Source organism: Rhea americana, unplaced genomic scaffold (assembly GCF_003343005.1).
Source record: "Rhea americana isolate MKP2758 unplaced genomic scaffold, rheAme1 scaffold_39, whole genome shotgun sequence".
Classification (NCBI taxonomy): domain Eukaryota; kingdom Metazoa; phylum Chordata; class Aves; order Rheiformes; family Rheidae; genus Rhea; species Rhea americana.
This window is the reverse complement of record NW_028186523.1, coordinates 2,172,258-2,275,917: the sequence shown is the minus strand read 5'-3', so window position 1 is coordinate 2,275,917 and position 103,660 is coordinate 2,172,258. Positions and strand designations below refer to the sequence as shown.

Here is a 103,660-nt window from a genome sequence, read left to right as displayed (position 1 = left end):
GCGGGCTGGGCGCTGCGGCGGGGGGTCGTTAGTTACCTGCTTCACGGCTGATGGTGATCAAACGGAGGRTGTTCGACCCAAACAAACTACTGCTGTGGGACGGTTCGTTGTGGCAAAAGAGCAACTTAGCTTATGAGCAAGGATGACACTCCAAAGTAACCTTTCTCCCCCACAGTTAATCCTTTACGTCAGGAACACTCCGATTCTCTGACACGTATTTTTGGCACAGAAGAATTGCATGCTGTACCTACATAACTCTCTCCCATACCAAACTGACTTTATCRTTTAGTAATTTTGTCCCCAAACCAGTTGTCCAACACACGCTAGTCATTTCTATGAGCGTCCGCCCCCTTTGAATCGTTGCTCAGCCGCGTGGGGGRAAAAAAAAGGAGCATCCCCCTGAAATCATGTTTGATTCTGGTCTGTAAGTCTGGCTATAAACTCCTTTTCCCCTCCAGGCATAACCCCACATTTCTGGGGGGAAAACYCCAGTCTTAGGAGGCCGGGGTCACTCCACTGCTCCTCGACGCGCAGCGCTTCGTTCGTGCCCTCTGTCAACGTCCTTCCCCGCRGTAGCTTTCCGGTGGGACGCCTGTGCTAGATTTTCACACTCAGGAACAGCAGCATAATTAGACCTGTGATTTCCTGTTTTATAACAAATACTTAGCATTAATTTTCAGGGCTTACATTCACAACTGTAATTAAGAACTAAGCTACTTATATTCRGTTTGTGTTTGTTGTCCTTCCTTTTAACCTTTCCATTCTCATTCTCTCCATACTTTTCTGCAAAATCTGACACAGCARGTAAAGCCTTACTGAATACTTGGCATTTCTTTATTCCCTTATGTCTGCTCCTTTGTTTTCTGTGAAAATATCCTATTTTTTCCAGGCATAGCTGGTCTAATCAGCAAATTAGATTCTACTGAAAATTCTTCAATTTATGTGATGGTAGAGTGTGCGTGGAGCTAAAACACTGCAGGGTACGTCTCTACTGTAAAGTGGAACAAGGGGCAGAGATCTGTCAGCTCCACCGGCAAAGTCAGCTATTGATCTGAACWACCTCTGCACAAACAAATGCATTTATTCAGGCAGCCAACTTCAGTTTATAGTGTTGAGTCTCTCAGGTGGAGATACTGGCATGATCTAAGCACTGCTCCAGATCAGTGGGATTTGGTCTCTTTTAATGGTGTAGATACTCTTAAAGCATTGCACTATTTATGAGTCCATTTTTATACCAACATATACTGAAAGTGCCCTGTGCACTGTCTTTTGCTACAAATTGGTGTAATATGCAATCACCTGGAAAAGAACATATTCTAGTGTTGAGCTCTGTTAACTGATACAGTTGTCCCAAAGCATCCGCTTCCTCCTCTGGAATTCTTCCCCCTTTAAGTACTTACTTTCTTTTCTTAAACTGACCTTACAGCGAAGTTCAGAAATTCTATTATTGTTAGACATCTAAAACTTATAATTTGATTTTGTGCAGAAGCTACAACTGGTTGATTTACTATAAAATCATATTAAATATGTAACGATAACACACTACAGATAAATACACACTCTGTTCTGTGAAAGTACTTTGCTTGTGGTTATCTTCCCGAGAGTAATGTTTGCTACATTGGCTTAGCATATTGAGAGAGACAAATCCATACGAAGGTGCAGATATGGCCCTAGACCTAATATCAAACTGATGGGCGAAAAAGTAGGAGTAGCACAGACAAAGTGGCCTTCATAAGTCACATGGCACATCACCAGTAGAGTCAGCAGGAGGCATGTCTCTCCTGAATTCAAGTCCAGCCTTTGATTCTGTGAAACATGCTGGCTTCTTGCTTAACTGGGATTAATGATCTGACCATTTATTGATACCAGGAAGAAAAGGTTGATGCCCAGATCCACGATTTAACAGTTCTTCTTAGAACTTGGAAGACAGTTCAGTTCAGAGGGGCCTGAGTCTGCTTGATTCCAAATCCAAAATTAACATTTGCAAAATGAGAAGCTGCATTTTGAAACATTTATAATATATAATACTTAATCCTGGTGAGACTGCAAACAACTGTTCTTGTATTTACTTTATCTAGATACAGTTATTACTATGTGTTATATAGTTACTGATTGTTTTTTTTCCTATCATTAGTACCTATACAAGGAACAAGGAACATCACAAAAAGACAACATACCTTCCCTGAACACCTTAAATTGCACACGCTGGGAGAAACAAGTCTGAACTGAAGTTCTGCATCCAAACACTTTGTAAAATTTGTATCTATAAATTGTCATTTATGGCTATTTTTTTTTAAGATGTTAAATTTCAACAACTACTTACAGCTTTCTGTGCTTCCAAGGGTGAGTCTAATGCAGAGAACTGTACAGATTACTAAGAAATCTGTATGGAAAATCAAAACAGAATTCCATGTAGGTTCCTCTAATATAGAGAGTCTTAAGATTCTCTGCAGGCTGCATAACTGACATTATTTCTCTGATTCAAAGAATTAAGAATTTAAATTGTGAGAAGACTTATGTCCTATATTATTCACTTTTTTCTTTATTACCTTGCTCCCAGTGAAGAGTATTTGGAGACATGCACAATTTAATTTTACAATAAGGAGAGAAATGTTCCATAGAATATTAGGGTATTCCATTTGGGAATTTAGAGGACATTTATGCTTCTGTTACCCATATCTCAGATCTTGCCAAGGTATACCTGAAAGAAAAACTTATGTCCATATAGAAACATAAGAAATTAAATGGAACATCTAGCTTTTTCAGTGAATGGGCTTCCCTATTTTGCTTCCTATATTTCACTATGAGGTTGGCCACCAATCATCTTTCACATGATCCTATTTCTGTCTTTATTTCATGCCAGACTGCTCTTTCAAACAAGTTTGGTTCTTTTCTAAACTTAGAAGTGCAAGAAGAAAGTTTATGTATTTGTCCATTAAAGTACTGGCTTATATATATAATAAAATTGAAAATCTCACTGCACTTTTTAAAAGGAACTTCTGGAATAATATCATTTGCCAATCATTTTTTTTTCTTCAGCTGAAGCAATGTCTTACAAAAGGGAAAAGGATYGTCAAGTAGTATAAATAGTTGAAGATGACAAGGTAAAGAGAAAACATTTTCAATAAAGAGATAATTTGTAATAATGAGAAACTATCTACAGTGAAAGACTCCATATATTTGCAAGTCAAGTTTACGTTGGCACATCCTGTCCTGCAAATATTGCAAGATATGTCAGCTGAATTACCATTTCCCTTTAAATCAACACCAAAGTGTGGTTTCAGTGCCCTCATATGTTTTATAGTCTGTGAGTGTAGATTTATGCTTCTTGAGCTTACCAGCTAGTAGGACAGAAATCTGGATCTGCATATGCTTCACGTGTTTAACCTTACAGCAAATATGGACTCTTCAAAATTAAAAGATCCACACATAGACCCGAAAATACACAAGTCTTTCTACATTAAAGGTATAAAACTCATATGTGTAAAATTGCATCTGTAAGAGTGCACAAGAGATGAAAGGGAAATGCTAACAGATTAATATTATAATGAGCAGAAGTGGTATATATTCTCCGAGCATTCAGATGTRTGAAACATTATGACTCCCCATGAGAATTCACACATACATCCAGAAGACAATAAATCTAGTACAGGATAGATTTTGATTCTTTAAAAAAGGCAAGAAATAGGAAACCACTTCTCAGGACTAAAAAGAAACATAAACAAAAGGGAAGTGAGAAATGATAAGTAATACAATGTAATTAAGGAGAATATTTAAAAAAATAGAGAATAATCTAGTGTTGGCTCGTGGAACTTATCTTTTCCTAGCAGATTTTAGCTCTCAGTTTGTAGGGAAAAAAATGTAAATAATTATAAGAAGGAGAGAAGACAAGAGGAATTGCTGATGCAGTAAAATAACTACAAATGTAAAGTGGAAATCTGAAGACAATAGATGAGTAAAAAGGAAGTGAGTTCTTTCCCCTAGTAGGCTAAGAGGAAAAGATAGATAACAGATAAAATAGGATCTCTGTGAAACACAGAGTGAGAAATAATAAAGGGCCCTGATATGGCAAAACTCCTATATAAATACCTCTTTATTTCTTTAGGAAGGAAGCAGAAATAAAGATACACCCAGGCCCAAATTCAAGGAAGAGACTGGGACATGCGGAGGGAAAAACTGCAATAAGGAGATGATAAAAATTCATTTACCTAATTGTTATCATTTCAAGCCTTTAGCGTCAGGTTAGGTAAATAAGGTAAATACATTTTTGTTTATTTTTTWAAAAAAGAAGCACTGAATGAGAGATCAGGGAAAGACAAGATACTGTTCTACTGTTTAAAAATATGAGGTAAGTAGTGAGCCTGAGCAGTTTTTCACTTGAGGAGCAAGAGCAGGTGTTGGTTTAAAGGTGCTGGCTTTTCATCTGTGAAGCAGGTGAAAAAGAGGAAGCACGGAACATTAAACGGCATGAGAATAACAGCGCATTTGGTTCTGTACAGGGATGGCAAAGGGAGAGTCAGTTCTTCATTTGTTCTACTGACTTTTGCTTATCGATATGTAAACATCTATAAATGACAGAGTGCTCACGCACCCAGTCCCAGTAAAGCTCATAAATCGTACATTTAAACTGTAATCTGGCCTCCTATATATCATGAGCTATTACATTTCACACAATTACTTGTTTATTAAGTTAATTATTTGGCTATGAACAAATAACAACTTATGTTTCGCTAAACCCCATTTTTGCAGAAATGAGTGCAACCTTGATCTGAAGGCAGCAAGAAGTGAAGAATTCATTACTTCCCTTTGTTCCAGTGTTTAAYTGACTTCACTGTTAACTAATGGGTACCCAGTTCTAGCTTGAATTTCTTCAATTTTGAGCCACTGGTTCGTGTTACGCCTGTTTGCATGGATTAAAGAACCTTTATTACTTTGTATTTTCTCTCTAATATACTCATCCACTTTAGTGCAATCACGCCTTTGAAGTCTAAATGAGAGGAGCTCATTAACTAGAGGGTTAAGACCARGACATGTATATCTTTTTTAGCTTTTTTTTCTGCACATTTTCCATTTTTCCCACATGAAAAGTACAGACATGAGAACTGTCCAGCAACTCTCTTCTTGTTTTCCTTCCAGGTTCTCATTCATTTCTTTTTTATGTGCCTGTAGACCACGCACATTAGTCTTTTTTTTTTTTTTTTTTGCCATTGAGTCAGACATTGGAGCTCTTGAGCTCTTGTTCTGCTGTTTAGTGTAAACATTAAAGCCTTTTTCTGGAGTTGGGGTGTGAAGTTCACAAGGCAGGTTACAGAATGTAACACAGGCTGCATTATCATTTTACATTTAGTTAACCTAAAATGCTATTCATTTGAATGAATGCTAGTCATATAAAAAGTGTTCATTTTTAATCAGAATCTCATACAGGCCTACCTCATATGCCTTACAAAAATCTATAATGTAATTACATTTCAGTTTCTTTGACAAGACATACTTCCTATAAAACCACTGTTACTAATAGTAATTATATTCCCCTCCATCAAGGCTTTATGACTCTAATCTCATATCAATGTTTCTGATATTTTTCCTGGAATTGTCGTCAGGCTAACCAGACAGTAATYACCTGGATTATCTGACTTCTCTTTTTTTCTTTAACATTTGCATTGTTAAAATTCTTCAAGTCTYGCAGCATTTCCCTGACTTGATGAAAAAATTGACATAAAAAGACTGTTCAGCCAACTCATGGGTGCAAGTTACATGGATTAAATCCAGATTTTAAAAATCTAAGTTTTATGATTCTGTGTAATATCACCTAGCAGTTATAGAACTGAAAAATTCTTTACCTATATGTGATGCAAGCAGATCGAACTYCTTTCTCCCAAAACATGAAATAGAAATATTCTTTGATTGTTTTTAGTTTTTCTTTGTCATCATTAATGTTAAGGCTACGAAGATGATCAGAGGGCTGGAGCACCTGCCCTATGAGGAACRGCTGCGAGAGCTGGGCCTCTTCAGCCTGGAGAAGAGAAGACTGAGGGGGGATCTGATCAATGTGTRCAAGTACCTGAAGGGAGGGTGTCAAGGGGACGGGGACAAACTCATTTCAGCTGTCCCATGTGACAGGACAAGAGGCAATGGGCAGAAATTGAAGCACAGGAAGTTCYGCCTGACCGTGAGGGGGAATTTCTTCCCTGTGAGAGTGACGGAGCACTGGAMCAGGTTGCCCAGAGAGGTTGTGGAGTCTCCTTCTCTGGAGATCTTCAAGGCCTGCCTGGATGCAACCCTGTCTAACATGCTCTAGGTGACCCTGCTTGAGCAGGGAGGTTGGACTAGATGATCTCCAGAGGTCCCTTCCAACCTTACCGATTCTATGGTTCTATGATTCTATCAACATTTCCACAGTTTCCAGCTAGAAATTGACTTAATGCTTCTTTCTTACTAATATATTAAGAAAATTGTTACTTACTTGTTTGAAACCTAGCTATGGATTTTTTCCTGAAGTTGATACCAATTTTTTATACCAATTTCTATTTCATACCAATATTTTYCCCCATTTTTCTACTTACTATGTTCTCTAATTATAATATTTTTTTCATTTCTCCACTGAATCAGTACTGGCTATTAAATACAATGTTCTTTTTTTTCAGTTGTAGGCTTGTGACACTTTGTCATATTTTATAGCAATTAAAAAGCCTCATATTTTCATTCAATTTGTCTGCCTTTTTCCACTCAAGTAATGTTGCTTGTAATCTTAGCGACAGAAAATGAACCATTTGATTTCAAAGTAAGCAGGAAACAAAAAGATATGAAAAGCAGTTTGCAGTTTCAAAGTCCAGTGGTCAACTGTAGATAATCGTTAGGAAGGAGAAAGTGTTTAAAGGGAGACCAGGTAGTAATGGTAGAGAGCGGTACGAGGGAGCAAGGTAATGCTGCTAGAAAGCTCCCCTAGCCCACATCTCCAGTTTTGCAATTCAGAGCAGCTCAACTGTAACAAGGAGCAGAAGTTTCTGTTCAGATTTAGATTTTATTGTTCATTGATTGTGTTTTGATTTGGAGAACTAGGGAAAAGTGACTGGTTTTGTTCTAATTTAAATGTTTGGGATAGAAACCTCAGATGTCCTGAACACTGATTTCTTGAATTAGTATTCTTCCAGGGTGATAATACCACTCAAAAATGATGTAGTAATACTTGCCTTAGAATAGAGGTGTTGTGAAGAGTCACAAGGGGATTTACCTTATCATACTGAAGCTCCAAAACCTGAGCTCTGACATACRCACAGAAATGTTCACGTTCAGAAGTGCAAAGSRACTTCTAACCTTCCAAGCCAYTGAGCAGCTTCAAGCAGCTGCCATTAAAAGAAAATCCCCTCACATACATTGTATATTAAATCTAAGCCCAAATCACACCAGATTCTCATGCAGTAAGTTATTTAGTGGCTCTAATATTGTATCAATGTCTTGCAATGTATCAGCATGCAGCAGTGTTATACCAGTGAAAAGAAGTGTTTGATTCCTTTTTTTTTTAACTTCTTCCTATAAGATTTTGTATTTCACAAACTTCACCCTGTTGTTTCAGAATCTGAAAACAGGCATTTTCTGTTTTATATTGAAACATAGGAGTCTTAAATATCTCTTCAGCTGCTTCCTAGTGTTTGTTCCACAGGAAGGGAGTTAGTTCGTAGCATAGTATGTATTGTTGTATCTGCATCAGCAAAGCAGATAAGGGCAGCCTCTCTTCATCTGGAAAAGGGGCAGAGGAAGAGCACCAGGAGATAGTGAAGTTAAGGATTATTGTGAAGGATCCCGGGATCAAGAGAGCAGTCAGGTAAGCAGAAAAGGTCTCCTGCTATTTATACTCCCATGCTGCTTCTTGTTTCCCAAATTCTTCAGTGGCATGTAAACACTTTCTCTGAAATAGCTTATTTTTGTATCCCAGCTGTGGCATGGGAATTCCATTGTTATTCTTGCTTAGTTCTTAACACCTGAGTTTGGCACTGTAATGCTCTGTCTCATGTATACTAAACATTCAAACATCCAGTATTTCTTCACACAGAAGAGATGGCCCATCCCTGGCTGTTCTATTTGACACACTTTTGGGCTAGAATCATATACAGTCAGTGGGATTTTTTGCTGGAAAATTTGATGTGTCATAGGATTTGGCTATTTTTACTAAACAATAGTTTAGTCAGGAGAGACCTTGTCATATGAAAGGGCACATTCCCAGCGAGCATCCTGACTCCCCATGCTATTTTGATTTTAGCACATCTCATCTTGGAATTCAGAGAAGCAGAGATACTTTTCAGATTGAAAGGCATCATTTATAGTTTCATGGGACTTTTGCTGGACTGTCCTACACTGGCCATAAATAGAATGCCTGTAGCAATAAAACTCGTGGCGCTAGATGAAAGCATCTTCAAAGCTTCTAAAAGTAAGATTCTTCTGTAAGCTTCCCATGAGCATTTTCTCCCTTACATTTATACCTCTTTTAATGGTTTTGTTCAGAGCTGAGCTTTTGGCATGAGTCATTGACACTCAGCTTTGCCAAATTGCAAATTATGAACTGAAAGAGTGGAAATGCAAAACGAAGAACTTGTTTTTCAGAAAGCTTCCTTGCTAGCATATGGTATTGAAGCAAGTTGTTCTGTGACAGGAGTGCTAGGGCTTTTTCAGTGTCACGGGGAAAGYAAATCCCTGCCAGGTAACACAGCGTACTAAACTGTAGGAATTCACAAGAATAAGTGCTCCTTTCATAGTTAAAATCCTGGAGACTACAAAATCCCTGCAGAATGATGTTTAAATGAGGTACTACAGGAGCGGTAGATAAAAGGGGATATGCTCCGCTAATGAACATGTCTTGTGCCAGCTCTTTACAAAGAATAGCATGTTTCCATCCACATTGAATGGAGAGCATCTATTTGAGGGTTTTCTGCTTATAAGATAGGAAATTTTGTTGATCTAATAGCGTTCTACCAGCATAGACATTTTCCTAGTATTAATCTTTATTTTCATAACAATTTCACTGGTAATTTAATAAATCATTCATTTTATCTTATGTTTGAATTATATTCCTATACAAACAACATCCATCAGAGTTGATGCAAATACAACAGTGCAYGCTGTACCTTACAAAGAACTGTATTAGGAGAAATGTATCTAGAAATTAAAAGTGCTTTTCTAAAAATATATACAACACATCTCCTTATGACTTCTTCACTTCCTGTTTTTCTTCAAAAKCAGCTTAAAGAGGCACTATGCACCTGCTTTTTTCTTGTACTTACATCTATTTCTAGATGAGAAAGAAGGCAATAAATGTTAAACTGAAGGGACTTTATTTATGATTACAAGGATTCTTGGCTTCAAAAAACAGTTCAATACCAGAGCCTTTCATCTTCCATTCTAAGCAGGACGACAAAGAAAGCATTCATAGACACAACACATGTGACATGGGGCAGTCTAAYGGCATTAGAACAGTTCAGTGAAGCATTAATGAATTTAGAGTGATGACATTACAGCAGTGCTAGGATCTAATCTGCTCTCTGGTAAGTGGTTTTCATAAGTAACGTCAAACACAAATAATCAGTTAAGACTAACTCTGTATTTTATTTTCTGACAAAACATAATCAACTAATTTTTCTTGAAATCAGTAATCAATTTCTTGCTTGCTTTTTCACATACTGGAAATTTCTTCAGTTCATGTCATCTCTCACGCTGCTCTCACTAAGTACACTTTGAAATGCTCGGATGGGACATCAGACATTCCAAGTATCAGATATTTCAAACACATTTTTGCCTATGATTGCATGTTCTTCATGCCACTAGACTCAGCAGCTACTTGGAAATAAGATCCAAACACAAGCTTTGCACAGAAAAATGTATGGTATTATATGGAATATATGGTCCATTACACTGCACTTTTATTCCTACTTCATATTCGTCATTCATTTTTTTTCACCATCATGCTTCCTTGCTATCATGTTTCTGTGTCTCATGTATTTGGGTGAGGTGGACATACAAAGTGTTTAATCAGATGTCAGCAAGGTTCATGAGCTGAAGACAAGATGTGAATGCTGGCTATTTACACAAGACTTCATCCCGCCCCGCTGACATCAAAAAGATTTCTGCCATTGACTTAGTGAACATGATGATGGAGACAGGAACTTTTACTAGACGGTCCATTTCCAGGGTCCTACAAAGGAATGTATTGGCTTTGAGGAGAGAAATATGCGTGGAAACTTCTCTTCATATTCTACCAAGAATGGTGGTCACAGGTTAACGCTGACAAAATTATTCACAAGATTAGTAACTCCATTGCAGGCATTCACTCTTAAGGAGAACTATGACTTTTGTAAGCAAAGAAAACAAAAAAAGTACCTCTGGTATTTCTTTCATGTCTATGTCCTTCTATATATCCAATTATGTTTGTCTGAAGAAATTTGTGTTCTTCAAAATGCTATCAAGATAAATACTCTAAAGCACATTTTTCATTCCCAGGATGGGAGTAAAGAAACAATACTGGAAGCAGGCAACAAGCACAGGGGGAAACTGAGTGACTGTCWTTGTAGGTTTCCTGGGATTTGCCAAATCTTCTGACTGGCGCTAGATGAAGGCATGCTGGGGTGGAAAGGATGACAGTAAAAAGTGGAGATAATCTGCTGTCAGCATGGGCAAATAGAATAAAGCTAGCCTTACTTTCATTTAGTCCAGTATTAATACCAGTGAAACTAAGCAATATGGAGTGCCATGTAGACTAGCTAATTGCATGGGTACCCAAAGGTCTGGGAAGACTGGCATAACACAACTAAAACTTCTGTGATTAGTCCCCATGCCATCAGTCCCCAAAGTCAACTTTGACAAAAGAGTTTATCAGTACATCAATAACATCTRTAATTCCACCCCAGATACATTGTAGCAGTCTTCTTACTCAAAGAAAAKGTAGCTCTAAGGACACTGTCATGAGAGGAAAGCTACAGAAGCAAGGCAAAATAAAAGTGAATCCACACAGAACTTTTATTTTCTCCCAGACTRCTTCTTATTGATTTTTGTGAGACTTCTCAGGTCAGCAAAGATTGGAGGAAAAGACAAATCTGTCCTTTTCCTATCAGAAATGCCTTGAGAATCAGATTTACAAAAAAAAGATTATATAGGATTGATTGCCTTCATTAGCCTCATTTCCTCATTTCAGTAATATTATTAGCTATAAATCACAGAAGGACAGTTTAATATGGAATTACATAATTATTACTATCACAACATCATCATCATTCCCCCATCAGTTATCATACTCATTCATCGTATGTTGGAAATCCTGTTAAAATCTATCTAACTCGAGATGAATAAGATGGACATACCTTTCCCTCTTCTGTCTCTTCTTTTTTTATCTTATTTTATTTTTTTAATTCTACTGTTTTCAAATGGATTTGCAGAGCATCAAATTCTGTTTTGCTTCTTAGTACGTCTCATGCCTCAAAATGCATTAAGAAAGATATCAACTATTTCCATTGCTTTAAATATTGTTTTTCGTTCATAGTCACTGAAAATAAAGACTGACGAATGCATTAATCTTCAGCAGTTTAAGCGGTAKTTCCACATTTGTTAAGCATGCAGGCCAAAACTTACTATTGAAAGTGTGAAGTAATAAAAGTATAGTTTGCCCTTACTGTTTAAAATAATTCACTGATGATAATAATAATAATAAACAGGAAGAAGAATTTAAAATAAAATGATCTAATCTAGTCTATTTTCAAAGCTGGGAAGAAAGTGAGGTTTCTCTAATAACTAAAAACTGCCTTCAGAAGCAGCTTTATCTCTGTGGAATAGGTGCAAAAGTCATGCTGTTATGTTCAGTATCTAAAAGGCTGGAGGAGATAATTTTTACACACATATTCCCAGCCCTGCTCTATTCCCTTTGTGCTTCATGGGATCAGCACAAAAGGTCTAGAAAGTAGGCTGGAAAAATCAGCTGCAGGTTCTCCTTGAGAGAAGGGCTCCTGAGCCGTGCAGCGCCGGTACAGCTGGCAGTACAGTCCGCCACCAGCAGCTCTCTCCTCCATCCAGCGTCCTGGCTGGATGAAGGTTGTGATCCTCCCTGTGTTCCCATCTGGTGGCAGCCCAACCCCTAAGGCCTTCATTTGATGAAGAATGGCAAAGGATCTACCATCTGCCCCAGAATCAAGTGTCAAAAAGTCACCGCTGTCTTTCTCTGGGGATGTCAGGATTTTGAGTATACGTGCACCATGCAGGCTTATACAGGGATCCTTTCTAACAGAACTTAATAATAATGGAACTTTTTTTAAKTATATAAGCAGTGATTTCACAGAATCACAGAACTGTTGAAGTAGGCAGGGACCAAGCCTACCCCCACATTAAAAAATATTTTATGTTTAAATAGAATTTCCTGTATTTCAGTTTGTGCCTATTGCCTCTTGTCAGTTCAGTATATACCATAGAAAAGAGCCTTATTCAGTCTTCTTTATCCCATCTCATTAGGTATTTATACACACTGAGCCTTCTCTTCTCCATGCTAAACAACCCCGTCTCTCTCAGCTTTTCCTCCTGTCCATGTGACAGATGCTTCAATCCCTTAATCATCTTAGTGGCCTTTTGCTGGACTCGCTCCAGTATATCAGTGTCTCTCTTGTATAACTGGACCTAGCACTCCCAGTCTATCTCACCAGAGCTCTCTCCACCTCTCCACCTCTCTCCAACTGCTGTCAATGCACTTCCTAATGCAAGCCAGGATGCCACTGGCTGCCTTTACCACAAGGACACATTGCTGGCTCATATTCAGCTTGCTCAGCAGGACCTCCAGATCCTTTTCTGAAAAACTGTTTTCCAGCCAATCAGCCCCCAGTTCATACTAGTGTATAGGGTTATTCTTCCCCAGGTGCAGGATTTTGCACTTCCCTTTGTTGGACTTCATGAGGTTCCTCTTTGCCCATTTTTGCAATCCATCAGAGTCCCTCTGAATGGCATCACCTGGTATAATAAACATCTGGTGTACCAACCACTCCTCCTTATTTAATATCATCTGCAAACTTGCTGAGGATGCCGTCTATCCTACCATCCACGACAGTAATGAAGATGTTAAACAGTATTGGCCTCAGTATCGACTCCTGGTACACCACTAGTGACTGGCCTCCAGCTTGACTTTGTCCTGCCAATTTGGCAGTTCAGCCACTTTTACATCCACCTCACTGACCATTTATCTAGCCCATTCTTCTGCAGTTTGACAATAAAGATGATATGGGAGACAATGCCAAAAACCTTGCTAAACTCAAGAACAACATTCACTGCTCCCTCCTTATCTACCAGGTGTCATTTTATTGTTGAACGCTATCAGGCTGGTCAGCGTAGTTTATAGGTCCATGCTGACTACTCTTAATCATCTTCTTGTCCTTCATATGTTTAGAAATGGTTTTAAGGATTATTTGCTCCACCACTTTCCCAGGGATCAAGGTGAGACTGACCAGCCTGTAGTTCCCAGGTCATCTTTCTTGAAGGATGTGATATTTGCATTCTTCCAATACTCAGAAATCTCTCCTGATCACCATCATTCAAAGATAAATGAGATTGGCCTTGGAATGACAGTTGGTCAGCTCCCCCAGTGCTCATGGGTGCCCATGGCCCATGGACTTGTGCATGTCCACTTTGTTTAAAGGTTCCCTAATACGGGGAGTAAGTCCAAGGGTAAGTCTTCCTTGCTCTAGACTTCCTCACCAGTCTTAGGGGCTGGAATTCCTGAAGGAAAATCTTACCAGTAAAGACTGAGATGAAGAAGGCATTGAGACACCTGGCCTTTGTCACCAGATCCCCTGTCCCATTCAGTAGTGAACCCACACTTTCTCTTAGTCTTCTGCTGCTACTATACCTGTCAAAGCTTTCTTGTTGCCCTTCACTTCTGTTGCTAGATTCAACTCCAGATCACAGAATCACAGAATCATAGAATCAGTAAGGTTGGAAGGGACCTCTGGAGTCCAACCTCCCTGCTCAAGCAGGGTCACCCGCAGCATGTTAGACAGGGTTGCATCCAGGCGGGCCTTGAAYAGCTTCAGAGAAGGAAGTTCCACAACCTCCCTGGGCAACCTGGTCCAGTGCTCCATCACTCTCACAGGGAAGAAATTACCCCTCACATTCAGGCGGAACTTCCTGTGCTTCAATTTCTGCCCATTGCCTCTCATCCTGTCACATGGGACAACTGAAATGAGTTTGTCCCCGTCCCCTTGACACCCTCCCTTCAGGTACTTGTACACATTGATGAGATCCCCCCTCAGCCTTCTCTTCCCCAGGCTGAAGAGGCCCAGCTCTCACAGCCGTTCCTCACAGGGCAGGTGCTCCAGCCCTCTGATCATCTTTGTAGCCCTACGCTGGACTCTCTCCAGTAGCTCCATGTCTCTCTTGTCCCAGGGAGCCCAGAACTGGACACAGTACTCRAGATGAGGCCTCMCCAGGGCTGAGGAGAGGGGCAGGATCACCTCCCTCRACCTGCTGGCAACAGTCTTCCCAATGCACCCCAGGAGACCATTGGCTTTCTTGGCCACAAGGGCACATTCCTGGCTCCTGGCCAACTTGTCATCCACCAGCACTCCCAGAGTCCTTCTCTGCAGAGCTGCTCTCCAGAAGGTCAGCCCCCCTTATACTGGTGCCTAGGGTTATTTCTCCCTAGGTGCAGGACTCTGCACTTGCCCTTGTTGAACCTCACGAGGTTCCTCTCTGCCCAACTCTCCAGCCTGGCCAGGTCTCTCTGAATGGCAGCACAGCCCTCAGGTGTGTCAGCCACTCCTCCCAGCTTGGTAGCATCAGCAAACTTGCTGAGGAGGCACTCTGTSCCCTCATCCAGGTCACTGATGAAGAAGTTGAACTAGATGGGACCCAGTACTGAGCCCTGGGGGACGCCACTAGCCACAGGCCTCCAACTAGACCCCGCGCCACTGATGACGACCCTCTGAGCTCTGCCTTTCAGCCAGTTCTCAATCCATCTCACTGTCCACTCATCTAACCCACACTGCTTGAGCTTCTCTACAAGGATGTTATGGGAGACAGTGTCCAAAGCCTTGCTGAAGTCAAGGTACACAACGTTCACTGCTCTCCCCTCCTCTACCCAGCCAGTCATTCCATCATAGAAGGCTATCAGATTTCCTCTTGGTGAATCCATGCTGACCACTCCTGATCACCTTCTTTTCCTCCATATGTCTGGGGATGACATCCAGAATGAGCTGTTCCATCACCTTGCCATCACAGGGATCATCCACCAGCTCCCTCAGTACCTGTGCGTGCATCCCATCCGGGCCCATAGATTTGTGAATGTCTAGCCTGCCCAGAAGGTCTCTGATCCTATCCTCCTCAACCAAAAGAAAGTCTTGCCTTCTCCAGACTCTCTCCCTCACGTCCAGGCTCTGGGATTCCTGGGGGCTGCCCTTAGCAGTGAAGACTGAAGCACGATGGTCTTTGACTTTTGTAACCCCATCCCTGCATGCTTGGACAGTGTTTCTATATCCCTCCTGTGTCACCTGACACCTGTTGCATATTTCTTTTTTATGTTTAGGTTTTGTCAGGAGTTCCTTGTTCATCCATGCAGGCAACTTTGCTTGACTTCCTGCACATAACAGTGGACCATTAGTGAGATTGAAGGAATCTCAGTATCCCTGAAAATCAACCAGCTCTCCTGGACCTCTCTTCTCTCCAGGACCACCTCCTGTGGGACTTTACCAAGCATATCTCTGAAGAGGCCAAAGTTTGCTCTGCTGAAGTCTAAGGCTGTGATCCTATTCTTTGCCCTTCTGTCTTCTCGCAGGATCCTGAACTCTACTATCGCATGATCACTGCAGCCAAGGCTGCCTCCCGACCTTCACATCTGTGTTCAGTCCCTCCTTGTTTGTAAGTACAAGGTCCAGCAGAGCATCTCCTCTCATCAGTTCCTCGATAACCTGTGTAGGAAGTTGTCATCAATGCACTCCAGAGGCCTCATGGATTGCTTGTGCCCTGCTATGTTGCCCTTTCAGCAGGTATTGTGGCAAGTAATGTCCCCCAGAAGGACCAGGGCCTGAGACTTCTTCCCATTGTCTGATGAAGGCCTCATCTTCCTCTTAATCCTGAGCAGGCAGTCTGTATTAGACATCCACCAGAACAGCACCCATGGTGGTCTGCTGTCTTGCCCTGACCCATAAGATCTCAGCCGGCTCCACACTGCAAGGCAGAGCTCCATGTGATCCTGCTGCTCTCTCACATACAGGGCAATTCCCCCTTCCTCATCATCCCAGCTTCTCCCTCCCTAAAAGCCTGTATCCAGCCATGGCAGCACTCCAGTCCTGTGAGTGTGATTTGCCCATCATTTAGCAATTTCTAAAAATCCAAGCTCCCTCTACTGAGAATTCAAAGGTGTTTTCTTTCTTTCTTTCTTTCTCAATCTCTCTCTTTTTTTAAAAAATTTTATTTCTCTTCCAGAAAGAATTGGCAACAAACAGAAAGTCCATTTCTCAGTACTATTTCAAAGTGCATTTGTTATGGTCAAATATATCCTATGCTGCTGTTAGTTTTGTGACAAAGAAATGTTTCTATCAGATGGTTCTTATCAACAAAATTAAATAGGCTTGCTATATAAATGGCTTGCTAATATTTTTTTGTGAGCCAGTTTTAAAATGGGTCACATTGTTCTTCTCTTTACTGGTAACTTAAAATAGAAGTTATTATATCAACAGTGGTTTGCACATAATAGAATGTTATCTGAAATTGAGTTTGGGCTATGTTTTTCCTTGAAAATTAAGGGTATATTAGTGGCGTTATTGAGAATTATCATAGTTTACTTTTTATTTTTCTATTTTAAAAGAACATTTTTGATAGTAAAAATTGCAGCTGGAGTTCTGATTAAAGAAAACGGTCTCTTGGAACAAGCAATGCATAAGGTGAACATTCATGTTGAGAGCATAGCATTACAGAGCCTTCGTTTCCTTCCACGGGCCAACCTCTCTGCTGACAGACTGGGTGCAATTCCACATACTTCAGTGGAACAACATCAATTTACCTGACAGAGAATACAGGGCATTTTTTTAATTAAAATTGACCTAAACTGTAAAAATAAGGATGGAATTTAAGTAAAAGCCTTGCCAGCATTTTTTTTTTCACATATCCTCAATTCAAGAGGCCATTTTTAAGACTCAAACCCCAGTCCATTTCTCTCTGAGTATCTTACAGATGTGCAGCTGCAGTTATTCAACAGCAAGGAAACACGAGCTGTCCTCAACCATCAGCACATGCCGCCCACCCACAGCACGCGAGGCCGGCCAGGAGTCACCAGCACCTCAGAGAGGTCTTGCAGTCCTTGTGTAATGCTCAGGGGAAACGGAAATTCAGATGTGCACAGGATGAAAGTCTTCCGGACCAACTCAGGTCTATGGGTTACTTCAGCATTATTTAAGACTGATTTTTCCAGCTGCAGAGAATGCAGCTGTAGAGAATTCCTCTTCTGAGAGTGGATTTCCCCATCGTCATCATGTAACGAGCCTTTGCTTCCACTCAGCGCCCTGCTGAAGTTTAAAGGCTGTGTCAGGGCTCCACTTCAGTGACCTAAGTTAGACAAGGATGGTCAAAATCATTTGCAACCCTTAAAAACATAATGAGGAAAAGAAAGACGCTGTTCCATCACCTGCTGAATAGAACAGGAGACAACAAACCCAATACGAGGTCTTGAATAAATCTTGTGCTGTGCATTAGACTCTTCTGGGATTTCTTCAGAGACGTGAATTTCACATGGCCAGAGATCAATGAAAAGCTGTACATTCAATCTATTTCTTATTAAAAAAATACATTTGAGTGTCTCCAGTGTGCAAGTCAGAACTGCCTGAAAGTCACAGGAAAATGAAGTGCAGAAAGGCTAAGAATTTCATGCTTCTTTTTCTTTTTATATACTATTTATTCCCATAGATCCTATGGGAAGCATAGGACTTCAGCACAGGGACAGCCAGAAAGATTCAGGGCTGTTAAATTAGTAGCTTGTCTAAATCCCAAGGTAAACTAGTTGAGCTAAATTAATCTATGAACTCTCATGTGAGATCTAGAGCCCCTGAGCAGTAAAGATATTTTGAGATGATCTAATTGTGGCTTGAGAGAAGGGAGCGTATAGGCACGAGTATGCTATACTCTGYGCTGCGGTGGGTTTAACACACAGCTCTCTGCAAAGAGCCAACACAGGCAACAAGGACCAATGAATACAGCCAGAACACTGGGGATCAAAGGTATTAGAAGTTCATTTCTAGAAATTAGTTGCTGGAATAATCATAGGATACAACATTTATAATGCTTGCTAAGAAACTGAGGAAGATGCATAAAGCAAAAGAGCAGGGATGATTACTACTTCCAATTAATAACTTGTATTACACAGGAGCTGTCTCTCATAGAAGTTTTTTCAATTTTTACACGGGAATCAGAAGCCACCAGCTCTGCTTGCTTCCTGATGCTTAAACAGGAACAGCCAGCAGCAGTGCTGTTCGCTGCACTGAATTAGGGGACACAGCTCGTGCCACRTTAACACTGCACTGGGAAGCCTGGGAACAGGCCTTGGCAAATCACAGGCTGGGGCTGTGCAGCGCAGCAGAGCGGGAGCAGCGCTGGGGTAATTCAGGTCTCCCTTCTGACAGTGTTTTTTGGGGGAGTCTAGTGCCGTGGGGTGGAAGCGCTGCGTCCGTCCTCCTCCATAAGGAGCCTTGTGCCAGTACTGTGAAAGCACATGTGAATTGTCATGGTCTTGTCATCTTATCTACTACAATTAAACAGGAAAGAAATAGAGGTGATTTCCAATATGCTGCTTATACACACAGAAATTATACTGTGTTGCTATATCCACCTGTATTCGGTGGATGGAATTTATACATGGAAAAAGACTTTGTTATAAAATTCCTGAGATTACACTTATGTTTTTATCTCTGCATGCCTGAAGGAAAACATTTTTTAAATATCATGCTTAAGATAGAAAATAAAATGAATAAGCATTTCACAGTTTGTGACTCCTCCAAGCTGTGATTGATCATTGCCCCTCTGTTGTAGGTCCAGCCTGCCAGAGGAACCTTCAGATGATCCTCGGTGGCATTTCCGACACCATTAACGGAAGGGACAAGGCTAAGATAACAACGCACAACTTGTTTACTGCAAGCAGATGACAGAAGGAAACGGATATCAAACGAATTAACTCGTCAGAAGAGTAAGGCACCTTAGGAAATGCAAAACAGACCTCCTGGAATGATTCACATCTAGCACGAGTTAATGTCCGTTCCTCGCTTAGGTGYGGCAGGGTTGTAACCTAGTGCTCCAGTCTGAGAAACCTTGATGGTTGCATATCCTGGGTTTTTTGTGTTGAGATGAGTCTGCACTTTTACATGACTAATTACTACCTGCAGCAGCCATACCTACCTATGTTAGTATTATGTGCAAGGGCTACATTTACATTCACATGCCTGTGTGCATACAGACACACACACACACAAATACACCCCACACATGGACACACCAGTATTTTCTAATATAAACAAAAAGTACTATTATTTGCTTGCTGAGAAGTATTATTAAAATTGGCAGGTATGTTATATACTGTAAATACATTCTGTCTTTAAGAAGCTGCTTCTGTACCCAGTGCACACATTTAGCAATCTTCTCGAAGGAGCAAGGATCCTCTCATTTATAACCAACAGAGAATTTCTCAGAAATTGCATTTTACCATTTGTCAGCCACAAGCTGTCAGTGAAGCCTATTTACTCTTGGTAAACTTCCACCTGTGCCTCTTTCAAAGTTAACAGATTCTATTTTTAGAAAACTAGATTTTCTTTTCTCAGCATACCAGACTCCACTACAGCCCCACTACAGTAATATGTGCATTTATAGCTATCATTAACACAGTATTTTTATTAAGAACTTCAGTTTCTTTATATCCTTCATGAGGTAGTAAAGTATAACTAAAGGAGTCGGGGCTGTAATAGAGAAACATTTGCCATTATGTGTGTAGCACAAATTATACTTTGCAAACAGACAGGTGGCACATCAAGAATTCCTTTATATATTAAGGACAAATCCACTATAGCACTTTTCATTAAAAAAAAATCTTAGTAACACAAGACCTGATTATACTACTGTGTCTCAAAATAGCTAAAACATGATTTTTGTGTGCAAATAATGAGATCTAGACAATATACCATGAAAATGATCCTGTTGAATGAAATCTGAGGATCCCCCATATGTTCTGGTCTGCAACCAGCTGTTGTGAAAAGCTCTTTGCAGTCCTTTGGGTGCAGTAACCTCCTGGAGCAACAAGGGTCGTCCTCAAACAAAAGCAATTCAAGCCGCACAGCGTTATCACTTCCCTGCCAGAGAAGAAAATGAGGAAGGGAGGAGGGAACCTTATTCATCCTCTGCGCTGCCAAGCATTTTTACATCATCCTGGATTATGCAGTATAGCAGGGATTGTGGAGCATGGGCACCTCGGGAAAGGGCGATCTTCACCGGCCCCATGCACCGCACAGTGTGTGCTCCCACATGTGCAAGACAAACATCGCGGACACAGACTTCACATCTCTATCCAGAGCCAGTCTGCACCACCCCTGATTAACTGACCCTCGTTATGAGGAAGAGAGGTTACATGCCTTAGTGTGAAGTCTATGTTTATCCTGGTAGGATACAAAGGAGAATCCAGTCAAAACTAAATTAATAGCTTCCTTCTTAAGGATGAAATTATTACTGTGCAACACAGATTAAACTGAATTATGGCTCTGATTTCATTTTCCAATGATCTTTTACAATGTGTAGTGTCCAGCAATATATAGTGATAATTGTAATAAAGAATACAGAAGGATATATAATGTATAATAACATATAATGACTTTAGTGCTCAAATCATATTTTGAATGTAAATCATGGCTACACAAAATAGCTTGGAACAAGGCAAAAGATTTTTTTATTATTCAAAAAAAAAAAAAAAGGAAAGAAAAAGAAAACTGTAATGCAATGAGATAAAATTACCAAAGTAAGTGCAGAATAACTTTAGTTCAAGCAATTGTTGTATGGTCATAACCTTTCTGGGGTATCTGAATTTTCTTGTGATATCCCAATCACATTCATGACCTTAGAAGGGTTGAAATCCCTTTCTTAAACTGTATTGCTCACTTCCCTTTAAGTGAATTCCCCACCTGTGTACAAACACACAGACACACACAGACATGCACATGTGCTCCTAACCTTTCTCATTATGCACCGAAAGGCTTTAGGAGAGAGCCAAGCCACTGCACTTCTGCAATCAAACGTGATGCTGTTTCGTGGAAGTATCTTTCAAATTCTTGCACAGCAGATGTGCTACCCCAAATCAAGATGAGCTCCTTGCAGCCTGCGAGCTCTCTGCTCAAATTAAGAGACAGAATCATACACAATCCTCTTCCTTTATTCTGTTGGCCTAAATCAGCTCTATGACATCAACTACATCCATGGAAATGCTCCAAAGAGAAATGCTGGATTTAGCTGACAGATGCATAAAATCTCATGTTGTCACAGAATTCCCCCATGTCTACTCAGCACCAGCTGCAAAGAATGCAAATCTACAGCTGGGTCTGGTGTTCATTTGTACTCCAAATTCCCTCCTTCACAGCTGCTGTTTTCCACTTTCACATACTTAGAGCCAAATTTTCAGATGTAGGAGGCAGACCATATATTGATGCAAATATACATGTTCCTTTATTTGCCTCAGAAAATATCCGAGTAAAATAATACCATATTTGTGAGGGCATATTTGAGTATACTCAGCCTCCAGAATTGAAAACAATCTTGTTCATCTTTCAAGTGTAATCGCTTTTCAACTAGCTCTCTGGAACCAGTGTTGTCTTCTGAATATTTGTTCAGATTTAAAACAATGGGCATCTCATCCCTGCTTAGGCCTCCTGGGCATTGTGGAAATAAAAATCAGAGCTGTAGTAAGACGAAATAAAAGACATGTAATCATGAGGAATGGTAGAGCAGTGTTGCTTCAATTATCTATGCGGACTTTTGCTGGCCATCCTATACGCCCTTCAGGAAAGGAAGATCTAGCTTTCCGTTACGATTACTGATACCTTTGCTCTCCCTTATGTAGATATGATCAACCTGCACAGCTTTGTAATACAGTCAGTGAGTGCCATTAAAATAATACTCTACAAGAGCTATATTCATGTAAAGTTTCCCTTATTTTATAACTAAACAGAGGGAAAATCTCAAACAGCAGGTACAGATGAGTACAATAGCCTACATTTGTTTACTTGGCTTTCTTTAAATGACTTTAGATTTCTAAAGCTCACTGCCAGTGGCCTCCAGTTTGGATTTCATTTTCTTAGACAAAGAAAATACGCATTCCTTTCCCCTACTTATGTAATGTTCTTCAACTCACAGAGTGCTCAGTTGTATGGATAGTAATGGCGATCATTTCAAAGATTAGTTTACTTACAGCTCTGATTTTCCACCAAATCACTGATTTATACTTTAAAAATCTTTATTCACCCTACAGCTAAGACCTGACTGATTTTACAAAGGGATGAGTCTTATGCCATGTGATGGGGAAGTATTCAAAACACAGGCTCAAATTTGAATAAAAGTTAAAAACGGATAATCACATATAATTACCTGTTTTTTTAAGACAAGTGCWGCATGTACTTTGCCAGTACAACATGACTTATATCAGACACTGTTAGCCTCACAGAATTTTTATCTTTTCCCAAACTGTTTTGCCTTCAGTCAGATAGTAAACCCATACTGTGAACTGCAGTATGGCACAGATTTTTCATCCTATACCTGCAAATGGTAGAGACAGCCTCACAAGTACCGTGTACTTCTCCAAGCCTTGCCTTGGCTTACATGCAGCTTGTTCCAGCTCTTGCAACAGCGTTGCTGCCCGATACTCCCAGTTTTGGCCTTTGTGCGAGCAGAGCCAAGTCAGGTATCTGCATCTGCAATATAAATACTCTTGTAGACATTCACATTGCCGTAAGATTACTCCAGGGAATCAGATAAACAAAATCTGACCACGTTATACTGAAAAACTGACTCCTCTTAATGTGGTATAAGCCAAGGTCAGAGTCTTATTTTTGTCATGAAATGTTTTAATATAATTTGATGGTAGTTATGAAAAGTAAAAGTTAAGTGGAATAGAGAATCTCTAACTAATTCTCTATTATTAACTGTAGCCATCAGACAGAGCAAAGGTTATGTTAAATGTTAAATATTAAATGCATTTTTGGGTAGTCTAGAAATGTTTGTTATTATTCTTATTTACATATTCTTAACACTGAGTTTTCAGCATCTACAATAGCATCAATTTAAGAAAGCATTGATTTAAGAGAGCAGAACAAGTGGTGTTTATGGGTTTTACAAAAAAGTAATAGCAGAGATTGTCTATCTATCAGATAAGAAGAAAGGAGGGAGAAGAGTTTCGAACACTTTGAAGTGATATGACCCGGCACAAATAGCCTCAGTGACATTTCAGAGCAAATAGTCCAAGCATCAAGTACTTGTACTTCACATCACAAAGAAGGAAAGTGTAACAAGTTCAGCCTGATCTGCCTAAGTAAACTAGCTAGTGCCCAGATTAAGAGTATTTTATTTAATTCTGAGTCCCAGAGTTTAATCCTGGATATTCCCACAAGTATCACTACCATCATGGGTATAGGTAGTTATGTATTTGACTTCAAATGACTTTCTATTGATATCCTAATGACATGTCTTAGTACAGTAATTAGAAATGCTTTTACCAATTTACTCTTTCAGGTTAGTTGCTGTTTCCCTGAAAGAATGGAAGGGAGTTACTGCCCAGGTAAGAGTAAATATTTCTGAAATTTATAAGGAATATATATATAAATTTATATCTCTGAAATTTTATATTCAGAGATATAAAAATAAAAAAAAGCTACCCAGAGATTATATTTAAAAATGCAGTTGTGTAAAAGAAATATAAAAAATGTTGGTCGAATACTAAAGAAAGAAGTGCTGAGGAAGGTGGGGAAGACAGGGAGATTTTCACGCGGTGTGAACCATCAAAAAGTCCATTACAGGACACTGAGACCAAAGCTGTGAGAAGCTGGCAGGAAACTAAGTACCAGTTGTGTCCAGAATAAAACTCTTGAGATGCAGGAGGCACCTAAAAACCTGCACGTGGGTGCGTTTGGGAGGGCTGGGGGGAGAGTGCAGTGGGCACAGTTACTCCAAGGTAAACAGGCAGGTAGGCAGTAACTGCATAAAAATAGCAGGGAAAATAGGGAGACGCAATGTCACCTGTAAAAATAATTGGAAAACAGGATGAGAAGTTTCCTGTGTCGCAAAAGCTGTCAGCGAAAAGCTGCCTGCCGAAGCCTGCCCCTCACTCAATAAACACCACTTCTCTCAGAGGGGCAACGCGCGTTTGCAAACAGCGGCAGCCTTGCGGAGTAAATACGTTGCTGGAGACCATTACCTCTTTGCAACGCACCGAACCCTGCCAGGGCCTAATTCAGGAACAGGATTTAAGCGTGACAATACACTCGGGAGAATCAGGCCGCAGCGAACAACAAGCCCTGCTGGGTCAAGACCCACTGTATAAAATCAGATACCTCTGGATTAATTATACTGTATGCCTGCTTTACATTCATTATCATAGCAACTTATCTCTGAATCATTTTTTCCTGCTTGGAAAATAAATGTTTCTACTTTGCTTCATTGTTTAATAGCTGGAGCAGTCCATTATCCTGAGAAAACATTTTTTTTTTCATTTACACTGACTCTTAAATATTTTATGATCATTTTCCTTTCTAGTTTTCACCGTAAATAAAACAAGAGAAAATGACAGATATAAGATCTTAAGTAGTCACCAATGTATAAATGTGTATAATAATTTAGTGTATGTATTAGATTCTCACCTATTTTCCTTTTGACTTTGTATAAATTGTACTATATGCTGCACTGCTTCCTTCAATTATTTTAATTTATTTTAGACTGCCAGCACTTAATTGGATTGCCTTTCAACCCCTATGTTAGAAGTATTTCAGAGTGGGTTTCAGGAGATACAGCTTTTAAATAATGTCAGCTCCTGGAGTCTTTGAAAAGATATTTAATTATTACTTCTGCTCTGTGAGGCTTACTGCAATGATATTTCAGCACAGTACCTCTGCCAAGAACTCCTTGTTTCAGTTAGTTTAGAATCAAATACTATTTTTATCAATCTGGAAAAGGTGGTTGAATACATTTTTAATGATCAAATGTATTACATGCTACAGTTCTGCACATGTAGCCAAGTCCTCTGAATACATTACACTAAATGGGAGCAGATGTTCTGTACCGAACCCCTCCAGACTGAGTTATACGTTATGGGCAGTGTCCTCGTTGCATATGTAACGTACAGGGAGGATCATTACGCTAATCATAAATGTTGCATGTTCTATTAAATAAAACTGAAATATTGTAACTTTGTACAAAAAAGATATTCAAGTTCATTATGATCCGTAAATTCTTCTGATTGGCCACTAATTTCTTGTTCCTTTTTAACTTTAGCATATGGTAGTATGTCTGAGACAGGCTATAGAGATTTAAAAAATAACGTCAAAAAAGTGCAAAATAACTGTCTCTTGACGAACTCTTAAGTGCTGTGTGACAGTTCCCCTGAGTTCAGGCTAAACTACAGTTCAGCTCGTCCGAACTAGTGCAAGTTACAGCATCCCAAATTCTTATTTTACATTGTTCAAAATTTGCATAGCAATTACAAAAGCACATTCACAAATATAAATCATGATCTGGGGTAGCTTTTTTTTTTCAGTCTCAAGCTGAAAACCCTTTGAAGAGATTTTGAAGAGATAATGCTTCTAACCTTGTGAAATGGAAAAAAAAAAAAAAAAAAAAAAAAAGAAGTAGGCTTCTTTTATATGTTATACACTGGCTATCAAAGCCAAAAAATAATATATCTCTCTGGAAAATATTGGCTTTATCCATAAAATCTCTCTGTTCATTTTTCTGTTTTGAAATCATGAGGATGCACTTTGGGATGGAACAAAATGCTTCAGGAAGCATACCAACCTTTCTGAAACAGTTAAATTCCTGATATGTAGCACAAACAAGACATCAATTCTCAAAAGTCAGGATATGCAAAAAATAAGTTATTAGAACATATTAACTGCACTCACTACCACCATTTGTGCAACACAGACTAGGCATCACAGCATTAATACTTTTCTCCCAAAAAAGAAAAATACAAGTCTTCAGAACACATTCTTTCACCAAGCTGTCTACCCTGAATCTTGTAAGCTACAGAAATTTGGTGTGCTTCCAAGGACTAGTTAYAAAAGAGGTGAGATGTAAAGCCAGCATCAGAGTTGGGCAAATACATTTTTGTGTAAAGTAAATGAACTCGGAGGAGACTGGAACTGGGGAAGGTAAGGTAAATTCAGCTGATTGATAGTTTCAGCCAGAAACAGGGAGTGGAAAGAATTAAAAAAAAAAAATCACAGTATTTCAGTTCTACATTTTCTTTTCTAAAGAAATTGTTAATTTTGAAAACATTGAATATTTTGTTATATATTTTAAACAAAATATTTCGACACTATCTTTTTAAAGATCAGTTTTAATTATTGATTTTTTAGTACGTTAATCAAAAAGACTGAGCCCAAAATCTTGAAAAAATACTTCAAACTAAAAAAAAAAAAAAAAAAAAAGAAAAGAAAGATACAAAATGGATTTCCTGAAAGCATCAGAACATCTTAAGATGACTTTCTTACGAATTACAAGTAAGGTATAGAGCCTGTAATTTGCTGAGCTGTAGCGCGTGCTAAAATAGGATTTATTTTTAAAAACATTTTCTGAAACATTCTTGATATTTATATTCATTTGACCTAATTTTTAACCTAGGTCCCTGGGCCTGTTGTCTCCTATTGGCCAACTCCAGGCCTTGAGAGACATCTTGTTAATAGAAAATATTAGCCCTCAAAAACTTAACTGGGGGTTAAGCTGTCTGCAAGCAGTCTTAATTTATTGTAATTTCTTACACTGGCCTTTCAAAAAAATATATAATATCAAATACAGTATCTGACATGCATTTGACATTGCTGGAGACATTTGCATTTGACATTTGGCTATTCTTGTGTTTATTGGCTATTCTTGTATTTCTTTTATCTTGGCATATTTTCTTGGCTATTCTTGTGTTCCTTTTATGCCTTCACTAAATAACCAGAAATATTTACAGGAATATTTTCTGAGATTGTTTCTTAAATGGGGCAGCTGTACATCATGAGCACACGTACTTCATAAATCATAGTGAAAGGCAGGACAATGATAGTATAACAAAGAGGAATAGAAAAGATCGAAAAATAAATTCTGCAGAGTATACAGAATATTTGGGTTTTGCAGGCTTGAATAGACAAACAGAAATATTTGTATCAGATCTTAATTTTCTATCTATCACACCAAGGGACAGCTTGCTTTATGTCCCACCATGTTTGCATGCAAGCAAGCAAAGTAAATCGTAACTTGAAGGCCCCATGTGCCAGTTGCACCACTTCTCTTCCATATCATCAGGGGATGACATGATTGCATCACCACAAGCTACCATGGCTCAAGTTTTGGTTGCTGTGGTTTCTGTAGCTGACTTATATCAAAGGCTCACACAATATAATGAACAAGTTGTATTTTGCCAAGGCAAAGAAAAGCAAATGTTTTCTGTGTACTGTTGGAAAGACTGGGGAAGAGATACTATTTTTGCTGTTGACTTTCTCCATTGGAAACATGTCCACACTGTACTTCAGAGGTAGTATAATTTGCCAAACCTTTGAAATATGACTAGAGGAAATACTCTCAAAATGGTGTCATTTCTTTTAAAATATTTATTTCAGTGTGTATCTTTGGTTTTATTTATAAAAATTAATATGACCCTAGTCTATCACTTTAGATAGCCTGACCAATATATTCCTTAACATTCCCTTCATCCCATACACAGTAATCAACACACAAATATCAACCCATACTTCATTTTTTGTCTTTGATCCTTTCTTTCAAATTCTGAAAAGTAAAGGAGAAGGTATGTTTTCCAGCATGTCCTGAAGGCCAGAACAGTCCAGGATTATGGTCATTTGAATATAAGCAAAAGCAGCATTCAACACAGAAAGAAAATAAAGGAATACTCACAGAAAATCGAATCCTTCCTTAGATTTGAGGATCTCTGACATTTCTATTTCTCATCAGGCTACAAAATATGGAACATATAGAGGAGATATTATAACATTACTTACTTGCACTATTTATATATACCTTATTGTTGTTTGTTTAACCTTAATTTGATATAAAAAGTACTTTTCAGATAACATTCATACAAGTAAAATCCCATTGACCTGTAGGTTTTGCTTGATTAAAAGTAAAGTAACAAATCTTTGTCCTTTTACCCTGAACTGATTCTTTTTTCCTAAATACCTTCAGTACCTATGAGACAAACAATGATCTTATAAATAGAAAAAAGACATTGAAAAGAATGTAAACTAGAATATTGGACTTGTTAGACTGGAACTTAGACCCAGTGTATTTCGTCTGTTCTCTCACAGGTACCTCACCAAGATGTCTCAGGAATCACTCTTGGTGCCTATAAAAATTCTCCAAAACGCATCTGAATGGGATTTATTTAATGGAGTGCTTGAGAGTGAGACATGTGATTGGCTCCAACCAGAAACACAGGAGGCAGGTTAAACAAGAAGAATCTCATCAGCATGTTTTCCTCCCTCTTTATGTTGACTTTCTTTATAAAATCTCATAGTTGGAAGTTGCTTAGGATTTACAGAAAATGTGTAAACACTACATGGCATCTATACCAATTCCCTTGACATTTTTCAAAGGGATAGCAGCTTAGCTTTACGCAGCACTAGAAATGGCCTTAGCTTTTGCAAACCCTATGTAGAGTACCTGTGTTATGCAAGAGTCCCAAAAGACTGCTTCCTCTTCTTTCATCCTCTGATCGTCATCTAAAATCTGACAAACGGGAAAAACAGAACAACGTAATTTCTGTATAACATTCTTAATTATGAAATACTAACATTTCAGCATGCAATGTTTTAGCAGCAGTTTGGAAACCCGTTTATGAAACTGGGTACCACACATTTACATACAATTGAATCTGTACAAAAGAAACCAATCTGTGCATAGAACAAACTTTGGCACATAGCACCTTGGGGTGTCGGGGGGAAGAGCTCAAAGGCCATCACATCCTCTGTCTTGCCTAGACTTTCCTGCTCAGAGTCAGAGCTGCCCTGTAAGGGAATGGCAACAGCCAGAAGCTCTTATCACCACACAGGAGATGACCTGAACAGGAAGGCAGAAAGGGTCTTTAATGGCACACACCCTTTTCCTCTCCTGGCCTCAAAAAAGTCCTGCTCATTCCTGAAGGGAGAGAAATGCCATTAGTAGAGGACAGACAGCACATGGGATCCTGGAAGCAGCAGCTGCAACAGATGCTGGCATATAGATAAAAAGGAGTGTTTTGCAATGGATGAGACTTTAACATGCCTAACTAAAACACATGAAATTATAGTGAGAAGGGAAATGTTACATTTTGTTTGAGTAGCATGAGAGTAAGTATGACTTGATGATGAAAGAAGTATTCTACAACCAAACTAAAGCTGGCGGAACAGTCAACTAAAAACCTTGGAGGAATGCATCAAAAAGATGTGCATTAATCTTGTCAAAGATTTAAGCTGATTCTGCAAATAAAAACAAGGAAATAACAAAGAGCAAAAATATTTTTATCAAATTTTCTAAGCAAGCACAGTTTTTTTTTCATGAAGAAAGCAACTGGAATAAACCAGTGCAAGTATAAAAATTTTGACCGTGAATTTGGTTTGGTGTGAGGGTACAGATTTAAATGTGTTCTTCAAAAATATCTACTGTAAAGCATATTATTAAATGGGGGAATAAGGAAGAAGTAAGAGGAAAAAATGCATTAAAAGGACACAGCATAGCGTATAATGCAATAGCCACTACGTTCTCTAATGAAAGACTACATTTGTGCTATTCTGTAATATAAATCCAGAGAAATATCCCAAGTAGACAGATTTTCAGTGGAGTTTTGTGAATCAAGTGCTTACTAGTTAACACTATTGCAAAGAATACTTTGGACACTGCACAACCATTTGCCCAAAACAACAACCACTTTTAGTTTATCAGTAAAGAGGTGTCTATAGCCAAATAAAAATGCAGGGCATATGCAGAACAATTTCACAAAATTGGTAAGTAGACTGAGTCAATTTATAATGAGTTAATTTGAAGTATCATTATAGTTTAAAATATCCATGAGACATATAGATGCTATAGATGTAAGTTCTATAATTTTTGCTGTATACTCTGTGCTCTAACTGGCAGGAACCATTCGGACATAACACTCACATTTTAATTAGTAACAAAATAAGAAGGAGATATAAAAGACACGATGACGAAAAAGAATGGCAAATCCTGGCACAATGATTCAAAGAAGAAAAAGTGGAAAACAAAATACATTAGTCAGAGCAGTCACAACACTTAATTTTGAAATATTTGAGGGAGGTAGGACAAAACTGAATATTAGCACAAATGTTTTTTTCTGGTCATCCAACTCAAATCTTTTCATAGATGAAAAGATGAAAAATATTTAAACTGAGTTGAGTCAAAAAATATGTTCTTAGTCTGCAAAAAAGACTGATTTAAGCTTTTTGTAACACAATGTTATATGTATACATATACAGACTGTGACTGGCAACGGCTGGAAGTCTGTRTGTTAACTTATAAATTGCATATCTAGGGTTAACTTGGAACATATCTAGTTAACTTGGAACTGTAGTTAACTATTTCAGAATGACTTTTATGAAAAGTTACTTATATTATTTGTCATGGATGTGCATATTTTCTGCCACCCTTTGTTACTCAGTGCTTTACATATTTCATAGGAATATAAGATTGGAAGGCCCCCTCTTTAGTCCCTTAATACATTCCCTGCTGACACAGAGAAGTGAGTGAATAGTTTGCTATCACTCAGTCATTATTAGATACATTAGACAGTTTCCTTTTTCTCTTTTTAATAATATTGTCCAGGAAACCTCTGTAAGTCTCATTACGTTAGGTTCACTGCCAGTGCTCATGAACAAAGGGGAAAGACGTACAATAAAACCAAAACCAGCTATCTTTTAACCACATGTAAATTCCTGGTATGGCTGAAGGCAGTGGGTGTCCTGCTGTTTGTTGAGAATTTCACTACACACTTAAAGAAACCTCAGAGGAGGTGCTCTCACTCCTTAAAGCTTTTTGCACCGAGCAATCACAGGCATAAAGCAAGGATGAGAACAAAAAGCTAAATGCATAAACAGATTAGGGTCCAAGATTTACTCACTGAATTTAAAACATATGTACCTGAAGCCCTCACTTGATAGTTCCTTGCTCTGAAAAGGTCTAACATTCCCAGTACCTAAATTTTGCTTATAAAATATCTGAGGCACGCATAGAACTGCTTATGTCCTCAAAGAAAATCCCCACATTATAGAAGTACCATAATCTTTCTTCTCCGTGAAGCCAAATGCAACTGGTGTTCTTAGCCAAAGGTTGTTTCTTGTACAGAACTAAGAAAAAAAGTACTGTATCTTGTGTCCTTATCTTTTAATGTCCTCATCTTTTACTCAAAATTCAGAGAACCCAAAGGTCAAACTACTCACCCAGGATATACAAGACCCAAGGTTAAATTTCAGCATAATTTCACCACATCACCCATTTCCCAAAGGAATGTATTATCTCCATGTCTCCAATAGGTTAGAGTGAAATTCTCTCAATTAGTCTCTTAAACTGTCTCCATTTTGCATATAATAACTTGGCAGGAATTCAAAGCCTGGAGAGATCTGAACAGCTAAAAATCCTTTCAACTACTTTATACAGTATGGAACAGTTTCTTTAGAAGAAACTATAAAAAGCACTCTCAATACTCCCTTCCCCCACTGCCCCCTTCAAAGACAGAAGAAGAAGTTTGAAAATGGCAGTGAATGTTTCACAGTAATTAATAAGTTATATTGGATCTGCCTCTCCCCTGCTTTGGGGATTTCTAAGAAACGTCATCTGCTTTCAGGAAAGAGTTACCGGCTTTGAAGACCAGTTTTTTTAAGGGGTAAGACTTGTGCTTACTTGGAACTTCTCATTATCATTGCTTGTTGACTATCCCTAGTGTCTTCTGTAGACCCCATTCTTCGGCATCTAACTCTCCGTATATATAGTATAATTGCTTAACTGTTGATTTCTCCAGCACTGGAAAGTTGATACCTGCAAATTCTATAGGCTGATGGAGGACACAAGCACATAAAATAAAAGAAAATAGAGTTTCTTTCTGACATTCTTTAGCACTAAATTACTCGTCCTGCTGATCAAATGGCGTATAATAATGTAGTGTCAAATTGGACTATTAAAATATTTTCCTGGGGAGGTCATACTTCTGGACTTGCATAAGGGTTCTTGCATTCATGAAAACAGGGAAATGACAAAGTACTTTTGGACTGAAAATCAGTATTTCCCCTGCACCGAATAAGTCATGCAGACTTTCTTAACTAGTTGCAAAATAAGCAAGGAATATCAGCTCAAAACATGGTTGAACCAGCAGGTGAAGGTAAAAGATGCTTGCATTTGTTGTCTTCTGAACACTACATAAGGCTTTCACTTTTCACCTCCAGTAGATATTGATTTTTCTTATATATTTCATAGTCTTTAACAGTAGTATTCCTGAGGTCACTTACACACACCTGCTTCATAGCAAGAGGAAAGAGTTCACGATTATCCTCCTKAATTTTCACTTGTTCAACATCTGTAACACTTTAAAAACAAAAATCTCCTTTATTATACCTGAACCTTGTGTCCCATGATTTTATCTCTGACTCAGGACATCTTGGCTCTTGATCTTTTGTTACTACCTTAATTAAATGGAAAACAATCACCCAGAGTAGCCAGTTCTCTGGGAGGTTTACATAAGAGATCTGAAAACTGGAGTTTGTTTCTCAACCTGGCTCTTACTTATGTTACTTTGAAAAGCAACTGAGATCAATTATTTTTTGTTCTCTGTCCATCATGTAGTATTTGAGAACATGTCAACCTGTTGTAYGGTTACTGTATCAGCTCACACACTGCTTCAAAGACAGTTATATGAGCTGGTAGAGCAAAACTTACAGTGAAGAATTATCAAGAATACTCTCTGATACATGAGATATAGCGTTAGAACATGGATCAAACAATTCTCAATAGAGCAAAGAAGTTAATAGACCCTCCCTACCCACATACCCATAGGTATGTTGAATTTAGAGGATCTTTTGCTCTCCTGAACCATTCATCCCTTTCTAGATTGTGCCAAAGAAAGTAATTGCCGCAATTACTGTTTTATCAAACGGTAACTCTTGATAGATTTCCTTGAAAAAGTAGCTATCAAGTTGGAGGTAATATGTAAGATATAAATACAACAGCAATCATTATGCATACCACATTAATTTTGTACACTGACATGTGCCACTTTTAAACACCTCTGAACACTTTTAAACACTTATGAAAAGAAGCAGGATATGTTTTCTCAAAAAGCAAAACAAGGAAAGATGAAAGACTGTATTTCATTATCGCCGAACCAGAAGGTGTAAAACTGTTATATAGAAGTCAGAAGAGTAACTGTGATCTAGATTTCTGAGAAGAAATCTGTGTTTACTAGATCTTGAGATGGGTTGGCATAAACCTTTTTCCTGTAGTGGAGATGCCCCAAAAAAGACCAAAGAGACTTTTAAATTAAAGAAGTAATGTTGTTTTAGAAAACTGAATTCTTTTTTACACCCAGGAGGCTCCAGTGGCCTCCTGGACTGAAGCAAACTGCACAGTCTCCTCTGATTCCTAGGAAATTTTTCTTTTCTTACCTACGGATGTTTCCTGCTCCTCTTAGAAGTCTCTCTGCTTTCCCAGCAGGCTCCAGGCTCCTGCTTCCATTCTTCTCCTACACGCATCAGTCTCTGGAACTTTTCCTCTCCAGCTGTGCCCAGATGTTCCCAAGGAAAGAAGCCATCTTTCCTTAAAGAAATCTCACTGACTCAGTTATCCTTTTAAAATATACCAATGTACAAATTGAGAACAAATAAACCAGATGCATACTGTCCATAATGGCCCATTGCTCTCAGTCAATATTTTTCAACTCATTCCAGAAAAACAGAGAAAATCATTACCAGAAATAAAACAAACTATTAAAGGTTGTTACAAGCTATAAATGAAGACAGGCATTAATTTATCTGGCAAAAGACAGAGATGTCTGTGCTCCTCAACTTCAGCAGTACCTTTCAGGCCATGAGCATTGCAAGTCAGTGACAAAAGGCCATTCTATCACTGTACAGCACACACATACACGTCTATACCTGTGCCAGTCCTACCAATCTACATGATTTTGATGGGTCTTTAAAACAACGGTGGCTCCCTTGGTCAGCAGCCTATACTGCGTCTGTACTACCTTTGTGGACACACCAGCAGGAGAACTTCGACCACCAGTACAATCAGATTAGATTGATTTTTTTGTCCACATTCCCTGGGTTTATTGCCCTTTAGCACTGTTTAAACAAATTCTTTCTGCCTGGCACTCAGCCTGCATCTTCTCTGGGCCAGATGTGCTGCATTCAACCTATAAACATAATTCCCATCCTCAGTTTTTTTCAGTTCAAAGTGTCCAAAATAATAAGACAGCTTTCTCACTGGCCACTCACATAACACCAGTGTTATGCACAGTCTGTCCTAGAGAGCAATATGATTGAACTTTGGGACATGAGATCTGGCAAGAGGGTACTGGATATATGTCCTGGCAGAGAAAGTCACGTTAAGGGTAGCCCTCTGCCAGACTGTCTGGAAGTTACTCTGAAGCAAATTATCAGCTGTGCCTGGGTTTATATTTGGATAAAATAATTGCCTTCTTTAGAAGGGAGGCAAGCAAGATGGCTAATCGGGGAAAGTGATTAAACAAATCACTTTCAAAGTGATCAAAAGATGAAACAGGGACTGAGCAAACAGACACTGTAAGGAGATCAGTCCATATAGTAAAAGCAAATGTAAGTCTTAACCACTACTGGCACACATTGTCTTCCTCACGCCAGTCCTTACCCAACTCTTCCAGAGGGACAAACTGTCCGGGCGCCGGGYGCCCGGAGGCTCCTGGTGCCGGTGCCAGGGGGTTCCGGCAGGGCAAGTCCAGGTCTTGCCACTGGGCCCGTCCCCCTGCCTGGAGGGAGCAGGGCCCTGGGGGCAGCTGCGGCAGCCCCAGCCTTGGCATCAAGCACCTAATCATACCCGCAGGACCTGAGGTAAATGAGGCTCCAAAATCACAGCTTTAGCTTCCCATATTCATTACTCCAACCCTACCTTCAAGTATGGACAGGGAATAAATTCATACTGCAGAACTGAATATAAACCACTAAGAACAAAAATAAAGTTTAATTCATCAACACCTACTTCATAACACTGCAGCCTTCCAGAATTGGCAATAATTAAATATTTGGAAGCCTTGGATTCCCAAATCCTAACCCAAGACCAAGTCCTAACTTTAACATTCGGCAGCTGACAAATTCTTACAATTAAAACCAAAATGTGTTACTAGCAACTGCTGATACTAATACCCTTCTAAAATCTGAAGCATTATAGACATTAGCAGCAAACTGAATTCTTATGGTTTTCCAGACCCTAATTCCCAGACTGTAATCCTAACCGTATCCCTACCCCACATCATAATTATAACCATGGGACTATGACTCACAATAACAGAAAATAAGAAATTGGCCTTCATCACCTTCAACGCTTCTTCTAACTCTCTAGGAAATCAAAAGACTGGCAATAAACCGGGCTTTTAAGTCTATCAAACCCTAACTCTGACTCCAAATTTAATTACTGGCAGGAGTTCCCTTTCAGCAGTGGAAAGAACCTAATGTATTGTTCCCTAATGATATATTCCCTCTTTGTATCCTAGAAGGTTCCACAAAAATGCATCAATAAATAGGGCTTTTGAAATATTGGGTTCCCAAACCATAACCCCAACCCTAAATTCAATCTTAATTATGCTTAATTAGATACCACATCAAATTTAAACTTTTGATTTGTAAGTGCTAAGCTTACTTCTGACTCTTAATCTAAGCTTAATTGTCAGCAGAAGTCAGTTCTAGTACTTAAAGAGAACATGAGGAATTCTCTACCATACTAACATATTAATGAAAGCTATTTTAATTGTAATTATTAATATAAATAAATAGTAATGAATATTAATTTTTGCTGTCATACAAAGTGCAAATCCAGATACTAAATTTACTTATATGAACGAGGCCTAGAATTAACTGAGACCATAAAGCATTGACCCATCCAGCTGCCTTCCCTACTCTTAATTATCTAGAATGCAAAAAATAAAGAGGTTATTCTAAACAACAAATCCAAAACTTTAGCACTAAGCCCAACCCTAATATTAACATTAATCATCAGCAGTGAGTACAGGAATAAAAGCTAAAGTGAGGCATATTCCCATAAAGAAACATGTTATCTTTGGATTTCCCTAGTCCCTGGAGAATCCGCCAATAAACTGAGAGCAGGAAACCTTAGATTCCGAGTTCTTAACACTAACGCTTACAGTTGTGTAAGCATTATGCAGCCTCTACAAGACAACGTAGAGCATTAATCCTTTCCAAAATCTACTCACTTCCAACTCTTTAGGAATAACCGAACGCAAGAACATGCTGGGCTCTTAGAAAGGAACATGTTATTAGGGGAGAATACGTCTTCACTTGGAACCTAATCTCAGTCCTAAATTTAAAGCAAGTTAGAGCCTTAACCTCACACAGCTCAACCCTAGCTCTAATTTTATTTATTATTAGAGTGTGCATCAAAACAGTAAAGCACACAGCATTTGCCTCTACCAACACCTGTTACGTGATCTTCTTAACTCTGCAAAGCACAGAGAACACCTTAAAAGGCTGGAGTTTTGAGAATCCGCTTCCAAACACTACCTCTGACCTTAATTATTTACTGGGTTAACAAAATAATAAGAGTACATCCAACCTCCTGCCCTGTCAGAACCTGCCCTCTTCCTAACTCTATTCCTAGCAGACAATTCCCAAATCCCAGCTCTAGCCCTTACATTCAACATACAGAAACAGTAAAGGAGGACACAGGGTATTTGCCCTTTCAGATGCTGCCCTATTCCTGATTCTTTGTCCCCTCAAGAAAACAAAAGAATCCACCATTTCTCCCTCATACTCCCAAGCCCTAGTTTGGGACCTGAACACCCTGAAGCTTAATGTCCGCTAGCACACCCCAAACAGTCACTTATGACCTGTCCCCTTCTGTACCCCGTGAGTGCAGAAGCTTTATACTGACTCTTGTACAAACCATATTCCACTTTTTAATTATTCCTAGCAGACAAATTCTAGGATATTTATCTCTGCAGATTAATCCCAGCAGATTAAGAAAGACTAGCATTATTAACATTTATTCTCCTTCTACCTATATGGAACCTACAGAATATTGCGGTGAACTTGACTCCTGACCTTACAGAAATTCCAAAGTTAACCTCAACGCTCATTCTACTTAAGGGCTGGCATCTATATCTAATATCAAAAGAGACTTTAAAATACTCCCTTTTATTACCATTTGTCCTCTTCACAGTTTTGAGGAACTTGACAACTTAATATCGGCTATGTTTAAAGAGCCAGGGAAAATAACAAAATATTACTTTTTGTGAGTTTACGGTTAACTGGTATTAAGTTAAACAGGATTTTTTTAAATAGTTATTATTCTTCTGGGAAACATTTTTCACTGACTCTTCCTCCAGACTGTTTGCATTGTAAACACCTCATTAGAACGAACTGAATACTCAACAAAAAGTTTCAAAGTGAATACATTTCATAGCAAAGCTGACAGCTACTGAAATCAACTCCTTCAGCAGAAATGTTTTATAAAGATACACGCTAATTCTCTATTTTTTAAACATAACTTAATATGTTCTAAACCCGCATAGAATTCTTACACAATGAATGTAAAAGTTGTCTTGATTAGAACTGATAAGAGAAAAGTAAGATACAAAAACTATTTAGTTATTAGAAGTTTAATTTTTTTAGCAGCAATTCTGATTTCAGTAGTACTAACTACTGTTACAAAGTACAACTTTAGTTTCATACTTGATGCAAGTTCTCCACCTAGTGGGGTAATTTTTAATACTCTAACTGGATTGCAATTCCTGACACGGTCATCATTTTTATTTCTGATTAATTTAAGGAATAATAGCAATGATTTCCTTATGCAATATTTTATAAATATTTATGCAATATAACAAGTTTGTTTTGAAAAAAACAGCCTCCAAAATTTTGTTATTCTAGTTTTTGGCAGCTGGGTAAAGAACAGTTCTTAGAAACTCCTATATACTTTACAAATACTAACAACCACCATATTTTAGACAAAATTTTAGAGTGGGCAACGTACCTACTCATACAACATTAACAAAACAAACCCATGCAGATGCCAGAGTAAAAAGTAAATTTGAACAACTTCTCATGGGACGGATGATTTCAAGTCACTTGAAGTCCTTACTTTCAGGCTACATGGGACTGTAAAATATATATTCTAGTCTGACCACGCATGTTTGTGCATCATGCTGGAATTCCTGAGGAAAGCAGAAGGATCATGGTCATTCATAAAGTCAAACCAGATGATCATAATTATCCATCCTGTTTAAATATATGAATCATCATAATCTTTGTACTTGAGCTTGCAAGAACAATAACCTCTTGGAAAAAAAAATACAAAAGTAAGACCTGATACAAAATATATTGTCCACATTTCAGACCTATTAAAACTAAGCTGGCCCCTGCTCAAGTACTTCTAATCACAACTACAGCAGTATGGCATAGAGAAATAAATGTGCCTTCAGGTAGGTTGATCCTGAGCCACTTAGGAAGGCTAAGGTCAAAACTGCAGCTATGAATTTCACCTCAGTTCCTATCAGCAACTAGTACCAGTACCAAAGCAATTGGCGTAATGCAGTGTGCTCCCTGCATGATATATTACTTAATAATTGCATGGCTGCATTTCAAGTCACCTTCAGTTCACAGTAATTTTTAGTTATCACTTGACAGCAAGAGTGGGTCACAGTTATCCTGCACTTCAGATAATGAAGGTTTAGATTATAGTAGCCTGCCCACATCAGACAAAAGGGCCACACATTCTGAGTAGAGAACGGATCAACATTATAGACTTGGTCTTCTATAACATTCATTGCAGCAGACAAATGTCCCTACTTCATAAAAAGCAAAACTGAGACAGAAGGATGTTATGACTTATCTGAAAAGATCACGGACAAGAGACAGTGGATGAAGGAGACATAACTGAATTCTTTCTGTTTAAGCTAATAATATGTAGCCTTCAAAGACATTTTCTTTCTAAACAGGAAAATAATGCTTAATGCAGTAAAGAAGGTTTTTTAATATCACATAGACATGAACACAGTATCCTGCAGAGAATGATGCCAGATAAGAAAGAAGAGATTCCTTGTCATCATGGCATATGCACATGCACATATAGACATATATTGTCTTTTAGAGTAGATGAGTTTCAACTGCGGAGTGAACCTTAGTACAATAATTGTTTTTATTTACTTTTTCCTCAAAAAAAATCAAATATAGAACTATGTAACTTGTGGAGTTTTTCAAAATTTTTCCAAGAGCACTCACCAAACTTCTGCTATCCAAAGGAAGTAATTCTCTCAATGACTTCACTGCACTTTTTACAATTATTTTAGTTCATGGTTCATCATCAAGAACAAATCTTTTTCAGTTTGGAGACCAAAGTGCAGGCTTTAAAAGCCCTGGAGTCTTTCTTGACTGGCAAATCAAGAGTTAAACTGCAGAAACCAGCAGCAGTTTGTAAGGAACTCCCAAGAATAGCAAAGGCTTAGGTGGGGAGCTGACAGGTCCCAAATGATTGTGCTAAGGAAGGTCTGCACCTCCTCAATGAACAGTTCCTGTAAACATTTCACTTTGTTTTAAATGTACATGGGGTAAATGCTGCAAAAGCCCTTTTTTGCAGAGGACTGTTCAGAAAGTTGTGATGCATCAGTCCTTTCTAGCTGCTGGACTGTATGTTCTGTCTAGGGAGTCAGTCAATGTAGGAGCCTAAGCCTAGGTTCTGCCTCTTGGTGTGTTGCAGTTATTTGTATACTTGAAATCAAAGAATATTGCTTACTAAGGGCTGCCAAATACTCGAAAGTGGAAATACCCTGAGCACAAGGACAATGAAAGATTAGACTTACTTATTAAGTCAGACCACATGAGCAATCCAGTCAAAAACAGAAGGGCAAAACTCAAACTCTCTTCACCGTTCTCCTGCCTGGAAGCATGTCCCATAGTCTTCAGCTGTAGTTACAACTGGGCTTTTGCCAGCATAGTACTTATATATACACACATATATGTGTGTGTGTGTGTGTGTGTGTGTGTGTGTGTGTGTGTGTGTGTGCGCTCTATATGAGTATATAATTGCTAATATAACTGCTCCTCAGTGGCAGGAAGACAGACTGGAGTAATGGTGTTTCCCACTTGCTAGGTTCCTTTCCACTGAGACTGCAACAAGGTTCCAGGGAATGAGCTAGAAAATGTCTGCAATACTCTTCAAACCTGCAGTACAAGGAAGTTCATGTGGTATACAAACACACACACACACACACACACACACACACATACACATACACATATACTTTTATATACGTATGTATTCAATTATTTCCTAAATTTTTGTTGTCTGATTGAAACGAGGTTTTCATCTGAATGGAAACTGACCTTGCTAAAATGCAAACAATCAGGAAAAGTAAAAGAGGCCCTCAAAAGGGCCCTAAGATATTTGAAAAGTTACCTTATGAGAGCATAATAATTTCACAGCAACATAAGGATTGATGGGAAAAATCTTGATGCTTAGAAATTTCTCATTCATAAGGATGTAGCTAAGAGGCACCGTTTCAAGAGTGAGACTAAAGCAAGTGTACAGCTCTAATTTTTGATATTCTCCTAGGGATTTGCATGAAGATTTCTGTATACGAACAATCAAAATTAAAGAAATAAAATGAAGTTTGCTAGTACAGTTAAGAGCCAAATATCATCTTACTTATCACCAACTGCTTTGTTGCTAGGACTGTAACAAATTTTAGACAAAATTATCATGGAAAGAAATATTTTCACTTGTCATGACTAAACAAAAAAGGGCTGAATTCTTCTGTGAAATTTGTGCAAAAAACTCCTATGAATCAGAAAATGTCACTGCAGTAAATGGAAGTTTTTAGAAGTGATGAACAAATAGAAATGTTGGCTAACAAAGGAAATATTTAAACATTGCTAGTCACAGTTGTAACTACTGTACCAGAATATGCCAGCTTGCTATGTACTTTACTTTGGAATAAAGTCAAAAACATCTGTAATTCACATTTTTATCAATGCTAGTGCCCTTTCTCTTTGTTTCAGTTATTAAGTCAGTTATTAATAAGCTAGCATCTGATTTTGACTTTGTACAACTTGATGTTTTCTTGAGTTACTTGTTACTTTCTTAGTAATATAGGAGATTCTCCTTTCTTAATCGCGAATCATGAAAAGATCCCTTAAAAAGACTTGTGCTATTGCAAGAACACAACTCACTGTTAGAAAACATATATTCATATATCTACTGCTGAAGGCAATTTTCAGCTGATTGCCACTGTGCAGCTACAGGAAGAGAGGGAACATTTCTTCATTATATTATCATTATAATTAGAGTCATACTGGACACAGAATAAGTATCCCTTGGGATTGGATTGTGATTCCAAATTCTCTTTTTTTCTAAAGATGATAAATGCAAAACACTTTAAGTAGCTGCTGTCCTTTTTTTATCTGGGGTACATGGACAAAATCTGTCACATTATTCTTTTATGAATTGACCATTTACTAAGCACTTTAGAAATTCTAAAAGATCTTTCACAGCCTGACTGTGCTGGCAAGGATTATATTCAGAGTTATGATGTTTGGATACTGTGGGAAACATGTAGTCTGTTTACATCTATATGACTTGGTTTTTTTCCTCTCATCCCCTAACTGAAGATTTACATGAGAAGTTTTAGAAAATTTAAACTTTCAACTTTAGTCTCACAGATTCATCACTTGCTTATTACCTGCTAAAATAAAGTCCTAGAACACTAAAAGGATGATTTCATAYTACCCAAAATAAAAGTCATGACGCCACATAAACTTCATGGAGCAAGAAAGGCTAAACTGGTATCTGAAGGAGGTCACCGAAAATCTGAGTCACTTTCTGGAGATGACTGTCGTTCTCCCATTACACAGGGAACTAAAACTGTTGGAAGGCTAAACTTAGGTATTCTTGGTTAACCCAAATGCATCCCATTAGATGAGAAGCAGAAAGTAAGCAGGTTGGTAACAATGTTTGCTAAGGGGAGAGTGCCCTATCCCAGTACCGAGATGCAACAGCTGAGAACAAACAGCTATGAATAAAATTGGCAGGAAATTGCTGTCATGATACTTTTGGGAAAGATTTTGATGTAAATTAGAGTAAGTTGAAGGAAGCAGCTAGGTTAAGCTCTGAATCTGTTATTGGGGGTAACAGTAGACTAATTATTTATATTTGCAAGGCTCAGGTCATCTTTCTCATGAAAATGCCAATGGAAAGGCTTAGTTGGGTGAACAGGCGGGTGATACTGCCATGACATGCAGACTGTGATATGCAGAATTTGTAACGTTCTTTCCATTCACAGTTGCAGTCTTACAGTTAAGCAAAAGAGACTGACATCCTGTCCTCTGCAATGGCCCTTCAAATTCTTGTGTTTTCTTGCTTCCCTAAAATAGGAAGAGATTAAGGGTGACTGACAGCAGAAGAAAATTATGCAGTCACATATATGTTAATCTTATCATCTTTTCTGCAGGATTTGGAAAGAGAAGGATATTCATAACTTTTCCTTTGTCTCACTTTAGGACTAGCCTCAGATCTCCAGCATCCTAGAAAACAATTCTCAAGGTCTGTGACAGAAAAATAATTCTTTCAAGACAACTAATCTCTCTTTTCTTGTCATTCCCATGAAGGTAATTCTTCACCCTTAATACTGGCCAGAATGTTTGACCATGAGTTTCAGACCAGGAAAACACTGGGAGACTGATAAACATTTCCTCTATCACACTTAACTACTCTCATTTAATGTAACACTTCAAATTAAATCAGTGTACTTTTGCATATTGGCAAACTCAAGATAGCAGCCTATTTCTGGTCACAGGCCGCAAAAGGTTTTCCTGGACCTCAGCACAAGTGAAGGCCTTCTTAATCAGAGGATCTCAGGATCTTCACTCATATAATCTGACTATATAACTCTTATTAGTTTAAAAAAAATGGTTAATAAGTGCTGAGACCTGGCCTTTTTTAAAATAATAAGTTACGGCCTATTCATTTCTCAACAAAAATTCTCTCTAATGATTGTTTTACTTAAAGTATTTTCAACACTGTCAGGACCCACTTTTCCAGAGTTTAATCTCACAATATTGTTACCTCTATACCTGAAACAGATCCTTATCTTTGCCTGTCCAATCCAGCAATAAGTACAGACTAGAAAAATAAATCTGCTACATATCCCTAACCGCTGTCATTCATTATTGCTACATTTTTGATGTGGGCATATCGAAAACCATGACAACATGCTCTAGACAAGAACGACGGGACTTATAAGGAACATAAATGAATGCACTTTGTTCACTTACAAATCCAAGTAAAAAGATCACTTCAATTTTTTACTTTATTAATACTTTACATGCATAAAGATCCTTTTGTCTTAATGGATTCCAAAGCAAACCATTAAAAAAGGAATCAGAATGATTTAGATATTGCTGCCCATAATTGGATTATGTGTTACTTGCTTCTGTGCTAAATTACTGTAGCAGCTCAGCCTACAGATGACCAAAGTCTCTGATTTCTCAATTGAGAAACAGTCTTCTCTTTGAGTAACAGACTTGTAATTGTAGCACAGACTTTGTCAAAAGATCCATTCTATCCTTTGCTGAATTAAACTCATAAAAGATGCAAGAACACATTTGTGCTGCTGATAGTGACAGTACCAGTTCTGCAGATGTCACTGTTGCTGTCACTTTGCCCTACAGAACTCAGGCAATCTTGGATATCTTTCCAGAAATTAGCACAAAGCCTGATTCAGTCCTTTCCTTTTACGTTTGGCCTTTATGGCACATGGAATTATAACAAGCAGGAAAAGGAAGATGCCATTTGGATAGCAATTTATTTGTATGTTCAATGTCTGAACTACAGTTTTAGAAAGTTATTTGGCCCTTTGGGATTATGTCCTTCTACTTCTCTGGCTTTGGAACGTATTTTTAAAACAGTAGACTCAGTGTGAAGTTCTGACTGGCGCAGCACAAGATTTTTGAAATATCAACATTCTATTATATTTACAAGTTCTGTGTTGTAAGAGGCTAGTGGGATATCCACAGGACTTCCAAGCAGAAGCCCACATTATATTTATAAATGTGCTATTTCTTTCAGGATTAGAACTCAAAGGAAGAGGTAAAAGGGAATAATCACAGGAGTGTAGTAATGAAGTTCTGTTTGTTTTCAGAAGCTCAACAGGCAAGATAGACACTCATGCAAACTATGGTTTATGGTTTTATATGCCTACATTTAACAAACTTTTAGTTTTAGCATTGTCTTTATGCAGTACTTAACTGGTCTGGCAGGAAAAGCTGAACTGTTAAGACTCTCACTTACCTGGTGCAGGTTGTACTAGGAGAAGTTACTATGGAAGATACAGTTATTCACAAGTATTATCCAGGGAAGAGTTCAAAGATTTTCGTATTAAGATAGGAGGGCTCTTACTTCAGCTTAAGAGTGTACATTTAAGAGTCTGAGAGTATTATTTGGAGGGAAATAGCATAAAATTACAGCAAAAATCCATTCTGACATAATCAAATATTAAATTGCTTAAAAGATGAAGACCTAGAAAAATTGAAATGAACTACAATAGGAAAAAAAAGAGAAAGGAGAATTCAGAAAGAGGATAATGAAAAATTAAAATTGACACACTGTTCCAGGAAAGCATAAAGGAAACTATGTGCCAAATCTTCATGGAAAATCTGTAAACCATCAGCAACCAAAACCAGAACAATTGAAATAATACAGTTAAAATCACAGCTCCCTGTACATGGATAGATAAGTCAACTTTAACTGGTTTGGTTTATCGTAATTATGGTGGAATTTGACCAGAGTAACCTGGATGACTGAAAAGAGGATGTGTTAATTCTGTGAAAGGTCGTATCTGCCACCACTGGCTGAGATATACAAATACATAATAAAATCATCCAAGAGGCCACAGAGAAAAATAACAAGTGAGTAGAAATAAAGCAGAAAACATTGGCACCTAAAATTCTGGGAATAAATTAGAATTAGTTGGAAATAGAAAGTAAAAGCTGAGATTTTATGGGACATTGAATCCCATGGGTAGCTGTTTTTCAAAGGATATGCCTTAGAAAGCATGAAGGGTTAGGAAATGTGCCTGACTGTAAATAGACACAAATTTATTAGAAAGGATGGAGAAAAGTCTTATTTTAATTAAGTAGAAAGGTAACTGAGTTAGTTGCTAATTGGGCCCAGCTGGACTAGAGACTTGATTATTGGCTAAAATGTTACCGAAATTATAAATATAAGGCAGTAGAGTATAGTAAATCCTGTGTTTGCAATTCACTAGTTTGGTATCAAAATTGAAATTGCTGAGTGTGGAATGTGTTTTTTMTCAGATTGGCACTCACGTGGATATCATTCTTATAATCTAGGCAGGCTGAAAGAAGAAAAGGAATTAATTCTCTCCTCAGAGAAAGGCCCTAATATACCCTATTGGAAACACATGGACTCAGGTATTGAAAAATTAACAGTAGCATTTTAGATAAATGCTACTGCTCAGTGATCTGAGAAGAGAATATAAAAGATACTAACCTAAGCATTTTAAAGAATCATATTGTCATTATTTGAAAAATACAAGACTAGTGGTAAATTTACAGATATGAAATTGTAAAGGATACTCGGCATATATAGGTAGCATCTGTTTGGGGGGAAAAAAAAACATGGCTTGGATTAGCGAACACAGAGATTAACCTTCAAATATCTTTGAAGGTTTACACTGGATTCCTAGTCTGTATTTGTATATAAAGGAATATGACCAGTAACCTCTAGAGATAGGAGTGTTTTATCTAATATACAAAATGATCAAGGAAAACAAAAAGAAAAATGACTGATATAATCTGCAAACAATTAGATTAGGAGAAACTGGATACTGGTATACAACAGAACTCTGAAGTCCAGGCCTTTCTGCACGTAAATCTTACTACTCACTTTTAGAGCAAGAAAAAAAAACTACCATTAAGGGCTGATAGTCAAATAAACCATAATAATCCATTTTATATAGGAGCAAAATATGATTTGGTTGAGCTAACATATCTTATGCTTATGCACTTACAAGAGTGCAGAAGAATATCTTGTATAACTTCAGGATGAGAAACTTACTCTGAATGTGGAATAGCCTTATTGTTGTCATATCACTACTGAAGACTATGTTGTGAGTATAAGAAAGATGTTGCAGCTAATACAAGAGAACGGAATTCAGTTGGCCAGCCTTAAAAGAAACCTCTTTGCTTAAAACTGGACTGAAATTTATCCTCCTGTGAGGGTTCTGAAGTCCACTGGCATACTCATTGAAAGAAGGGAGGGAAAGGATATGTACTGTCGAAACAGTTACCTATATTGAGAAAATTCAAAGAATTTTGAACCAATTAACTTGACCACATGCTGCAGTTAATCCACCTCAGTTTTGTTTTCTCTTTTGACATACAAGTAAAGGAACTAGGTGCTGACTTGTACCAAATTTTACAAGGTAAATCAAGTAATCAGTAATGGATCACTGACTACAGCTAAGACAAATGACTCCTTTCTTTCATGAAAGCTAGACTTTCTAACTTTGAAATAGGCTGTAATTGGCAAATGTTGTGACCCTCTGCAACACAAATTCTTTTGAGTTACAGTGATGACAGCTCCTTAACCTGTGCTTTCACTTCTGCAAGGCTGAAACTCAGGGCAGAAGATCAATTAACTTAGAAGTTAAGAGAGGACTATAAGGAACTTGCTGAAGAAACAAATGCTTTCTCTAGATTGTTTCTAAGAAAATGATAAGATGCAAAAAAAATTGCAAAAAACATAGTTCTGTGTTAGAGCAATTATATAGGCAAAGAGATGGGAAGGTAGCTTGGTTAGCAGCTATTAATCTCTTCATGGAAGGAAAGCTTTCCCTGATTTGTAGCCTACTGCATGAGGAAACATTTCATCACCCAAAAGAAACACCTAGATTTTTCTAACTTTTCATTAGATGATATATCTTCACAAAAAAGTAAGAGTTTAAAGCATAATAAGACAAACAATTGACATAGTGGTTGGGCTGATTGTGGCTAAGCAACTTCTTCTAAAATGTATATTACATACATATATATTTATATTAAATATAAATAGAATTGTTTTTTTTCCTGACGTATTTATAATACATATATTTACAAAAATACAGGAGCCTAAATACTTTACTTCAGAAGTAAGCACTTTCCTGATGAAAGTTGTTAACTTTAGCCAGTTTTGAAGCAGAAATGCTCAGTTAGGAAAAAAGGAAGAAAAATCACTCTCCCTAAAAATGTATTTGCTTAAAAATTACCTTCTACCATCAGTCAATTCTAGAATTACTTTCCATAGAGGTTTTTTCTAGATAAAAGGCTGGCACAGTATGCTAAATTTGTTGAGGAAAATAGATTTAATTATTAACTCAAAATACTTAGTAATTACTAAATTGTTAAGAATTCATTATATATATATATATATCACCAAGAGTGATACAATTTTAGAGAGGATATGCTTAATCATTGCTTTAAGACTGAGACCAACTTCTATTACAGAGTTTTGGTTGCATTTCACAGTAAATTCAGAATAGAGTTGCTAACATAGCTGTATCTCATTAGCTGAAAAGATTTACATAGACAATCCCAAACCTTGAGAATATTTATAAAAATAGGTAATGAAACATACAACTGTCTCTGGTATGATATTCTACAAGAGAAGAGTAAGATGACCCCAGTTCAAACACCATCATTAAACTGACCCAAATATAAATAGATACTTGTTCATTCCAGCTAGGGAATTCAAGTAGATGATGATAGTTTATCTAGGCTTAGTTGACTATATATTTAATTAGTTTGCATTGCCATCATTATTGTGATAACTGAGCTCTTCAGTCTTCCTTGATCTTCGTAATACTTGTGTAATATAAGGAGGTGCTAACCAGACTTTTTAACATGGCAACAGCAAATCTGGTGAACTCAAGTCACAGGCTGATGTCCCAGTTCTTAAGCCAACTTCTCATGGTAAAGCCTATGTAAATTCAAACTCTCCATCCTCAAAATATGCTGTTTCCACTTTTAAGTGAAATTTTGGAGAGAGAAAAGTTGATAGCAATAAGCTTCTCTGCTTTTTCTACCTTCCTTTCTACCTAGGAATATATGACTGGGGGGCATGGTAAGAGCAACCTTGAAACATCTTTGTGTATAATAAAAGTAAATTTTGTAGTGTAGCCCTCTCAATTAATATAGAATATTGCAAAAGAAACACTGACTTCAATAACCTATACTAGTTTAAATTGTTTATTTTCACAGTCACTCAAGAAAGTGATGTTTCAGCCATAACTACTGACCTTCCCCTAAATGAGTCAAAACAAACTCTCCAAATATCTATGAGAAATGCAATGTCAAAACATTGTGCTTTGGAATAACTGTCAACTTGTATGACTAAATTAAATTAACCTGAATCGAAGATTAAATGTTGTTCTGAAATGCTTATCAATCTTTACATTCATTGAGGGAACTACACCAATATAACCTTGATAATTTCACTGGTTTTGGAGAGAAGGGCACAACATGTAATTTCTTAAAACCAGTGGTCTGCAGTTAGTGATGGCCCATGAAAAGAATAGAGACTCAATACCGCATTACATCAAACACCAGTAGATTCTGTTTAATGTTTAATATCTGAGGTATCCACAAAGTTGGATGCAATCACAAGCCATGGTTTGCAGGAAGAAACTTTATGTTCTAATGTATCAAAGTATAGTTACTTAACAATAGTGTTATGTATTGTCATGGAGATTTTTAATGGTTATTTCACAGTTTTGATCTTAAAGGTCATTGAGAGCATGTAAAGGTGGAAATTGTAGTCTGTAGTATACAACTATATGGTATTTAGGTTTTAAATGCTAGTCATGTTACTCAGTTCACATTTATTGGTAATAACCTAATTATGTTAAAACAAGGAGCGAGCTCTACTGAAGACTAAATCACAAAGGTTACTTTAGCTGCTATTTACAGAAGCAAAGCCTAGAAGGATTTTATGTAGCTCTTATTCATACATATGATCATCTCAAATATGTAGGCTTCCTAAAGGGAGTTAGTGTTGCACTGCTTAGCTCTGAGTTAGTTATATTAACCTTCTATATCTCATCTCTTTTAATTTAATTCCTGTCAGAATAAACTTTTTGACTATATGTGTATTTCTGTGAATGGAATTTAAAAAAGTATTTAACTGAAAATAGAAGACATTGCAAACTGAAAAAACAAGTATCTAGAACAGACTGTTGTTACTTATAAGACAGTCATTATCACTATTTAGGATGTGCCAAGCCAAGGCATTTTGTTTCCCTTGATGTTCACAGATAGGCTTTTTGTTACTTAAACTCTCAGCAAATCCTCCTTTAAAACTCTAGTATCACTTAATGCACCAGGAAAAGTACATCTGCATCTTCAGGGAGGTTTTATGCAGCTCTGAATGGTTGATTGTTCCAACACTGATAATCTATGCATGTGTCGTTGGATTCTAGCTGAAGTTTAAACCTTTGGGATCCGTGAGGCTTTGAGGATTCAGTCCAGCAGAGAAAGAGGCTATTAGTAAATTTCAAATGGTTGAATTCCTTGGTTTTCTCAAAGCAGACTGCTGTTGCATAAACTATTCTTAATCTTCCTGAAATATTTCCAGCTATAGGAAATGCCCCTACGATCTATGCAATTAAGGGTCCTAAGTTATTTAGGGAAGTATCTCTTCCATACTTTGAATCTTTGCAAAGCTTGCTACTTTGAGAAAGACTCAAAAGTCTTTTCTAGGATGGTCCGTCACATTCTGATTCCAGGAGCTCCTCCTTCCTATGGCTACTAGCAGCTCTCTAGAACAGGAATTCTCCTTAGGTTTGAAATATCTTATGAATTTAAATGGTTTTTTAGGTATCCTTTCTTTCTCATTCTTCTCTACTTGATCACAACAAAAACATTTTACTAACCTTCCGTTCTCCTTCCACAACCCTATCTTGAGAAAAAAAGGACTGAGAAGTTCTTGCTGACCTTGTTCCAATTTGGAGGTGTAGTCTGAAGTGCTCTTTTGACTTTCCCTCCAAAGCTTTCACAGTTAGCAAGTCAGCCTTCTCTGATGAAGGATTTTGTTTTCCCTTCTACTGCCCTTCTTTCAACAGTGGAGCCCTAGTCATAATCAGACAGAAACCATTATTGTTTGACAGACAATTTAAACCACTCATTTCAATTCAACTCTAAAATCTGGTCTCATTTCAATACATGTGTAAACAAGCCAAGGTGTTGTCTGTTTTACTTAAAAGTAGACTCAGATTCTTGGTCAATATTCTATGTTCAAGGCATATTAAATACCCTTTAAGCCAAGTTCATCAATTGTGACTAAAATCCGAAGTCCTTGAGCTGATGCTACTGGGTTACTTTTTAAGGATCTTAAAAATGCATAGGCCTTCTGGTCTTCTAAAATGTATTCTCTACGACGCTGAGTTTATCCTTCCTGCATCATCCATTATTACTACAAGAAAAGGCTGGAGCTTGTGAGAAGTATTAAAGTAATATTGAAAATGCTTGTTCCTAAATAGTATTAAAAAAAAAAAAAAAAAAAAAAAGAAAAAAAAAAAAAAAAAAAAAAAAAGAACTCTCAGATACCATTAACTGAGCATTTTCAGAAGACTAGAATAAAGAATGTATATTTTTTTCTGAGAGAAGAAAACATTTGCTCATAAATATAAAATAAAATATATATCACAAATTTATGTCTGGAATCCTTTACTGTAGGTTTTTTCTTTTAATTTCTTGAAAAGTGTGCCTGCTGTTTTAGCAGTATCATCTAGTGCTTTGTGCATATAGCTTGGAAGTAACTTTGGGGAATGATGAATATCCCTCTCTCTTTATCAACTTTAACAATACCAAACTTGTGAAATAATGTTATCCATTCCCAATACATAAGATGAATTTCTAAAGTGTTTTAATGTCCCAGAGATACATTTTCTGTCTCTTCCACTCCATGAAAGTATGTTATTCAAAAGAGCTATGAATTTCCTCCAGCACATCATTTTGTTCCACACTTACCCTAAATATAAAGCAGTATATACATTTAGTCATGGCTTTGTTTGAATTTGTATAATTCCTATTTATCAAATATGATGCTGATCATACTCATTTGCTATAAATAAATGTATAACAGGTATGTATTTCTCCCAACATAGAACTGCACTAATGAGAATTAAATTTGCAGTTTCATTTTTTTCCCATTAAATACATAGGATTAATAGGACTTGAATGTGATCAAGGTAAAACTACTTTAAAATAAGCCTGAGCAAAATACTATTTCCTACTAGTTGGTTTCTCAGTATAAGTCTGCATTTCTCTAAAATTACACATGTGCAACTAAGTATCAGTTGGACAGCTGTAATTCTCTTTGTTGGAAAAGTCAGAAACCAATTTATATTTACAAAAATGCATGGAATTTACTCACCTCAGAATATAAGGTCAAACATCTGCTTACTACAAATATGATATTTAAACCTATTTGATCCTTATCAGAGGTGTAGGATAAAATGTTTCCATAGGATAAGTATGTTTTTGTCTTTTAAAAGACACCGAAAAGACACTGAAAATAACTATTGAACTATTCTAAATAATTATTAATGCATATTCACAGTGGAATGTACATATGAAGAAGAGAAAAAAAATCCTCCACTTTTACTCTACTTTGTTTAGTCTATTCTAAATAAGAACTTGAAGCACTTCAGCATCATCTTAACTATGATTTAGCTAGTGTTCAGGCAGAATTACTAGACATTTCTATTATACCTTTCAGATAAAAACATAGCGTAGGTTATCCACTAATACCTTGGTGGGAAAAGATTACTTCTGAGACTTCGACCCTTAGATTCCCTCACTTTAAATCCTTGAGCAACTTTTCTGATTTCCAGAATCTTAGACAGTTCCTTACTTCTTATAAGTACCAAAATAGGTTAATAGAAGTATTGGAAAAGCAGGGGTGTGTGTGGGGGGAACAGAGGGAAGAAAACAGGGGAGAAAACAGGGGAGAAAAAACATATTGGAGGGAAAAGGAAAAATTGAAACGCTTATGTTTTTTTCCTCTTTCAGACTAAAAAGWTTTCATTTTGAAAAAATGAGACACAATTTGCCTACTGCTATTCCTTTTAAACAAAGCAATTCCCTTAAAGTTGTCTCTTTCCCTGCCATGAGGAAAGTTTTTGTGATTTTCACTTCTTGTGAATCTGTACAGTAACTTTATGTTATCTTCCATATCCTCTTTATCCAGCTGCTTCCAATACAATTTAAAGAGGAGATCTGAGGAAAATTAAGAGAAGTTAGACTTTAATGTCATAAAAACTTTAAAATTTGCCATGATGACAGTTTAAATAATAAACTTCTGCATTGACCTCTGATATCTTCTGCATAGCAATACTTCATGCTCTTGTGATGTGAGTACATATTTTCTAGCACTGTTGACAGAAAAAAACCCTTCAGCACATCTTTTCACTTGGCTATCTATTCATTTCAAGGTTATCCCAAGGATCCTTGCATTTTCACTATTTGTATGGGAAAAGTATTAAAATTTATCACTTACTGTTTTATCAAACCGTTTATTTTTAAACCAAGGCAGTAAAAAACAAGATTATTTGGACGGAAAAACAGGGTGTAATGATAACACTTGCAAAGAACATTAGCAAATAAATAGGATAATGGAGAGCTTATTTAAATATTTCCCTGTGATCAAAAATCTTAAATATGAATACAGCTGGGAATTTGAAGAACTACACATCTGAATTACTCTTTTACCTTTTGTTGCACTGACTTGAAAATGCAGTTTCAAGACTTTATTTTGAAAACAAAAAATGCTAATAAAACTCAATTTTACATTCAAAAAATATTTATCAATGAAGCTGATCTGGAATAAAACATTCAGTGTAGTGACTGGAGAAATATGGTGTCCTGTAGAATGCATTACTTTTAGTATTTAATTAACAGCATCTAGCTAAGGTTATCAGTTAATACTACACTTTTCTAAAGGGTTTTCTAAAAGTTTTAAAAAATAAACCTACTTTTGAACCTTTTCACCAGATTAAAACAACAACATAATATAGTTTGGGTGTTTTAAAGCTATATTGGCCTTTAGCAGAAATACTGTATTTCTGAAAACAAAGTAGTGAAATACAAACAACAATAGAAAGTGGGAAAACTCCCTCTGACCATATGTTTCTGCTAATAACCGAAATGCTAGCAAGAGCTGCCCGGACAGGGACCCTCAAAGCCCAAGCTGCATACCCTTCAGAGGTCCATATTTCTAGGCACTCCCCTCAGAGCCCCAGTCCCTAGTCTCCCACTTCTGCACTCAAGAATTTTAATTTCTCAGTAATCTACACTGAAAGGCCCTGGTTCTCCAGTCCACTTATCCAATCTTTCACAAGAGATACTTCTTCTCATACTGCCCCAAATCCTGTCTCATTCTAGCCCAGCCCAGAGCCCTCTGCTCCTTCTGTTCCCTTGCAGGGGACTCTTCTCATACCTGAGTGGGAATGCCAAAGCGTTTTCATTTATTTCATACTGCTCCAGGCCACCCGTTCCAGAGACCAGCAGATACCTGTTGCTCTGCCTGTATACGGCCTCTGCTGCAGCCCATGCTCTGGAGCTAACATTTTTCTTCTCCACTGACCCCTAGATACCCACAACCACATTTCCATTGGCTACCTTGACAGGCCAAGCCTTCCCCTGACTCCTGCTTGCAGAGGATACTAAAAAAAACCCTAGACATAGGTGTCACTAATAAAAGAAAAAATCCATCTCATCAAGAATTTGAGGGCTATAAAAGTAAAACAGAGATTAAATGATTAAATGACTCAGTCATGCAACTGATCCATTAATTTCAAAGATGATAGAATCAGAGAGCAAAGATGAGGTACATGAGCAGTTTAAGATAACACATGTATACAGATGACTTACACTTGTTCAATGATTTTTGGTAAGAGGTAAAAACTATTATCACTACGGTCAAATCATTAGCCCAGGAAATTGGAGAAAGAACTAAATTAAGTTACATCATGAATTCTATGTCAGTTCAGCTTATGATTTATATGATTGCTCTAGACTAAAGATACCAGAACCCACAGATCAGAACACTAAAACCAGACTTGGCTTTCAAGCTGGACATCTGTAAGAGTACTGTAAAAATGATATTAAAAAAAATGGAGATGCTAATGTGTTTGCTGTGTTCTGAATTACATACCTAGCAAACCAGTCATTGTGCAAAGGTTTACATTATTCACATGTAAAAATACATTCCCTTTCCTGAAAGTAAAGGTAAAACAGCAGTGAAAGATAAGCCTATATTCCAGCTGCACAAATGAGAATCCTTTTATCAAGCCCAAGGGATGCAGGACTGGGAATTACATGACTATTAAGCTTCATTCTGTGCAAACAAGAAGCATGCATGGAATTGACTATTCAAGATACATATCAATTTATCAGATTGTCTTAGAGAGGGCAACAGAGGTGACTGTCCTTAGAAGGTAAAGAAGAGCATCATTGCATCTGATTCCTTGCCGATGCTTCCAAAAGCCCCTATCATAAAATGAAAAAAACACAAACAACTTGAAGGAAAAAATGAAGTTTGATCAACAGAGTAAGGTATAAAGTCAAGGATGTGGTCTGGGGCACTTCACAGAAGACCCAATCAGCAATGAGTGGATGAGAAGTCAAAGGGAATTTCAGAAAGATAACACCTTGTAGTTTTTTAATTACATGGTCAACATATATTCCAGCTGATATTTCAATGCTAAAGGCAAAAAAAAATCAACAAGCAACTATGGCAGCTCTCTGACTGCATGTAAGAACTATTCCCTCATCCTGAGGACATATCTGAGTGTACATCAACAGACATAACAAATTATGTGCCAATTCTTCAAGATGGAACAGTATGTCTTTAATATGGCATTGAGGGAAAAGAGAAGAGTTGAAAAATCCAGCCTGGTGGCTATTATGATAATCCATTATGAAAGTGAAACATCTATAATTTCACAAAAGACAACAGAAAAGGGTAGTAAATGCCACTGCTTCATACAATACATCAAAAACATTACATTGGCTCCTATAACTTTTGGAAAGAGAAGAAAAACATGATGAGAGTCCATAAACTTGACTCTCAGAATCCTAACATGGAAAGAAGAGGTACTAAATCAATCAGTTGACAAGTCTTTATTACATTAACATTACATAATGATTTTTTTTAATTTCCTTTCCTTACAATAATTCCAGAGGATTTATCAATAGGCCAGATTGTCTCTACAGTCCTTAATCTTAACATTTAAAGGGGATTCTGCGGTGGCATAAAAAGGATCTCAAAATATCCTAGGTCTTCTACAAAAAAAAAAGGAAAAAATACAATGGCTAACAAACTGCTGTTCACTTCTTATGCTTCACAGACTGACACCTGGAATTCCATCTTTCAAAAGGCGGACCTTCATTCACACTTACACACACTTGACTCTCTTCCTGTAGGATCTTGTCACTCCAGTCTTCAAAAAGGGCAAGAAGGACGACCCAGGCAACTCTAGGCTGGTCAGCCTCACCTCCATCCCTGGTAAGGTGATGGAACAGCTCCTTCTGGATCTCCAGATATATGGAGGAAAAGAAGGTGATCGGGAACAGTCAGCATGGATTCACCAAAGCAAAATCCTGCTTAATCGATCTGATAGCCTTCTATGATGGAATGACTGGCTGGGTAGAGGAGGGGAGAGCAGTGAATGTTGTGTACCTTGACTTCAGCAAGGCTTTGGACACTGTCTCCCATAACATCCTCTAGGCAAGCTCAGGAAGTGTGGGTTAGACGAGTGGACAGCGAGGTGGATTGAGAATTGGCTGAAAGGCAGGGCTCAGAGGGTCGTCATCAGTGGTGCAGGGTCTAGTTGGAGGCCTGTGGCTAGTGGTGTCCCCCAGGACTCAGCACTGGGTCCCATCCAGTTCAACTTCTTCATCAGTGACCTGGATGAGGGCACAGAGTGCCTCCTCAGCAAGTTTGCTGATGCTACCAAGCTGGGAGGAGTGGCTGACACACCTGAGGGCTGTGCTGCCATTCAGAGAGACCAGGACAGGCTGGAGAGCTGGGCAGAGAGGAACCTCCTGAGGTTCAACAAGGGCAAGTGTAGAGTCCTGCACCTAGGGAAAAATAACCCTAGGCACCAGTACAMGCTGGGGACTGACCTTMTGGAGAGCAGCTCTTCACAGAAGGACCCTGGGAGTGCTGGTGGATGACAAGTTGGCCAGGAGCCAGGAATGTGCCCTTGTGGCCAAGAAGGACAATGGTCTCCTGGGGTGCATTGGGAAGACTGTTGCCAGCAGGTTGAGGGAGGTGATCCTGCCCCTCTCCTCAGCCCTGGGGAGGCCTCATCTCAAGTACTGTGTCCAGTTCTGGGCTCCCYRGGACAAGAGAGACATGGAGCTACTGGAGAGAGTCCGGCGCAGGGCTACGAAGATGATCAGAGGGCTGGAGCACCTGCCCTATGAGGAACGGCTGCGAGAGCTGGGCCTCTTCAGCCTGGGGAAGAGAAGGCTGAGGGGGGATCTTATTAATGTGTACAAGTACCTGAAGGGAGGGTATCAAGGGGACGGGGACAAACTCTGTTCAGTTGTCCCGTGTGACAGGACAAGAGGCAATGGACAGAAATTGAAGCACAGGAAGTTCTGCCTGAACGTGAGGGGGAATTTCTTCCCTGTGAGAGTGACGGAGCACTGGACCAGGTTGGCCAGAGAGGTTGTGGAGCCTCCTTCTCTGGAGATCTTCAAGGTCCGCCTGGATGCAACCCTGTCTAACATGCTGTGGGTGACCCTGCTTGAGCAGGGAGGTTGGACTAGGTGATCTCCAGAGGTCCCTTCCAACCTTACTGATTCTATGATTCTATGATCTGCTCTGTATGTTCTCATGAGGCAAGGTTTCATTCTTGACATTTATATAAAATAAAATACTATACATTGACTTCTTACATAGTAAAATACAAACCTAACCTCCAAAAAATTCGCTAAATAAAATTCACAAATAACATAGTGTGGCACAGAATTAACATTCAGAAAAAGTACAAACAGACTGAATAAACACTAGATACAAGCAAATAACAGTTTATACTCCACATCTGTATAAATAAGTTAGTACAAAAAAAAGTTTTAAAAAATAAACTAAACCAAAAAGCAGGTAATAACTGACTTCTAATAGTTAAATAATAGTATCATGCAAATTATAATTAAAGATAAATGGTTCTATTCAAGTGTCATGTTAGGGTTCTACTTTGGTGTTTCAGTTCCCCCATTCTTGTGTAATTGTTTGCTCTGCAGAGTAGCTAGAGCTTGGCATGCCTCCATGGCTCTTTCTCAAATAGTTATATTAGTAATAAAGACCCTGCAAAGTCTAAGGCTTTGCTATAAATCCCAAGCCTCCAATATAGAACTAAGAGCAAACTCTAGTTTTCCCAAGTGTATTAAATTTGCCACAGTATCTTTCCAATACTGTCATCTAAGACAAATATATCATCATCTTTCTAAAGAGCTTGTTACATAAAATCACTGATAGATAACATATTATTCAAAATAACATTAAAAAAGGTGAAAGCAACCCCCTGCAAGCCTTACGTTTCAGTATCAAATAACCACTGCTTCTATTATATCTACTGGCAAATATATTTTTTTTTAATAATTGAGAATCAGTCCATGGTATCCTTCTATTAATAGCATTTAAACCAATGTTAAGCATAACTTGGAGTAAAATCAATTTTGCATTGATCTCCAATCGGAGGAATCTGAAATTGATAGAACTGCTGATAGAACGGAATAACTTAAGCATACGGTCATCTTATCCAGCAACAAATTAGCTTTTATTTACCACAGCTTAAGTAACAAATTTCTGTTGGTTAGCCTTGCAAATCTCTGCCAAACACTGATATCCTCAACATCCAAGTAGTAGGATCACAACTGAAATACTCCACAAATGCACATACACAAAACCTTTTAAAGTATGCCAGGATAAGCAGAAGTGATTTGGCTATCTGTTCACTATGCAGTCAATGACCAAAATTATAGCTGACTTCCTGACTAGCCAAGCAGCCAGTAAGTCAGCCAAGTGGGCATTTCTCTGCTATGTGGGTTGTAGGCAAGCAGGCTCTCTCTCTGAATCACCAGGATGCCAAAGTAGGTAAGGGTGATTTCTCTCTCAACAGAAAGCTGTCAATCAAATCAGGAAGCTGTTAATCAGCAGTGCTAAAGAGATTCTTCCATTTCACTAAAACTTCTGTAATACCTGTATTTTCTCCCCAACAGTAAACTGAAATTTTATAAAATGGAAATTCTCTTTTCTGATCAGAATTATTCTAGATAGTATTGCTTGTGTCAAACTTGCGGCCTAGAAGATCACAGAAACCAAATCCCATCAGTGAAGTAAACACAGTTGAAACTCACTGGGACTCTGTGGAGAGGTTGCCAAGGCTTGTCCAATGCTCAGACTAGCACCCTTTGTGGCTCAAGCACGCAGGGATCCTGGGCACTACCACTAGGGACCTGGAACATATCACGAGTAACTACAGGGCTGTGGAGATGGGGATGAAGGACACAGAAGACCACATGGTTCTCCTTACTCCTGCCAGTCTGGAGAGATGGGCTGGGTAGGAGAGGGCTCATGTGAGTCAACACCTGGCTGCATGACTGATGTCCCATACTGGGCTTTAGCTATCATAACCATGGGACCTTCTCTGAAGGAGTGAGGACTGGCTGAGTAAAGGGAGTATCCATCAGACAAAGTTGGCAGGAGCATTATAGTTTATACACCTGTGGGATTTGCAGGGACAGGAAACTCATTTGGCTAAAAGCTAACACAGAAAAATTTCAAGTTTAGCCATGGTATTTCCCTGATAAACAGATGACACAGACAGTGCCAGAACAAGGCAAAGGACTAAGAGCAGGTTACTGGGTGCAGAGCTCCACTATCTCTATTGACAGTAACTTATACTTACCCTGCATAAAATCTTGTCTACTTTTGGCCTAAGGATGCCTGGTTTCCTGTAGCTTTGTGCTCCATGGCTGAAGGGCACCAAATCAAAGGCAGTGCAAAGTTCTTATCTACATACAGAGCACTTAGAAGACTCATTTCAGTATTGTTATTTTAATTGACTTCAGCTACAGATTTGCCTTCAGCAATGGTTCTCTTCTCCCTCCAGTTGCCATTTTTTTATGAAAATTTATTGGGATAGGGAGGATGAAGGCAGGCCCCTGTATGCACAGATACATGAAAACAGAAGCCTAGTTTTCACAGAAAACAAGGCAAAAAATCAGTTTTCCTGAGAAAAGTCATTCTGTACAGGAATTGTTAGTTAATGAAAAATTCCAGTGGAACTCCACTTCTAATAAGTAAAAAAACGAGGAAGTGTGGTTCTTGTTTGTTTGGTTTGGTTTGGGTTTTTTTGCCTATAGGGAAAGTAGGGCCCTCCAAAAAAAGATGGAGAAGTTTTTTGCAAACCACCTTGTCCACTTCATGTATTCAGGTGGAGACAAAATGCCTGGATTTTGAAGATAAGAAATGCTTTAGATTCACACACGCAGGTTCCAGTTTGTTTTGCTCAAATATGACTTGCTGGCTGAGGAAAGCCAAGTTATACAACATGATCAGCTTCATTCAAAAAAAATGAACGAAGTTCAACTGGTTGCAAAAAATAAGTGATAAATAGAATGGAAGGATTTCTCAAGAATAGACAATGATCAAACCAACCTAGTTTCTTTCTCTGGAAAGCTACATGGCCTAGAGAAAAAAGTGTGTGTAACTTATCTTGACTTCAGGAAGGCTTTGACATTCTACTGCATCACATTCTTAAAAAAAATTAAGAAAAATGCAATATAAGAAATCACTAGGAAGTACACTTATGGCTAAAAAGCCAGTTATAAAGGGTTAAACTAAAACAATATGCCACACATGGCTTTCCAGGGCTCTGTCCTGTCCAGGCAAGACTTACTAATTTTTTTCAATGAACAACCTGGGTAACAATGGCTGGAATTGAATAAAACATATATATATATATCCTTGACGAACTGAGTGGCCCTGATCCAAATGGCTGAAATTTAGTAAAAGGTAATACAATGCTTCATAATGAGATGCCAAATGTATAGACATTTGGGTAACAACTGCCTAGATAGTGTTGTGGCAGCGTAAGGACCTAGATGAAAAAACACACTTCTTCAGATGTTGCAAAATAAGTAAGATCACATTCAGCAAGGAGCTGAAGACTGTAGTTCATCCAACACTGAAGATACTCACATGAATTTGTTTTGGGGCCATGGACAGTTGAGACCTCCTATTTAGGACTTCCCACCTTACCAATAATGTTGAAAAACTGGGAGAAGTACAAAGGAGAGGGAAAATAAGGAGGAGACAAATGATTGAAGAAGGAAGGTTGAAAACATTATTTTTTTCATGTGGAAAAGTAATGTAGATAAAACTTTCATAATATATAAAGGACTGCCTTTCCTTTCATGGCAAGCATTCATTTTCCATGTTCACAAAGGAGAGGGCAGTTAAAAAAAAAAAAAAAAAAAAAAAAAAAAGCTTAGTTTTGATTTTTAGGAAAATCTTTCTAATAGAAAGGTCATGAAATATGGAAATAGGTTTTGGTGTAGTGCACAATCAGCCTTATTGAAGGTTCCCAGCAAGTTAGATACACACCTGTTAGAAATAGTGTACATCAATGTTGTCCAGCTTCCTGACCTGAAGTGCCACATACAAAAACCTTCACACAGGTAAAAGCTGTCAGACTGGTACAGCCAGAAAGGTCACCCTCTGGGTTCACAGGGAGAAAATGACAGTGTCTCTTCAGTGGTTCCACCAACGTAAACAAACAGCAGAGCTGTTGGGCAACCTAGGGCATCATCAACCTTAGCACCTGACTGGAGAGCCAAGCAGCCCTGCGCTCCATACAGGGCCATCATCAGCCATCGGCACGGGGCTGACACGTGAGCCAAAGCACCTCTGGCTGCTGAAGAGCCACAGGTCCAGGTGCACTGCATTCTTAGGGAACACGTTTAGACCAAGTCATACCTAAGCTTCTTGCAACTCACCAGTTCCATGTGATGTTTAAGGAATCTTAACAGCTTTGAATGCAGGATAACTTCCTGGCTTATTGCTTCTGGTTTGATGAAGAAATGCAAAGAAAGGAAAAAACACCTTCTAATCCAGAACTCAAGTTTGATTAGTGAGGAAAATAAATTAGTTTGTACAGAACTGCTGGTTAGCATTTCAGCTTACAGGCCCCCCTGGCTCAGAGCTGCCCAGTAACCTTGGACCGAGCCTTTCCTGGATCTCTGGGCCTGAGGTACCCTCGGTGCTGGAACCCCCCAACGAAACCCCCACCAGTGCTTTGGCCCACAAACTGCTATTGCCCCTTCTAGTCCTTCTGCATCATCTGACGTGGATGCAAACTAAAAGCTACATCGGGGTGCTCGAGGGCTTCGAGCAAGGCCCGGGCTCCTGAGCGGCCTCCCTCCCCGCAGGAGCCGCAGTGGAACTACTCCAGGGGAAAAAACATCAAGCCCGCCCGCGGCCACAACCGCCCTTTTTACAACAAAATCGAAGGAAAAGAGCAACCCACACGGGACAGAGAAGCGGCCCGCCCGGCCCCGCTCTTCCTCCTCCTCCTCCCTCGGGGCGGGGCGGGGCGGGGCGGCGGCCGCGCCGGGCAGCGGCTACCTCAGCACTTCCGGGTCGGGGGCGGGGCCGGGCGCGGAGGTCGGTGCGTGACGTTGCCGGCGGGGCTGGGGGCCGCTGGGCGCCTGTTATTGTTCTCGCCGCGCGCTCTGCCCGCCGCCGCCGCCGCCGCGGGACGCTGTGGGGCGCGGAAGGAGCGGGGCAGAGAGCGGGCCCAGGCGCGGGAGCGAGCGCGCCCCCGCGCAGAGCGGCGCGCGCAGGGCGGGAGGCGGCGGGCGGAGGTAGGGGGAGCGCGGCGCGCGCCCCGCCCGGCGGCCGTTAACCGTCTCGAACTCTCCGCAGCGCGAGCGGGGGCGGGGGGAGAGCGAGCGCGCGCGCGCGTCACCGAGGAGCCAGCGGGAGCCGGCGAGGCGGCGACTGGGCGGCCATGGCCTACGCGTATCTCTTCAAATACATCATCATCGGGGACACAGGTGAGCGGCGGGGGCGGCGGGCCGGGCCCGGGCCCGGGCGGAGGAGGAGGAGGAGGAGGAGGCGGGGGCAGGCGGGCCCGGCTCCCCGCTCCCATTTCCGCAGTGTTGGCTCCGCCGACGTGGTGGCTCTGCGCGAGGAGGCGGCTGCCCCGCCTCTGCGCTGGGCCCCGCCCGTGGCCTCGGCCTGCCGCTCGGCGGCATTGCGGCCCGCGCCAGGCCGCGGCCCCCGGCGGCCCGACGGCCGCCTCCGGGCCCAGGTGACAGGCCGCAGGGCGAGCCGGGCTGTGTCACGTCCCGGGCTGCGGCGTCTGAGCGTGAAAAGCGGGGGCGGAGATGGGGGGGGAGGGAGGCGGCTGCTGTCAATGCAAAACTCGCGCCTGGGCCGCGGTCTCTTATTTACATCCCTACAGCACTGAGGCCTAAGAGGTGCTGCTTGCTTCCTAGGAATTTTGTAGTGATTCAAAGACAGTGCCATCAGGTACCTTTAGACCGGGCTGCCAGGATGTAGTTTCCAGCCTGGGCTGGAGGTGCAGTAGCAAACTGTTTAAATGTCAGGACATGCTGTCAAAGGGAAGTTAAAAGGCCTGACTCTTTTCTTCTAATTTACAGGAGCTATTTTTTGACTACCTGCTTTCCCAGATGCTGCAAGCTGCGTCTGTGGTCTCTTCTTCCAGCTCCTCACCCATTTACTTGTCCCTTTTTTAAAAACTTGCTCTCTTCTATTTGTCATTTACTACAGTGTTGCAAATAACATTGCTTAAGAATGCTGCAGGTATAACCATATGCTGACAGGAATTGTTGTTTGATGCGCTTTTGCTGACATATTCTATGCTTCCTTGGCATAGTGTGGGTATAGATGGTATTTTCAATCACAGTTTTGGCAGGACAAAGTAAATAACAAAGCTAGCTACGGTGCTTGTGTATATTTCTCATTGTCTTCCTCATACCTGAATAAATGCCCTCTTTAATAAATTTGATGGCACAGTGTCTCTTTACATGCTTTTCTAGGGATACCTGCAGAATTATATTTCATATTGATGAACCAGTTTATCTGTTGCTGGAGTTTTTGGTACTATAATTATACACTGCAGTTGCATGATACATGTGGTTGTTAAATAGCCTGGACTGCAACTACTACACGATTTTTTTTTAACCCACATTTAAACTCTGCAGACTTTTTTTAGAAATTGTAGTACAAATTAATATTAAAAAATATATCATGGTTATTATGACCATCTTGAAATAATTAATAGATCATAGATGATAATAAGACTTCAGATTTTTCCAGAGTGCTTAGGTGACTGACAGTTCATAAACAAAACTAGAGGACAGGAGATTACCTCACTAAGAGTCAAGGGAAGTAGAAGTTTTTTCCTGCCCAGGATGATGCAAAATGGTGGCGCAGAATTCAGGGTCGTAATGCTTCAGAACAGATGGCCTTGTATTCTGGTGCATCTTAAAAACTATARTTGTCAGAGTGGGAGAGAGGGCAGCAAACATTGCTTTCATACAGTGATCATAAACAGATTAAATTTTTACAATGAAATATTCTCTCTGTAGTGGTTTCTKTTGACCTTCTGCATCTTAATTGAAGGTTGCTTCAGTTACTTGAAATATGAAATACAGAATGGATTTGTGTCACTTCTGAAGTTGTTTCCATTTCTTAAGAACCAAATACAGAAATTTTAAGATCTAGAAGAAACACACTGAGCAGAAAACAGCTCACAAGTTTATAAAAAGTGAAAAACTTCATSTAGCATTTATTCAAAGTTGCTGGCAGCCTCAACTAGGAAGCTAATTAAAAGTTGTGCAACAATCATTGGTAAAATGAATTAAATATGCCAGTAGTGGAAAGTTGGTTTTGCTTTTATTTAGATCTCCTATGAGCCTTTTAAGTATTCTAATAYAGCTAATACCAAAGTGCCAGTTTATGTTGTGCACAGTTTGCTGCCAAAATGACTGTGATGGTTTAGGTGTTACTATTCCTCTGCCAAAGGCAGTTGCACTGTTATAAATTAGGCATCAGTTGCACTGATGTAAACAGGCAGCTGTACTGATGGGAATTAATGGAGTGTATGGGCACTCTCCTGTTCTGTCCCAGTGGTGGTCTACAGCAGCATTACAGGCAGTGAAGATATGCCAGTGGTCTTGCATGCCCTGTAATTTCGATGATGATCAAGAAATTTATCTTTGGGACTTGATTTAGAGTCTTTGGAAGTGGATTAACTGCTTGGTGACTCAGCAGTTAGTTATAAACAAACTGTAGATGAAAAATAAGGCAGCATCAACCCAGGAAGGATGTTGATATTTAGCTCATCTTCCTTTTTCAGCACCACAAAACAAAGTGGGTTATGCAAGCAATAAACAAAACAACAACAAAGTCTGCAGTTACACAAGACACCTGGATGTGTATTCTGAATTATGATTCCAGATACTTTCATCTACTTCAGTATGATCTCAGTCATTTTAAAATGACAACTACAGAAACTGACTGTGCAAGACTGCATTTTGCTTAACAGATCTTGTCGCTTTTTTATTGCTTGCCTCATTGGTCACTGACATTCAGTGACTTTTCTTTTACTAGTACTTCAGGCACTACAGCTTTATGAACAACATAACAGACTCAATCCCATATTATTTATAATAGTAAATCTGTAATATGTGTTAAATAGAGTTTTCTTATATCCAAGTACGTTTACCAGTTTCCAAAGAATGTTACAGTTCAATATGGCTGAAATACCAGTTTTGCAATGGTCAGAGTTCTTTCCATCAACATAATTTGACTGGTGGAATAAAATGGTCAGAGTTGCTGCATCTTCCATGGGCATGTCTTCAGTTTTTCTTCTGTGTATTAATTCAGCAAYCTTTGGAGCTTCTTGCATAATGTGCTTTTACTTGCCTTCCAATTTCAGCAGATATCCTTAGTTTATAAGCAGCAACTATCTCTTTTGTGTTATCTCTGTTAGGGGAAGATGGTGATACAAAGTGTAATTGCTTGGTGATCTAACTYTCCTTATTTTCTAGAGGAAAGTAAGCTGTCTAGTGTACTGTATCACTTGCCTGTGAAATTCTCAGAAGTTGAAAWTTTTTTTTTCTTCCTTCCCTTCTTGTGGGCATGTATCTAGTGTCACTACACTGTTCTGGGACAGCTCTTATAAGCTAGCAACATGCATGGCAAGAACCTCTTGCCCTTATTTTCTACAAGTATGTAACRATACTTCTTGACTAAACAGATTTTCATCTTACCAGAGCTGGTGCTAGTATAGGTTGAGAACTTGCTCAGAGTGAAACCAGGGTTCTAGATCCATACTACTTAGGTCTTGACAGAAGATCCTTTCGGTAATAATTTGATCCTTAAAAGGGCAGATACCATGTGATATTAACTAGAAATACTGAACTGTATGTAGATACTCCACAACAGATCTCATGATACTGTTCCTGAGTACTCACTTTTTTTTTACCCATTTTTTTTAAAGGCAATTTTTTTTTGTGGATGACTAGCAACTTTCTAAGCTTTTTGTGATTATCTAGGATATAAACAAGTTTTCTATAGCTTCATGTAGTTTAATTTTGTTTGGAGAAAGTTTTATTATTAAGAATTAAGAGTATGTAGAGTTACCAGTTGGATAATGCCATACTAAATAGAATGTGATAGAGCTGAAGAGCTCCTTTCAGTTTGTAGATATGCACTAATTTTTATGTAGAAAGGAAAGCTTAGTGCAGTGCTTTCAGTGGCTTGCTGTAAATTATTTACAACAGCATACATTTATTTATCTAACCTAAGCATTGAAGCTGAATCATTTTTGAAAAGAGTTAAAAAGCCATTTTTTACAGCACTGTTTTATAGTCATTTTGTAGCACCCTTATATAGTCATTATGAAGAATTTTAAAGATTATTTTTCTTTTCTTCTTATCCCTTCTTAAATTGATATGTGAAGGTCCCTCTGATTGTAGAGGTAGCTGACTGATACTTTGTAGTCTCTCTTGCCTATGAATTTTATTGAAATGTTCTCATTTAGTGACAGAATTGTGACTGACAGACAGCTGACTGATAAAAAGGGTGAGGAAAAAAATCTCTGCTTTAGGTTGTGTCTTGTTATGGCTAGGCCTGTGGTTGGTAATATAGCACTTTGCTGAGTTGCATAAAGATGATGTGGATGGAAAGGAAGGAGAGAGGGAATGAGTTGCTGCCTATAATAAGAAGTTTATTGGGCTCATGAAACATCTGGAAGCTATCTRAAGTTGCGCAGTCTACCACAAAGAACTAGAAATAGCTCATCAGTCAGATTAAAGGTCTGTATCTTGTGATATTTGTATTATTTATCTGGTTTAAATCTTAGCTGTTTTTAAAACCTATATTGTTTCAGACTTGTAAGTTCTTAGAGACTGTGTTCACCTACAGCTTATTCAAAGGGTGCTTTTTTTCCTGCTTKCTTTTATTTTCTAAAGGGAAATAAGAGCAGCAGACAGCTTGTTTAAGCTCAGTTTCTACCAGGGATTTAGTTCCACGAGCASCTGAGTTGACATACCAGCTGGTTACAGGAGAAAAGGAGGAGGTCTTACTCCCCTTAATGTGTGGAGACTGTCATGCTTTTCCATGAGCTGATTCAACTCAACCTTTTTTAGGTTAATTTTCTACTGAGTTGATTGGGAGGATAGGTGGCAGTGAGATAGGAAAGGTGGAGTAGATCTTCAGTTCTGTGGTGTTCACCCTGTCTTTTGAAGCAACAGCAAGGAAAAAAWTGTTCTTTGAGAAGGCTCAACTAGTCTAGTGGTTAGCTGCTGCCAAATTGGGTGTACCGGATTGTCGCTCCTTGTCCTAGCTACAAACTTCTGCTTCTGAGCTGTCAGCATCATTGCTTGTCTGATCCTTCAGAGAGAGTCACATGGAGGTGACTTTTTAAATTTTTTTTTAAAACCTAAAAGAAAAAAAGATATATTCAGAGAAGTAAAGGTACATTCAGAGAAGTACAAGAGCTATGCTGAGTAAGAAGGTGAAACTCTGCAGGAAGGAGTGAGTCTACCCATCAGAGGCAACTAGCAGTAAATCTAAATGGGTATCAAAACTGAATTCTGAGGGTAAATCTAAATTGGGACTACTACTATAATGCGTTTCCTCTTTCACCTTTCTTGGGAAGCAGTGGTGCTTGTGCAAACAAGTCAGGAAGTGATCCACAGAGTAACACGTCAGCTGATACAACTATTAGTGCAGGGAACAGAACTGCAGATTGGGTTAAACTGGTTTAAGTTGCTATGGATCCCTACTTTCTGGCTGTAGCCTGTCAGTAGACAAATCTCTGCTAGCAGTTAGGAGAGCCTGGAAGTTTCACTGGGATTGGCTCTAGTGCCCCTCAGACTCTGCAGCTGACAACTAATCAAGCAAAAATGAACTAATTTTTTATTAGACTGGTTTCATGAATTTATTTTTCTTTTCTTATGCTACTCATAGTGACATCACAGGAGCTAGAAGGGGAGAAGGAAGCAAATCTGCTTTTTGGATGAAAGCTRTTATGTAGGCTATGCTGTGCTGTGGTTCCTGAGCTGCTTTTTGCATTGATGTGAGTTCAGCCTGCCACTGAAAAGAACAATCCTTCCTTCTAAGATGTATTTTATAGCCRTAGTCTTGTGCACATACTAGCATTTTGGGTGACTATAGTTTTCCGCTGGATCAGTTTCTCGATTTGGCTCATTGCATAACCTTCTGAGTAAGAAGGGAGAGGTTAGTCTTACCACTTGCCCATTTTGGCTTGCTGAGCAGTGAAACAGATACTAGTGCTGATGTAAGAAAGGGAGCAGTTAAAGTGTGGCTGGGCCAAGGCAGACAGTAGGAAAGCCTGGCARTGCTTTCCCGAGTGAAATTGATTGTGGAGCGACACCCAGATAAGGAGAAAGGTGTTACAGATACATTTGGAACTAACCCAGGCTGGTGTTTGGAATTCAGGATCTGAGGATAAAACACTGCTGTAGCATGAATTCTAGTTTACTTTTTGTCACTGTTTGGCTACTAATAATCCTGGAACAGGCACTTGCAAAGAAGCATTCTGCTCCCTTCTGAGCATGTAATCCATTGCTTCAATTTATWCCTAAGCAAGAGCTTTTGTTTGCTGTATTTGTTGGCTAAGTATGTCCAAGCTGTACTCGGTTCCTGTTTTTTTTAAGATATTAAATATTTTTTGCTCCTCTGGGGAAGATATTGCTGAAGCTATGTATCACTTGATTGTGGCAATAAAAAGGAGAATCAGTTGGTAAATACTTAATTTTAAAGTTGGCTGTGCAACTATAAATCTGCCCCTTTTGTTTTCTACAATTGGTGGCTATCCATAAGACATGCTCAACTACTTTTCCCAGGGATTCTGCCTCATTTACAGTCGTAAGTGAATGAAGTATCCAGTAAGTAGTCACTTTGTTCTTAGAATTTATTCAGTATAGTTACTGTATACTATTTGTATGCAATGTAATTGGCTGCCACACAACTGTTAGCTGATCTTTGCAGCATCTGTGTATGTCATGAAGTGGTAAACTGCTCAGGAGTTCATACTTGGTTCCTGTTTATGACACAGGTTACTGGCTGTGTCTATGCCAGAACAGTTTTCTCTTGAGCTCCAGAAATTAGCTCCACTAGTTTTGTTGGGAGGCTAGATGAAGCATAATGTATACCTGCTTCCTACGTGCTTGTGAACTGATAGCTTACTGTCATAAGCCAGAGAGCTGCAGAAAGAGAACTGTTAAGACTGATGCTGCAAACTTTGCCTCAGGCTGTAGTGCCATGCCAGTCTAAGCTGCTGATCTGCTGGCTGCTGCATTTCTGTTCCCTCTTTTTGAACTAGCTCTGAGGCTTGTCTGACCCTACATTAAGCTGTTTCTGCATGCTTTGTCACTCTTGTTCAGTTAGTGTGCTAACCCAGCAGACAACTGAAATAGCTTAGTCAGATGAGTTCTGAAGCAGTATGGGAAAAAGGAGCATGAACATGCTGCAGGGAAGAGTAGGAGAGCAGCAACAGCAATTAACTTAGACTGCTGGATTTTTTGCATCATTTGGGGCATTAATTTCAGAGTATCATCATTTTATTACAGCTCATTTTGTGACAAAATCAAAGGCAAATCTCCCATTTCTGTTAAAATTGATTGAAACTGGCTGCTGGTCTTAGTTTTCAAGACCAGATGGACAGTGGTTATAGTTGTATASGCCTTGTTTCCTCATGAAACAGTCAAACTTTGAGAAGTTGAACACTTGGAAAAGTGAAAGATCGTCATCACTATATTCAAGTCTCTGGTGTACTCATCTTGTGAGCTGCAATATGGTTGTTTTTATGCCTTTACTTGCTGTCTTTTATTACCACATATGTCATTTGAGACCAATTGTTGCCTGGCTCCTAATGTGGCTAAAATAGGCTCATCTTGCTCTGTGGATAAAGCAGAGCACAGGAGTTTGGACGTCACAGGATCATAGGTTTTGTGATACTGTGTTCAGAGAGTTTAAGTGTATGCAAACCAAACATATGACTGCAGAGATTTTAAAAGGCCAAAAATGWGAAATTTGATAGACTGAGACTGGAATTATGATCCTTCCAAGTAAAAGAACAGGGCAGTATTATTGTAGATATTATAAAAAWTGTAAAAAGTAGATGTTTACAAATCTAGTTAGTCTGAGTACCCCTGTCAGCTGCATTAACTTTTGCTTTTCTGTGCTTCCATGTACAGAAGGAATTGCTTATCTACTGGGCAGTGTTTTTGTAATGTAAAGTAGTTCTTACAAGAATTGTCCCATTGAGATATCCTGATTTCTGACCCAAATGGTTATCTGTCTGGCTATAGTGTGAAATCATCTGTTGCCAATTCCACTTGGCCTGTCTGATACCTATTGGGCAGCCAATAGTCAGTAGCGTGCGTATAGTTCTAAGCAGCTGCATATATACTGTTGTTTCCTGTGTTGATAAATTAGGAGATAGTGGAGTGAGGTTCTATTGAGAATCTAGCTAGCTTGGAAGAAATCTTAAGATACTGAAGCAGGAGGTGAAACTGACGCAGAACTATGGCGAGAAGTAAGACCTGTAGTTACTGTTGTGAGAAGATGTAGAATAGTAGCTTGAGAGTGTGTTAGGAAATTGGTCTTCATTAGTTTTAAAGTCAGAAATACTTTTTTAAAGAACTAATTTTATTGTATTTCTGAATAATAACTGCTTAAACTTCAGTATTTCTGGAAATTTAAAGGCTGTTACATTCTGAAAAAGATATATACACTTCAGAGTGAGATCTGGTATTTTAAGTCCTAGTAATGGATTTTAAAAAATATACACCATTTACTTCAATTAATTTTTGTTGGTTCTTAACAGATATTTTTTGAATTTACTTAAAACCTTTTTTTCTTTTTCTTTTTTTTTTTTAGGTGTTGGGAAATCATGTTTATTGTTACAGTTTACAGACAAGCGGTTTCAACCAGTCCATGATCTTACTATTGGTAGGTCTCTTTTGTCTCCTCAATACTAATCTGCTGTTTTAAAAAATGCTTAAGGTTTGTTTGGTTGTTTTTTAGGGTGGTAAGTAGCTAGGATATCTCAGCATTCATTTGAGTTTCTTGTGCTGAGCTGCTGTAGGATTTGTGCTGTATTAAAGCATCAGTGATTTTTTTATGTGATCAATGTTTGTTAGCTAATGAAGCTAAATGGGAGTCCTGCTTYTCACTGGGAAGGTAACATAGCTATTAAATTGTTTAAATTGGTTCAGGTTGTCTCAMCTATTTCTTCAGAAAAGTTAAAAGTTGGACACGGAAACAGAATTGGTCAATCTTGAAGTACGTTGCTAGTAATACAAAGGCAGACTTTTTGTTAGAGAATAGAATGTTAACCTAACCCTAAAGACAAGTAGCAGATAAAACTGAAGAAAAGGTAACTTAGAAGATGAATAAACAAACTTACTATTTGGGAAAACTAACTTCTTGATGGAGAAAGGACTGGAGCATGGAGGTGTTTGCTGCCTGGAAGGGATTTTTTTTTTTTTTTCTGACTCCTCAATTGGATGAGAATGTGATATGAGATATGATTTCATATTGGTACTGGGGAAATTTAATTAATTATGAAAGAATACATTGCCTGTAATCTGGCTACAGTAGATGCTATGAACTTTGTTTATCTTTCCACATAAAATAGTACTGTGTGAATAAATTTTTTTGTGAACAGGGTTAGTCTTCTGATCAGTTTTGCTATTAAGCATAGCAGATGCAACTCTCTAATAAAACTTAGAGGATCTTCAAACTCCTCATGTTTGTTTCAAGGCACTTACTAGACTATCTTTCTTACCATGCTGAGCCTTGTACAAATGTATCCATATTCTGTATTCTCAGTTTGTGCCTTGGAATAGGTAGGCTTCCTGTGTATAGAAGTACAAAATGGACACTTGAAATACAAACATTCTTCATGTAGCAGAATGTACCAAGTGGTTTCATTATGRCTTTTATTTCTAGTTTTGGAAGCCTTGCACAGCTTGTTGTCTAGCTGCCTGATACGATTCAAATTATTAGGCTCACATCAGTTTTCAAATATTCCTGAGGTTTTTGCAACGGGTAGGCTGGTTGAATAAAAAGCTTGAGTTCTCTGTGGAGGCATGACTTATTGCCATCTTTCCTTACTGGCTGATAGATCACACCTTGTATATCATTCATGCCTTTGGCAGCACTGTCGCATATTCCTGCTTCTCAGCAACTTGCTAGTTTGACATAGGAAGTGGCTTCACCTAGCAGGATGGCTATAGTGGCAGTTCTGTGCTGGGCAAATAGCTAGCTAAGATCTCGAARCAGATATCAAAGCTAGTGGGATGCAGAGGTGAACCTAGATAGCAGTGTAATAGAGATGTAAGAATGGAGTCCAGCAGGCTGCATGAAAAGGGGAAGAATGAACAGACTGGAAGCAGCCTGCACTTAATTGATAGTGTATGCATCTGATTTTGGCTGGGAGAATGCTGCTTTCAGTTAGCCCAGCTGAATTAGAAGGACGGAGGTACATATGGAAGGTGGGTTCAAACGCATATGAATTTCCATGCAGCACAAGATTGGATGAGTTGATGCTTTCCTAATGCAGTTCCAGCTGATGTTGTTCTAACTCCTTAGAACTTGCAGATTAAGAAAAACTTACGTTACACTGCCTAACTTTTTTCAGTATAGTACAACCATTTTAACAAATGGGAATGCAGCTTCTTTCCCTGCTGCAAGCAGCTTGGAAGAAGGGAAACCAAAACTGGATATGTGGGGAAAAATCATACCATCTAGGGTTTTGCAAAATTCAGCCTCAAATTTTAGTATAGCTAGTCTAAAATGTCAAATCTGAAATTCAGGGAGAAACTTTAATGATGCTGAGATTAAAAAAATACAATACATGAAAGTAGATTTTATCTGCCTTGAAACTACACACAGAGTTGTGCATAACTGTAGAAGCATACTCTAGCTTAAGAACTTGCAGTGTAACAATTACCTCAATTTAGTTTTCCTTTGTGAATTGGAGTAGACTTCTGTTTGCTTTCCCATTATGCTTAGTACATATCCGTACTCCAAATCTGAACAGCTTCTATTCCTTCTTTAAGTTAATAAATTTGGCAGAAAACTGTTCTTTGTTTCAAACTCAGTTTTCTCACAGCAGAAATTTTGATGGAGTGAGTTAAATATTCTTTCATSCTTTCTATAAGGATATGTGTAGAAACTAAACACCTGGGTCATTGCTGGTTTTAAATTGGCAGTTCCAGATCTACATTTTGAGATCAAGTAGTAGCTGCAGTGTAGTGTGCTTTTAGTAGTYCAAGGACCTTCCTCAGGCTTTGCAATCAACTTAACAATATTGTTATTTACATGCTCCCTCCTATCTTCCTCCTCCTCCGCCTCTGCCCCTACCACCACCAGCAGTTTTCTTTCTGTTTTTGCATATAGTTACTGCAAGTTATTTGGGCACTTAAGAGAATACAGTATTCTTTGGCGCACAGCTTACACTTGGTTCCAATATCATGTGTGGTAGAAAATGTTTTCAGTGGGTTCCCCTCCCCTCCYTGGAAAATCATTAGCTTTGCCAAATGCAATAGTGCCCTCCAAAACCTAAACAAGCTTTTGAGGAGAGGTTTGGTATATTTCAAAATCAGGGCTAATTATTTAGAAGACTCCTATCTAAATCTAGACAGTRAGCAATGTAAGGCAAAACTTAAGCTACCAACTTTCTTTTCTTTTCTCCAGAAATAATAGCACGTGAAACAAAAAGTAATTGAAACTTGATAACTTTATAAATAGATCTACTGTCTCTAGGCATTTTTAGATTTTAACTTGCTTTAGTAATAGCCTGAAATTTATGCTTAATTACTGTTAATGATCTTAAAGCTGCATTAAAAGATGAATTCAAAAGAGTGAATTTTTCCACTGAAGAAATTAATTTTGCTTATCAGAAACAAATTTGTTCTGAGTTACTACTTTTGATCTTTAACTAGCTGGAATTTGGAAAGGATTTTTTTTGTAAAWGCAGATGGAGTATTAATTAATAAATTATCCTGTTGAAGTTGGTGTTTGCTCAATTTAATAGCATATTTTGCTGAATAGTAAGTCTAGACTTAAATCTTCCAGATTGCCTTCAGCAATCTAGTGTTAGCAGGATGTTAAAGTGAGTTCGACTCTACTCAGTTTTCGGTTTGTGCCCGAACAGATGTGTTCTTTTTCTCCCTTTTAGCTAGAGCGATTAAATTTTTTTGGAAAATGTTATGCGAAACACCTCTTTTACACTTTCCTCTAGTTAATGCATTTTTAAAGCAGTTGAAAAGTTAAGATTTTCTTTCTTCTGGAAAAATTTCCAACTCTGAAGCAGCTAGAAAATTAACAAAAGCAAATTATATCCACAGGAAACTGTCCTTCACAATGTTAACTTTAACTTGTTTACTTGCTTTTATAGTGGTGGACACTTCTTTTTGATATATACTAATAATGTAATCTTTTGTAAAATCTGTTCAGGTGTAGAATTTGGGGCTCGAATGATAACTATTGATGGAAAACAAATAAAGCTTCAGATATGGGATACGGTAAGTAATAAAATGTGGAAACTATTTAAGCATGTGGCTCCGCTAACTTCTTATTTATTGTTCTAGTAAAGTTCTCTATGATCACTCTCCTGTGTGAGACTGTTCTTAGTCTTATTGCTTTCTTTAGTTTCCCTAAAAATTTGCTAAAATTCCCTTTCTTTGCTGGGATGTACTCTTAAAATGGTGGAAATTTCTGCCATTTACATTGTAGCTCAACTTCCTCCAATAACTTTTTCAAATTTCTAAGGCTGAAATTCATGCTGTTCTTTTTTTTTCTCTAAAAGTTTTTTCTGTATTATTGAGATTATTTATATTTCAGCTAAGTAGTCTCTTTCTGTTCACTTGTGCAAGATCTGCTTAATTCAACTTCCTTGTGGGAAATTGTGATTTGTGTGCTGGCTTTAATCTCYTACTGAATTAAGAGTTTTCTAGAGGAGAAAAGTTTGCACTTCTGATGTAAAAGTAAAGATATTGCTCATTTCACTTTTTTCACAGAAGACTGAAGAACTCAAGTTCACTATACAGACAAACAAAAAGGGGTTGGTAAATGCATGAAGTTTGCAAAAGCACAGCAAAGAAGGCAAAGACTTTGACTCTTCTAGTTCAGATTCAGAACATTTTAACGTTATCAAGTCAGCTTTCTCCCTCCAGCCCTGTCAGTTGCTTTACCTGGGTGTGCCTGCTTCATGGTCTGCACTTCTTACRCAACAGCTTTAAGATGCCCATGTAGATAGCTGTGCCTTTCTCAGGTGCTTAACTGTTCCCTAAGGCGGCACTTTCTGGTTCCTTCTCCGAAAGCGTTTTAGGATACCTCTAGAAACTGACAAAGAAACAGCTGTAGCATCACGTTTGTGCACTTTTTGGTATAGCCAATCAATAGAGGGATATATATTTATATATAGCTATGTATATTTAAACAAATGCAGCATTTTGGCTAACTTGAGAGCTAGTGTATCATGCTAGTGTATCATTGAAATGGCATCTAGCACTTTGGAAGTTTGCCATGAAAAGGTGTAGAAGAGTATGGTCAGACTGTGCTTGCATTAGGCTTTTCCTGCTTTAGGCATTTGTCCCATTGTAACTATGGCTTGCTGACTGCCAAGACAGCTGATCACTTGAAAATTAAATAGTCAAGCAAATCTCTGCATGAATAGAAGTTTCAGGAGCAAACTTCTCGCATGACCACGTGAGGACAAATCTACTCTGGTCTTTGCTTCCTAAAATTTGGACAGATTTTTTTTTAAGACAAAATTACTAATGTTACTGCTAGTGCAGGCACTGTCTTTCATTGTCTTTCAAACTGACTTTGTTCATGTGTTATTTACTCCTTGAATAGAAATGAACTTCAGCTGTTTTTTAGTAGATTTTATTTTTCTTAGTGCCTGCAACTCAGTAGCTCTTCATAGTCTCTTTGGCTTCATACTTGCCTGCAAAGTGTCCAATAGCCAAAGTTTCCATGGAATTGCCTTTGACTATAAATTCTTCCTRGGCAGTGTTTATATCTAGCTAAATTCTTTACTGTGTTGTCTATAAATAAAAAAATATTCATTGAAAGCTTTCATACGTTCTCAATACATTGTCTATGTCATAGTTACTAATAATTTATAAATTGTAAGTGATAAATGATCGTAGGCTGCAGTTAAAATTTTAACTGTATGCAGGCTGAATTTTAAAACATGGGAGATTTCTAGTCTAATCCGATCCCGGTTTGTAAGCTTATCTAAATTCAGATGGCTTAATTCTGGCCATACAAAGATCTTGAAGCAATAGAAAGATAAGAAATACGAGGTATTTTCAAGAATGTTTTTTGCTTATGACTGCTGAGGTGCATAAATATGTCAATAATGACCGAGGTTACTGAGTCTGTATTGTGTTTCTGGGTTGAGCATTTCCTGAATTTCTTTTTCTACGAGCAAAAACTGCTAGCTGTTACCAGTGCTACTGCTGTATTTAAAAGTTGTTACGATATTTATCTGATAAGAAAAGGTTCATTTTGCAATTGCATATTACTAAGAAAATACTTGAAGCGTTTGTGTTCAGTCAGTGCCTGCTGAGTTACAGCACCAGCACATCTCTAACTTAGTAGTAGTCTTCCGTATCCACCTAATTCATCAATGTACAAGAATCTTGAGCAGAGACCTAAGAAATAAAATTTGTTTGATGGTTAACAATGAATAAGGACTTGCTTTCTTAAGCGAGTCAATATTTAATTTAAAAAATTCTGACCAGGTACTTCTGTGGTAGGGTAATTAATTTATACTGTCTTAAGGAGATCAGTGCAGCTCCAGAGAGGGCTGTACATAGTGATAGTGGGAATATACGGAAGCTGTAGCCTGCTTTACTGTGGGAGAGTGTTAGTTTACGGGGCAGCTGATGCTAGTTCATGGCTGTGACATCTATTTACTTGCTCCCTTGTTCTGAGTATCAGAACTCAGGAATATTTAGTAATAAACATGAAATTAAAGTTTTATTTTGGTYCAGGAGTGTATTAGAGAAATTAGTTGTGCTTACTACTCCTTGGTTTTCATGTGKGACCACTAACAGAATTCCTTCTGTGTCTATCTAAGCCAGAAGATATGCTCAAGGAGTACACATGTCCCATTAGCAGTTGTAGTTCAGTATCTTGTCCTGTGGGCTGATAGTCTAGAACTAGTCTGAAGTAAGAACCTAGGAAAGGTGTGCGGTTGGATATTGCATACTTACTGTCAACTATTCACCTGCAGCTCTGTCTGTTCCAACGTCTACACCAGCAAAAAGTGTCCCCTCTTGTTCTCTCCTGTCTATAACTGCTCCAGGACCTCCTGTTGCTGAGTACTATGTGCTATGTCTATGACATGTCAAGGTTTTTTGGTCTTTGAGTCCTTGATTTGAATTTTTCCTTTCCAATACATTTAGATCATCAAGGGTAGTGATGTAGGGCTAAATTGTTTGTATGCCTTGTCTGTCTTAGTCTCTAGATTATTTTATTTCCTGTAGTTTTGTTATCTTTTTAATGACTTTTAGTAAGCTAGCAGACTGAGAAACACTTTCATCAAAGATGGTTAACTGGTAATTGCTGCTATGAGGCATTCAACTCCTATTTTGTGGAAGGGTAGGATATTTAAGGTAGCACCAGTTGCCAAAATAACTTTCCTTTTTAGGGAACCAGCAGTGATCTGCAGAAGTTGGTAAAGAACAAAATGACAGTTCTGGGAGCTGTTAAGCTTTGTGGGTTTAAACAGGCTGTGCAGATGGAGGTTGTTTGTCCTGTGACAGTGTAACACTGAGAATTATAAAATCATTTCTCCTCAGAAAAACATCGTTGTTGCAGAGAGATACAGGGCTTGTTACCAGTCTGASTCAATATCCTTCATTTTGTGGTTGAGAGGGGGATATTTCTGTATTGTATTTACTGTTACTAAAAAGCCATTGTTGACAGGTAAAAATAGCAGTAGTTGAAAGAAGGAATTTGAAGTTCTATGGAACTCTGTGGGTGGAAAAGAGATCAATAATGATACTATATAATACTAAATCTTCTGCAGACTGTATTGGTATGACTGAGAATTTTGCTGTGTTTAAATACAGTAAATTTGTAATACCTTGTTTTTCCCCATTTCATGGAGATCTATGACAAATTATTTCTTTCTATTCATTATTATGTTTCAATAACATTCTACCTCTTGCCTTTGTGTCTGCTTCATGCATGTTAAGGAATAACGTTCTTATTTTAATTTTCCTCTTGAAGAGAAAAACCTAATCAGAAAATAGCAGTTGTAAACAACAGATTATTTCTAGGGAGCATACATTAAACAAACAAACAACAGAAAAACCCCCAAAACCCAATAATCCTGCCTCTAAAGTTTCTRTTAAGCAAGTAAGTGAAACCATATCTTTTTACTTGTTTGTTTTATAAGCAAATTTCAAGTAGTTTCTTGGCTTACATGCAGGTGGATTTCTAATTGAATTGGCAGTGTTTGCTAATAGGTGAGCACTTGCACAAAAAAGTGTGGGGCTTTTTTTCCTTTCTGCAAGATTACATGTTAAGAGCATGTTTTTCTTTGCCCTAAATCTGCAGTGTGAGTTATCCAGCCATTTTTAAATATCCTGAATATACCAATACTTGGAGAAGTGTGTTACTCTTAAGGTATTTGCAAACACTTTGGATTAGTAAAACCGAATAAAATTCTCTTGGTATGTGACATGAATATTCATCTTAATAAAACTGATGATAATGATTCTTTATTAATTGCTTTCTCTGTGACACTTGTTATTTGCTTTGGTAGTCAGAGCATATATTCATGTTCATGTGCAGTTAGTGAATCCTACTGAATTGTTAGTGATTTGATTCTTGAGCCATTATATTTTTAAGAACATGGCTAAATCTTAAAACTTAAGTGATGACTGCTCAGTCTCAATGGCTTGCACTCTTTACTGCTGTAAAGTAATATCAAGAACTTGCAGAGAATCAATTTTAGTTCATGAAAGTAGTTTAACCATTAACTCACAGGCAGTGCTGGCTGCTGTATAGCAACACTAATTTATTTCTAGATTCATGGATGGGGAGAATCTGTCCATTTAGTACTTATTCTTATCAGAACGTAGGTCTAACAGGGCCATCATCTGAACTTTAGTGCCTACTGTTAAGTTACTGTTCACATCCGTTTCAGCACTGTAGGAAATCAAGGTAATTTGAGATACCATCTAGCTTAATGTTCTCAATGTTTGAAATACCATAAGCATATTACAATAACCGTGTATATTTATTGTTGATATCTTATTTTCTTATTGGTAATGGTTTTCCCTTCAGTTCATCTGTGGCTTTCCACAATAATACAAAGGCTCAAAAGGCCGTTAGTTGGAAGGACAGCAATTCCTTTCTTTTGTCATTAATGGAGCTTTGAGTTTCAGTGAGAAGAGTTATTAAAAGCCTAAGGTTTGAAAAATATCTGTAAACTTAAACAATTCTTTAGAGTATTTCTAGTAATGGATAGCTGGAACTTCTTGTTTCAGTAATGTGTTGGGAATTGCTGTGGATATCTAAATTGCATTCATTCAGCAGCATCAAAAGGAGTGATATAGGTACAGGCAATTTCTATTTAGACACATACACAGTTTCACCTTTTGGTATCTTTAGTCCTCTAGAAATCTCAACACTTACTAGAATGCTGACAGGGTAATTCTGAAACACATGTTACTTGGCTGAATTTTCTGCATAAATTCTGACAGTTTCTTAAGTTACTATGGATTCATCTTCAGAAGTATCATTTAGTTCAATCTTATCTACAGAAGGATCTTGTTATGGAACATCTCTGCTGGAAAGTGGCAGGTCTGTAGAATAGATCTTTATTTTTGTAAGTATTCCTTGAATTACTTGTTAGTAAATCTCTAGAAAATTCTTTTTTATTGTGGAACAGAGACACGACCACATGACAGACTACGTATTTATATAAATAAGTTGTCATGTGATTAAAGTACTTAAACTTATTTTTAACTTTCAAAACTGTATTCATGGGTATGTATTGCTCTTCTCTCCATCTGGAACATTTTGTTCCAGTGATCAACTTTGTGGAGTAGTTCTCAACTGGCAGTTGTCATAAGTAGTTTGATACTTGTTGTGTGAACTGGTTGTTTCTTGGATGTCTTTTAGCTGTCTGTACAGCTTTGGAAAGTATAAACTAGTTTAAAAGAATATTAATTCCAAATGTGAATGAAGCATTCTGTCAGTGTGTTTGAACATCACACAAAGTAGCACTTTCCAAAAGCAAAGGAGTCTAAAGTTACTAGCTGTGAGACATTGTAAATTTTAATTTTTCAAGTGGACATATAATACATAGTTTTCTCCTAATAAGAAATATTAGTCAGCTGGGACATAGACAATATGCTGTGACATACCGAAATAACATCCTTCTTGAAGAAACTTTACMAAATACTTTAGCATTAAGAATGAAGGATTCAAAAAAATTAACGGGTTGTTTTCTAGAGAGACATGTTGTTGTTGTTGATTTCATTTAGTTATCTAACTACTTTCTTGTAGTAGATAATAGCTCTTCTTTTTTCAGTCTTTTACGTAGTCTATAGATTCAAAGAGTCTGCAGTTAAAGGATCTTACAAGGAATCCTTTTTGATAGCAAAGACTTGAAAACTCTGTGGCTAGTATACTCGTTTTCCAATGCTGTTAAGATTTCCAGTAGGAAAGGTGAGGGTTTGCAGGAAGGTGACAAAAATTAACAGTATCAGTTACATTACGCCTAACATCAAAATAAGGCTCATAAGAGGTATGTATGTTTGTACCCTGAAGAGTTGTGAACTTCTCCTAAGCCTAAAAGTTTCTTTAACGCTTAACTTCTTGATGTGCTACAACTGTGTTGTGTCAATTGTCACAGTTACGTGGCTTCCTTGTGGTCCACATCCTTCAAGCAGGGATGAAACTTTTTGTTCTGTTTTGAAGATTTGTAACTTCTACAGCTATGATTCTGTAAATTTCTTATTTCAGAAACTTCCTTTGCTAAGCTGTGATATGAATTATAAAAGCTTCTAAATACAAATTCTAAAAGCTGATCGTCTAGGAGACGATCGGAAAAGGCGTGTTACTTAACACTTAAAACATCACTTGTTTATCAGAGGCCCGCCTTACTTTTTTCATGATTTAGTGAACTACTCATTTCTGAGCCTGCACCCTTTTCTCTGAAGAGAGGATGCTTGTTTAGGCATGTTCAGTAGTATTTATTGATTCCTGTAGGCTACCTTGAMTGAGCTAGAATTTCAGTACGTAAAATAGCTGTCATCTCCTATCTGTTGTCAGAGTTACCTTTCTTATTCCTGCTTCTTATAGTATGTTGTGTAGTAATACTGAAAGTAGCTATATCCTGATGTGTCCTCAGAGTAAACGCTTGTGTTGTCTGTACTAGATGTAATATGGCCTTAAGAAATACCTTGTTGACATTCATATAGTGACTCCTGCCTTCTACCTTCCCCCTTCCCCACCTCCCTTCAAGTCTCTGGGATACATTACTGAAAAATTAAACTACTGCATCAGAAAAACTTTAATATGAAAGAAAAAAAATGAATTTTGGGAGAACACAGAAGAGATGGTAAGAAGACTGTTAATTCCACTTAGAATAAGGGTAAAGAACTGTTTTGCTGTATCAAGCCTGTTTCTGATTTTATTTTAAAGATTCCACACTACTAGTTCCATCTGCTWCTCTTTTACGTGCTTAAGGCATCTATTTTGACCTTACAGATCTCTTATTTAGGTTCATACTAAACTGGTAAAACAGATTGTAAATGATATAAATGTAAGACATTTTATTTTGTATATTGTATAAAATATGCATTATTTTTATATATATATATATAATATATAAAAAATACAGTAAAATGGAATTTCTTTGCAGAAACTCTTAATTCATTTTATTTAGAATGAAAGGGGCTTYGGTTTGTATTGTGCATCAGTATATGTAGGGACAAATTCATTATTGACATACAAAAAGTTGTCCTCTGTAGGAAAGAAGGGGAAACATTTTCTGTGCTTTCTCCTGCCTCTACCTTGGGAAGCAATGACATTTAAGAAATTCCATCGTGGAGAGATGAGACAATTAAAAACATTCTAGTATTTCCAGGATTTGGGTACTGAATTTATAAGGAAGTGATTCCTGTAAGAACTCGCAATTGTAACGGTTCTGTAAGGACTGGTGGGGTCTCTGACAATTTTGGTTGACTACAATTAATTTACTTTAGGGGGGAACTTTGCATCATAGTGGAACTTTCGAATGTGAAACAGGCAATCTTCATGTGGTAGCTGAAGCCCACTTAAAGTGTGATTTCAGTGGATACATTGAATAGTCTGGGAACAGTAACTCATCTATTTTATAGTTAAGAAAAAACATTTTACATATTTTATCATGTAAAGTTATAAAATTATTTACTTGAACTAGTTGCCACACCAAGAGAAATTCTAGACCTTTATGAAACTTCTGAATAGAGTTCCAAGTACTGACCTAAATGTTTGCTTTTACTGTTTTTTGCTGCTGCCCAGCAGATTGCCTGTATTCTGTTATTTTATATACATGCGTTACTTTATATACATACATTTATATAGTTTTGTATGAAGTTTTTGGATTCTTGGCCAAGTGTATATGCTAGTGTATTCTAATTGCATTGAGAAACTACTAAAGATATTTTCCRTCTCTTGTGGCTTTCCACTGAAGTGACTAAGGCATAAAGTGTTCTCTTAAGTGTAAGTAACTGGTTGTTCTGGAAGACAAGGATGCTTTCTGAACACTGACTGTGTCAAAACGCATCGTACTAGTGAGCTTTTTAAATAATAGCAGAATCTAGAACAAGTTCTTGTTGATTCAAGAAGATTTTTTAGTAAGAAAAGTACAGTGAATGAGAAGTTTTCTGTACCCTAATTTTGTAGCTTTAGCTGAAGCATAGCTTGTATTTAATAAATATTCTCATTTTTCATGGTTTTAGAACAGGGTCATTTTATAGTTGTGCGGATGGCTATCTTATTACACATTAATATTACTATTTCTCAGTCATATTCTGTGGTATCTTTGAATTAAGTTTAAATACCCGTTAGTAATGAACACTGGAAATAAACACTGCTTTTGTTCTAGCAACTGTGAGGTGCTAGCAGTTTGGAAAAAGATGAGCATGGGTCTACAACTACTAATAATTATTTTTCAGGGGTACCTTCTTCTGCCAGGAGGGAAAAGGGCTATTGCTCAGTCCATTTAGCTGTTTCTACTCATGGAAACTATGTTCTTAATTGCAGTGTAAAAATGCTTTTATAAATGCAGAAATGGTTTTGGTTTGACTACTGCGTGTTGATAGTATATATCTTGGACTGAGTAAAGAGGGTTCAAAACAGAACCACAGAAGAGTTGAATGTGATTAGAATATAAACTGAAGCACATTCCTGTAAGTGCTGCATTTTTTTAAAGAATACTTCTCTATAAGAACTGTCTAATTTGTGTAAGATACATCTATGAAGTTTTTCACCAATGGTTATGAAGATGACTCTTGCATCCTGTAGCCATTTGACAAGCATTATTTATCAAGTACAGAGGAAATTCATTAACTGGTGGAGCAGAATTGTTTAAAATTGAATTCGGAACCATTTTCTGTTTCTTTGTAATAAAATGATTACTGAAAGAATTCCATGTGAAGACTGTTGAAAGCTGGCTGCAGTTTATGATATAACGGATAAAATCTGCATCCTTGGCCTTCCAACAACCTTTACACCAGCAGATGGTGGGCGTAAAGATGTCATTCATCATTTATTTACAATGGGCTTTATTTATTCTAGTGTCAACAGCTGCCCCAGGGAGCGGGTTATTGAATTCAAATGTGAAGCTCTGGGTTATTTGCTTCCTTTCAAATTTGTCTTCAGAGCTTAGTTGCTAGGAGTCCATTCTATGCTCTAATAATGATTCATGTATTGTGAAGCCATTCAGTAAATTGGGTTGTCAGGGATTGCCAAAAAAGGTTTAGAGGTCTTGTTCCGATTTTTTTTTTTTTAAGAAAAAACAGCACTATGCTGGTGTCTTCTCCTCATGTGCCTTCTTTTGCCAGTGTTAAAGACTTTTTGTCCCCAATTCCTCTCTGATTTCACTTCCACAATCCTCCCTGCAAAAATACTCTAAAGTAAGTTTGTGGTTTTCAGTACAAAAAAACACATTTGACATGAAATAATGAAACCTTGTCTTCTACAGGCAGGGCAGGAGTCCTTCCGTTCCATCACAAGGTCTTACTACAGAGGGGCAGCAGGGGCTTTACTAGTTTATGACATTACAAGGTGAGAATACAGAGGAAGGTATAACTAGATTAAAATTATATGTCTTTGTAGAATTGCACTATGGCATATTATGATATCTAGATTAGCATGACTTTTTGTATAGATATTTGTCAGTTTAATGTTGTAACACCTACTTTAAGTGCTCACTGTCAAGATATGATCCAGGTTGATTGTGTACTCTTTAATTTTCTCTGTATACTGACTGAGTGTATGTAAACTCAGGAAGAATGTAACAAAATATTTTCATAAACTATTTGACCATGAATATCCATTACCTTAATTGAGAAAAGGCCTTAAAATATTTAATGAATTCCTTTCTTATGTTTTTGTTAGCATGAAGTGTAATTTCTCTTTAGCTGTTTGCAGACTTTTTACTGAAGAGCCACTCTGCAAAAGAAGGAAATAATATGGCATCAAAGTCTGATTATATAAAAATACTAGAAAACTTTTACTGTTGCCATGAAGTTATTAAGTTACRAGAATACCATTCTTCTAGTAAGGTTTCTTTAGCAGGTGTACAGAAGTGACTAAAGTTTTCCTACTGTCTTGAATAAAATCACTATGTGTCATATTATCTGCAAAACTATGGAATGATATTATTATTAGTATTGTTATTATTTTTTAACTAGACTGGTCATGACTATTGGCTTAAGAAAACCAGTAAGTATAGATGCTGAATTCCTCTTAGGGTTTATAATTTCTCATGTTTATAGAGCTCAGTCTGCTGCTGGTTTATGCAGCAACTTTTAGTAGAGATTTATTTTTAAATGTTTCTTCCTTCCCTCCTCAATTTATTTTTAAAAACAAATGCCAGAAAGAAACTTATTCTTTCTAAATTGGCCTGCAGCAAATGAAACTTTTATTCTTATTGCATATTCTTACACTTATAATAATCACATGCTATGTTTAAGATTTACTGTACACAGTAAAATCTGTAAAATGCTAGTCTCATATCTTTTCTTGCAAAGACTGCTGCTAAATTAATTATGCGTTTTATAAACTCCAAGAAAATGAATATAAACTTTTTTTGCCTATAGTAGAACAAACATTACTGTGTGAATACATTATTGTTCGAATGATTGTGTATGTTTTGAACTTTCTACTTTTAAACTTGTTCAGTAGATTTTTATATGCGTATAAAAATACAGAATTTTATGGCTATAAGAATTATCTCTACTCTGTAGAGAACATGTTTCAGTTTTTGTTGGCAGAGTTCGTAAATACTTAGTGCACCTTGTTTGCTTGTTCTCTATCAGACAAAGGGATCATGAGCTTTTACCCCTCAAATAGAGAGGCTAACTAGAGCTTTCCTCCCTTTTATTTGTGAGTCCATCCCTCTATAAATTTTGTTCAGTAAGTTCCAGGAGGCAGAAGGAAAGCTGGAGTATAAATAACCATGTAAATAACTTTGATTTGGATTTAAAATGGTGATTAGCAGACTGTAAAAAAGCAATACTTATTATAATATTATGATATTCTTTATTGCTGATTATCTTCTCTGAAGTTTTGTCAAGTGTGTGAACGGACACCAGTGCACATATTCAGTTAAAATCCATTTCTGCTAGCTTYTTAGTATTACATCAATGAGCAATTAAATAGTTACCTGTAGGAAGCTAGCTGCTATGTTACTTAAACTTGGAGTGAAATTTGGTTCTTCTAAGTCTGTAGAATCTAACTGATCAGTTTTAGTAGGTCAGGAATTTAATCCTTTATATCTGTTAATAAGTAACAGAATATAATCTAAACATAACTAAGGCTTAATATGAGTGTTAGGGCAAAAGATTTATTAATAATCCAATATACTTTTAAGGAAGGTAAAAGTAATAGTATTAGGGAAAATGATTTCTCGAAATACTGCTTATAATTTTCATTCTTGTCCATGCTTAGGAGGGACACTTTCAATCACCTGACAACTTGGTTAGAAGATGCTCGTCAGCATTCCAATTCCAACATGGTCATAATGCTTATTGGAAATAAAAGGTAAATTTCAATCAATATGTAGGTGGAAAAGCTTTATAACTTGTTTGTTTGGATTTCCCTTTTTGTGTGTTCTTATTTGTAAGAATTATACTAGCTGTAAATAACTTTCAATCACTGAATATAGTTCCACAGTGAATCTAAAACCTCTCCTTTTCAAATTAGTCTAATAGAGCGTGTGGCACATGTTTACCTTACGTTCTATGCATGTTTTTCAGAAGTAATTTTATTTTAACAGGGTTGGTCACAATGCATAGAATGAAGAATTATGTGAATTATTTTTCTCACTGACCTTTTTTTAACACCTTGAATCATCCTTTAGAAGCACCTAGATCTCTCCCTTTTAAAGGAAACACAAGCTGTTAATTTTAGGTGTTCTTAAACCAGAAAARAATTGATCAGTTTAGAATCATAGCAGAGAAGACGTCACTAAACAAGGTGCAGTCCATACTGCAGGATTCGCTTCAGAAACATTTGTTGCATTTGTTAAATGGAACAAGTGCATCTTTATGATTACGTGAGATGTTTATGAATTCTAAGTCTGCTTTGTGTTTTATGTTTTAGCTGGGGGTGGACAGGGAATGAATGCTTTTTCTAATGGTTACAAAGATTTTACCATTTCCTGGTGAATTCAGGCTGCTATTAGATATGTTAGGTGCTGAAAATTCAATTAACATATTTTGGAAGTTTGTTACTAAATTTTTAAGTGATTTACTATTTGCTGTTTTTATCACGTGGACAGTTGGAAACTCTCAACATCAACAGGGAAGAATTGTAATGTTTGAACAGTGTTGAAGTTTTTCATAAAAATAGATTATTGAATACATTAAACATTTGTAGTTTTCTAGGTCTTGATTTAGAGAACTGTAGAATCATGTCTAGATTTTTTCATTGGAATTTTTTTTTTTTTTTTTTTTTTTTAAATATCAAAAGCGTGATCTCAGAATTTAATAACTTGTTAGTTATGCTACACTTGCCTTTTCCTAATTGACCTCAGCTTGTCTCCATGCCTCAGCAATTCTGGAAGGTAAAGATGCTGTTAAAATAAGTGTGTAGGCTTTTCCCTTAAAATTTAATGAACTGCAAGATCATTTCTGAGATCCTACTGAGAAACAGCCTTGTGGTAATGACGGTCTGGTTTCACTAGTCTGGCCTATTCATCTTTTCTGCCTTTCCCTGCCCTCCCCTCCCCGTGAAAAAAAAATATCACCTTGTCTTTTAAACATCACAACAATGTTAAGCTTTACATAATTATGAAGCTTGCCCACACTTACATAGTCTGGAAATGACAGACAAACTTTTTAGTGGAGGTATATAAGTATAATCTTTAAAAATTAATATAAAAATGTAATCTCATTAAATGAAATTTTGGTAAGCCTATGATGTCAAAGACTAACTTTTAATGCTTATTTAAGTGAAAATACAGCAGTGATAGAAACAGAAATATGCATGGTGTACACAAATATGTACTATGTACTTGAGATAAGTACTACATAAGCTTGCACGCTTAGTTAAGACATCTGTAACAGTTCCTGGTTATTCTTAGCTATTAAACTGAGCTGTAAATTTTTAATATCTTGCATTCTGCTGATGCAGTCATGATTGCATGTTATAATATACTTAACTGCAGCTAGCTCAATAATTATCCCAGTTGCAACTGAAGTTTATTTAAACAATGAGTATAGCTAAATTATGCATCTCTAATTAGAGATTATGATGCTGCAGGAAGAAAATTTCTTCAAAGTGGTTCTTTAAAAAGCATTGTTTTCAAATCTTGAAGAGGAAGATGGGGAGGAAATACCTTTAACTGCATTGCATTGTACTGAAAGTATATTGTAGGATATATGGTAGGGCATTTTACTTGAAACTGGTGGAAGAAAGGACATACACACTAGCATAAGGTTTTTGAAGGAATAAACTTTAAGAGTTCAAAAAGTGCACCTGGAATACTTTTGTACTACTGACCTTTTACTAGATTTGAAGAACATTGAGAACATAATCTGAAATATTGTAGTTGATTTTTGAAAACATTAGAAGTATTGGCATTAAAACATTACAAATACTATACTTAATCTTCTTTCCAGAACAAAACATAGCTATATTGATCTAGTAAGACCAAATGCTTCGAATTATTGGAATGGGATGTATGCAGAGAGGAAGACAACTGTGGTTAGTAGAAGCAGTTAAAGCTCTTATACAGATATGCTAAGATATCAGTATAGAGTTTAGACCGGGTTATCACTGCACCTTTGATGCGGCTGCAGTGTCTTAAATCAAAAGAATTGTTTATTTCTATTTTAATACTGAGATAATGCTGTAGTGAACCAAGCCTTTAAATTAAAAGATATTATTGAAAGTAGTGTGGTAGTAACCAATGAGTAAAACTTTGCTCAAGCTTGAAAGTAGTGTCAGATAGCTGCTTCAGGAACATCAGAATGAATACCTTGTTAACTTGTCTTAAGCCTAAACTGAGATACTGAGAATACTTGCGTATAATGAACATCAGAATTGTTTTAAGAAAACTTTTCATGTATCTTTATCTCCAAATGCCCCATGTTCAAATGATTTGSTGAAAAATCTTGACTATAATTCATCTAAACTAGCATGTAGTGATAAAAATAACAAAAATCTGATTTGCTGCAAAAACAACTGCAGCAGTGAGTATGGTTTATTTTTGATGTATTTATAATTATGAGAATTGCAGCATTGAAGCCAGTATGATACTTTTTACTGGCAGTCTAGCTGGAAATTTAAACCTATATATTTACATGCTGTTTAATTTGGAACTGTGTATCTGAGAACATACTTTCATATGCACAGTTTAAATGCAACATTATTATTCAAAATGTAGTTACAACTGTACTTACAAAGATGGAAGGAGAGAAACTGTTCGTAAAGAAGCTTTAATAAGTAAAAGTGAAACACGTGTCTATATAGTTCACAGAAGTGGATTTGTCTTTAGTTATCCAGTTCAAGAGAGCTTTTTTGTTCTTTCATATAATATTTAACTTTCATCTAGACTGCTTGGAAAGCAGGAAACAAGAAATTATGTAACAGTCACTTCTGTTCATCTGCCGCTAAAGGGCCAGGTCAGGCCTACAATTTCAAAATGTAAATGCTGGCTTGTCAGGAGGGAACAGGTAATGTAGTTTAAAATACCTTATTTTAGTTCTTAGGACTTTTTTTAATCAGAACAGAAATCCAACTGTGTGATGTTTTCTTAGCAGAAAAAATGAACTAGTTTTAATATCATTAAGAAATTGATTATCAGTTTAGCTTTTGCAGTGTGGATAATTAGATAACATTTTACTGAAAGGGGTGATAGTTACCTAAAATGACATTTTCTAAAGTTAGTATTAACAGGGGAACTAGATAAACATACTTGCATCCAATTGAAAGCCATTTCACTGAAGTCTGTGGTAAGATCTTTGTCAGCTGGGGTTGATAGCTCAAACAAGGGAGATGCTGTGCCTTTATAGTGTTTGTAGTGCATATACTGTAATTTTCTAGTAATTCTGCTTAATGTAAAGACTTAAATAGATATGAATATGTATATAAGACCTAATGGGGGGACTGTTGGCTTATAAGCATGTGTCTGAAAAATAATATTTACACGAACAAGTTGGACTGTACAGGTAACTTGGGTTGTTTGTTTTTTTTTTCCATCTTAGCGATTTAGAATCTAGACGAGAAGTCAAGAAGGAAGAGGGTGAAGCATTTGCACGAGAGCATGGACTTATTTTTATGGAGACATCTGCCAAAACTGCGTCTAATGTAGAAGAGGTAGCTTCATTTAACACTGACTTTTAGCAAAACAGTTGTTTTGAATTGCAGTTTGTAATTTGTGCAGATACTGTTCCTCTTAAGTTTTAGATTCCTGAACTTGAATTATCCACTCTGTAAATTTGTATTATTAAAAAGACAGTGTCTACATTGTATATAATTATATGGCACTGCTTAAATTGCTGAGACCCTAGTAGCATATTTAATATTTATTCTTTTAAAATTATTTTAATCAAGGGAAATCAGGGTACATCTGTCTGTCTCGGAGTCTAAAAGATAAGACTGGAAGAGATTTGCTAGTCTAAAGCTAGAGAAGTTCTCAGTATTCTTGACAGATGTCAGGCTAACCTTTTTTATTTATTTTTTTTTAACAGACCTGTAATATTTCACAACCTCCCTAGGCAATCTATTGTAATGCTTTGATATCTTTATTGTAGGACAGTTACCATCTTTCCCCGCAGATATTTAGAATAAATCTTTGTTGCTGCAATTCACAAGTGCAATTTCTTGCTGTTTCCTCTACAGATTTGCTGAAAAAATCATTGTCTTGTTTGCCTGCTTTGTATTTGAATAATGTTGTATTTTTCATTCTTTTCTAATTACTGTAAATGTTTTGTTTGTTTTGTTTTTTGGATTTTTTTTTCAAGTTTTGCCTGTAGTTCATGTTTTTGGACATTTAAGAGTTCCTTCRTATCTCGCCTATGTTTACCCCACACCCTTCCTGAAGGATGGTGGACAAAGAACCATGGCTAAGATATGAATGCTATGTAGAATAGACAGATTGCTTTACTTGTCTTGCAGACCATACCCAGTTATACATCCCAGGTTATTAATCTTTTTTTACAAATGATTGCGAAAATTTTACAAATGATTGCATGACATTGTTCAACTTCTTATACTGTATAATTCATCCTTCATTTTCTCTAGAATTGCCCTAAGTGCAAGATAAACCCCTCAGTAATGGAGTTCAGACAGTTCTTCTACCCATTTGAGAAAGATATTTGGATCAAATTTTGAGGTATCTGTCCAGAGTAGAATTAGGAAGATTTTCTTTTTTTTATAGGCAAACATGTTTTGTAGATTAAATATTGTGAGGGTGTTTTATGGTCTTCTCCCTCCTTCCTTCCCTCCCCCTACCCCGAGCTTGTACTCAGACTTTGATTTCTGAATTTGAGGGTAGTACTTATGGGAAAAGAACTAAAACTCTTTAGGACTTCGAAATAATCGCCTTACATTGTTCAAACATGCCCTCTACAAAACTACCTTAAAAAGATGTAATAGCTGATGTACCTGTCACATCAGTATCTGGAAGCTGTCTTGTTGTGAGCTAATCTGGCTACTGCAGTTGCTAATCTCCAGAAGTAACTTTTTTTAAAAAAACAGAAATGCTTTCATGAAAGTTTCTAAGAGTAGAAAGTGAGGTAAACTCACCATCTTTGGTCCTTAGAGTGGCTTCTTGAATCAGCAGTTTCTGAGGTAGAGAGGAGAACTTCCAAGTCAATTCTAAAAACCTTCTGAGGCACATTCTTCCTGGGGAAAAAACAAGGTAATTTCATAAGTGTTCTGAATTAAATGCTTTGTAGAAGAGAATAAACATAGCAGTACTTAAAATTCAGGCTTTTCAGGGCTGCTTATATCACTTTTCCAAGTCATTTGTGTTTATAGAAGACTACCTAATTTTGAAACATCTTTGTCCATAAATCTCAATCACTGTACAGTTAACATCCTTGAGGGATAAACTCTACAACCAGTAACTTTTTATCTCMTCTATTTTGATAATTTATGACACACTAACTGTATAAAAGCTACTGTATTATTCTCAGACCCTCCTTTATCTAGCCACACTCCACACTCTCTGAATAGCTACTTTAGTGGGGAAATTCCATTATGTACTGATTAATTATGTCCTATTAACTTGGGAAACTTAGATTGTTTACTGCCTGAGCATTTCCACAGCAGTCTAGATCAAGATATAGTCTGTACTTCTTAACTTTTGTCTCTAGGATGCATCCAGACTGAAATGAGCTGCAACAGCAGAACTAGTAATTGTGTGGTTCTTGTACACTGAATACAAAGCTTTGTTACTAGGTGGATTCAGGAGGGGCAGTGTGGCAATACAAACCTCTGATGCTTGATGAAGCAACAGAACAGGTCTGTGTCATSAAGCATAAGCAGATAGATATAAAATTCTTGTGGTCCTAGTCAGTGGCATTCAGTTTACAGACTACTCACATTTCATGCAGATGTGTTATTGTAACACAGTACATGGGCGCATGCTCCTTATGGTGTACCAGGAGATAAATTGCCAGCGGAGATTTTTTTTTTTTTTTTTTTTTTTGTAATGGATTTTTTTCATCTCTCTAGTTGAAAATACCTTGTTTCCCTGTGGTGAGAGACTATGTAAGTCTCTGGAGATGAAGTATAATCCGTTCAACGTTGTTTCTGACCCAACTTTGTTGCATTGTGGGTTGTGTCATAAACAAGTACTCTAGGTGTTTCAACATAATGAAAGAATGTCTGTAGGCATTTCTTCATGTGAGCAAACTGACTTCTGTCGTTAAGGGTTTTGTTTTAGCTGTTCCCTTTGTTTAAACCATTTCTCCCTTCTGATTTCTTCCACAGCATAATGCCTTTAGTCAGTTGTTAGCTGGGGCAGTGGGTTGTCCTGTTCAGTGTGTGCTTGGATCTTAAGATCATTTGAAAATATTCACAGGAACGTTTAGCAGTAGTGAATATCCTGTTAGCTGTTCRTCTCGTAGTAGGCTGTTCAGTAGTGTTTACCCTGTTGCACTGTAGGTAATCGATTGTTGGGGGCAGGTAGTATGGTTGGGCTCTTTCTTCGTACCTTGTGTGAAGGTTTCCGAGACTTCAGTGTGGCCACAGAGTTAAATCATCATGCTTAGTGTGGAATACAGTGGACTAAGAAGAGTTTCTGAATCATTAGGAAGATAAAAGGATTATTTGCAATTTTTTTTAGGCACAGGTTTATTTAGCTGCTGTCACAAGGCTAGTCTGACTAACCTCTTTGGCTGTGTCATATTTGTCAGAGGCTTTTTTTCCTTGGGTTCCTTTTAGCCTCGGTCTAAAGCCATTAAGATAGAAAACCAGCTATCAGAACATAATTGTATTTTTGCTTTGTTTTTTTTTCAATGCACTCCAAATAGCATCCCAAAGCAAAATAAGCATGCTTGTACTTGTTTTAATCAAAATGCAAGTTACTTTCTCACCTTGCATTAAAACTACACATAATATTAAAGAATTTTATCCTCTTTATTTACAACAGATGTACTTTTTATCACATTTGGGTTTTTTCACTGTTAGTTCAACAACAGTGTATGACTGTTAATTGTAGTCTTACCAGAAAGATGCAGTTCAGAGCTTGCTGGCTGTTTTCTGCTTTGACAGTGTCTAATACCCGTAAAGGCTGAATTGAATCATCTGCATAAGGTCAGTGTAGCCATACAGTCTTCTGTGGCACACTCTAGTTGTCTCTGTATCCTTGGAATATCGTTGTTTGAATCTGTACACACTGATTCTAAAGAGGTAAAGATACCTATCTGGGTTTGGGAAGTTGGAATAACTCTGTTTTGCTAGCACTCAAGGCTGCTACTCCATACATTGCTGCTGAGCAGAGTTTGTGGAAGAAGCAAAATTTCTAGCTCATGAGAGGTTGTTTTTGTTTTTAGTTAATACGTTTTAACTCTTGTTAAAACCAGTATTTGTTAAATCTTCTTGAAATAGAAATTCTCTGATCCTTCAGCTGCCTGTTGAAACTGAAGCTTTTGCCAGTTTCCTCAGTGAGAAGATGGAGGGGGTGAAGCTAATGAGAATTTCAGCTCTAGGAGAAAGAAGGGGTGGAACATGGAGCTCTGCTGAGCATTCACAGCATTTTACCTCCATGAGGCAAATCCCTAGAYCTTGTCCCAACTCTGCAGTAAGGAACACTGGTTCTTAGGGCTTTGGGGCTTCTTGATTTGTAATCAGAATACCAAGTCTTAGTCTGGAGGGTTTCAGGCTTTATAAAAGAGCATCGAAACCAAGATGTATCTGCCTGCTACAGCCATAGGTTCTCCTGGATCCCTTGTTCTGGCTCCCTTCGCTCTATCTATCCTTTGTAACTGTTCAAAGGCAGCTGTAGCACTTTTGGGGCCACTTCAAGCTCCAGTAATGTGCAACTTCCCAGTAAGTTTGTCAGAAAGGCTGCACTTTTAAGGGCTACGTACATGCAGATTGCTGTCAAGTTTTGTTTTGGGCCTGCTCACCTTTACTTTAGATACGATGCTACAAATGTGTTTGAGTACTTCTTGTGGTATGGGTTGGTTTTATAGTACTTCCCTACTGCTTAGTAATTAGCTGCTTTGTAGCCCCTTTAATGTCCTCGGATGTTTTCTGAAAGATCACTCACTTGTAAAAAGTACTGTCTTACTGGCTACTCAGAGCTTTAGGATCCCTCTGTATTAAGTCGCCATCCAGCAACTCTTATGCCCCATTCACACTGGGGTGCTGAATGGTGCACCACCTAAATGCATTTGTGGACCATGTTGTTAGTGCTTCCAAATGTATCTATCCTTCATTACTGGAGTAATGTAACTGTGTAGAATTTTGCTGCTAAATGATAGGAAAAATGGAGGAGATTGTAGGCCTTGTCTGGCCGGGGAGATGAGGATTGTGCTTTAGAATTTGTCAGCTATGTAACCTTCAAAGTCTCCTCAGAATGTTCCTCAACAGAAAGTATTCAGAAATAATGAACTAAAACCAGTTAGTGCTTTGAAATGCAAAGTTCAACTTTAATGTGACCACAAGAGGGCAACATGTTACACGAACTGAACTTGATTTATTTTGATTTTAAGCAAAGATGCACTTGCAAAATCTGAGTTTGGAAAAGCATCAGTGATTCATTTGCAAGTTTGTTTTGTTTTCAGCTTGTAGCAAAGTCGTCAAACACTCATCATGGCGATAGCTTTCTGAGATAAAGTGGTGGTGTTGCAATTTGCAAATGGGGAAAATAAGACTGTGTAGGATATTTGCCCATTTTGTCATATCTGCACCATGTGAAAACTGAATGTCGCTTTTGTGACTTGCATTCCAGTGCCTTTAGCATAGTACCACTTCTACATATAATCTACATAAGACAGAAGTAGCAGTAGGTTATCCCCTTACTTCCTGAGGTGTTTTTACCAGTAATAGAATTTGTTCTTCCTGTTTTTGTCTCAAGGGTAGTTAGTCTATATTGCTTGTTTATTTTGTGTGGTAAAACAGATGTCGTAGCTGATTGCATTTTATCCAATATATTAGGATTATTTTATTTTAAATGCAGTGTCTGCACTGTTTGGTTTTTTTTTGTTTGTTTTGTATTGTATTTCTTCTTCTCAAGGTAAGCATTGTGAGACTTCTTAATTCCCGTGAAGCAATGTGATCTAGGAAACTCCTAATGCAGATTATCTGAGGTGATGTTACATTAAAGGCAATGGCAGATTGTGACTCAAATCCCTACATTTACTTCACATTTGGCACAGACATGACAGAGGGTAGATCACATCTTGCAAGGCTTGCCTACCCTGCTTGTAAAGTGCAGTAATGCCATTTACCTCAGCAGGCCATTACTATCATCACTGTTTGAGAACCTAGCTGTGAGATGAGCAGAACAGAAAAATATGTTAAATAATAAAAATCACTGATTAATTTGTTTGCAGKTTTTTTTTTTAATGCTGTGGTATAGCTATATTCAGTAGTCTCTTAAATCAAAAGTCACTGATGCCTTTATGCTTAGGAAAATTAAAACCAAGAGTTAAATACCAGATGTAGACATTTTCCTACAATTACAGTGTTTTCCCTTTTGATTTTTTTTGAACATAGTTTAGAATATATATACTTGGAAACCTAACATACTACTTTTTGCGAAGGGCTCTTCCTCTTATGAGTAATGGAGGTACAGTGTAATTGGGTCTTTTTATCTTCCAGGTAACTTGAGTATAAAGGCAGATTGCATCTGGTACTGCCTGTCCTGAGGTGATGAAAGTAACCTGGATGGACTTGAGCTGGTTTAGTGTAGAGTTGCTTGGGTGTGTTTTGCATATTGCTTCAGCATCAGCAGTATTACCAGAACGTACGACACAACCCCGGTAGGCTTGGTAGGCAACCAGCCTGAGTCCGTGTGGGCCTAGTGGTTGAAGCCTTGTGTTGTGTGGAAATAGCTAAACTGCACCTGAATCCAAGTTGGCCTATGAAGTGCTACAGCTGTGTTGTTGCAGCACTGCACATGGTCTAATAAATCCAAACTGGATTTGAAGGGAAACAGCTCTGTCTGCAACCATGGCTCAGTTATTCTGCAAACAGGATAAACTGCCCATAGATTGAGAGTTTATAGTATACTGCATGTTCCAGATAAGAGATAGAACATGCAATGTATAGTGATTTTTAGAATAAGCCAGTTAGTGAGTTCACCTTCTCGTCCTTGCTAATTGGGGCACTAGTGTACGATGCCAAAATCTGATATGTATAATGTTCTTAAAGTGACTAGATTGGTGTTTTAGTAAGGTTCCTAGGCATTTATTTTAAGTCCACTTACACTTTGAAACATAAGCTAACTTAAAATAAATGGATGCAAGAAACAAATGGACATCTCAAGGATTACAGTCTCTTTTCATAGCTGATTAGTATTAATTTTTCAGAATCCATACGAACAAATAAATCTTCAAGGTTTTTTTGTATGCTAGCTCGTTATGAAACCGTGTTTTAAAATAGGAATTATTTATGTGTGACCTACCACAGCTGGGCATTTTGCCATGCAGAGTACCAGTACAAAGTGTTTTAATACTAGTATTTGCACCACAATCACTGATGGCAATTTGGTAATCAGATTTTGTGTTCTGGATAACAGAAATGATAGAAATGAGTGAAGTAGACTATTTAGATTTCTCACATCCACAATTTCTTAAGCAATATGCTTAATATTAAAGCAGACTAATATTTGTACTGTACCTGGGTAATAACTATGTTGAAAAGGGATGTTTTGAGTGTCACTAATTACACTGTGTTTTCCAGTGCATATTATTTCTGGGGAATAGATACATTCTTGCAGTGATCTGTTCTTGAGTGTAGCATCCAGAAGATAACTTCCCACTTGGTTGTTAGTTTGGAATTTGTATTCTGGTAAAATTCTGATTTTTGTTTGTCTAAAGTAACTCTAATACATCTCATTTAATTTCTATGAAATTAATTCTCAGAGCTAAGGCATACTTAGCCAACACATCCTAGAATTGTTAAAGTGCCAATTGTTAAGTGCTTGTTTACATGAAGTTATCATAACACATTTTTAAGACTTCAAGTTCTGTTTAATGTCCTACTCAAATGGGAGCAAGCAAGTATCTTCACAGATTCCAGCTGTATGAATTTCCGAAGTTTTTGACCTATACCTTTCATTAGTCCCATGTATGAGGCTGCTACAATAATTAGTGCGTAATCAGAAACCAAGATAAGTTTGCATTTTCTTCTTATATTGAAAACTTCAATTTCTGAGGAATGTGAATCAATTCATAATTGGCTGAAAGCCAATTTCTTCTCCTCAACTCTAACACATGTTTGAAAAACGAACTCACTTCCTAAGTGCCTTGTGAATCTGCAATGATTAATTCTTCTCATTATTTTGCTGCAAATTCTCATGACCCTCTGTGATGATTCGATCACCCACTTAGAGTTTATGCATATTCATATCTTTCCGCTCCTGCCGCAGTCGTTCAAGTCTCCTTCACTGACTGTGGTGTGTGCTTGGTGCAGTAATTGAGCTGCAGTAGATTGATTACTCTGGGGAGCTGTAAGGCCTTTAAAGGTGAAAACATATCAGTCCTGTTAATTAGGAAACAAAGCTCTGGTGGCAAGTTCAGCAGTCAAATGCTTCCAGTGTAGAAATGAGGAAAGGTATGATTTGTTCCTCTCCATGAACCCTGTTTACTTTTTTTATATTTGAATTAGATCTATGTTTGCTGTAATACTCTTGTGCAGAAGATAGCATATCTTGTATGATTGTACGGTGATGGTATTTTAAAACACAAAGAACTATGTATTTGATAATGACTGTAATTATTAGCAGGCAGGTGGGAATCACCTCTTAAATTTTACATTATCTTACACATTATGTGGCCTATAAAGTTTAATGCTAGCTGAAAAATGGAATCATTGACTGTAAACTTTAACCAAAAACATTTATATTGTTCATTCTTTCAGACCTGAATGTTAATCTTTTCAGAAAATCTATCATTTTAATTCAGAGAAGTCATAATAAAACCTGGAATCTCTTTCTTCCCATATTAAGATGTCTATTTCCTTTCATACACAAGATTAATCAAAGAGAATACGTTCTTAAAATTAGGTGAATATTACATGATAGCATAAGGTTTCATCCAGTAGACAGCATCCTTACATCATGATTGTAAGTACCCTGTGGTTTTATGTTGCTAAGCACTCTAATCTAGAGTGGCCTATTACAAAGATATTAAGGGTAGGGGAAACCATCTGCCACACAATCTATCCATACGGGTCAGAAATAAATAATTTAAAAGTAATTTATATATCTTGAAACCCATTTTTATCTCTCAGTAATTACTGGACAACAGATCGTAGAATACATTGTTACGAAAATGCCACTGTTCTTGTAAACAGCAAGTGGTCTGTTGCTACTTCAGGGTAGATTATAGGATGCTGATGTCATACCTGTTCCTACTGAGGTCAGGAAGAAAAGTCTTATTGAAAGATATCGTATCCACTGGTTGATTTTTCTTTTCATCTGTTTTTTTTTTCCCCCTCTGCTTTAGGCGTTTATTAACACCGCAAAGGAGATCTATGAGAAAATCCAGGAAGGAGTTTTTGACATTAATAATGAGGTAACTTTCTGTACTTCCAGTACTCTGAACACCTTTTTTATGTACAAAATTCATTTTCCCTAAAAAGTTGGAGAGTAAAATACTTGTCCATTCCGCTTTTATGTGGAATTGTCTGCCATTGTGATTAAAAAATGGATTAAAATAAGTGACCCTATCCATCCATGAAGCATCACAAAAATAATATAAATCCCCAAAAGAGAAGAAAATCCACTTTCATCCACTCCTCCATATGGTGTCATCTGTTTTCAAAGATAATTTTCCACTATGTAAATGGGGGACCATGTTGATATGCCAGATGCACTCCATGAGCTGTCCAGTACAGGGGAAGGATTGCTTTGAGAGTTACATAAAAGACTTTTGAAATGTTTCTGGTTTAGGTGGCTGGATTCTGTAGGGAAGAAAAGATTAGCCATTTTGCCTGTGCACATTACTGAAATTACAGATTACAATGCCCTGTCTCTTTGGGTTATTTGAAGAGGGGAGAGGTGAAATGGGTAGAAGCAAGGCCTACTTCTGTAATGAAAGAGTCTAAACAAAGACCAATAATTTCTGTCTTGAATTTTAAAATAATTGTCCTGTTGAAAGTCTTGAGTAGTTAGGAGGTGCATGAATCTACCAAATATTTCCATCTGCYACCACCGAATTTGAACTTGCTTTTTCTATGGCTAGGAATGTAAGTTCTCAATTTGCTAATACTAATATCAAAAAGTAATGCCACATAAATAGGTTTAAATTTTAGTGTGGAGTGGCCAGTTACTTCTGGTGTGCAATTTTTACCCCCGTGTGTGTCTAAATATCACTGCTGAGGTGCTTAGTAAAACCACACGTGGAGTCTGCACTGCCACACTCTGTTCTGTATCTGTTCTGTGAATAGGTGTATCCTCTGTCTACAACTGTCAGTCTGATGCTTCTCTGAAGTGTGGTAGACCTTAGAGTTGTTCAGAGAGGGAGCAGTAGTAAGGAAATTTGCAAGGACTATATTAAATAGCATCACCTTTCTTACTATATCTCGACATAAAAAAATGTAAGCTGGTAAAAATATTGCTGTTAATGGTAGAAGACTTTAGAGAGGAAGTAACGAGAAATTTCAGTAGTTTGAGAAGTATTTGCAGTAGGAAATGTGTAGCTAAATATGGCTTCATTAGTAATCATGCAAAGACACTAATCCTGACTAAAAAACTTGGTATGCATATAGCACTTTGGTGAAACACTATTTTAATCCAGTTTAGTGATGAAAAACTTAAATTTGTCTCTAAGGATTTTTCTGAAGTTAAAGAAAATGCACTCAGTAATGTAATACAAATTAGACAGTAATCAGTGTCTGAAAAGGCATGCTCATTGTATCTGTCGAGTTTCATATAGTAGCTGACTGCTTTACTGTGCCTTATGGAGCTTTGATTGCAATATGCTGTCAAGAGCCAACAGTCCGTGCTAGTTATTTGGCTTTATGCCAAGTCTGGCTCCTTGATTCTTCAAGAAGTTGCTACCAGCCCAGAGGGGGCAAAACCAATGAGCCATAGGGCATGCTTTTTATTAAAGAGGAGTCAAAGAGCGAAAAGAAACCACATCAGCTGCTGTCAATACTGAGCTAGTGCCAGAAACCCCAAGGCTACTACTGTTGCAGAACAACTGCCAAGCACTATAAATCTGAGATTTACTGTGACGCGAAGTTTCCTTAAGAGCTTAATTTTTGAAGCTACTGTATTACTTTTCTCAAAGTGCTGTATTTTTAGGTAAAATCCACTTGAGGGAGTGAGGGTTAAGATATAAGTGTGATTTTGATGAATGAAAGAGCTACGCTGTGTGTGGGTTCTTGGCAAGTAGCCATGTCTTTCAGGATCATAGAAATTATTGATGACACAGAGCACTTGTATGCCCTTAGCCTGTACAGCTGATTCAACACAGAAAGAAATGCTGTCTAGAGAGGAAAAGTTTTATACTAAACTAATGGAGGTTTTGGTAAGAGGGGAGTTTTATATGTTCCTAGTAAATGTAATGTATTTTTAAAGCCGAATCTAAAGTAGTATTCAAATACTGTTCTTGCTCTGTGTTTTCATGCTGGAAGTTAAGGGTGCAGAGTTTAACGTGGAGAGAAATTTAAATGAGAAGGAAAGCATCTTTCTTTTAAATCATATTTCATTGCCAAGAAAGCATTGCTTTAAAAGAAAGAGAAGTTTTGCTACATTATTGCATATGAAAGGATAACTCGGTATATGACCTTCTAAAAAAAAATCAAGTGTATTAGTGTTCTAAAATAATTATACCATGTCTTAAACTTTGTTCTAGGCAAATGGCATAAAAATTGGCCCTCAACACGCTGCAACTAATGCAACACTTGCAGGCAATCAGGGAGGACAACAAGCTGGTGGAGGCTGCTGTTGAGCCTATTTTTACTTTCTAGCTGCCTGGATGGGGCGTACTAACTTGTTCGTTCACCCTCCCCCCCCAGCCCCCACCTGCCCCGCTCGCCTCCACTTCAATTCAACTGAGACATGAAACTTGTAAGTTGGTTTCCTGTTGCAGAAGAAGACTTTATCCTTCAAATTCTTGTATAACTTTGAATAAATGGTTAATGTTCACTTAAAGACAGATTTTGAAGATTGTATTCATATCTATTTACATTTGATTTCTAGGTCAATTGATGTGATTATTTTTGTTAAATGTTGTCTTGTGCCCTTGACTACGAACTGAATTGTATTAAACACTACAAAGTCATCTGAGTATTTTAATCAATTTGTGTAGTTAGGTTTCCCAGCTCCTGTGGTTACCTAATGTTTAATATTGTAGAGCTGTCCTGAAGTTTTTTGTCAATTTTCAAGGCTATGAAGAGAAGCAGAAGGACTCTTTTAATTCTATATTTATCACTTTCTGTATATATAGTTTAATAACCTGCTTGGGTGTACTTGCCAAGCTAGAATTCTTTAATGCATTTGCATAAATTCTATCCTACATAGAGCTTGAAAACTACAGAAGCATTATTAGAAATTGCTTGGACGCTAAATTTTAAACCTTTTTGACATTATAAGCATGTTCATCCTCCCCTGTCATTATCCTGAAGTCCAAGAAAATGCTTAATGTATATTACTAGAGGCTACATACATGCTATTTTAATGCCAAATGTTTGCTGTTTGTCCACAATTTCCACAGCACCTCTTCAGAAATGGATTAGCTGTTTGCCTTAATGAATACTAGCAGTAAAAACAGAGTATGAATGAAAAACACAGGAGGAGTTGATAAATTTAAAATGGCACATTATTAAAACTTTAATATTCTTTTCTTGTTTACCACTTCATTTCTAGGTATGTTTTTCATGCAAGGGCAGTTTTTCAACCTAATTGTACAGTGTTTGTGTAAAGTTTTCTTTTAGTGGCAACTTGTAATCCTAAATATATGGTAAGCATCTTGTCTGTTGTGAAGAGGGTGTGAAAATAAAATCTGCCAGTTTGAAAATCTTGATGAAAATCAAAACTAGAAATGCTTTGGTACTTATTATGGGAGAGCGGAGGGGTTGTTCTGCTTCAAATGAAATGGTTGCAACTGTATAGAACAAAATCCTGTGTTCAAGTGTTTATTTGTTGAAGTACAGAATACTCATGCCACTTTTCCTACAAAGGGGGAAACAAATGAGTTTCCACCTCTTCATTTTTATATGAATCACAGATAAAAGGGTAACACTAAACCAAGGTCATGCTTCATGTATCTCTAAAGAGGAAAAAAAATGACTGCAAAACTTATGTCTTATTGGACCAATACCAACTGCAACACAATGTTGGGGGACATGGATTATCCATTCCTATTGTCAAAACTTTAACATTGAAAGTGAATAAACCTCAGTCTCATGAGTGTAAAATAGCAATGGTTCTGAGATTAAATAAAAGTTAAAAAATGTGTGGCACCTTCTGTTTGTGTATGGGGGAAGATATTTATGCCCTTGCTTACTGTAAATCTTTCTTACCCACGCAGGAGCAGTAGAAGCAATGCAGTGTAATTGTTTTCAACTATTTAAGTTTTTGAGAGGGCACTCTTTCAATCACTGCTCTTTCATATATAATGTTTGCATTTATGAAACAAACACTTACTGCTTCAGCTGAAATTCAAAGACTGTGTTGCATGACGGTAAAACCCTGAGAATAAATTATGGTGATGCTGAGGTGAAACTGCTTCATAGTAACGAGGTGCTCACGTGAAAGAGAACGAACAGACGAGTACTTGCTTCCCTGCTTGAATTACTGCTTGAAGATTTTTGGAATGGGCAGTGTAGCAGAGCTCAGTCACTTGAGACGAGATGAGAGAAAGCATGCTTTTCTGTAGCAGCCTCAGCAACATCAGAAATGTGAGTAAATTTCTCTTGGCCATAAAAATTGCCACTGTTAGGTGAGCAAAGATGGTGAGTTTATACCCTAATTCTGAGGGGAAAAAAATGCATGCTGTTTTAAGTGATGATGATTTACCAAGCTGGGATACTAGACTAAAGCTTCTGACAGCCACTGATTTTCTGAAAGTGTGGAACACCATGGGAGGTGCAGAATTGACCATAAATCCAGTACCCTTAGAGCAAGGAGAGGCATCTGTTTGCCTTTTTTTTTTTTTTTTTTTTT

At 37.7% G+C, this 103,660-nt stretch overlaps 1 protein-coding gene and 1 long non-coding RNA gene across 4 annotated transcripts; one reads left to right on the top strand and one right to left on the bottom strand.

Annotated features, from left to right (window-relative positions):
* Positions 1–20,063: 20,063 nt before the first annotated feature.
* On the bottom strand, positions 20,064–62,124 carry LOC146591029 (uncharacterized). 3 transcript variants are annotated; one of them, XR_014896879.1, is made up of 7 exons: positions 62,075–62,124; positions 61,545–61,612; positions 33,882–34,027; positions 28,897–28,962; positions 28,132–28,189; positions 22,786–22,940; positions 20,064–20,339 (listed from the first exon to the last, which is right to left on the bottom strand). It is a non-coding gene; the product is annotated as an uncharacterized LOC146591029 (long non-coding RNA). The 3 variants fall into 3 exon arrangements; XR_014896877.1 differs by lacking the exon at positions 20,064–20,339 and adding an exon at positions 21,677–21,930; XR_014896878.1 differs by lacking the exons at positions 20,064–20,339; positions 33,882–34,027 and adding an exon at positions 21,677–21,930.
* An 82-nt stretch (positions 62,125–62,206) lies between these two features.
* RAB2A (RAB2A, member RAS oncogene family) lies at positions 62,207–102,950 on the top strand. Its single transcript, XM_085313559.1, has 8 exons — positions 62,207–62,603; positions 70,990–71,061; positions 74,575–74,642; positions 84,341–84,423; positions 86,311–86,403; positions 90,072–90,183; positions 98,994–99,062; positions 101,349–102,950. Exons 1-8 carry the CDS (start codon positions 62,558–62,560, stop codon positions 101,442–101,444), a joined length of 639 nt encoding a protein of 212 aa, XP_085169685.1. The 5' UTR covers positions 62,207–62,557; the 3' UTR covers positions 101,445–102,950.
* The last annotated feature ends 710 nt before the right edge of the window (positions 102,951–103,660 follow it).

What these genes read in the sequence shown, in the direction of transcription:
- RAB2A (XM_085313559.1), top strand. Translation starts at nt 62,558, where the DNA reads ATGGCCTACGCGTATCTCTTCAAATACATCATCATCGGGGACACAG. An exon ending in CATCATCATCGGGGACACAG is followed by an intron (nt 62,604 to 70,989) that starts GTGAGCGGCGGG and finishes TTTTTTTTTTAG; the next exon opens with GTGTTGGGAAATCATGTTTA. An exon ending in AGTCCATGATCTTACTATTG is followed by an intron (nt 71,062 to 74,574) that starts GTAGGTCTCTTT and finishes AAATCTGTTCAG; the next exon opens with GTGTAGAATTTGGGGCTCGA.